General features: G+C 48.1%; 2 protein-coding genes and 1 long non-coding RNA gene across 10 annotated transcripts in view; all 3 read right to left on the reverse strand.

Moving 5' to 3' along the window:
- The window catches only part of LOC144162931 (uncharacterized), a 21,410-nt gene extending 2,619 nt beyond the window's left edge, over positions 1 to 18,791 (reverse strand). Inside the window, exons 1-3 of the long non-coding RNA XR_013320798.1 lie at positions 18,401 to 18,791; positions 8,132 to 8,224; positions 5,823 to 5,934 (exon numbers count right to left, since the gene is read on the reverse strand). This is a non-coding gene — a long non-coding RNA (uncharacterized LOC144162931). The remainder of the gene's footprint in view (positions 1 to 5,822; positions 5,935 to 8,131; positions 8,225 to 18,400) is intronic.
- A 4,679-nt stretch (positions 18,792 to 23,470) lies between these two features.
- Positions 23,471 to 31,669, reverse strand: LOC144162933 (large ribosomal subunit protein eL32-like). Of its 3 annotated transcripts, none has more exons than XM_077693663.1 (4): positions 31,615 to 31,669; positions 30,947 to 31,047; positions 28,614 to 28,766; positions 23,471 to 23,645 (listed from the first exon to the last, which is right to left on the reverse strand). In XM_077693663.1, the coding sequence occupies exons 2-4, from the start codon at positions 31,037 to 31,039 to the stop codon at positions 23,487 to 23,489; spliced, it is 405 nt and encodes a 134-aa protein (XP_077549789.1). In that variant the 5' UTR covers positions 31,040 to 31,047; positions 31,615 to 31,669; the 3' UTR covers positions 23,471 to 23,486. The 3 variants fall into 3 exon arrangements, with proteins under 3 accessions (XP_077549789.1, XP_077549791.1, XP_077549790.1); XM_077693665.1 differs by having other exon boundaries at positions 31,611 to 31,635; XM_077693664.1 differs by having other exon boundaries at positions 31,484 to 31,627.
- Positions 31,670 to 37,505: 5,836 nt separating this feature from the next.
- On the reverse strand, positions 37,506 to 121,340 carry Sur-8 (leucine-rich repeat protein shoc-2). 6 transcript variants are annotated; one of them, XM_077693666.1, is made up of 14 exons: positions 119,712 to 121,340; positions 66,412 to 66,537; positions 64,536 to 64,667; positions 62,227 to 62,325; positions 58,676 to 58,744; positions 58,356 to 58,571; positions 57,148 to 57,243; positions 54,823 to 54,943; positions 47,528 to 47,636; positions 47,353 to 47,446; positions 46,722 to 47,154; positions 45,604 to 45,741; positions 42,172 to 42,341; positions 37,506 to 39,723 (listed from the first exon to the last, which is right to left on the reverse strand). In XM_077693666.1, exons 1-14 carry the CDS (start codon positions 119,991 to 119,993, stop codon positions 39,688 to 39,690), a joined length of 2,121 nt encoding a protein of 706 aa, XP_077549792.1. In that variant the 5' UTR covers positions 119,994 to 121,340; the 3' UTR covers positions 37,506 to 39,687. The 6 variants fall into 6 exon arrangements, with proteins under 6 accessions (XP_077549792.1, XP_077549795.1, XP_077549793.1 ...); XM_077693669.1 differs by lacking the exon at positions 119,712 to 121,340 and adding an exon at positions 71,584 to 71,961; XM_077693667.1 differs by lacking the exon at positions 62,227 to 62,325 and having other exon boundaries at positions 119,712 to 121,339.
- Between the last annotated feature and the right edge of the window lie 22,839 nt (positions 121,341 to 144,179).

Below are 144,179 nucleotides of genomic sequence, written 5' to 3' on the forward strand. Positions count from 1 at the left end.
CTTATCGAGAAGCTCTGATCGCTGATCCTCGCGAATAAGCAAGAAAGGACGAGTTACACACGATCTTCTGACCCATACTCTGAATGAAGTTGTTCTCTATCTCGTCGTGTGTTGCAAACTTGCGGGGGATACAGCTTCAAATTATTCAGGTGGGTCAAAAGCTGGCAAAATAACTGAGTCGCTAGAAATACGCTTTTTAACGCACTACAGCAACGAAGCGGGCGATTTCTAACCCAGGCACTGTTGCCCCTCACAAGCGGAGTGTAGCAGACGACAGCGGCGCGAATCCCTAAGCCGACGTCAGAGCCAGGGGGCGCCACTCAAAGATCTCACCGCCAATACTTGGGATTGTTTTTTTTTCAGGTAAATCCTGAATTTATTGTATTTTCACCCTCAACATGTGTCAGGAGAATTGAGTTTAAACCCGCTTTCTCCCCCGAATAGACCTTTTCAAAGTAGCGATCTGCACAATCGTGGGCTGACAGTCCGCCATTCTCAACCAGCACTTACTGGAATTGCAGCAAGCCCCAGAAGAACAGCTTCCAATTGAGTATTGACATGACTCTACTGGTCACTACGCCAGGTCGGCAAACGCTGCACTGATAATCTTGTGCCTTGCTGATGGAAACTTTGGTACCGAGACGACCTTTTCCCAGCTGAACTACGTACAACGATCAGAGAGATCTTGAATGGAGACCGACATGTTGCGCATGCAGATGAATGTGCATAAACAAAGACATGTAAAAAACGTTGGCCAGGTTTTTGTGGACAAAATTTTTCATTTTTTAAAAGTTATAAATGCTCTCCACTGTCATCATTACTGATCCATTTCCAAACAAACGCCAAATTTTGAACGGTGTTCACTAGGAAGCCCTGATATACCCCCGGTTACCAGCTTGAAACAAACACCATTTTTAATGCGTCACAGTTAAGAACCTCATAATGCTTATGATAAAATAAAGTGAAGTCAAGAGTTTGACGAAACTTCGTCAGGTCAGGCATCATGATGAGGACGAAGATGCGGTCACTGACCAAGTCAAGGTGAAAACACAGACGTTTCGGGACCCGTACGGGTTCCTTGATCACACTAAGCCGGCGAGAGCAGTAACTCGCTTATAATTCTAAAATGTGACATAATGAGTAGCTTGCAGGCAGATTGCCATCTGTCGTATTGATAGTATCCTTGGTCGTTTGAATAAACACGTATTCCAAAAGTAGTCTCGTGGTTGAATTCTTTTCCTTGGCTATTAGCGGCGTTATTCCCAATCGATGGAATGACCATGATTACTGGCGTGCTCAGCCAGCGTGTTCGGCACTTTCCTGTTCTTGCCTGCGTCCCTTTGATGTTCCTTTATCTCCTGATGAAGTTGCCAGTTTCGTCGATGTAACTGCAGCTGCAGTCTGCACATGGTATCTTGTAGACAACACCGGGGTATATCTTGCTGTCCAAGCAATCTGTCACGTTCACAAGCCGATTCCTCAGCTTGTATGACGGCATGTGCGCAATGCGAAGGTCATACCTTGCAAAGATACGGCTTAGCTTCGCTGACCCCAGGAATGTATGGATGCCAACGCGTCTTCGAAATGACTTGCCCTGGGGTGGCCTGGGATTGAGGACACGATCTTCAACATTCTTAATAAACTTCTCCGGGTACCCGCTCGTCAATAATTCTTGATGTATTGTCTGAAGTTCTTTCCTTATTTCGTCATCACTTGAGCAAATACGTGTTGCCCGCGTCACAAGAGACGAGGTGACAGATTGCTTGTGACAGGCTGGGTGGCACGCATTAAAATTCAAGTAATGTCCGGTATGCGTCGCTTTCCTGTGCACCGCAAACGAAAGGCTAGTTCTGATACGGTTCACCTGGACATCAAGGAAAAGAAGGCTGCTGTAACACTCATATTCTGCTGTAAACTGGATGGTGGCTTCTGCCGAGTTCAGAAGCAGAAGCCGTGGGGCATCATTCCTATTGATAATGCAGAAGCAGTCGTCCACGTAGCGGACAAATATCTTCGGCTTGGGAGCGAAATCGATGAGGGTCTTTGGCTCAGTGACCTCTATGACCAAATTTGCAGTAGTTACGGATATAAAGCTCCCATGGCAGTTCCGTGGATCTCCTTGTAAAACTGCCCGCGGTAGGAGAAGTACGTGTTGCTTAATTAAGCAAAATTCAAGCAACTCACACACGTGTTCTAACCTGCCATGGTGGCTCAGTGACTGAGGTGTACTGCTGAGCAAGGAGGCCGCGGGTCTGCTTCCCGGCTGCTGCAACCGCTTTTCTGATGGAGGTGAGAAGCAAAAACGCCCCTGTGTATGAGATTTTAGCCTATGTAAAAGATCCCCAGGAGGTCAAAATAATCCGGAGCCCCTCACTAAAGTGCACCTCATCACCTGCGTTGCCTCAGCACGTTAAACCCTACAATCAATCAATCAATCAACACACATGTTCTACCTCCAAAGATGTGCGTTCCACGAGCGTTTCGTCCGCTAGCAGGACCTCCTTGCATGTCGCTACGGCCAAGTCGACCAGAACCGAAGTGAAGAGTGACTTGACATCGAAGGACACCGTTACGTCACCTTCATCCAGGGAAATGTCACGCACTTTCTCCACGAAAGCTGACAAATTGGCAATGTGTGTTGCCATTTTTCCAGCGAGCGGGCTCAACACTTCATGTAGGTACAGTAAAATCTCGATGATACGAATCTCGCGGGACCACGAAAAATATTCGTATGAACCAATACAGACCAAAAAATGTAGCTCTGAAAAAAGTTTTCGTGTATTTCTTTTCTTACTTTCGCCTGATGAAATTTGTGATTTTCTTCTGCATTTTTTTACCCCCATGTTGCAAAGCAGTCCTTTCTGGAGCGCGTAACGCTTTGCGCTCGTCACCTCACTCGCGGTGCTCAAGCTCGCTACATGCCGCAAGTCAAGCGTGATCCGCATGGTGCGTTTTTGCACGCGATTCGCGCACCTCGGCTTTGTGTGCACTGTATTTTCACGCCTGTATCGACGATTTCGCGCCCGCGGTAGCTCCTACCTCAACCAGAAAATGACGCACGACGCGCGCGGCAGGATGGCGGAGCCTGACGACTTGCGAAGCGCTCGAGAAAGCCGGCTTGGCTCCGCCGGAGATGGTTAGGCTTAGCACCCCGGCAGATATTTCATGGGCGCTATCACTAGCGCCGTGGACGATGTTTTATAGTACCGTTTTCGCATGCATAATCAGCTCCTTTACTGCACAAGCAACTTAGCGTCTGCCTTGAGCAGCATTTTAAAGAGCGGTTAGGAGCGGTCGCTCGAGCGGCCACGCCACTTCGCAGCCGCGGCCGCAGCCGGCCACGCCGCGAGAAGCGTGCGGGGTTTTGCGGCGGTGTCAGCAAGCAGAAAACAACAGCCCGGCAGTTTCTAGAGAAAGAGCGACAAAGAGGGGAGAGAGAGCCGTCACTGCTTGTTCGGCAGTCGGGCCCCTCGCCGGCTCGTTCATATCATCCGCCGGGCCACACAGGTCCGTTCGGAACAGCCGAAATTTTTCCCATTGCTAACAATGCAATTTTGCCGGGACTTTTCAGAAATTCGTATCATCCCGAAATTCGTATCACCCAGAATCGTATCATTGAGATTCCACTGTATCTGGAAAGACAGTGCAGCGGTGACCTTGTAAAGTCGACGGTGGGCCGTAGCGGTACGCCGAACTTATGTACTTTCGACGTAATGGTGTCCTGCGACGTCAACTCGCTCTTATCTTCGGTTCCTGTCGACTTGGCCGCAGCAACATGCAAGGAGGTCCTGTTGGTGGACGAGACGCTGGTGGAACGCACACCTTTGGAGGTAGAACACGTGTGAGTTGCTGGAATTTTGCTTAAGCAACATGTACTTCACCTACCGCAGGCAGTTTTACAAGGAGATCCACGGAACTGCCATGGGAGCTTCCAGATCCGTCACTACTGCAAATTTGGTCATGGAGGTCATTTAGCAGGATGCCCCCGCCGATTTCGCTCCCAAGCTCAAGATGTTCGTCCGCTACGTGGACGACTGCTTCTGCATTATCCATAGGAAAGATGCCCACAACTCCTGCTTCTTCTCAACCCAATTGAAGCCACCATCCAGTTCACAGCAAAATTGAATGTGACAGCCGCATTCCTTTTCTCGATGTCCAGATGAACCGTACCGGAACTAGCCTTTCGTTTGCTGTGCACAGGAAAGCGACGCATACCGGACATTACCTGAATTTTCATTCGTGCCACCCAGCCTGTCACAAGCAATCTGTCACTTCTCTTGTGATGTGGGCAACATGTCTTTGCTCAAGTGACGACGAAATGAGGAAAAAACTTCACACAATACGTCAAGAATTATTGACGAGCGGGTACCCGGAGAAATTTATTAAGAATGTTGAAGATCGTGTCCTCAATTCCAGGCAATCCAAGGGCAAGTCATTTTGAAGACGTGCCGGCATCCATAGGCTCCTGGGGTCAGCGAAGCTCTAAGCCGTATCTTTGCAAGGTATGACCTTCGCGTTGCGCACATGCCGTCCAACAAGCTGAGGAATCAGCTTGTGAACGTGACAGAGTGCTTGGACAGCAAGAGATACCCCGGTGTTGTCTACAAGATACCATGTGCAGACTGCAGCTGCAGTTACATCGACGAAACTGGCAACTTCATCAGGAGATAAAGGAACATCAAAGGGACGCAGGCAAGAACAGGAAAGTGCCAAACACACTGGCCGAGCCCACCAATAATCATGGTCATTCCATCGATTGGGATAACGCCGCTATAACAGCCAAGGAAAAGAATTCAACCACAAGACTACTTTTGGAATCCGTGTTTATTCAAACGACTGAGGATACTATCAATACGATAGATGGCAATCTGCCTGCAAGCTACACATTATATCACATTTTAGAATTATAAGCGAGTTACCGCTCTCGCCGGCTTAGTGTGATCAAGGAACACGTACGGGTCCCGAAACGTCTGTGTTTTCACCTTGACTTGGTCAGCAACCGCATCTTCGTCCTCATAAAATAAACTGAGTACATTACGTAGTACATCTGTAGATTTAATACGAAAAAACACAAATTGCCTACTGATAAAATAAACTGAGTGCATTACTTAGTACATCTGAATATTTAACATAAAAAACACATTTCAGAATGGTTTTACATTTACATAAAAGTCAGATTTGTCCCCGATTACGAGTTTGAAAAACAGCAGCTGATTTTTACCAGCCAGTTTTAACAAAATATAAAACCCGAAAACGGACAACCCTAACTATACTGAGCATACTAATAATGTGGGGTGAATTGGGTGGCTCAAGGGGAGAAGCAAATAAAGAAGAAAGGACATTTTCTTTAATTTTTATATTTTCAGGTTATTTACTTTATTAATTTTAAATATGTTTTCAGCCAACAAAGCAAAGCAAACTAATTGCTATCAAAAATCCACGCAAAAACATGTTTGAATATTGATCAGAACTTGGTAAATATGTGTGTAAACGGCTCCTTGTGATTCAAGTTAGTTCAGTCAGATTTTGGCCATCTTTGCGTGGCTTTGATGCACAGCACCATTCTGGCCGGCATTGCAACCACTGGAAATAGCCCAAGCACTTTTTTTCGAGGGGGGGTGTCCGTGCACTTTGTGTTTCAAAGTAGAAAAAAAAATGTTTCCCCGCCTGTTTTGAGCGGAACTAGTTACCCTTCTACTTCTGAAGCAAATGCGGGATACCACTCGCTTCTGCGACTTTTTTTTTCTCTAAGGTTGATTCAGTTATGCTACACCTCTAAAGAACATGCAGAGTGAGTAGAATAAACTTTTTAAGTCCTGTACCTCTTTGAAGCATTTTGAAGCCTGGCTGGGCAATTTTCGAGCCATCCTTGGATGGCTGGCAGGATATCTTGAAGGGAAGCAACGTCCATACTTTCCATCAGTCGGACCGCATCTGCAGAAATTCAAAATTGGTCTCAGTGTTGAACATGTGCGTATAAAAACCAAAAAGCATTCTCAGTTTATTTAAAAGCTATACTTTGACAACAAAACAAAGAATGCAAATTTAGGGTGTTTATTGTTTCAAAGCTACGTAACGAGGCTATGTGCCACGTAATATGGTGGGCTCTGGATTCATTACATCGCCTGGAGACACTCAACACACCAAAATCTCAACACACAGGCATTCTTGTTTATAGCTTCAACTACAAAAGTGACTGCTGTGGCTAGGATTAGACCTGCATCTGTGGCCTTAGCATTGCAACGTTTTGGCCACTATAGACTGCCTCTACTTTGACGAGATGGGCATGAGGCAAGCCCGATTAGGTACCTAGCATCAACCTGGGCTGTTTGGGAATTTTGAGGTGAGCTTGCTGGTGAACTTGTCATAAACTGGGGCTTCCAACTATTTCTTCACAATGTATAAATTTGCGCTAGTTGGTTCAAACTGTGAAACACGGTTAAGCGGCGCAGTAAACATGGGACAACAAAGGAGACCACACAGGACTAGCGCTGGTCCTGTGTGGTCTCCTTTGTTGTCCCGTCTTTACCGCGCTACTTAACCGTGTTTTATATTTATTCCCCTTTGACTATTGTTTCGTTCACAATTTTCTCTTCATCTGCCGAAATCAGTGGGTCGTCACCACAGCGCCTAATTTTGAACACATGCATACCTTGCGATGATTTCCGTCACACACTTCGGTTTCACACAATCTCTCAGCTTCCATGGCACTGATTGTGCAAAAAACAAGAAAGACGAAGAAGGAAACGACAAGACGAGCGCACTCGTCCGTCCTTGTTTTTTGCGCAATCGGAGCCATGGATAGATTCCAACTGGGCCGGCTCACGGTGTTGCTCTCAGCTTCACTAGCTCAGACCGAGGATGGTGACGTCTTCAAGCCATCACAAGTGTCATTCAAGCACCTCAACTTGCCTCACACTCCACAAGCATGCAGCAGGCATGGATGTTATGGTAACACCAGTGCCTCGTCTCACACACCATTACCACTTAAAATGTCACCGCAGGCTTGAGTGCCAAAATTTTTGTAACTCCAGCCATGATTGTTTGAAGCAACACAGAAACAATAAAATCAGGCAACAGGGACAGCACTGAGCTAGCACGAAATGAACCGCATTATCCGCACCGCTGTTGGCGTGCCTTTCCAATCATACAAATGGAGTCTGCGCTGCTGCTCTCGTGCTACCATGCAGTTCAGAGGCTAGTGCATAATAACCCTATGAGAAGGAGCAAGAAGCCGGACGATTTTGGCTCAGACAAATATAAAAATGCTTTGGGCTGTATTTGCTTATATCAGCGATCTTCTCCTGCAGCTTTGTTCGATTTAGTGTGGGAATCGTTCATCTCAGCATCCAAGCAACTTGCATCCAAGCAACTTGCTCCATTTTACTCTGTGGTAAATGTTAACTTAAAATGTATGATTTCCACTTATTTCTGCACAAGACACAAATAAAACTGGACATAGTTGATGTCATTGGCACTATAAGAGAAAAATGGAAGTGCGAAACAAATTGCATCACATCCTGCCAATGGCTATACACTGTGTAAAATATGGAAGGTTTTACACACCAAGGACATATCTCGGCTATCAGGCATGCCGTTGTGGAAAGCTACTGAATAATTTAAACCAGTTGGGGATTTTTAACATGCACCTAAATCATGACAGTTGGGAGATTTTTCACAATGCTAATCAAATATGTTTTAGGTGGATTTGCTAGCAAAAAATACGATTAAAAAAAAAGAAGCACTGGTAGACACAACATCAACATTAAAGACGTAATGCGTACTGCTATAAGGCACACTGCAAGTTACACAAGGTGCTGGCTCGTTGATTCTTGATAATTTGAAAAATACACTTACTGCACGATTACATGATGACGGGGACACAAGGACGACAGAGTGTTCTGGCTGTTGAGAGTAATGATGACAAGTACACGTGTTGTTGCTTCTTCAAAGAACAAGTTTTGTGCTCATCCTGTTATCCTCCTGCTTGGCTATCATTTAATCATGCAGTGTGTACTTTTTGTATAGATTAATCCCTTTTGGCTTAATACTGACACAGCTTATATTGATTTAGGAAGTGCATTTTCAGGAAGCATGCAGAGTGGGCCAAAAAAATACAAGATTGCTATACCTTTTTGGTGGCATTCCAAAGCTTGAAGGGACAATTCCTCGGCCAGCCTTTAACGCCTGCCAGGTTCTCTTGCTATACACACTCCAGCACCACCTGCAGTACCAATAATAAGCTCCAGTGAAGTGGGCACGGCCTTTTCCCGCACAATAAAAAAAAGAATACTAATGCAGAGAAATATTGCTTCCTAAGCATCATGCATGCAAAGACAAGCTATCACTCTCTGTACAGAAAGTATATCTGCAAACAAGAGAGTGCACTACATGTGTTGCACTGTCACTTCATTTCTAAAAACAGAGAAGTTGATGCAACCACAGAAATATCAACCCCCTGCACTTAGCTCAAGCACCGTACACATGAACCTGATGCGGACAACACGAATAGATGGATCTGTTCACTCAATCCTCCTGTGCATACATAAACTCAACAAAATCTACTGCGACCCGCCGCGGTGGCTCAGTGGCTAAGGCATTGCGCTGCTGAGCACGAGGTCGCGGGTTCGATTCCCGGCCGCGGCGGCCGCTTTTCTGATGGAGGCGAAAAGCAAAAACGCCCGTGTGCACGAGATTTCGGCGCACGATAAAGATCCCCAGGTGGTCAAAATTAATCCGGAGCCCTCCACTACGGCGCGCCTCATCGCCTGCGTTGCGTCGGCGCGTTAAACCCCACAATCAATCAATCAATCAAAATCTACTGCGTTCAGGTAGAGGCCCCCAAAACAATCTTTTCCATCAAACCAAGTTGTGCACCTCTCTGCAGGAGGTCAGCGCAATTGTGCCTTCACGTGCAAGTAGGTTGCTGAGTAAGGCTGGAAGCATGGCAAAAGGGCACGACACAAGTTGCCTAACTGCTTGTGACCCGTTGACTCAGCCTGACTGCTTATACACGGTCTTCACCAAGCGGACAGTGTTCAAATCAACCAGACTCATTCCGCAGGCTTTCACACTCAACCCATGCACTTATACGTGGGCGCACTGAATTGGAATAAGAAGCAACTATCTACTCAACCCTCTCCCCCCCCCCCCCCCCATTTCTGTATGCAGGGTTATTTAACGGTCTGCCGACTGCCGACGGTACTGCCGACAAACAAACACGAGAAATTTTAACACGTTTTGGGGGGGGGGGGGCATTATAAATGAAGATGCTTGGGCTGCCAGGTAAGCCAGCAATTACTGTTTGTAAGCGCATATGGGCTTAGTTGGGTAATGGCCACTTCATGACCACAGACAGCTGAAGCCCCGAAATGGTGAAACTTCAACAGCGTACACCAAACAATGTTCCGATTTTTCTGGTGCTCTCAACAAGCATTGACTGTTGCGACCATTTCACCCTTGTTTAAAGGAGCCATGAAGACAGTATACAAGTTTGTCTTATTCGAAAGATTGCGCGTTTTACAGTTCCCCCAGCGCTTGTCCGGCAGCAAATGATGCCGTATTCACTGATAAATTGATCAATTTAGGTTAAAATTTTGATTCTCGCACGAAATCGTGGGCTTTCGTAATTTCAGCGATGACGTCAGAAAGGCGTGTATTCAAGCGAACTTCCACTGTGTCATTCAGGTTTGCGGCCTTGCTCTCCGTCAGCCCTCTTAGATGGCGCTGCTATAGTCATCCACAAACCGTTGTCCGCCGTTGCTTTGTTTTTGAGCGTATTTGCACCTGGCTTGTTTTTGTTACTGTAAAAAGTGATCGTCTCGTGAAACCCGGGGTATCCTCGACAAACAGGGTCACGTAAGCCAACGCCGCTTGCGCCAATCGGCCAGTGTCCTGTAAAACAACTTCAAAGCGGCGGAGTGCTGTGCAGCTAAAACAAGCATAGTGCGCCCAGTACCAACAGCAGTGTGCATCGGTACTTTTATGCTTACGTGCGTTTTCGCAACTTTTATTGTTTACCGCACCATTCTTACTGCTGTAAAATTAGTTCGCTCAGAAAACCTATAAGCCGTGCCTAATTTGCGTTTGCTTCTTCCGTCCTCAGCCAATCGCACAGCCGAGCTCATATGACATCATAGGTTCTGTTGCGAGAAATGAGCTAGTGGGTTACATGACCATTCCGTTTTTTTCTAGTTATGTAGCTTATTTCAGCGAAGTGTGCGTTAACAGTGGTGTCAGTATGATTCTATCGAGGCAATCTTTCGAATGAACCGAACTTATGTTTTGTCCTCATGGCTCCTTTAAGGTGAAGGGGAAGCTGAGGGACAAAAGCACCGATGGACTTATTTCCGTTTCACTAACTAATAATATCTGAAGCGTCTGTGAGGAGTTTTGACGATACAGCCTAGTCCACTTATAACAATATCCAAGGACCAAGGAAATCCCATCGTTATAACCGATAATTGTTATAAGCGGGTTGCGAATAAAAAGACGGAACAGAGCTCAATACATTTTATTCACATGCCAGCAAGGGGATACTACTAATTTGCGGAAAAGAAGCCCTGGTCGGTCACCTTTGTTTGCCGCATGTGAAGCAAGCGCAAATCTTTTCAAAGAGCGTCTACAGGTGCTTCACCTAGCTGAGGTAAATGTCCTTGGGGGAAACAAAGTCCCCGAGGGACTGTGTCACGCATTGGGCCTCCGACGAAGACACTACCTGACTATTCTGCACAACCGCGTAATTAGAGTCGTCACTGTTGCACTTTTGGTGCACAATATCACCAGATTCAATCGTTATATCCGATATCGTGCACTGGAGCATTATAATAAGCGGTTTATTTCACCATAGAAAGAATACAAAAGTTGACGGTGCCATAGCTGTTCATCGTTATATCCGATATATTGTTATAAACGGTATCGTTATAAACAGACTCGACTGTAGATATTTATTTAGCCTAAAGGCGCACAATCAGAATACTAATGGAAAGGAGGCAGTTACGTCGCCACCAACTAAGAAATGCGAAGAAACACGGCGTTATGCTGATTAATCTAACTTTTTCTGGTGCACACTGAATCAAACTTAAGTGCTTAAAGGAGCCATGAAGAGAAAACACAAGTTTTGTTCATTAAAAAGATTGCCTCATTAGAATCATACCGACACCACTTTTAATGTAAACTTCGCTCAAATAAGCTAGATAATTAGGAAAAAAGGGAATGGCCATGCGACCCACTAGCTCATTTCCCGCAACAGAACCTATGATGTCATATGAGACAGCTCTGCGATTGGCGGAGGGCGGCAAAAGCAAACGCAAATTAGGCAGAGTTTATAGATGGTATTCGTTGAAAAGTTTAGCGGTCAATTTCTTCGCTTGGCAACACTGGAAATGGCCACAGACATGGCCGATGCGCCACGGACACGGCGCAGCCTGGGCCACTGCGGCCGCACGCCGAAGAAAAAAAAGACACCAGCGTGCGTCATCAGCTCCGTTCCAATCCAATTCTAAACTGTGCATGGCACCAACAGAGATGTTATTAATCGCACTCACAGTGAACTCGACGCAATACTTTGCGTTCGGCGAAGAGTTCGTAACGTGAAACACAGTCATGTGTTTCACAGTCGTGGTTAGCACGGACCAGTGCCGCCATCCCGCGGAGCCCGACGTAACGAGCGCGCCGCCGGACGCCGATCGCGGAGGCCGTGGGCGCACTCACACGGTTGCATGGAGGAGAAGAGGGGTGCCTGATCTGCGGGCCGTGCGCACAACGTCGCCTAGCAACAGACGCTTGGCCGGCGCACACTTGGTTGCCTGCATGCATTCCACGCCATTGAATACCGAGGATAAGCTTGCTGAACGAGCTATTTGCGCTTAAATTTAGGGCACATTCTTTTTAAAGCCGTAAGAATGGTGGGACAAACAGTGTAAGTTACGAAAGCACATGTAAACATAGAAGTACCGATGCGTACTGCTGTTGGTACTGCGCACACTATGCTTGTTTAGCTGCACAGAACTGCGGAGCTTTAGGGTCGTCTCAGACGATACTGGCCGATTGATTGGTGCTACGGTGTCTTACGTGACCATATTTGTCGAGCGAGCACTATGTTTCAGGCAATGATTTTCTCCCAGAGCAAGAACAAGTCAGGTTAAAGAAGGTCAAAAACAAACCAAAGGCAAAAAACGGCATTCCACAGTATGGTGGCGCCATCTAGGTTTAACGTAAACAAACGCGTGAGCACCTCGATGGCAACGCTGCCGTACAGGGTGGAGACACCCTTTGAACGGTTCCGTGCCGCTGCAATTGGTCAACGTGCTCGAGTCGTTCTTTTCATTTTCCAAGCGACCCAGCAACGCGAAACAGATAAGATTATTCAAACTTCGCCAGTTACCCGCATTGCGGTTGCGGCGATAATTGTAGCGCGGTTTTGATACAACGACTTGCTTCAGCGGCGAGCGAGCAAACCAAAATGGCGGCGCCAGCGTATAGCCGGTATTCAATAGCGTGGAATGCATGCAGGCAACCGTGCGAGTGCGCCGCCGCATCTGTGGTCAAGCGTCTGTTGTCAAGGCGATGTTGTGCGCCCGGCCCCCAGATCAGGCACCCCTCTTCTCCCCCATGCCTTCATGGCAGCCATGCAGGATGCAGCCTCGGGCCGCGAGTGACCTTGGGTTCCCGTGCAATGCGTGTGCGAGTGGTTCGATAGTCAGTTGTGCCGCGATAGTGTGGTGGCTAGCGATAGCGTTGGTTACACGAAAAGTCACGATTCCGCTCATGAGTGTGACAACCAAATCTGCAATTCAACCCCAGCCTCCGCGCACACCTACGAGCGAGTGCGAGTCGGTTGTGGCACAAAGGTTGCAACGTGAGCGCAGTGGTCCGTTTGACAGCAGGAACTACTGCATCATTACCAAACTGTTGCCCTATGAACACAAAGTAATACCTCGAGGCCAAGTGTTGTTGAGTGCAGCACAGTACGATCTACCTATCGCCAGACGCGTATGAAGTAGCCGCCGCAGATCGGCTGATTGCCAGCCGCCGCGCTCTAACATCAGACGCGAGTTGTTTTGCTGGGTGTGAAACATTTAGCGCACGAGAAAGCCAGCATTAAATCTGTGTACGCGTGAACCATTTCTCCAAAGAAAGTATTCGGTTTCTGTACTCAACCACGTATTAGACGGCACCTACCAGACATAAAGCCGTGGATGCGGTGCGCGTGCACTTGGGTCGACATCCGCGGCGGCACCCAAATGCAGTGTCGGACTTATGCTGCTTATACGCGCCGTTCGCCGCCGCGGTTTCATCCTCCGTGGATTCGAAGTGCTCGAGGGTAGGAAGAGCGCCACCACTTAATGTGAGTGCGAATAATATTATACCTGTTGACGCCACTACCGATAATCGGGCTGAAACGCAGCAGACGACGTGCGCTGGTTTTTCTTTTTTTTTTCTTCGAGATGCGGGCGCAAAGCGCATGCGCTGGCACGGTGGCCACCGACATGGCGGTTTTCAGTGTTGCCAGGCGGAGAAATCGCCCGCTAAACTTTTCATTGCATACTGCCTATACGTGTCTCCACCCTGTACGGTGGACGCGTGAATCAAGGGACCCTAGGCTGCAGGGCGGTCTGTGATGTCATTGCGGACCACAAAAACACCCGATTTAGCGGGAAAATCAAACTTTTAACTTAAATTGATTAATTTCTCAGTGAACAAAGCGCCGTTTGCATTCGGACAAGCACTGGGGGCACTATAAAACACGAAATCTCTCGGATAACACAAGCCTCACTGGAAATTCATAGTCTGGCAGGGAAAGTTTTTTGGAAGTGGATATTTTGCCGGCAGCCGGCATTTTTTTCTCACGGGAATTATGCCGGCAGTGTCGTCCGATTGGCTGGCTCTTTCTTTGACGTCAAATTTCCGGTTCCGGTTTTTTTTTTTTTTTTTTTCTGCCGGCTGTCCGGCTTTTTCATAATCCCGTGCGCGGACATCGACTACCTCTCAACTTAACCCGCGGAAATGATGTAGTCGTCGGGCGACGATTCTGTCGAGGCTTCCTCATCGGCGTTGATCAAGCCACCGTCGTTTGCCACTGATACCAAACCTACGGAAACGATGACACCGTCGGGCGAAGACGTCGCGTGTAGGTGATCGGTTCACAAGTTTTGCCGAGCTTGAAGCGAAGATAAAAGCCTACAGCCAGGCCCACTTTGTGCAGCTACCATCGTAACTGGTAGAGTGCCATCAAAATTACAGGAGCAGAAAATGACCTAAGCGTTCTGGTCCTGTTAACTGTGCCGGCAGCTGGCATTTTTTACGGGGATCGAGTGCACGTCCCTACATGATACATGGCCGGCAGCAGGAGCCTGTTGAACTGACTGAGTATTTCTTTCTCTATGCTGACGGCAACATGTATCCCTACGTAACGGCTGCCGACACACTACGCCGTTAATTGTGCCGACACAGCCAACACAACGGTAGGTCCACCGTCGCAAAGGGTTAGTGCTGGCATTACATTTCAGGAATGCCGGATATTTTGCTACATCAGACAGTGCTGCCATCAAATCCCGGGATTCCTGGGTTCTGCAGGACGGGCTTGTGCTGCTAAGGGCTCTAAGCTGCTTGTCCTGCTTTGGTGTCCTCCACATAACTCCTAATTAGTGGCATTATTACCACATGTGTGCGCTCACCAGCGCACGCACAAGAAACATGCGTGCGGAGCGCTTAATTAACTATAGTTCAGACCACAAGGTACAGCCGTGAGCTGAAGTAAACGGACCACGGGAGCGGTGGCCAAAACTAATCGCTGCGCCGTCTGGTTGCGCGGCGCCTGCTGTCGAGATCGCACACAGCGCAGGCGCGGCCTAGCAGTACAGCACACATGCCGCTATCGCTCGCTGCTTCGCGATTGTCTCACGCTCCGATAAATTGACGCCAGGGGAGCCGCGCTGCCGTTTTACTGCCTGCGGCTCACACACCTTCAGTGGAAATGGCGCGCTGGCGCAATCGGCGGCAACGCGGCTCCGCTGGCAGAGTTGGCGCGCTGGTGATTATCTCGGGCTTCAAGCTTTTATTTTTTTTTTTGCAATCCCCCCCCCCCCCCCGGCATATATTGAAGCAGAAAATGAAGCAGAAAAAAATCACTGGACAGTCGAAGAAAATAAAACACAACACCATCTTTGTCGGTTTTGAGGATAGATGCGAAATCACAGCCTCCCGAGAATATCAGCAACTGGGAAAATTATTGATGTTAACCTTACATGCCAAGGTTTTGACAAAAACTGCTGTGTTTAGGTATGTACTGCATTGCTTTATGAAACTTCGTTCGCCGCATGCGGCATATGTGCCATTTCGCAATTGCTCGGGAAAATCCAGCTTCGCAATTTTTCAAGTTCGAGGCACCGACACATACATTTTATGTTCAAAAACTATATTGCGATATGAGATACCATTGAACCACGCCTTCAATTCCCAGCGACTATCGAACTACATGCAAACTACATTTTTCGATTAGATTTATTTGCACTTGAAAACATTATTGACAGTTCTTGCGCACTTCTGTGCCACGAGTTGAAATTGAAGGATTTGATCCAAAGAGGGTCGTTCAGTCGACGATTGAAGATAAGAAGGTTACTAGCTTATGGTCGACGGCATGCGGCAAACAAACGACGGTATACTTCAAAACAGCCAAGTTCATTTACACGTAATATTTTACAAAGCAATACACAGGGCGGTCGTTCATAGATGGGGGTCCGCAGACAAAAAGAGGAACGTGGGAGAAGAGGAACTCCGTGGGTCCCTCCGCGATACTCCCAACTTCCTTTTTTTTTCCAAACCCTGCCGCGAACTAAAAAAAGTGGATTTGCCGCATGACATGTTAGAATAACGCCTCCGCACAGCACAAATTTTAAAGCTGGCTTTTTGCACAACGTTTAAATTATCCAGAAAAGCCACACTCAAAGGGCGTGCATAGAGATATAGCCAAACGGTTAATTGTGCGACAATAGGACACGTATCAACATATTTCATCGTGGGCTTCCTCACCACTTTTGCAAGCCCAGAAGGAGTCTTTGGCTACCGGCCGAGTACCAGTGGCACAAAAAGTCAGAGGTAGGGCAAATCCCAAGTCTTGCGGGCAGCCCTTTCCTTCACCACGCCATAATCTTTGTTTAATTACAAAAGTCCCGCCTCCCAAAGAGACGTCTCAACCGAGAGTGAGGAGGACCTATCAATTAGCCAATACTATAGGCCGCTGAGCGGCCACAAAGACAGTCAATTGTTGTTGTGTACACAAATAGCTATGGGACCCAACTCTGTCACTGTCATGCAGAAACTCGAAACTCGAAAAACACGAACACGAAAAACACAAAACACGAACTAGAACAAACAACAAGACAGCAGATATCAACTGAGAAACTTCCTCACTTAACAAAAAAGAAACCTCCTGCTTTTTTTTGAATAAAAAAAGGCTACGAGCCCAACGCAGCCACAGCACGCTATGTATGGCAGCGTAGCACCAGTGCCACTTATCAGGTGAGTCGCATCGTTTTCAATGATAGGGCGGTGCCCGGCAGTGTTCCTCTAACTGCGCGGCGTGATTCCCCTGGCGTCAATTTATCGGAGCGTGAGACAATCGCGAAGCAGCGAGCGATAGCGGCATGTGTGCTGTACTGCTAGGCCGCGCCTGCGCTGTGTGCGATCTCGACAGCAGGCGCCGCGCAACCAGACGGCGCAGCGATTAGTTTTGGCCACCGCTCCCGTGGTCCGTTTACTTCAGCTCACGGCTGTACTATGGAGGCTATATTGTCAATATTGTTCTCAATAGAGCTGAGGCACCTAAATCACCGTGAAGGGGGTTTTGAAAGGACCTTTCAGTCTCCGGTCTCGGCAGGTAGAACCGGAAGCCCCGGCCCCTATTCTCGCTTTCCTTCGCGGTAAGTTAGGCGCCCTCAGTGGGCGCTCAATTGACAATAATGTAGCCTATAGAAATACAATACAGGGAGAGGCATAACAGAAACCACATGTGAGCGTCGAAATGCAAGCGCCCAAGAAGAGCTATAGGGGCGCATGAGCGCCAACTTTCCGGAGCGCGCGTGCTAAATAGGACTCGCGCGTGTGCGAGAGCCTCCATGTGCGAGAGAGCGAAGGAGAGAGAAAAAAAAAATCCGAAGAAAAACTATAATAGAACCCACACCAAAAAAAAAAAAAAAATGGGGGGGGGGGGGGGGGGGGTATGCGTAGGGTTAGTGGACACGTGATATTTTTTCGCTCTTGCACTCATGCTCATGCAGATGCAGAAAGCCGCCCCTTTCACCCTAAGCATTACCTGTGGCAAGAAGGGTACAAGGCTGCTCAAATCAAGAGACTTGCAAATATTTTGAACGCAATTATTAGTACGGTATTGCTACTTTTATCTGAACGGACAAAGTTAATAATATGTACGTTTACTGCTGCAGTCTTTGATGGTATTTTGATTTCAGTATTTTTTACGAGGAGAACTCACCGATTGCGCCATGTGTCCAGAATGAACTCTGCGAGAAGAGCGCGTCTAAACTTTGAGCAGACGACATGTGCACTAACGGTTTCGCCACCCTGCGTTTCATTTCAGCCATGTAGGCTGCATAATTTATCTGTGCTTGATTTATTTTCGTACATTTACTATTATTTTTAAAAATTGTTTCCCAAAAAAAGATCTTAGGCTGCGTTTCGAGCCTTTGTCCCTCAGCGGTTTGTACGTGTGCTGTTCCCCGGCGCGCGCATATATGAGCCAGGAAGCGAGTCGCAGTGATACAATTTGTTTACTTTTGCTGCGGACAACTTGCGCAGCTTCCACCGCATTGCACACTATAAATTTGAGGGAAAAGGATCTTGAGGGCCTGCCCACATAGCATTTTACGGCTCGTATGGCAGGCCTGCGCGCGGTGAGCTCCTGTGACCGGACATTATCAGCACTGAGTCACTGAATCTTTCCGGATTTGGCTCTGAATATCCTGAAATTATTTGAAAAAAAAACATTAAAACGTTAAAACTACTTTGATTCGTTATTCGTATCCGGCGTTATCCTGAAATGTAATACCAGCATCCAAACCTTTGCGACGGTCGGCATATTTAACAGGCGTAGAAACTGTCGGCATAATTAACGACATAGTGTGTCGGAAGCCGGTACGTGCAATCACCCGTAAAAAATGCCAGCTGCCGGCATAATTAACAGGACCAGAAAATGCCGGTTGCCGGCATAACTTTACAACGGGCGGAAAATGCCGGCTGCCGGCATTTTCCGCTTTTGTAATTTTGCCGGCACTCCGCCAGCTGCGATGGTAGCGCCACCGTTGTGCCGGCATAATTCCCGTGAGAAAAAAATGCCGGCAGCCGGCAAAATATCCACTTCCAAGTTTTTTAAGCGTACACTCACCTGAAGTGTCCCAGAAGAATTAAAAAAAAACATTTTCTCCAAGCCGCGTGTGTTTGAGCTCGGAGCCATGATAAGTTGCACAACTCTTTCTTTAGACGACGCCACTTCTGCCACCTCGACTAAATTCTGAAGGAATACACTGTTCACACTAAAATCGCTACAGTGAACGAGAAGCCACCGCTGAGAGCGCAACGAATTTTCCAGTTTTCTTTCACACACACTACCAGCGTTATCGCTGCTGACAGTAAACCTACTGTAGTCGCTGGCACAGCTAACAGACGTCGACACGGAAGGACGGTTTTAGCTAAACGTAATACCACAAACAAGGAAACGGTTTGAAACAGCTAGCGCACATTCACGGCGGCTTCGCGGCTTCCCGGCATGGAGCCTTCCCGGCATTCACTGCTGCCCCCCAGATTTTAAATTTTGAAAATAATCAGTCAGTTGCATCTCAATTTCTTACACATTTAAATTTAAAAAAAATTGTAAACTAATTGCAGAATCCATAATAATTTTTTACGGCTTTATTAGCAAAACTTACTCTTCTTTTTATGTGCGGTCCTAAAAAACACCGCCTTCACGATATTCCTTTTCCCACGCGTAAGCTTCGCAAATCTGCCGCAGCTTCGCACTTGTTTTGTTGTGTAAAGCAGCCGCCTATGGCGCTAGTATCTTACCCTCTTTTTGGTGCGGTTGTTTGAATGTATGATAGCGGGAGCTAACCGCTATCAAGCAGAAGAGAGAAGAGAGAGAGAAAAAAACTTTATTTGCTCAGAGCCATGGTCGGGCCCGCTAATCCGGGGCTGCCGGTGGTCGACGCGTAGCTCTCTCAGCCCGGTCCGCAAGCCATTTCTGGCAAGCTGGATGCGGGTTGAGCAGGGTGGCCTCCCATTGTGTCGTGGATCTGTTGTTCGGTGTGATGTTCTTCATGTTGGGGTTTTGTGTGCAGTGCCACATCGTGTGGAGTAAATCTCCCGTCTGGTCGCAGTGCGGGCACTGTGGTGTTGGGTAGATGTCCGGGTAGTATTTATGTAGGGTTGCGGGAATTGGAAGTGTGTTTGTGTGAAGCTGTCGGAGTAACACCTCCTCCATTCTTGTGAGCGAGGGATGAGGGGCTGGAAATCTTCTCCTGCCGAGCCTCTGTTCAAGCAGTATCTCCCTGTAGGCGGTACGCAGCGAAGGGGGTGAAGGTGATCGGTTGGCTCCCTTGCCTGGGGGGCAACCAGCGGGGGTGAACGCCCGGAATAAGGAATCGCGGGCGTGCGCGGCGACATTCCCCCCGGTCTGTCCCTGATGACCCGGGAACCATATGATCTGTGCCCCTTCAGGCGGCTGATTCGCAATTATGCGAAGGGCCTGGCGACATATCCTGCCTCTGAGGAAATTTCGGCAAGCCTCTTGGGAATCGGTTAGTATAATGGCGCGAGGATGGGCAGAGATGGCCAGGGCGATGGCGACCTCTTCCGCGCGGGTCGGATCCGTCGTTTTGATGGATGCCATTGCAATGGGGTTACCACTGGACGAGCAGGCTGCTGCTGTGGTCACCCCATTGGTGGGGCCGGCACCATCCAGTAGATTGTAGCAGGGTGGGAGTCCCACGTTTTGGAGAGGTATTGGGCCCGGAGTGTTCTGCGGACTTGATCGTGTTCCGGGTGCATGTGTCTGGGGAGGGGATGGATGTGAATGCGTTCTCTCATTTCTCGAGGGATGTCGAATCGATCCTGCACCGTGGTCGGAGGAGTTACGTCCAGTCTATTTAGGATGGCTCTGCCTGTTTTTGTCCTCGTGAGGCGCACCTGTTGCGTTATTCTCTGATCATCAATGAGCTCTTTTGTGCTGTTATGGACCCCCTGAGCCATTAGGCGCTCATTGGACGTAGATACTGGGAGGCCCAAAGATAGTTTGACGCACTTACGAAGAGCCCGGTCTAGTCTGTCCTCCTCTGGGTTTGAGGTTCAGAAAAGGAGCGACGTATGTGTATCTGGAGACCACAAAGGCTTGTACCAGCTTAGTGGTTTCAGTCTCCTTCATTCCGTGGTTTTTGGAGGACACTCGCTTGATCATTCTGGCTACCTGGTTGGCCGCCGCTATCAGGCGACTCACCGCTGTGGTGTTGTGTGCCATGCTGGAAAAGTGCACGCCGAGGACACGGATCTCCTGCCTGGCGGGGATAGGCATGAAATCCACGTGCAGCTTGATGGGGTCTTGTTTCGGGTATTTGGGCTTCTTGGGCTGGACCACCAGTAGTTCCGACTTATCCGGTGCACACTCCAGGCCACGGGACCGGGCGAAGGTCTGCACGATTTCTATCGCTCGTTGGAAGCTGTCCTATATGTCGGCCCTAGTTCCTTGATTTGACCATATGGTGACGTCGCCCGCGTACAGTGCGTGACAAATGCCTGGCACCCGGTTCAGTCTGGGCGGCAGATCCTACATCGTCAAGTTGAAGAGCAAAGGGGAGAGAACTGCACCCTGAGGTGTACCCCGCGATCCCAGCTCAATTAGATCTGACTCGAGTCCCCCTACAGAGAGCTTGGCCTTCCGATCTTGTAAGAACGCCTTGACATAGTTGTAGGTTCTGGAGCCGCAATTAGTCTCCGCTAAGGTGCGTAGTATGGCCGAGTGCAGGACGTTATCGAAAGCCCCTTTCAAATCAAGGGCCAGCACCGCGCACGGTTGCATGCGGTCTGGGTGAAGGCATACGTCCCTGTAGACCTGCAAAAGCACACCGGCAGTGCCTAGGTGTGGTCTGAAGCCAAACTGTGTGTGCGGAAATTAATCTGTGCCGTCGAGAAACCGTTGCAACCGAGTGTTGATTACTCGCTCGAAAAGTTTCCCCAGGCAGGATGTTAGCGAGATGGGCTTAAGATTCTCTACCTTCAAGTCCTTTCCCGGTTTCGGGATAAACCGAATTTCCGCTGTTTTCCACTGTTGCGGTAACGCACCAGGGATCCAGTACTCCCGATTGAAATGGTCGACCAAAGCTTGAATGTCTGCTTCACCTAGGTTGTAGAGGGCTCTCGCTGTGATTTGGTCTGGTCCCGGGGCTGTGGTCTATCTTCTTCATGTTGGCGAGCTGTTTTGCTTTCGTGTATAGTGACGGGTTCGTCCAAGACTTCGTTGGGTTCTCCTTGGTAATCTGGGTAATCATCCCGGCGGTCTGTTCGGAGATACTTGGCCTTGAGGTCGTCAATAAGTTCTTGGTCCGTCCCGGGGTATTGGTGCACCAGCCTAGCAAGTTGATTGGCATGCTCAGTCCTCGTGGCAGTCGGCTCCATCATTGCTTTAAGAACCTTACCACGTCTTCGCCACGCCTAGTTGGCCCGACATGCTGTCACAAAACTTTCTCCAGTTTTGATTAACAAGCTTTATGGCGTTATCTTCTGCCTCCTTACTAAGCTGGGCCACTCGACGTTGTAGCTTGCGGTTGAGGTAGTCTCCGCCATCTCTTAGTGAGCGATTCTCTGGCATCCCAGATATGGAGAAGGTACGAGTCGACAGCTGGCACGCCGTCTGGAGCGTCGATTTTTCGCGTGTGGTGTTCCACGTCCAATAACAGCTCTCGGGTCCACAGCTCGATGTCCACTATGTTGGGTCCCCCTTGTTCCCCAAGCCGTCTTTCTCTGGCTTCTCTCCACTTGTGCCAGTCTGTTAGTCTGCAAGCTCGACGTCTTCTCTCCCATCTGCCACAAGCGTCGTCCATGCTCGTCTGTAAAATAAAGTGGTCGCTTCCGAGACTCTGCCCCAAGTTTTCCCATTTCTCCTCCCTAACATTTCGAACGAAGGTCAGGTCCGGGCACAAAACCGCCATCCCCCAAGACAAAAAAAAAAAAAAAAAAAAAAGTACGCTTGAGGGCGCAGAGATCACGACTGAGCAGTGGTCTGGTAGCGAGAGTAGACTACGTTGTTTTTATTGTGTTTTATTGTGGAATGTCGCAGCGGCGAAGCTCTCGTCTATTTCCTGTCCTAGTAGGTTGCAGTGGGTCGGCGAGTAACGCGAGATGCTCCCGGGCTGCCAGTTCTTCCAGCTTCCTGCCTTGTGCGTCCGTTCGCTTGTAACCCGACCATGGCTCTGAGCAAATAGTTTTTTTCTCTCTCTTTTCTGCTTGATAGCGGTTCTAACCAGGAAACACTGTTGAGACTGGATTGCGCCCTACCTGATAAGCATCCGTGTAAGTGTGCCGCCGGCATTCAATGAAAGATTTATGCCGGTGTGCGGTCAGTTCGTTCGCAGCATCGTGCGAGTATATCAGTGCTTTGCTATAAAGCAAAAAAAAAAAACTTAGCTATAAAATGCGCCAACATTATACCAACGCTGCCTATCTGAAGATGAAACAAGGGTACATAGACGTTCAGTTTGTTTTAAGGAATAAAGAGTTTTCGCGCCTGAAAGTGGATCAGCTTGAGAAAGCAGCTTAAGTGCCGCAACGCTTTCAAAGCACGTGCCTCCGTTAGATACCAGCGCCGTCACGTGCTTGGAACATCTAGTCGTCCAATTCAGACAGACGATGCTTTTCACTACGCAGTTTAGGAAGTTCGATACGTGATACGGCATTTATCTGCTAACTTCTGTACTCACCCGAGTTCGAAGGCACCTAAAAAGCCAAAACGCTCATCCGATATACCATACCGGCGGTTTTAATGTGAAACATGCGAAGCAGAGGTGTAAATGTGGGTTCTACCAGAGGCCAAAAGTTTTGGGGTTGCAGGATTTTCTTAACGAGCTGCCAGCAAATACATTTCAATATATTCCAATTATGCGGTTTAACCCACCTCGACCGAGGTGCACAAAAAAGGAGGGCTTCAGAATCCCTGCGTGCATTTCCCCCTACATCTCGAAAGCAGCCACCACGGCTGGTTCAAACCTGCGACTTTGGGCTCAACAGCACACCTCAGCCGAAGTGGCAGGTATTTTGATATACTATTTGCTTCCAAATGTTCAAGTATCTTGAAGTCCGAAATATGATTGACAATCATTCCCACTGCATGCACTAGCTCTGATCAAGGCCATCATCACAACAATGAACAGCCATTCCCACTGCGCACACAACTCCAGAAGACACCAGAAAAGAAGCGGGTGAATAGTTTATTCGTTCTCTTCCGAACGGAGCCGCGCGTTTGCGTTTGTCACTCTGATGGAGAGCTGCTGTGCCCTTTCGACGAGAGTCTTGCGCTTCTTGGAGGACACACCATGCGCGATCTCCGCACAGAACCTCCGGTTCATCATCATCAGCATCTCCATTTCCTGGAAAGGCAAAACAATCGGTTCAGACATTTGCGAGACACCTACAACAAAGTGCCAAAGCTGCGATCAACCACACAGGCGACTCAATGTTCCACATAAGCGTTGTCAAATTGGACCCCTTCCCAGGAGGGAAGTGCGGCGCCAATGATTTTTGCCCGGCGGAAATAATGTTCGAGCACCAGTAGCACCGCCGGCGCATAAGAAGAAACGCACAACGGTGACTCTTTTGGCTCGTTCCAAAACATGGAAAAATTTTTGTGAGCTGATTGTCTCCTCATGGCTCTGACTGTAACCCACTGCTGTTAAAGGCCAACTGCACTCAAAATTTCGACCGCGCGAAATCACTGTTCCTGCATAGTATGACTAAAAAGACCGAGATGTACGAAGTATGACGCCTAAAATGTGCGTAATTACGCCGCAAGCGACCAGCAAAAATCGACGATTTTGTAAACGAAACTGGTCAAAACGCGGCCATTACGGACGGGCAGGCGGAAGTGACGTGTGAGCCGTCGGCGCGAGCGGCCAGATGGCCTGGCCTGACGGCGCGAGCTGTGCGGACCGTGCGACGCGGCCGGCTCGGCCAGCCAGGAGGAGAGTGTGAGCGCGCGCGTGCGGGGGTGTGGGAGGCGCGTGGAAAAGCGAGCGCTTGTCCCGCAAGCACGACACTATTCGTGCGCTCCGACAGCAGCAGTAGGCATGATGTCGCGACGACACTCGGAAAGGAGAGAACCGTACGGTTAACGAAGCCTCTTCGGAGCCATGAAAGCCAGGCGTACCGGCGCGAAATACGAGTTTCCCGGATTCTCACGCTGCGAGGCAGGCCCATCGGCCTGGACGGCTGGCATGTCACATCCGCTAAATGGCTGTTTGCGCTACACGCCGGCAGGTGCTTTGTCGTCTGCAAGGGCGTTATTTTGAGTGCCTGAAACTGCGTAACCACGCATTGCACAGAGCTACCGGTCGCGTTGCAGTAGTTCTCATGGTACCTACTACACATTTCTAAGGCATTTAGCCAGGGTGAAATTTGAGTGCAGTTGGCCTTTAATAAGAGCATCCTAAGAAATTTGTAACTTCAACGCTATGCATTTCTCACTGCAATTCAAGCCAAAATTAAAAGAAAACTATAAAAGCCTGTGCAGAATTACGAACCGTGACCTTAACACTAGTCCAAAATTCATAAATTGCACTTAAAATGTGCGTTTGAACAAAAAGTCACCCAAAAGGTGGTGCACGACTGAGCCTGGACAAATACATGGAAATGTTTACCATATAAACCGAGGTCGAGTTTTTCTCCCACCAAAATCCGCACGGAAGTCACCCCTCGTCCTATAATGCACGCTGGAAACAAGGTGCAAGTGCATGCGCAACAAAGCGCACGCATTTAGGCAGCACGATCCATCGGCATCATTCTCTTGTACGTACTGCTATCTCTAGTATTTTTCTTTAAGGTATTCTCCAGTTTGTATTTTTTTACACGGCAGATGTGTGCATGCGTGCACGCACATGTCTGTCTGCTCAGAGGTAAGTGTAAACTTTACACCAATTCGCTGCTGCATTTCAGATTAAAACGACAAGAGTCTTGAGGAGAACGGGAATATGGTGGCCCAGCACCAGATCGGCTATTTGGAGAAGAGTGTGCGGTACTGGTGAAGCAAGAAAGACAAATTGTCAGTGTGCAACCCCCGGAAGAGATCATTCCGTGGACCTCACGCAGAGCACCCCGACCTGGAGAACAAAGCGGAGGACTTCGTTCACGAACTTCACGGTACAGAACAGGCCATCCACTACAAAGCAGTCGAACTCGCGCATCACGACAGTCTTCCTCGGCAGGAGTTTAAAAGTTCCAAGACCGTGGGTTCATCGTTTTATGAAGCAAAAGAAATTTGCTCTTCGTCGGCGGTTATCCATCTGCCACAAAAACAGCCCGACTCTTATGAGACAAGCTGATCAGCTTTCAGCGATACGATACTCATCTTCGGAAAGAACGTATGTTTTCTGATACAAATTAAAAACAGACACTGACCACGAGTGTTTATATATATATATATAAAAAAAGACGTCTGTGTCCGTTTTTAATTTGCATCATGCGTTTCTCTGACCAGACAAGCTTCCGTCCAACACTTGATTTTAACGAGTTTCTCCTGGAGCAAAAACCAGACGCAGATGAACCCTGGTTTGGTTTAACATTCCTTCACCCATCACAGTCCGGCAACGCAGGGTTGAGGAGGTTAAGTTTGTCGCAACATGCAGCGAGAAGGCCTGTTTCACTGCAATGCTGGCGTGCGCAGCCGACGGAAGAAGCCGCCTCCGTTCACCAGCTTCAAGCACTAAACGATGCCAAAGAAGCCCTTCCCTCGGAACATTACCACTGCTTACAATGAAAAGGGATACATAGGTGAAGCCCTCACGCTTGAGTGGATCCACATGGTGTGGAATCGGCAACAACGCGCACACCTGTGGCTTCCAACCATACTTGTCTTCAATGAGTTTCGCGGGCACCTAACCATGAGCATCAAAGAGGTCCTCCGTGACGCAGCGGCACACCTCGCAGTGATTCTAGGGCAACCTCCACCCTTCAGCCATTGTTCTGAACAAGCCTTTTAAGGACCGGCTCCTGGAGCTGTACAACCAAGACACCTACGACCAGGTTGCAAAGACCATCACTTGCAACTGTACCCAGTTGGGCATGCTCCTCTCCGCAGTTGCTTCCTTATAACGCGTTTTCACAGGCGCTTAAACAAGTGCTCCAGCAGCAAAGTACTTGACGGCACCGAAGATGACTCTGACGACTCAATGTTCCACATAAGCGTTGTCAAATTGGACCCCTTCCCAGGAGGGAAGTGCGGCGCCAATGATTTTTGCCCGGCGGAAATAATGTTCGAGCACCAGTAGCACCGCCGGCGCATGGGAAGAAACGCACAACGGTGACTCTTTTGGCTCGTTCCAAAACATAAAGGCAATTTTTGTGAGCTGATTGTGTGCCGACTGTAACCCACTGCTGTTAAAAAGACCATCCTAACTTATATTAAACTTTGACTATAAGAAAATTTTAAAGGGACCCTGCAACACTCTTCAAGCAGTGGAAGTAAGCCTGCGCGATGTTTATATTAGAGTTCCAGGACCACCCGAGCAAAATATTACACGTGCACGTGAAGCGGTAAGCGCACAAATCACCGTGAAAGACGTGGAAAAACCAACCACTCTCTTCAATTCTCCTCATTATGCACCCCTGGCATGGCCTCTGCGACGTCAATCGGGCCACGGCTGTCTGTCCTATTGGCTGTCGCTGGTCAACTTCGCAGCTAAATTCTGGCACTTCCTGCGAGGATCAGCCATTGTTGGCGCTGTGTATGAACCTCTTCTATGTCTGAACCTGTCAGCATGCTTTTGGTGTTTCTTTTGTTTTGAGTGCGCGCGGAGTTTGAGTGACGAACTAAATATTCCACTTTCAACGAGTCAACGCGACAACAAACGTTTATTGCTCCAAAAACGCCCTACCAGCCTGAGCGCTTGCTTGCGAGCAGGCCACCATGCCTGCTTTCTTGTGGCACCAGACCAGAAATAGATCCATCCACATTGCGGGGAAAAGGACGAAACTCCCCGGCCTGTGACATATCGAAGGCCGCCGAACAGAACGCCGCGCGCCGCCCCCCTCTCCGAGAGAGAGCGTGCAGCTTGTAGCGTTGTCCGCGGTTGAGTGAGAGGGAACATTTATGCGCGATTTTTCATCACGCGCAGTTTCGGTGATAGTGAACGGATTTTCATTATTCTTGCGGGAGGACATCGCTGGGACAATAGACTTTACGCCAAAATACATTCCGAGTAGTCGATGGTAAGTGTTGCAGGGTCCCTTTAATTTCAGTGCTGTGCCTTTCTCACTGCAATGCAGGCCAACATTTAACTGAAAACTATAAAAGCCTGAGCAGAATTACAAACCATGACCCTAACACTGGTCACAGTTTCATAAAGTGCACTACCCTTCAGCCATTGTCCTGAACAAGCCTTTTAACGACTGGCTCCGGGAGCCGTAAGAGTGTGGCGACAACCAAGATACCTACGGGCTTCTGCGAAGATTAACCCTTGTGACCGTACCCAGTTGGGTGTCCTCTTGGTGTTCCGCTTCCTTATAACGCGTTTTTACTAGCATTTAAAATGTCCTCCAGCAGCAAAGCGCTTGACGGCACCGAAGATGACTGACACACCATCAGTGAAAAGCAGGCGTCATTGGATGACTCTGACAACTCAGACAAGCGAATTCACCGGGAGTACTAGTGACAGCCGCCTAGCAAAGATAAATATCCTCACTGTGGGTGCATTTCTCATGCACTTCTCCAAAGAATTATTTTGTCAACTTTTCCCACTTTAAGGTAGGTGGTCCACCTATATTCCAGTTTATATGGTTAACTACCATGTTTTTCTTTTGATGCCATTAGTTCTGAACACAAAACCAAGCCGTGGCCCACCACAACAAGGCTGTGTCTTGTTTGTGCTGATTACACAGACTGCAAACCTCGTTTTCAAAACCAATCGATGAAGCTTTTCCCATGACGACATTCACTCGCACCTTTCAAATCGTGAGACAAACTAACGCCAATCTGCAAGGAAGCTCTTCAAACGGACAGCTTGGAAGCACTTTTCTGACAATTACTTTCAAAAAGGACATTTCCTTCGCCAAAGCCTACAGCTAGCTAGAATTAAATTACATCATTCCCTTGGCATCAAAGTGCCAGAACAATTTTTGCTTTACTCTTGACTCGATACATTCAGGAACCATAGGAATGCAACAGGATGTTCATGAGGTGCTTTAAGCTTGTTTCAAAAAATTCATATCACCAAGCTTTGGGCAAAAAAGGCCGCTGTGGAACCAAACGTCTCCTACAACTTCTACAAACCTCTATGTACGCACCTAACAGCGTGCATGCAGAACATTGGCTGGGCTGCAACAGTAGGCAGCGCGCGCACACTCACCCGCATGTTGTGAACGACCACCTTGCGGAAGCCATTGGGGAGAATGTGCTTGGTCTTCTTGTTGCTGCCATAACCGATGTTGGGCATCAGGTACTGGCCCTTGAAGCGCCGCCGCACCCGGTTGTCAATACCTTTCGGCTTGCGCCAGTTGGGCTGCAAGGAGGGGAGAAAACGGCCACGGAATGAGCCGACATTCCAAGACGAGCCAAGCCAGAACAGTCTGCCAGACGCGAACTAGACAAGTGCACGGACACACTTCACTAAAACGTAGGAGAAGCTTTTAAGGAGCAAAAGTTTTGCTACAGGTGGTACACATTAGACTTTCAGCAACTTGACGATGCCACCACGACAGGAGCTATGTCACGAAGCAATGGAAGTGTTTGGGCGTGTTGGTTCATACTTCCTACAAAAAACAGCGCTCAAGATTGGACACCAGGAAGGAGGCTACGGGTGTGCTGTGAGCACTGTGTGTGTAGACTTCTTTGTGTCTCAACTTGAGCGCTGTTTTTTTTTTGTATGAAACTGTCACGCCACAACACTGTTGTCGTAGTGTTGCACATCGTGCAAGCAACCACTAATAATCATTCTGGCTACGTCGATTCCATCACAACATTACGAAGTCCTTGCCGTGCCCCCTAACACGCTCACCAGAGCCCAGCGAATAACATGAGGGCGATGAATCCAACACATGCAGATCTCTCTAGACATCAGCTGCCCGACAATTGGCATTCCGATTACCTTATTTCTGGCCCAAAGCAGTCAGCACTAGGACTGATCTATGGGGAATGAAAGTTCACTCAGATTGTCACCGCAAAAGAAAAGTTGATAGTGTTCAGCTGCACAAACCAAGCTACAAAAGAGTGCCGCATCAAACCTCACAGCCACCACAGCTTTAGCCAGTGAATACAAGCATGTCACCTGTTGCAGAACACACATTCCCTCTCTTGTGATGTTTTAGTGCGCATTTCTACCGCATCCCATTTATAATTAATAGTGGCTACGTCCCTTAAGCTCCATAATCTAAACCCCCTTATTACACTCCCACAGCCTGCACGGGGAAACACCTGAATTTCAACAATTCGTACACAACAGCTTTAAGCAAATGAGCCCACCTAAACTTTAGCTATGTGGTTTCTGAAACAGCTGCGAGGTGTATATGCAGCACCCGTATAACATCCCAACTGCTTGCAATTCTACATCGCAGGTTTCGGCCCAGTTATACAACTGCACTCTTGTGCAATCTAAATCCAAAAGTTTAAAATTCGTTTGCCAGTAAACACTACGGCATCGTCTATCCCTTCGGCACAATACACCAGTCCTGCTGCCTTCCTCTCTACAGAAACCATCTTTAAACCTTTAGAAACGTAGTGAAACTGGAACTGATATGAGAAGTGTAAACTTGAATTACCGCCAAAAGCACACACACAACATTCTTAAAAGGAGCCAAATTCTTCCCGCACTACAATAAAGATCATTTGAAAGGATTACTCACACGAAATTTTCAGGTTACATTTTCTTCTCGCTGTTATGGGTGTCTACCAGCCCACTAATCATAGAAGGGCACATTGTATAGTGGATTGCAGTGTAAATAATTAGCCATATCACGGGAGCCCTGACGTCGGCAGTTTGGGGCAGGTGCAGATGGTGTGAAAGGTTATCTGTTGTGAGCTTTCTCGTGTGCGCAAAGATTAAAATAAATTTAAAATACACTATACTCAACAGTTACTGTTGAAACTTGCTAGGAGATACCTCTATATACAAAGGAAGTTATTTACATAGCTATCGTAGCTTTGAAATTTCGTGTCAGTACTTCAACACAAACCCAATGGAGCCAAAATCTTTTCACACTTCAACGCTCGTTCCACAACAAAGCGTAATGCATTAAGAGAACATAGGTAATAAGCAATAATACGCAGCGCATGTAGGCCGTTTTGTGATCGGCAGGTCATTAAACGGACGGTGCCGACGCATAAGCGGGCCATTTGGTGTTCCGAGCATTTAAGCACCCACTAGCCACACGAAGCGCATAGGCGACTCTATTAGCTCGGGCAAAGTAGCGCTACAGCATTAACACTGTGCCACAGGGTTTATAAAATGAGACTGACAGGAGATCCATACGACTGCTGCAGCTCATGCACCTACACAGCAATGATGACTGCATTAGTCCCCACTGTGACATCTGACTACAGTGGGTACAAGTAGAGCGACGGCCTCGGTCCCTCCCGACCTTCATTTTTCCGTTATAACGCTTCTCCTAATGTAAAAGCGGACTACGACGCGCTGAGAGGGCCTTGTTATCGACCGAACCCAAGCGCTTACACATCAGCACTCACCCTTAGCTTCACATATCGGTCACTCTGGTGGCGGATGAACTTCTTCACCCGCTTCTTGACCACCGGAACGGTCTTCAATGGCTTGATGGCCATTGTTTAAACTGAAAGGTAAATGCGACAACCAGTGAAAATCACATGGCGCAACGCGATACCCCACACGCATGCGAGAAGTTAACACACATCCAATACAGGGCATAGGACACCAGGAACTCCTTGAGCTGCTTCCTGGTGCCTTCGCACAAAGCTTTGTGGGCATCTGAGAAATGAATGTCGGCCGTTTCGTGATCGGCGGATCAATCAATCAGACGCTGCCGACGCATAAGAGGGCCATTCTATCTTCGAGCATTTGAGCACCCGCTAACCACACGAAGTCAACGCATGACTCTGGCTCGCCTTACACGGCCTACAAGCATTCAACTGCATCTTTTAAAGCGATTATTAACAGTCGGCATGCGACTCGTCCAAGCACCCCCCGAACGCCAGTCACGTTAACCAGCACACATTGGTACAGTAAATGCAAGTGTGTCAACAGCGTACCGAAAAAAATAACGGCTAAGAACGAATCCCCAACACTTAGTTATTTATTCGGCCACATCTAAATGTTAAATCACCGAACAAAAGTTAATAGATTTGACAAGATTGGAAAGCACCAAAATACGCATACCTACCAGCACTCGCCGCGAAGACCAAAAAGACTCGTAGAGCGCATGCGCGAACGAAGCTACCGGAAAAGCACGTACGCCCCCTGTCGTGTGTCATTCACACGTTAAATGCGCGGCTCATTTGAAAGTGGCTAGCAAGCATGAAGAGAAGAGAAGCTGATGTGTCCTCTTGCCCCATATATCAAAAGAAGCTCAAGGCACGGTATCAACACTAGTAAAAAATATTAGGTCCGGACAGTATATTGAATGCCCTTTAATCGAAGCTGTTTTACTGTACGTCGCTTTATCGATTGACGTTCTATCTGAGCTGTTTTACTGAATGTTGCTTTCTGATTGATTTATAATTGCAGTTATCTATATATCTAGCCATTAATTTTACTTACGACGACGCATTTTTAAGCCACTTCACTAAGTTATTCCTTGTGAGTAAGAACCTCCTCTCTATCAACTTGCATGTTGCATTCAAAGCATTCCACCTTGGACCTTTCAAACAGTGAATTATTTCCGTAACTACTACCCCCCTTTCCGCACCCGACAGTAATTTTCTGGCACGTGTAATTTTTTAAACCGGGGCGGGGACCATCGCTGTCCACGGTGAGCAAAGCACCCCTCAATTCTAACTTTTTGTTAGGCTAACGCAACCTCCGTCTTAGAGGAAGTGTGCAAATTGCCTTCTCCGCACAGCCAATTTTTCCCCTTCAAAGAGTATCAGCACGGCAGCGAGGAGGGCGCCTTGTTGTACCCCCCCCCCCCAAAGTAGGCACCCGGATCCACGATACAGATTTACACAAGGGCACATATGAGAGCATTCCGCAAATAAGGATTATTATTATTATTATTATTATTATTAATTATTATTTGGCAAGCTTGCTTGTTTCAGATATGTGTAACCATGTAACACACATTAAAAAATGGTTCAGAACAGCCGACGACGACCATGTATGGCATTGGGAAAGGGCAGCAAGCTGCTTTTGCCGGCAACGAAAACATCGATACTGATCACACTGCATAAGGCACTGTCCCCTCTTCACCCCGTGCAAACTCGCTACAGCACGCCCTTTGTTCCTTTCCACCCCAGGCACACGGAGGGTTACGTGGGTTTGAATTTCCCTCTGGACTGAGTGGACTGAGTGCGACACAATGCCCGACAGTGAGGCTCCTCGACTTACAGCCCCACACAATCCACAGACTGTCGCTCTAGTAAATTGAGGAGACCCCTTGTTAGTGCAGATAAAAAACAAGGCTAGTCACTGCTATTTTATTCGCTGGTCTTTACACATTTACGTTTATCCCACAATTCCGATCCCCTAAACGCGGACGTGCCGCAAAAAGCAACAGGTATTCTGTTTATAGTGCAACAAGTGAACCTTCATTTCTGAAAACTTTCACGTCAATTTTTCTGTGTTCTAAAGTACTAGGTAGCCCAATAAACTTCTGTGTCGTTTCACTTTCCTTTTCCTTGGAAAAGGGGGAAAGATGTGTAGTGAACAAAGAGTCTGCTTTCCTCAATTCGAACTGTTATTTCCACTTGACCACTTAAATAATTTTACAACGCCTATTGGAGCATAAAACCGAATTTCAGCTCCAATGCAACCAATTTTTGAGTTTCCGCTAGGGTTGAGTTCACCAGGGTTGAGCCAGGGTCAGCTGGTATTTAAGGAACATTTATCCAGGTGCATGGACAGTAGTTGGCCGAGGGTTTCGTGGAAGGGATCCTGAGGGTGTGACCTGTAAACTTGCATCAACAGAAAATAAGATCTGTACATAAAAAACAGAAAAAACAAAGATAGAATTGGGTGCCAACTAATTTTTATCTGGAAATGTTTCGCTGCGTTATGAAAACATGCACAAAAGTCATTCTATGGTTCTGTATCTGTCTCAGCACCCTGTTTATGAATTCGCGAGAATTGCACCAATTAACGTCGCGCAATTCGGAAGGGCTGTTTTACTCTGCGCATCTAGTTGGTACTGCAGTACCTCAGTAAGTGGCATGAAGAGACAGACATATAAGGCATGCTTCTGCCTGAAATGAGACTAGTTTTTGTAGGTAATTGGTGCTTAGTTTAGATGCAATCCACTTGCAGCCACGGCAGAGGTTAAAACTTCAATATCGTTCTCTATTTTCAGGAACTACGAAGAGAAGATAAAATTTTGCTTTGCTTAAAAGGTTGCCTTGGTGGGTAGAGAAACGTGCCAAGTTTATGAAAAAACAATGACGGAAGCTCACACGAAGGTGCAAGAATTGAAGGTGGTGAAGCTGTACGCAAGCATCACGGCCATCACGACGGTTTAAGTTCACGATTGCAGCCAATTTGCTCCTTCTTCGCTGCCACAAAGACCTTTACTACATACATCATTGTTGCTGTAAGTGTGAGCTCCTTTCATTTTTTGGAAGTGATAATCACTGGACGTCACTGTGGAGGGGCGTACGCTATGACGAGTCTTTCTCGTTCGGAGCAAGTGTTGCCATGATTACAGCGAACGCTGGAGTTTTTTTGGCTTATCTTGGCCAAGCTCCCTAAGTGGGTACATGCTTGGCTTGACAAACGTGCGCAGGGGGTGCTGGGAGGTCACTACGAGGCGCGCACACACGAACGCTCGGCATTTACTTGGTATTTTTAACTGCAGACAGAAAAAATTACGATTTGCTGAAGAGCTTCACCAGGCATTTCTCAATACAGCTGAATGATGTCGACTGAGCGACGTCATCTGGCCGCCTGCGAGGATTGACTGATGCCGTTAAAAACAAACGCATGGTTGACAGGGTCATAACGACGTGTACACGTGGCCCCAATAACAGAGTGACACGACAGCGCCATTCAATGTACTCTGGTTGTGTGCTGTCAAAACCGAAAAAGTTATCAGGAACCCACACTGACAATTCTGTATCGCTCTATGTAAATGCAAACTTGAGCTTGAAATGCATCTGGAACAAGCATGGTACATGCGGCAATGCCATCACAAAAGTGAGGCGCTCAAACGGAAGGCTTTACTAGGTTGAACACCCAGAGACCAATTTTCAGTTCCTGCTGGACTGTGCTCTTTGACATTTAACAGACATACTAACTTTACGTTTTCCCCTGCTCCCCTACGTATGTCAAGAAAATTTTAGCACGTAATGTGGGTTAGAAAGCGACCAATTGCACAACTGTCCTCTTAAATGCAAAATTCTTCAGTAACAAAACCGCAGCTTCGTACCGAACTAAAGTGAGGTATACCCAACCTTTCAAATAAATTGATTGATTGGTTGATTGTACGGTTTAAAGCGCTGACGCAGCGCAGGCGAGGAGGCTTGCCGTAGTGGAGGGCTCCGGATTAATTTTGACCACCTGGGGATCTTTAACGTGCACCGAAATCTCGTACTCACGGGCGCTTTTGCTTTTCACCTCCATCAGAAAACCTTTAGAATAAAGCTAACTTGCAAGTCCTTTTCATGGCCCCTTTAAAGTTGCACAAGACATTTTCTGCCAGTGCTGTTGGCTTTCCACATCCACAGCCTTCTTTTTCCACAGTCCCACCTTGGCCACCCAAACATAGTCGTGGACAAATCAAACAAGGACATGAATTTGAATGCAAGCACACAATATTCTATATAATAGTATTTCGTATTGCTGGAACTACGAGCCTTTATTTTAGGCGAGCTAGTTGGCGCCTTGTCTGTGTCTACGCTTTTCTTCTGGTCCCCGTTGTTTAGCGCCTCAAATTTATTCAGTATGCAAAAAAATTTTGCGTCTCAATTAAGCCTTCTTACATACTTTTCGAAGACAAAAGCCTGGTGCACTACTGTGACAGGTACCTTTTATACACACGTCAACTCAGTAGAAACACTATTTTTACCTTCATTAATCTGTCTTGATCCCACTTTACTAGTCATTACTATCACTTATCGACCATTAATCCATCCCAATTGATTGTACTAGAGGTAGTAGTCCCCGACAAGACAACATCCCATGTTGTTCGTGTGCGCCAACCTCTCTTGTGCAGCGAATGCGGTATGCGCCAGGAGAAGGACTATTATGCGCCAGACGATGATGGTAGGTGCAAGGTGCTGGGCGCGAGAAGAAAGAAGCACGACCAGTATCGCGCGACTCGGAACGAGAGCGTGCTCTAAGAGAACATGCCAAGACATCAGCCTTCGCTGCCTTGCTCATCTTTGGTCTGCGTCTCTTCAAACGTCTTGCTGGACATCATTTAAATCTAAATCCACCTTAGTCTGTTATAATTCATCTTAATCCCACCTTGCCAACTATCGGACACTAATAATTAACATTGTTAACGGTAAATCTCGTTAGACGGCTGGTCTGCTTTGTTGCATTCCTCGCCTTCCTTGGCTCATGTGGGTTTTTCGCATCATTCACGTCGACACCGAGGTCATTTGGGGTCAACCTCCAAATGAGACAAAGGTCTAGGCATGTGCACTTTCGCCTTAATAATTTGACCTACATAACAAATGGCGCAGTTTGCTTTCTAGTTCACATTTTTGTGTTCACATTTCGCACTCCAGCAGGAGCCTAGCTACAAAACCACAACTGCCTCATTGACTCAATCTAGTCCAATGTGAAACTGCTGGCACAACCCATTCCACAACCCATTCCAGAGTTTCCGTGGCAACGTGTCCCTTAGGCCACAGGATTCATTGCTACTGTTAATTGCATTTAAAACTTCCCATGATTTAAGATGCGCCTATAAAAGGAGATAGAATGACCATAAATACCACAAAGCCTTCAAGCAACATAGCTGACGAACCTCGCCCAGTCTTCATGCCCTTAGGAAAACTAGCACTTAAAAAGAACTGCAAGGTACCAGCATACTAGGTAAGTCCCTCCATTGTTACCCGATTCCCAGTCACTGTTCTAGAAAAGGGTGTAGCACATGAAATTTGTGTTTATAGCAACAACAATGTTACTGCTAAGCACAGTGTTATGCCCAAATATTTCGCGATGATAATTGCTTTGCACCAGGGTTTTACTGTATGACAAGTTCAAAAGATCTGCCAAAATAATATAAAAGCACGGAAGTTGATAGAGTTGGGAGCACACACTCTAGTGTAGGATTGAAAACTCTTGTCAGCTTGCTAAGTTTTTCCGCCCGCATGCCAGAGTAATTGCAGAATAGTAAAAAAAAATTCTATTACTTGCCAGAGCGAATGCAACGAAACATTCGTAAGTCCCCAATATTCAGGACAGTTGTTTTTTCCAGGAAGTCACTGGTTGCATCGAGAAGTCTAGTGCAAGTTTAACGTGGCAAAAACGCCCATGTGTACGAGATTTCGGCGCACGTTAAAGATCCCCAGGTGGTCAAAATTAATCCGGAGACCTCCACTATGGCGCGCCTCATCGCCTGCGTTGCGTCGGCGCGTTAAACCCTACAATCAATCAATCAAGCTAGTTTAACGTGAGCTATGCTGTGGGATTACCAATAAGTCGAGTCTGCAAATAATAGTTTGCCACAAAATTCCGGACTTTTTTCACGGGGAGAGATCAAAAACTTGAGTGAATCGCACCGACGCCTCGCCTTAACAGAACCACATGCCTATCCATTGTGGTCAATCAACAAATGTAATGCCAATGGAAAAACAAGGGGCTGAGCAGCGATTTCCTTTAATTCAAGCCAGACGTTTTCCTGCCTCAAACATAACAATAACGTGCTGCAATATCCCTACCCTGATATACAGAGGCCACACAATTATCTGGCCTCCAAGTAGCAGTATGCGCGATTTTGTGTTTGATATTCTTGCATTTTTATTACACGTAATGTATTAGTTATTTGAACATGTCCTTTCAGCATGGCACTGCTCTATGTATTGTTTTGCGAAGAAAATCTCTCAGTCCGTGACTTACCTTATTTCGATGCACAGCGGACGTTTTTGGGCACCCACATTGAAGCAGAAACCCCGATCGCAGAATAAATGTTCTTCGATTTTATTGGCTAAAACGCAGCCTTCGGTCGAACCATCCCCACTCAACAAAAATAAAAAACAATCAACAACGGCGTAATGCAGTCCAGCTCAGCGTAATCTTAGAAGCACCGAATGGTCGAACTGGGAGTCGCGGACGCACGCACAACACTGAGACGGGGATGCCTCGCAATTAAAAGCACAATTACAAATTTTTTAAAAGGCGGCACAAAAATGCACAAAATGTTGTAATAAAAATGAGAGAAAGGGAAAAAAAAAAGCATAGGGTTTCATGCAATGAAACGGGGCAAACATTTTCGCCAGTCAGTCACCAAGAGTTAAAACTTCCTTTAAAAAAAAAAATGAACAAACACAAATGCCGAGTATATAAATAAATGTTGCATCAACGGTAAAGGAATCACTTCATTTCTTTGGCTCCACGCGGAACAAGTTTTTAACATTGGCGACATTACTTGCCGTCCGTTGATTTTTTTTTTTTCTTCTCCACCCGTCTTTCGCTGCAGTCGACATCATTGTCCTTCACAAGCTGTCCACTACCTCTCTGGAGGCACACGGCAGTCCACAGCATGACACAAAAACCGCATCAACTCCAATGGCGAACTCCACTCGAATGAAATTTTTCACAGACAAAATCGCTCGTTACGTCGATGAGCCACTGTCAACGTCTGACGGGCAACATGGAATCAAAAAACAGACGGAACACGATGAAAGAAGTTAGCAGTGCGCGTTTGCCCATGCACGCGTAATGGAGAGACGACGCCACATGCAATGAACAGCAGAGGCCAAAGCCGAAACCTTGCGGCACTACCAATTTGCTTTGTGTCCTCCCTGCCCAAGAAAAGCGTGAAATATCTGTTGTGCAGTTCCTCGAAGTTTGTTCCTCCATTCCTTCGCAGTTCAATCGTCTTGTGTCGCCATGCAGAAAGTGCAATGTGGCGGTCATGAGTGGGCATCAATGCCAGACAACGCCCTGATTTGAAGCACCCAATTCATAACCCAAGCTCCTTTTGCCGCCCATAAAAAAATAGAATGAGAAAGGAAAATAACGTCTTCAGATATTAACAAGCCATGGTAGACGGGCCGGAAGACAGCAATGGCTTCAAGATCTGCGCTTGGCGACGCGATGGCTGGGCACCGAAACTGGGCTTTCACGGCGCCACTCTCAACCGCGCTGAAACTCTCGCAACCGAGCGGCGCAGTCCGTTGACGACGCAGTCCGTTGACGGCGGAGATCGCTTTTGTTGACGGCGTAGACATCCGAGATCGAAACAAGCGTAGCGTACGTGCAAGACTGCATTGTTGGCGGGAAACAGCTCCGACAGCTAAAATAAGCGGTGTCTCACTTAAGACCGAGACATGGTGCCAAGTCCATGCCACGTCGCCGCCACCTTCGATTCCACGCTTTTGTCGGCTGTGCTTTCTCGTGCAAACCAGGAGCTGTAGATTCAGCAGATTTGTTGTTCCAGCGCGGTAACTGGTGCCAGCACCTTGAAGAGACATCGGTGTTGCCTGTGCTCGCAAGGCTGCTCACTTGGCGTGAAAAAACGAAGTTTGGACCAGTGTTCGCACCAAAACGTGTCAGTAACTAACTGAAATAGCACTCACGCCAACATCCGGATCGGAGTTCATGCTCCCTTCCGACCGTTGTCCATGTGTTTAACCAGTTGTGCGGAAGTACCTCGCAACGTATTTGACACTGTTCTCCCAAACAGCGCCAACGTCTCTCACCTTCCACTAGCACTCGTACCGATGCTTGCATCGGTATTTCTGTTATATGAAGTCACCTCATAGCCGTTTTCGCTAGTGCTTCTGGTGCGGGCTGTTTGTACCGCGGTACGCTTGCTGCCACGGTCAACCAGGCTCCACGTCAGCGCTGCCGCCTTTGAAGGTGGGCGTATTAACAAGCGGGAGGAAGAGGGGGTCGTTGTCAGAAGAGCCTCGTACGAGTGCACTTTCAGTGGCAGGGGGAAAGGCTCGCAGCGAGCGTCGTCGTCGTCGTGTTCTCCTCGTCAGAGCTTGAGAAGCAGGTTGTGGAGGCACCTGGCGACCGTGGCGAGGGGGTCTGCCCCGAAATGCGAGTGCCACAGGCGGGAGCACCACCGCCGCCGCTTCTTGCCGGTCTGGCGACCGCTGCGCGGGGGAGTCCCCGGATTCGTTGGATGTCACAGTGTCCGGTAGGGCCCTTTCATCTTGAGGTACTGCAAAGGAGGGGAGGAGGGGAAAGAGAGCTGTTGAGCCCGCAACTGGAAATAGCCTCAAGCATCAAAACAACGATCGAAAATTCATATTTCATGCGATTAACACGCTGAAGCTGCACATGGGCTATGCGACGCATCGTAATAGAGGGCTCCGGATTAATTTACACCCTCTGGGGATCTTTACCGTGCGCCAAAAGCCTGGCATGCCGGTGTTTTCACTTTTCGCCCCCATCGAAAAAGCAGCCACTGCGACCGGATTGAACCAGTGTCCTTGGGCTGCAATGAGCCACCATAGTAAGTGCAACTGCAATCAGCTTGTCTCCAAAGTTCAAACTGCGCGAACCTCGATCTCGACAAGAATTCATCTGCAAGTAGACTACCGGGAAACAGGATAAAATTGAACCTATTCCTTTTGTCTGCAATCCGCCGTCAGCTTTAGGCTATACTGCTGCTAGAATGATGTACATAAAAGTAAATTTACGGGTTGTATCTTACAAGCACATGCATTCCCTTCCAGAATAAAGCAAAATTATAGCAGTTAAGTCGCATGTGTTGCTAATCCTCATCACATTCCTACCTTTACTTTCAGCAATGACGGCTGTAGCGCACTTTCTTATCACATACTATATTTCTTGCAGCTATCCATCACTGTTTTCTTGTTTTATGGTTCACTTATTTATAAAAGTCTTTTATAGCCAGTTTCGTATAAAAAGCACATTTTAAAGGCAAACTGTGAAGCACATCATGGTCACGTTGCATTAGTGAAAGATAAAAACTGACCACACTGCTACGAGGCATGCGACCACAGACAGTAACAAAATCTCTATAGAACTATTAAAGAACACAAGAAAAAAATATGAAGGGCCTGGCTTCACGGGAAATTGGCATTTGCCGAAGCACTCAAGGCGGCAATTCAAGCATGCTGCAGGCAAAAGTTGAGCAGTTCATTTGCTCAGCAGCATGAACTGCTTGTTGGTGAGCGACAGTGCAATTCTAGGGCCCCACTTTATTGTCTCTTATCTCCACTGCCCTCCTCAAATGTATAAATAACCAGTTAAGCTCAATTATACCCCAAAAACTTGCACTTCATTTTGTCGGGTATATTTCCTCCATCTCAAATGAAAAGTCGTCACTTAAATTGCTGTAACCCGAAACGGTTTTGCTGATAGAGCCCTTAAACTTTTGAAATCGGAATTTTTAGATGTACCATCGATACGTGGCCTGCCAGAAGGAATGCTCGCAACCATGACAGGGAGTTGTGCAGCTACGTACTTTTAACTGCGCACGAGATTAAAAGAGCTATTTAACCCCTTCGTGACCGCACCCTAAGCCATCTTCCACAGGTGAACGATGATTTTCAAACCTCCTGCAAAAACTAAAAACAGTGCTATTTGGACAAACGACACCATCTCACGTGTTCTTTGGAAACCCCTTTTTCAGTATTGTTGCCGTTTGTTTACATTTTGCGGTGGGTAGACGGCGTCGTGAGTGAAATTTGAACCCAAGGTAGCAGCAAGTTGGCCGAAAATGGCGTCCTGTTTCACTGCGTGCTCAGCAAAGGTGGACAGTGATTTCATGGACTTCGGCCACTGCTGCTGCTGAATTTTTACCCCAGCGGCAGCGATGACTACAGCAACAATGTGCATTCTTCAGATTTTGGTTCTGATGATGACTCTCCCATCTGCCGAGCGACATCACTTGCTTTGAGCTCCATCAGTTCAACACTAACAGCCACGAGGCGGCTGCGCTGTTCTGTGACAAAATCAGCTATGCGCTTATCCAAATATTGACATGGCAGCTGTGGCGAGGCCCATGGAAACCTTTACGGCCGGATTTGCACACTGGAGCCACCATCCGCAGATGGCCAATTCATTCACATCGAGCCTTCGGGCAACAGCTGAATTGCCGATTTCTTCAGCCATCAAAGTAGCGCATCTATTGAAACGATGTCGCACTGAGTGCAACACGTTGCCACCCCAAGGGGAGCCGAGACACTTCAGGACAACCAAAACCACTGAGGCATCTGCACATTACAACGCAAGAACAAAGGCAGAGTGCTGCGCACGCCGCGAACGCAGTCTCTCTCTCTCTCTCTCTCTCTCTCTCTCTCTCTCACGCACGCGCACACACACACACAGACAGAGCCGGTATTGGCTGTATTGGCTTGTAGTGGATCCAAAAGCGGGTATTGGCTTGTAGTGAATCCAAATGGCCGTGGAATATGTTGCCAACACAGGTAGAAAAATGGCCAAAACAAGCCATTGATGACTATTGGGTGCACTGCTGCACTTTTTAAGCAACTTGAATTTCGGTATTTGACTGTAACGCGAGGGTCGACTTTGGCTATCAAAAATTAAAAAAAAAAAAAAGGACTCGTTACAATCGAGTAAATACAGCAACAGGCTGAATCTCAAGTGCCTCGACAGTCTGGTGACAGACGGTACCTACCTGTATGACGAGCGAAGGTCCACCATTGACGATCTCCGGAGGAATCTGGGACAGGGGGCAATTCTCGATGCTCATGATCTGCAGGTTGGTGCACAGGGCCAGCTCAAAGGGCAGCCCGTGCAGGTTGGGGTTGTCGTTGATGTACAAGGACTCCAGGTTCTCCAGGGTGCCTGCGGGATGCGTCGCACTGGGTGAGCACCAGGTCAGCACTGGGGTTGCACGCTCACAGCAAAGCCCATTCGATTGGTTTTTGCCGCGCAACTGCCCTGTCATCACGGCTTCACGCGCCCCCAACAAACTGTTCGCGACCCACTGACGCACTCCGCTGAAGAATCATCAAGTACGCCAGGCTCATTCTTCCTATTCAATCATTTTTTTATAGAGGAAGAGGATGAGGTGACGAAAAGGAAGGGGTGGAAGAACAAGAAACGAAAAAGAAGAAGAGAAAAAAGGGGGAGGAGCAAGAAAAAGAGGGAGAGGGAGAGACGAGAACCACTGGAGAAGAAAGAATCTACAGGCAACATCCTGGATAACCAGACACTGGGGTGCACATGAGCGATTTAGAAATGTAATTCTGTAACTGCCTCAAGAAGATATGTCCAACAAAAACAGGGCCCGCTTGCTCGAAGCCCAATAAGACAGTCTTATTCGCAGTCTAATCTTGTTGGCAGTCTTATTCGGGGTCCCTAGGCTATAAGACACTTTCCGGAAGCTTATAAGACAGCGAATGAGACTCTAAATAAGATTGGGATAAGACGGTGAATAAGCGTGCTCGGAACAGTCTTATTCACAGTCCTGTGCTGACGTGGTCGGCCATTTCATCATGAAGATCGACCTCCATACCGTGAAAAAACGAGTGCAGACGCCGTAGAAGTGGTGAACGATGCCAATCGGCGGCCGCTTGACCGTCTGCTTCGAACAAATAAATGCCTGTAGCGCAGAGGTCAATGCCGTTGTAAATGCCGTTGGGAGAGAGGGTGGAAAGGGCCAGACAACGCCAGTGGTGGAAGCTGCAGGGCCTACCTAGGTACTTTGATGTGGCAGCGACTGCTGCAGCCAAACACCGTTTTTAACTTTACGCTGTGCGCTATGGGTGTGTGCTTGGTTTCCCCAGGTAGCGTGGCGTTTTTTCGCCCTCACGTCAAACAAAGATGGACAGGAATGATCGTCTGCGACCCGATATTTGTCCCGAGCAGGCATCGTGAGGCCGAGCGCGCGGTTTGAATGTGTGATCGTCTATGTCGGCTGTCGCCGCAGTGGCTATGAACAGGTGGCGCGGAAGTGACGGAATTAATGTACAGGTTTTTTCTATAAAATCATGCCCATGTACTCAGAAACAACAAATATGCATTCACAATAGAACTGAAATATGACAACAAAACTATGTGCAACAGCAAAGCGTTAACAGCCTGCAATACGTCTGCCTGTGAGCATTAAATAAAATCGCATTTTCAAAGAGAAGCTGCGCAGACTTTGCTTCTTTCCATAAGTCCCTTCAAAAGTGGCGGTTACGAAGCTTGATTGTTTGGGATTTTTTTGCGCATGAAAGCATGCATGATATGAACATCCGGCTGTATTCTAAAACGCGACTGTTTACAGCTGCAGCCCTCGGTAAGCGAGCTGTCGGCTAGGCAGCGGGTTATTGCAATCGTGCAGCCTTTCCTGGCGGCGTGAGCCGCTGGAGTGCTCCTTGCATCTGAGTCTACAACGATGATCCTGAAGCCAATTTGCAACTGTCTAATTCACGGTGAGATGAAAAGAATGAGTGGTGTTGCGACGACAGGAGACAAAGTGGATGCTTTTCGCGTCAGCCCAGTGAGTTTCTCGGGGCCACACTTCGTAGCAGACGATCTTTGTTTACGACTTCATTTACACAGCCGGGCGACCGAGGCAAGACAGCGTGAGTTGGCCTACCAAGGATGGCGGATCATTGTAATGCATTTGTCACAAGGCCCAAATACGCCGCCTGATGGTCAGCATTTTTTAAATTTATCCAATCATGGTTCAAAATAAACGTTTGCCCAACACCGGCGACGGCAACAAGCAGTTTTGCGGCGTATTCCCTGCTTTTCCCTAGGGGCCCCTCCTGTGCTCGTCTAGGTACCTGTTGTCCCTACAGACTTCAATAAGACCGCTCTGTAGCCTGGCCTGAGTGCTTTCAAGCAAGCGCACAAGTCTGAATCTTAGGCGTGCACTTATTGAAGTCTGTGAATAAGACTGCACTGCGAATAAGACTGCCAATAAGCACGTTTGTTCGTGCAAGCGGGCCCAGGTGTTGACGAATGTATAGCTATGCAGTGATAACGATGATTCTCCGACGGTATAAGAAATATAAACTACTCTAAGAATAATTACATTATGATGGGGCCCTCCCTGTAAACTATTGATACACATACGATCGGCGCCATGCCTCTGGTGCAGTAAGACGAGGACAGCGATGCACGGCTCCGAACTCGTGCTGCTGCTTACTTCAACACTTCCCAGCTTGTCCTGCCTTGTACATACTTTTAAGTATAAGAATAGTAAACAATAATAAGACATTACCTGTAGCTCGTGACATAGATAAAGGGAAAAAAAAATATCTACCAGTTGTCTGACTGGGTTAAAAACACCGCCTAATTATTTCATTAGGTCAAAAACAAGAGTCCCAAACATGCAGTTTATGTTCACAGTTTGTTTGATTGGTTTACAAGATTAAAAAAAAAACAAAAAAACTTCATTGCAGCCTTTGACAAAGTGTGAGCCTGTTTAGCCTCCATGAACAAAGTCGATATTTCTCAATAAACGGGTGAACAGAAACACTCTAAACCCTCTGCTCGCATAAAAGCACCCTGCAATGTCTATGTGGCAGCTGCTCGTATCACACGGCATTATTAATTTATTTTTCTTCCAGATTTAGTATGTATAAACTGAAGCTCCAGGTTCCCATTCAGCAGTGGAACTAACAACACAGCTACAAATAAGAGCTTGACGGATTCACTTACAGAACCACTTTCCTAAGAACTGCTTAGCCTAAGGATGAAATGCACTAACGTGGCTATCTGGGCGTGTTGGTTTAACATGATTAGGAGAAGACAGCGCGGTTTACACACGGACACAGGGAAGAGTACTTGACACACACGAGCGAGTACTTGACACACACCAGCGCTCGTGTGTGTCAAGTACTCTTCCCTGTGTCCGTGTGTAAACCACGCTGTCTTCTAGTAGCCTAAGGACAGAGTAATAGCCACAGCGGCTGCTTTGTAGATGAAGGCGAAAAGCGAAAATGCCTGTGTGTTAAGATACAGCACACGCTGAAAATTCCCGGGTGGTCAAAACTAGTCTGGAGTGCTCCACTACAGCGCGCTTCATAGTCCAGGTGTATCTTCGGTGCGTTAACACTAGCTGAGTGAGGTTCCCCTGGAGGGGAGGTGGCAAGGGGCGTGCACTCACCGATCTCCTCAGGAATCTGGTTGAGGTTGTTCTCACCCACACTCAGGTAGGTGAGGTTGCTCAGGTGGCCGATTGCTCGCGGGAGGTTGGTCAGCTGGTTGCTCTGGACCACCAGCTTCTGGAGCTGCCGCAAGTGCCCTGCAAATGTCCCAGCAGTGAGAGCAGAAACAAGACCGCCACAATCAGAACCCCCCAGGATGACGGTACTGGCTAAAAGAAAGCCCCGTAAGCCAATCATCAGTAGCATGTCACTTGTGCATTAACTTTGCTCAGACTAGTACTACTCATTTTCTTTAATGAACATACTTCCTAAGTAAGACTGCATGCAGCAATAAATTTGAGAGCTGGCAATGGCTGTGCAAAGGAGCTCTGCCAATATGTTTTCCTCTTGTACAGCAGCCCTTTTGTTTTGTATAATAGTCATGGACAAAGTGCTATCACTCCCAATCAACTGTGTTTTCTAGTCACGTTAATGTGTCTGGCAAATGTTGAGAAGGCATCACACAATTACATGCCCGACAAGGTCTCCCAAACAACATGCAACATCCCCCTTTTCTTCCCGCAACTTCCTGCATGCGCCAACATTTTACATTCCCGCAAGGGAGTAAATTTACGCCTTACACAAGCACTGCCATTAGGACATTCCTACCCCACTGGGACGGTGGCAAGATTAGTTGCGATGGCCTATAATGCTCGCTTTAATCCTTTTTCCCCACTAGGATTTTTGTACGTGCCAAACTTTTATTCCTCCACCGAAGCGGTGCTTGTGCTTTGAGAAGAGCCCATTGAAGATGCCCAGGTGGTAAAAATTAATCCAGAGCCCTCCACTACGGCGCGCCTCATCACCAATCATTGAGGAGAGCCGTCAGATCCCCCACACCTCCATGCCTTCTATTTCCCCACAAAGGAGTAAATTTTCACCTCAACCAAGCACTGATTTTCGGAATTCCTACTACCCCACTGGTACGGTAGCTAGGTCAGCTATGCCTTAAAAAGCGCCACCAAATAGCCCCCTTTCTCCCATTGCCCCCAAGTGCTCACTGATCCCATTAGACACCCCTCCAAGCACTCCCCCCCCCCCCCCCCCCCCCCCCGCCCCCCCTTTTTCTGGAACTTGCCGATCTCGTTGGGCAGGGCGTCGAGGCGGTTCTCCTCGAGGTCGAGCACGCGCAGGGCGGCCAGGCTGCCGATGGTGGCGGGCAGGCGGCGCAGCAGGTTGTTGCTCAGGGTGAGCACCTCGAGGCAGGCCAGGTACTGGATGTCCTCGGGTACCTTGCTGAGCTGGTTGGTGCCCAGGTTCAGCTCCACCATGCTCGTCCACGTGCCCAGGTCCAGGGGCAGCGAGCTCAGCTGGTTCTCCTTCATGTTCAGCTTGGACAGGTGCTTGGCCCGGGAGAAGATCCCGAACGGGATCTTGTTCACCTGGTTGTGCTCCATGTTGATCGAGGTCACCGTGGTGAACTGGGCCGGTCCGCCCGTGGGGTACGATGAAAAGTTGTTGCGCGACAAGGTGAGGGTGTGCAGGTTGGTGAAGCTCGCTAGAAGTCCTTCCTGCAAAAGAGAGGCCGACAGGGGACCTTGTTTCGTCCAATCAAGAGCAGAGCTAACATCAGACAGCAGAAAGACCTCTTTGGAAGACTGCCTGGAAGAATGGCAACGAATTGGTATTTATTTAGCGTGCACATGCAAAGAAGTGAGAACAGGCAAATGAAAAAAAAAAAGAAACAAAGTCCACGAGAGGGTACTGACGGGTAGTTGGGAAACCAAGTTGCTCTCGACGTTGAAGTCCGTAATGAGGACACAATTGCTCAGGGACTTTGGCACGGCCGTCAGCTGATTATACCTGCAGTCAAAAAAGCAGACCAGAGGTTGCACGAAGCTGCCGACAAAAGGTGTTGGCGAGGAGAAAAGCGGCGACACCGACCTGATGCCGAACCGAGAAAGCACCAAAAGGTTCCCTATCGTGTCAGGCAGGTCCATGAGCTCATTGTGCTGGACATCGAGCGTCGACAGCTGCACGCAGTTCCCAATCTCTGCAATGACGAGAAAGCACAATGCCTTGAGTCTTGGACAAGTGCAGCGTAAACGACAGCAAGGTTGACTTTAGGGAGACACTGAACACAAAACCGGAGTTAGTCTAAATAGATAGACTGGCATCCCCTTAAAACGAATATACCAGTCTCTAGGGCAGTACCATCGAAATGATCTCGAAAATAATTAAAAAATGAAGCTATCTGTCGGCCAGCAGAGATGAGGTAAACGGTGTCTGAGCGGATATGCCGAGAGTCACACGACGAACAACAGAATGAAAAGTGTGCACACAAGCTCTCAAAGAAACACGTAAAATCTTTCTTTGCGTGTGAACTTGCATAGGACATAAACAATTACAAATTTACAGATATAATTCAAGCTGTGCCAACATTCGCAAGCTGCCAAGCCGCGGTGCCAGTACCGGTTGCGATGGTTATTGCAGGTTCAGCGTAGTCACATGCCTGTTATCTCCTTGTTTACATCATTCTGCCAAGTAGCCCGTTGGTTTTTCACAGTTCCGCTCTCCTGCCGACAGTGATTTGTGTTTGAGAGAACAAGCTTTTTGCTCCTTCATGCAGCGCTGTCTGCCCGAATAAAGTTTTGCAGTCAAGCCGGCGGCCGAACCTGTGTGTGTGTCGTGGCCGCGTTCACTTCACAATGAAATGCGACGGTGTGCTCCTGCAGGTTGACTGTGTTTACTATGTTGGAATTATCACTAGCGACAATTCAACCCCGCACCGGGTATATAGAGTGTGCGCAATTTTTTAAAAACCTTCTCGGCTTGCGCCGGAGTGAAAGGACTTGTTCACCCCTGTAAATTGGATGTAGCGAGTGCTACCCTTATGATGGGCAGGAGGCAGTCGATCACTTGTCAATTTCACGCTTTGGCCTCAAAGCGCATGCCGTGATGATGTGTTTGTTCGAAACCATTTCTTGATTGTCTTGAAGTTGAATAAAATGTGTGCGTCAAACCAGGTCTTTTGATTCAGGGGGTTGTGTGCTGCTATGCTTCCACTATGGTGCATACTTAGATAATATGATACAGTGGAACCCTGATAATACGACTTTCTCAAGAACCCGCGAGAAAGCGTCGCATGACCGGGGTGTCGTACAACCGCGGTGTGAGTAAAGGCTGGCCCAGTAGACGGTCTCACGTGGCGAGTGGGCTAGGAACTTTTTTTAAACTACTATATTATCGCGTGGTTTGTGAACCCTGACTGAAATCCCAAGTAAAAAAAATAATAACGCATATGTTGTGTCCCCCTCCACTTCATGGCGTCCAGCTAGCCCGCAAGCCAAGTGCCACGCGCTACGTGAAGACACCCGTGCCATCTGGCGCTACAGTCGAACCCCGCTACAACGAACGCCGCTTCAACGAAATTTCCGCTTCAACGAAATATTTCCAATTCCCCGTCAGCCAGCCATAGAAGTCCATGCAACAAAGTCCTCGCCACAATGAACCATTTGTCAGGCTTGCTTTCGCTTCAACGAAATTTTCGATGATTTGGGCTGGGTTTGAACAATTATTTGACAATAAAATAAGCATAGCGCCAGCTATCTGTAACTTTTTATACATTAGGACGCTTAGTTTCACCGAAAACATGCGCGGTGCGGCCACACCGCCAAAAAAAAAAAAAAAAAAAAACTCGTAGGCGGACGCCATTGTTTGATGGTGATAACGATGTGGCTGGTCGTCTTTACATGAGGCGCAGGCCCGGTTCGCCAAGCCGGAGCTACAGCCAATCCGTATCCAGTTGAAATCGCACAAATGTGCTCCGCTGCTGGCGCGGCGCCGTCATGTATGCGTTGTGAGCAGCTGTCCTTGCCGTTTTCCTTCTACCATTCTTAATAGCCAAGAGCAAAAATCATGTTTGCGTGTTTGGTCTTGAAGCCAAGTCATCCTATCTTAGTCATGAGCGCGCAGTTGTGTTAAATGCAAGCGCGCGCGTCTAACCTGCCAAGGTCAGTAGCTGCCGCGCCTTGTCAGATGATAAGATAACGGCACTGCTCCTGCTACAAATGAGAGGGGGGCTTCCGACGGCCTAGCAGCTATCTGCAAGTAATCAGCTCGGTGGACACGCCTTGTTGTACAGCAATACGTTTTGCGCCTGCATTTCTTCACCCCACTCCGCAACGCGTTCTTCGCGTGCAGTGAAAGAACAGATAACCATTGGTATGTTTGTTATCCAAATAAACATGACGTTATTGCGCGTCACTCCTTTTTCTAAACATTGTATTATGCTGCCAATGATGCGGAAGCATACGGGGCTATTTTTCTGGCCTTTCCGTGGTGTGTTGCGGCAGATTTCGCCTCAACGAATTTTCGCTTCAACGAAATTTTTCGCACGTCCCGTCAATTTCGTTGTAGCGGGATTCGACTGTATTTCAGCCCACCAGTGCCGCTAGCCCCGCACCTTGCGCGCACGAGATAAGGCTGATGTGGTCGAGCAAATTAAGATGGGAAAAGGCAAGTGTGAAAATGCCAAGGCCAGGCGAAACGAATGATAGTACAAGGCAGAAATGAACAAAACGGCATTGCCGTACATGGTGGATACACCCTTTGAATGGTCCCGTGCCATCGATATAGGGTCACAGTTCTTAACACATAGCCGTTTTGTTTCCCACAAGACCCAGAAACGCGAAATAGACGAGGTGATTCAAACTTAACGAGTAAACCGTGTTGCGGCGAAAATTATAACGTGGCTTTGCTACAGTCACTTGCTGCGGTGGCCAGCGAGTGACCCTCAATGGCGGGGCCAACGGGTACGTGCCTACACCCATGCGGCGGACGCGCTTGAATTGAGGCACTCTAGCAAAGAAAAAAGCAGACTGACAACGCGGGTTTCAAACACTCTGATAAGCAGCGAGCAGAGATATAGTGAGAAAGTCCATCGTGAAAGGAAGAAACTTGGATCGAGTGGGTGGGGAAAGTGGCTGCACAGTCACTGTCGTGGGGTTGCGTCGTATGTGTTCTCGCGTTCGTCGGTGGCTCGTTGGGAGCTTCAAATACACCGTCCCCCAGCCACCTGAACGTCGACTTCGACTTCTCGCGGTTGGCGCGTTGGCGTACTGCTGCCGCGTGGGGTAGTCGCAAGTTTTTCGCCCGCTCATGACTACCTGCCTGCTTGCTTGCATATATGTTCAGTAAGTGCTCTGGTCCGCCTGCAGACCTTTGCACATCAAGCAGCGTCAAATGGCCGTTAAGAATACACGAGGTTGAGATGAGGTGGCGAAGCGGTGTAAAATACGGGGAAAGCTCCGGTTTACCCGCGCGAGGGTCCGTCATATGAAGCGGGCCGCGTGCACTCGAGTGTCATATCATCGGGGTTTTTAATGCATTGTTTCTATGGGGAGTTTGCCAGGGCTGCGGTGATGCGTCGTAAAAAGCGGGTCGTTGTAAGTCCGGGGGACGTATCACCAGGGTTCCACTGTATTTGTGTCCTGTTATGCACATTTTTCATTCCATACTGGTGCTAAGGTGTTTGTTAGCAGTGGTTTGGGTAAAAGCGCTAGTAAATGCTCTAGGCAAACTTCTGGCAGATGGGCTACAGTAAAACCTCGTTACAAGAGACACTGTTACAAGAGACGCTTGTTTATGAGAGACATTTGAATGAAAGTGGTTTGGTTGGTTTTCCTATGTTCGCCATGTTAGCAACATTGCATACAAGAGACCTTGGGTACAAGAGACACATTTTTTGGTTCCCTTGAGTGTCTCTTGTAGCGAGGTTTTACTGTAATAGGCATCTTGCTTTGCAAAACATGCAACAGATGGCACAATAATCGTTACCATACCACAACAGAAAACTGACAGAACGTTCTACTAAAACTCGCGTCGCAGTGCCGACGTAGCAAGCCACAAAAATTTAGAGTTGCACACTGTTACAAATTAAACTAATAGACAGCGCCCTGTTGTGAAGCCAAGTGCATCGAAGTGACTAAAACCCGACTATTTATAACGAAAATGCAAATCCCCTGTCGTCACTCTCGGTGCGGTTGGTTGCGCTGTCCGCTAGACGTATTACAGGCAAAGTAAAAGGCCGTGCGGCACATTCCCATTGTTCAACCACCATCGCACTTTCTGTGTGGCACCAAGATTGATGCACACAGAGTGGCAGGTAATGGAAGGTTGGGGTGGGCAAGTTGTTTTGTCATATGCACCAAGTGCGCAACCAGTGGCTCCTGCGGCCGCGATGGTTCACTCGATAAGTTCCGAGTTTTCCTGCTAGACCACACCACTGTCTCACTCGCTTCTGGCCTCTGTTTAACTCACGTAAAACGTCATAAAATGGTGCGACAAATAATCTGTTTATCAATTGGTAATTTCTCAGCAATTAAAGCATCTTTCGCTGCCGAATAAACGCTGAGAGGACTTCGGGGAAGTTTAACTTTCATCTGAGCCCAACTTGCTAGTTGCCTTCAGTGTCCCTTTAACACTTTTGTGACCGCACCTATTCCCATTGACAGTATGTTTCGCTTTTTAAGCGACAGTTTTGCTTTTGAGTTTCTTTTCCGACATTGGGATTCAGAAGGACTTGATTCTTCGAGCCAGGAGAGGAGCAGGAGAGTATGGGGGCCTGGAAGGAGGGCACCACCCCTAGGACAATAGCGACACCTCCTTTTTTCCTGATGATGATGATGATTATTTCTATTGGTTTCCCCTTTGAAGCGGGGTGATGACATATCATCTTACCAAAAAGGACTAATATACCCATGTTTTACACTCTTGGTTTAATACTAGCGCTGCTTAGGGCAGGCACAAAAAGATTATTAGGCACAAAATGCTTTTTTTTTCCCCTGTTACAGGTGGTAACTGTCCTAGGCAATATTCCCCTCTCTGCTTTTCGTCCACCAGCTCTGTGATACCCTTATATCCTAGGGCTTTTGGAAGCCGAATATTCCCTTCATGTAGATTTGGATGGATACCCTCACATCTCCTAGGATGGATACCTAATAAGCGTCTCCCTCCCTCCCTCCCTCTCCCTTTCTCCCTCACTCTCCCTTTCTCCCTCCCCAGCAGAGGGGATTTTTAAAGGTTCTTTGCTGTCGGGCGCGCATGGTTTCAGTTGCAGCGTCAATGCCGCTGCCCGATGTTTCTTGGAAACGGCGAATTTTGACAGATTCCGATAAATTCGAGCTGCAATCTCTGGATGATGGTAGCAGCACAGACACCTTAAGACAGCTTCGAATCGTTAGACCTCAGTAAGGATGGCGAAAGCGCGTCAAACCGCCTTGGAATGTCAGCAGGTATCCCGTTGGTAAGCTTCGCTTTCTCCTCAGGCCGTTCCGTCACTGCTGCGCATTGTTGTAAACATATCCGGCCTGTTCTAAAGGTCACAGCTCTTATCTGCAGGGTGTCAACTTCGTTTGGGCGGGACCACTTGGCACTGGCTGCACAGTGGAGCCAACCTTCGTTTCACTGCCTCGAGAAACTGCTCCACGCGCTGGCACGATAGGCATTACTAGTGCTTATATTTTTGTATGTACGTAAATAAATTTTGTACTTTCAGAGCTCATATTTGCAGTATTATTCTGTAAGGGCCTTGTGTTCTAAGTGTATATTTCAATTTTTTAACAGCGACGCTGTTTAGCTACCGTAATCATAATTTTTTTTCATGTCCGCAGTTAAAAAATACGAAGGAACTGCCAAGCGCGCCCACGTGAGCACAGGCCTTGCGACGACCGCCTAGTAGTTAACAAAACCAAGAAAATGCCGAGCGTTCGTGTGTGCGTGCCTTGCAACGACCGCCCAGCGTTCCCAGTGCACGTTTGTCAACCCAAGCATACTCACTTAGAAAGACTGGCCAAAATTGGGGGGTAAAAGAAACACACGCGCACACGCACTGTAATCGTGGAAATGCTTGGAACAAGAAAAACATGCCATAGCGTACGCCCCTCCAAGGTGATGTCCAATGATTATCACTCCCAAAAAAATGAAGGAAGCTCACACTTTTAGCAACAACAACAAATTACGGGTCATTGCAGCAGCGAAGAAGCAGATCGGCTGCCATTGTGGACTTAGCGTTCATGATGGTCATGAAGGTTGTGTACCGATGCTCTGCCTTCAAGTCTCATGCGCTAGTGTAAGCTCTCTTCTTTTTTTATGTCTACCCTGTGCAAAGTAGCAGTGATGCTTTCATCATTTTTTTCTCTTTTTGTTAATTTTCTTGTTTTGATAATATTTTGATAAATATTCGTAATAAATCTGTTGTTTAAAATTGATACTGCCGGAAAGCCCTATCCTTCATCTACCTTTTTACACCTTACACTTTAGCAGCAATGATTTTCTACGGCAGGAGACAAATATTGCTTGCACTACCCAAGAACAATTGCTTTTTCCACAGTCACGAAAGTGCTCACAAGGCAAGACAGCAACACTCCAAAAAGTAGCGGAGAAGCTACAAACCATACAAACAAAAAAAGTCTCACAGAAACACAAGTATTGGCAAGGCTATTTATTGCCTAGGTGCCAAGAAATGTGAAGTGTACACCTCAAAGTTTCTCAAGAACAGAAGTTCCCCAACCTCCCAGCTATCTTCCTTACACTTGGGTCAAGAGACTTGACACGATCAGGCTCACTTAGACAAACGTGACCCAGCTGCTTTGCACATACAAAAAAATGAAGGTCATTCCACTCAAGGTGAAAGCTGTCGGAAGTGCAGAGCAGTGACTCGCCATAACGGGCTGCGGCGCCGTTATCCACTCACTGTCACCACCCAATGCAATTGAAATTTCCTGCCTTCACAGTGCTCGTGCGCGCCCTGCCTGAAACTGCGTCAGCTGGAGTTCTGTTCTTTTTGTGCTTGCTTTTCCTCCCGCACATGCTGGCACTGCACTGCCCCTTTCTTTCACTTACTACCGTAAAAACCAACCCAACGGGTGTTCCTAACCAAACGAATGCGGACACTGCCGGTTAATTATGTAAGGTTTGCCTCAAATGTACCTGCAGTTTTCTTTGTGCTAAAAAAGGGGTGGATACATGACAAGTGCCAGTGGTTCACAAGTTTCAAACTTATGACTATATAAACCGCTTGGCTTTCGCAGCCTCTGGGTTACACCGTGACGACAGCCGGTGTGGCAGAACGCCGTGTGGCTCTACTTTGGTCCAGCGAATAAGCTGCGACGACAAGGCGAGCGCCTAAAGTGCTCTGCACTTAAAATAAAGTGAACGCCCCGAAGAGCAGCACTCACCCGCAGGCAAGTGCTTGAGGTGGTTGTTGGAGGCGTCAAAGGTGACGAGCTGGGTGAGCTTGCCGATGCCCGCCGGAAGCTCCCGAATCTTGTTCTCCCGCAGGCTCAGCATCGTCAGATTCTGCGCACAGGTGATTAACACGAGCGAATGAAATGACGAAATGCTCACTTGCAAAGCACTTCGATTTTGCCGTTAACTTCGACATTTACAAGAAGCCTGTCTGGGGTACGCCTACTTCCATGTGCCCACATCCTAAACGCCAAACTTGGGAACATGCCTCACCCTGTGCACGTCAGTCACATTTTGCAGTCAGACATAAATTCTGGTCAGGATTATTTCAACCGTAGTAGCTCCTCTAAAAAAAAAAAAAATGCTTACCACATGCAAGTTTGATCTTAGGTGTGTTTAGTTTGAAGATTTTCATGCACACTTCTCTCCTTGTCTTTTAAGGGGGGGAAAAACAATAAACCACGCTGTGTTCACTGAGATCGACTTGCAAAGAAGACGCACGACAAATTTCTGTAAAAGAAAGCTGGGTGCAGAAGTTGGGAGGGGGGTGGTCAAGAAAATATGATTAAACGAGTGCGTCAGTGGAGAATTTCCAGCGTCTAACCGGCACCTCGTTTATGTTTTTCTGTTCACACAAGGGGGGCAATGGGTCTTGTTAGGGCTAACTGCATGCACGGAGCAAAACTTTGGGTTTTCTGGCATCAATTGCCAAAGTACAGAGTGATACGCTCATGTTGTCTCATTCCATCATTCCATTAAAGCTCCTTTTCAGCTTTCTCCAAGCTTTTCCCAGCCTTAAACCTTTCAACAGCGCCCCAACAAAATACCAAATTTGTTTCCGCAGCAAAGTGCACCCAATGCAACAAAAGCAGTGCAGTCCAGCCCGTTTATAACAAACACATCCGGAAACGGTCGTGTGCTCGTTACAATCGGGTTCAAAGCTGAAATCGGCTTGAAAACGGCCAGCAGCATTGCCTTGGACCGAGCTTCTCCAAAAATCAAACTCAGTCCAATTCAAAACAATCCATCACCATTACGCGAGTAAATTTTCGTGCACCCATTCCTCAATGGGCATACCTTAGCCAGCAGCTGCACATGTTTCTGCTGCTAGAACCAACTTGAAGATTTCTAGGTGGAATTCATGGATTAGCACTGAATTAACCAACAGCCTGTCACGCCTAAAAATTATGAAGGTGAAGGCACTTGAAATTCCTAAGACTTTAAATTTTCCCCCTCTCATTTTAATGCCAGCAGGAGCTGGACAAACAAGTTTATGAGCCCAAGGAATTTTTTTGCTAAAGTTGCGCGCGTCATAATCTTTTCAGCCAGGTACGTGGTGTCATGTTTTTTGCACCAGCGCGGTAGAATTGCCAAATTACATTTTAAAGATGACAGCCTTTCTTGGGCTACTTCAACGCAGAAATTTTGGTTTGCCTGTATGTCTGTGTGTCTGTCTGACTCGATTCAGCCACCCAGATAAAGTGAAACAGAAGCTGCGCAATAGTTCTGCATACCCACAGCCTAATCTAAACATCCAAGTCTGGTAGCAATGTTCGTACCAGTCGCAACGTTCATAGCTGTTCATAGTTCAAAGTTCAATGATCATAGTTCATGTTCATACTTCATAGCTGTTCAATGTTCATAGTTCAAGTCCGGCAGCAATGTTCATAGCAATGTCAACATTGCTGAAAAAGAACAAGACATTGCGCAAATATAAGGCACAAAATCAAATTCAATACATAAGTGATATTCGCAGTACTCCTTAATTAAAAAATTCATGGACGCTTGGTTTTTGGGTTTAGCAAATAAAATACTAAATCAACCGCAGAAAAAAAATTGACTCCGTCGCCTGCTGTTGCCCGCACTACTATAGCTCCTGGCGGCATATAAAGAAATCAAAACGGCAACAGTAATGAAAGGCTCCACAAGATAGGTTCCATCTTCTGCTTGGAACACTCATGGGGTAGGGCAACGTGGTCCTATAAACGTTGGATTAGGGTGCCTCAATTCCCGTGTGTCTCCACCATACGACGGCACGGGCATTGAGGCACCCGACCTGAAGCAGTAGAACGCGGTAAATTTTAAGATCACCTGAGCAAACCTCTAGCGTGAATTTTTCCACCTAAACTTCCCTGCGTGTTACAATGGGGGGCCCGTTATAATCGTTCGAATACAGTAATGCACCAGGTATACCCGTCCAGCCAAACCATACAGAAACTATGTTGCTGACGGTGTGAGAAGGTTTTTCCAAAGCTTCCACAGCACCTACTAGGAATTATCTTCGGGGACAAGATCGCAAGTGCCAGAGTTCTCACCGTTAAATTGGCTATGTTTTCGCTGACTTCTCGTATCCTGTTGAAGCGCAGGAACAACGTGGTCAGTGACGTCAGCTTGTACACAACTTCAGGAATCTGCAAAATCACAGTGCAGATACAATAAGTCCAATGCACACACACACACACACACACACACAAAAGGGCAGTTCTTGTTTAGCCATGCTCTCTCAAATTATTTCTCGAATCTTTCCTTCATTTCTATGCTTGTAAATGCTTGTATGCACAGCGTGAGCTCCTTCTGCAACCACGCAGATCGACATTATGTTGGAAAATGGCCTAACCACAGTTTTAACCGTGTTAATTTTATGGAGGGTTCCAACTGGGCACATAGACGGACGCCAGAGTGGGTGTGTGGGCGTGTTCCAACAGATTGATCTCATAGAAGTGGATTTGTGCGCAAAAAGTGCCGCACAACAGAAGAAAAAGTTATGCAGTAGTTTTATAAAAACACTTCCATTCGCATAATGAGCTCGCAGCAGAAAGTTTGCAGGTCTTGCTCCCGGTCAAGAGGAAGAGGCAAAAATCAAAAAAAGAAAACGAAAAACAAGGAGAAAAACAGAGAAAACGTAACTAGCCCAAGCGTGTGCAACAGTTCTCAACACACGAAGAAAAGCTTTGAAATTCAGGTGAATGGACAATGCGACGGCTGCTGTCGTAAAGGGGCTGTGACGACACAATACAACTGTTCAAGTTGAAAGAACCAGCCTTTGGCAACTCACTCAGCTCCATTCCGGCTAAGGGAAACATTTCTTAACCGAAAAAAAACCCAAGAAACATTGACAAACTTTCAAGTTTTGCGCTACAGTGACGTAATATGGGCCGGCACCAAAACAAAATTATCAGCTTGTTAACCCACGTTACCGTTCAAGTGATACGTTCAAATGGAACTAGAGGCTCCGTTTGAATCGCGCAGTCAAGTTTCTTGGCGGTGACTTGGGCCAGCGGCTGCCAACAAACTTGTGTGACGTTGCAGAGAGATTGCTGGAATGTTACCACTTCTTCCCCTAATGCCTCAGTTACTTGTTTGAATTGCCACCATTGTTTTTGGGACAAGGCACTCTTTTTTTAATGCCCCAATTCAACTCGTATTATGTTTTCGTGGCCCCTTTAATTGATGCTCGGTTGTCCGTCACTACCGCTCAGGTGCTGTCACTACCGGTACGGCAAGCAGCGAGTGTGGCAGTCACCTCGTTGAGCTTGTTGTGCCGGACGTCGAGGACACGCAGCTGCCGCAGGTTGGCCAGGCTGTCCGGCAGGCTGGTGAGCGAGTTCTCGGAGAGGGCCAGCGTCTGCAGGTTCACCAGGCTCCCCAGTTCCTCCGGCAGTGTCTGCAGCTTGTTGCCGTACAGGTAGAACTCCACCAGGTGGCTGAGCTCTCGCACCGACGCCGGCAGCACCGTGATCTGCGACACCAACAGGAGGAGAGAAGGAACGACACCCGGTGCCTCAAGTTGCGTAAAACAGAACAACGAAGCAACCAAGGGCATCTATCTGTCCGCCCACTCACACTAGACTTGCTGAGGTCCAGGCGCGTGGCGCCTTGGTCCCGGCAGCGGCAGAGCTCCTTGGAAACATCCTGCAATCGCGGGAGATGACAGGCAAACATCTCTACAAACACCACCCATATACAGGACTGTCTCGACAGAATTTGCAATCGCGCACAAATATGCTCACAATAAGCAGCGCAAACTGGAGATACCACACAACTTCAATTACTTGTTTGTAGTCCCTCTTCCTGTTGTCCCGGGTCTGTTTTCGTGCTGTGAAGCTCACGGATTACCAACTATAGCCGAACCCTCACGCTTTTAGGTTACATTTCTATTGCTTTTTATTTTTGCTATCACGTAGCTTGAATTACAGTCATACGATTCGTCACACGATCAACCAGTAATTTCAAACAATAAAACCACCTACGCGGTCAAAATACCCTTTTCCTCTGACCTGTAATGGTTCTCTGCACAACAGACACAAATGTCCCCGTGACAACGTTTAACCCCATTGAGGTATATTTTTCTTGTATATTGAAGAACTTTTTCTCCAAAATCTTCATGAAAGCACACTTCTATGGTCGCTGCTTTTGCTTACAGCGGTTTGGAGACGTCCTGCGTAGACGTGGCGCTTGACCAATTGATATTCGAATTAAGCATCTTGTGCCCTATTGTAAACTTCTTGTCCCTTCCACGCAGTTTCACCTGCCATGCTTTTATGACGATATAGCAGACTCATACTCCAAACCCGAACCACGTTATCCTTTTTTCATTTTTAGTTGGCAGCCACACAAAAGAAGCATCCAGGGTACGGGGAAGAAGCCAAGCCAAGCACAATTCACGTACGCTGAGGTGCACGAAGACTTTTGTGGTGCACAAACACAAGTCAGATGCTCAAAACCGTCCAGCAAAACATTGCGAGATAAAAATGCACCTCTTGAGAACAAGAAACTGAAATGAAATGCATACCTCAAGTAGAGCGTATGGAGCTAGTCTTCTGTGAGACTTATGCTAGACTATGGTACTCACACAAAACCAGACTGTTGAACTAGGAAAAAAAAAAAATATATATATATATATATAGATCTGGTTTGGGTCTACACTAAGGCTGAAGAAGCACGAGACTCCACAGTAACTAATGAGTTCTTCTGGTATAAAAACAACAGAAACAAAATGCACTGAGAAGAAACTGAAGATGCCATACAGCCTGCAGGAGTACTAAGCCTTCCTGGCAATGTTTTTAATGCTGGTGAAGTAAGCCGCACTTTTGTAGTCTCTCTTTACTATCTTGCAAAAAAATAAATAAATAAATAAAAGCCGTTCCACTCAATGAGGAAGCTGTCGGAAGTGCATAGCAGTGATTCGCCATAATGGGCTGTAGCACCGTTGCCCGCTCACTGCTACCACCCAATGCAATTCAAATTTCCCGCCTCCGCAGTGCTCGCGCGCCCCCTGCCTGAAACTGCGCCAGCGGGAGTTCTGTTCTTTTTGTGCTTACTTTTCCTCCCGCATGTGCCGGCATTGCACTGCCACTTTTTTTCACTTACTATCGCGAGAACCAACCCAACGAGCGTTCCTAACTAAATGAACGCGGGCGCTGCCGGTTAATTACGTATATTTTGCCTCAAATGTACATACAGTTTTCTTTGCGCTAAACAATGGGGAGATGTATGACAAGTGCCAGCGGTTCAAGAGTTTCGGACGCTTACGACTATATAAACTGCTTGGCTTTCGAAGCCTCTGGGTTACGCCGCGATGACAGCCACTACGACGGAACACCGCGTGGCTCTACTTGGGTCCAGCGGGCGAACTACGACGACAAGGCGCACCCCTAAAGTGCTCTGCACTTAACATTGATTTTGTCCCAACTGCTCGCTCGTTCGAGGATCCAAGCTCACATTTTGCACAAAGCTCAAACACCACTGCCAAAAATAAAACACTGGCGCCAGTTCAAAAGAAAGCAAACCATTTTGAACGGCCACCAATAGAGGGCACCACTGTTCCCTGTGTAAAATAAGGTGTCCCGAAAAGCCTGGCTCCAAAGGCAAAAACTGCTTTTCGTTGAATTTTGAAATAAACAGGTCATTGGATTTTGGTGTTAAACGCAATGAACCCTCAAATGGGAGCTTCATGCTAAACCTGAGCCAGTAAGCAGGCAAATATGACAGAATCAGTTCTTAGAGAATTCCTTCAAACGGTTGAAACACCCTGCATCATACAAAAAAGCGAACGAGCTCCCATGTTGACCTAGAGTATGAATGGATCAATGCCCCACCAAAGGATGGCCTCTACAGCCTATGGAAATTCATCACGGTGGCTTCTATTCTACTCTGTTTACAATCCCCTTCGCTCAAAGGCTCATCATGCCACCAGATCGAGTAAAGGTACTTTAGGAGCACGCAAGAACTTGCAGGCTTCAATCTGTTACGTCCCTGTCTAAGAAAGATGGCTATATGATAAAGCCAAACAGCTGCTATGCGAAGAAGACTTGGAATTCCTAAAAAAGGGCAGCCATACAGCAGCGGTCCCAGGTTCGAATCCTGGACTAGGACAAAATTTTCTTCAACTTCCAAGTTTCTGAGAAAGCTGTTGGCTTGCCTTTGTAGCCATACGGCTGCTTAGGTGAATTTCAAATTTTCCTTCACAGAACCTCACTCCACCTTGTGGATTTCCCCTAAACCTGGTTGACCAGTAGCTGCCATGCATTCACAAAAATGCTTACATCCTTTCTGGAATTTGAGTGCCTTCGAAGAGGAAGCAGGTGTGCACTGATAATTACCATATTTTCGTGCGCATAACCCGCCCCTGCGTATAACCAGCACCCCCACTTTCAGTCGACGAATAAAAAAAATATCCCCGCGTATTGCCCGCATATTTTAGACATGAAAGGATGGACCAAAGCTACTACTCAAGCAACATTACACATTTGTTTATGCAAAAGGGCTTACCTAGCTGACTACGCAACTACATGACTCGCCGCATACATTTTTCAGATTGATATATTGTTGAGCTGTGTGTGCAAAATAAGCACTGTCAATCCCGGATAACAGTGGCTTAGTCGCTATTACTGCTGTAGGGGGCATCACCGCCCAACGAACACTGTGGTGAAGCTGCACCAAAGGAAATACGTCGCATATAATCCGCATCTCTACTTCACCCCTGAAATTTTCCCATTTTTGGTGTGGATTATACCCGGGAAAATGCGTTAAGGCGCGACTGCACTTTTACACTTTCACAGACACTTTCCAAGTCTAAGTCTAAGACAAAACACTTTCTAAGTAAAGGCCCGTTCACACTGCGATGAAAGCGACCAGAATTCTGTCGCTTTGTCGCGCGACGACAAAAATTTGTCCTGACCATTCGCCAAAAACGACCGTCGCGCGACAAAGCGACGGAATTTCCGTCGCTTTCGCTCGCTTTCGTCGCAAGCATGAACGTTGCTTAAAAGTCTAAGACACTTTCTAAGGTCGGGTGGGTGATGCGGACATGCACAAAGCAGCGTGACAACAAATGTGCGTGCGCAGGGAGGCAGGGTATGCAAACAAGGAGGGAAAGGGGGAGGGTTCCTTACCGTCTTCACCTTGTTCGAGAGGTTGTTCAGCCACTCGTCCATCTTAAATTTCACCCCGGCCATGATCCGCTGTGATGAGCTCTGACACTGTGCGTACAGCTACGTTTTTGACGTTTTTTTTTTTAGGGGAGCAGCCACGGCGAGGAAGAGGAGGAGGGGGGCGTGTTGGGGGTGAGACGAACATGGCGTGCATGTGGGGGAGGAAAGAAAGTGCAAGGGGGGTCAGTGATGACGGCCAAGGCGAAAGGAACGGCGGGTGGTGGGAATAACGAAAACATACGCGTCAACAGCCAGTGCAAGTGCAAGGAAAACAGAAGGAAACAAACTGGAACACAAAGCCAAACCACACACCACACACTATGTGTGTGTGTGTGTGTGTGTTTCGCTAATGAGCCTTCTGTTTACACATACAAACACAGAGCACAAGCTGGAGGTTTGAGTGAGCCCACAAACAACGCTAGCTTCAAACTGTCGGTACTACATGTGCACATTGCAAGGACACAACAAAAATTTAGTCTAGACACTATAAAAATCTATATAGCATAAAATCTATATAAAAACCAATTTAGTCAATAAAAATCTAGTGCCCGTTCCATTTATTACATTTAAACGAGCCAAATTTCACCTCCTTCGCTTCATACTCTATGAAAAGAAAATATTCTGAAAAGAAAAGAAAATATTCTGAGTCCCGGCCCACTTAGTTAGCTGCACAGTATTAATACCCAGCATTGTAGCGTAAATATCGCCTCCAGTGTGCAAGTGAAATTACTTTCCTTTGTAGCACTACAGCAATGCAAGTTCACTTGTTTCCCAATTCTTTTTTTACGACCCTTTTATGCTCGTTCCTCGAATGGTAGTTAGTCCTACTAAAAGTAATCAGATCACAATCTGTTTTCGCAATTACAGGGCGCCGAGTTAGCAAAGCAGGTGCTGGTTACAATGGCAAGCGGCTAACGCAATGCACCCGGGTGCCAACCGAACGTTTGCATGCCTTCGTATCCAGCAGCGGGCAACTCTCCGTCTCCAACTGTGATTGTGAAAGCAGCAGGCTGCACATCTCGCGGCACGACAAACTCAAAACACACCGTTTCACGAGACATAAAAAAGGGCACCATCGCGCGCATGCGTGCCAATTCAGCTACAAGGGAGACAGCCATGCCATTGTGGGCAGCCATGGTGTACAAGCATGGTAAAGTAGGGAAGCAGGGATCTGCACAACATTTCGTAAGGGGGAAAAAAAAAAAAAGGAACTGCGCGCTACAGACGAGGCAACAAAAATGGCAGGTCGGGTGCAGACTCACAGTTATAGTTCATACCACAAGCTAGATGCAGCACTGTGGAGGCTACATTGTTGTCAACAGTGCGCCCACTGAGGGCGCCTAACTCGCCGTGAAGGGAGTCCTGAAAGGACATTCCCCTCTCCCCTCTCGGCAAGTGGAACCGCCAGGCCCCGAGTTGGGCGCCCTGAGGGGGCGGGCTGTTGACAACAATGTAGCCTCCACAGTGCTGCACCCAGCTTGTGGTATGAAGTATAGTTTTATTGCTGTTCTTTTTTTTCATCTGAAATGCAACACCAACTAGTCCCAATAACGCGTTGTTCTAACCCACAAACAAACGCCCCATTCAGCCGTCTCTTTGGTGTGGCTGCAGTAACAAGGGCATGGCAAGAAGGGCATGGCACCACGTATTTCCAGCATAATATTGTTTTGAACTCTTTAAAATTTTCCCACTCTGAACCAGCTGAACTTGGTTTCACCATTTGGGCCGGATGGGTTTTCCATAAACGCTCGCAAATTCGGTGCATGCCGTGATTTCTGAATTTTGCCCACATCGAGGCTACAGCGAAAAAGCTAGAAATGTGACACACAACAGCAGAAGACTACAGTTGGTAACACAATGAGAACTGCAGCGATGGCCTGCCCATATTGCCGCAGCATGCTGCTTGCACCGCTCTACTGCTCAGGAAATAGTCCCCTCAAGATGTATCAGTTATGATACTATGTATAATACGCGCTTCAGGCTTGTGATATAAATTTAAAAAATTTAGATCAGTAAAGTGAATTTTAAGAGAAAATTGTGCTTTCCAAGTGAAACTGAAGTGCAAGTAAAAACATGATGCACATCACGAATAATAAAACATTTGTTTCCTCGGTACTCTGCTACAATTAACGTTTTTTCAAACATTTCCGAGTCTACATGCATGACATTTTGCGAATGAAGTTGTGCAAACAAAGACCAAGTCTCAGCGAAGATTCACTTCAAATCGTCAAAGGCTAATAACACCATCAACGATTGCTGCTGTGACTCACGAGATCGGCCTGGATGGAGCCTTTCTTTTTGGACGTGGGCTTGGGCTTCGTTGTCCCGGGGTGGGTGACGGTCACCTGCTTCGGTCTCGCTGCATCGCCGCTGCCAAGCGAGCCCGAGCTCAGTTTCTTTTCCTGCCGAGACAGCAAAGAGGGAAGAAGAAGAAGAAGAAAGCGGTCGGTCAGCTTCCTCAGCCAACGCAGACATGCAAGCACGTACAACAAGCAGCAGCCGGTCACGATTTGGCAGCTAGTCACAACCAGCCGTACTGAAAACAAGACCTCGCAGAACTACAAGCGTATGCTAGGGAGTGATCTTATTGCCTCGCGGGGCAAGCGATCTCTATCGACTTCTTTCCTAGACCAGTAACCAGCAGGGGGCAGCAACGCTTTCATGCAGTGCAGCAGCAACAGGGCCACACTTGTTCATGCCGCTACATGCAGGGCTCACAGCGGTTGGTTTCGGGGTGCAGAGGGAGAAGGGAAAAATCGAGAGGTAGAGGAAGGTGCAGGCCAGTTCTTGTGTGGCAAAAGGCCGGTACAGATGACCAAATGCGATTCCTTTTCAACGGAAAAAAAAGGAAATGGAAACGGAAAATTTCAAATGTAAGCCTAAACTGACACAAGCAATATCAGCATAGAACAAGATAGTTAAGTTTAAAAAAAGAGAGCAACAAGTTTCTATTATCCTGTTCATGGCAGCAGTCATAACCACAATAAAAAGCCTGTGCCTCCTCTCTTTCCAGCATCGTTATGCGAGACAATGAAATACGACCCAAGCTACTCACCGCTCGCTCACAGAGACTGTTTTCCTACAATCAAGGAGCTGCAAATGGCACCTTTTGGGACCATAAGCCGATTCGGGAATACAACTCTCGCACGAGGCACATCCCACTACCCTTAAAGGGGCCATGCAGACAAAACACAAGTTTGGTTCATTCGAAAGATTGCCTCGCTAGAATCACACTGACACCAGTCTTAACGTAAACTTCACTCAAATAAGCTACCTAATTAGGAAAAAAGGGAATGGCCATGCGACCCACTAGCTCATTTCCAGCAATGGAACCTATAATGTCATATGCGGCAGCTTCGCGATTTGCTGAGGCTGGCAAAAGCAAACGCAAGTTAGGCAGGGCTTATAAGCCTGCCGAACCAGCTAGGTATTTGCGCTGAAAGTAAGGGAACATTCTTTTTATAGCAGTAAAAATGGTGGGGTAAACAGTGGAAGCTACGAAAGTACACGCAAACAAAGAAGTACCGATGCGTACTGCTATTGGTATTGCACACACAATGCTTTAGTACTGCGGGGCTTTGGGGTTCTCTCAGACGGCACTGGCCAAATGGCGTAAGTGACGGTGTCTTACGTGACCAAATTCGTCCAGCAAACATGTTTCACGGAACGATTATTTTCTACCTCAACAAAAACAAGCCAGCTGCAAATACAGTAAAAAATAAAGCGACGGCGGGCAACGGCCTGCTGCTCCGTATGGTAGCACCATCTGAGAGGACTGACGGTAAGCAAGGCTGCAGAGCCTAATGATGCACTGGAAGTTCGTTTGAATACCCGCCGCTGTGACTTCGTGGCAGACGTCACGAAACACACGATTTGGCAAGGGAACCAAAACTTTAACTTAAATTGGTTAATTTCTCAGTGAATAAAGCATCGCCTGCTTCCGTACAAGCGCGGGGGGGCACTTCAAAACACGGAATCTGTCGAATAAAACAAACTTGCATTTTGTCTGCATGGCACCCTCAATGCCTCCCACACAGAACCGAACTGGCGCACAAAGGGAGGAGGAAAGAGGGGGTGCAACGAAGAGGAGATGGAGGGAGGAGAGAGGGAGGAGACAGAGAGAGAGAGAGATAGATAGAGAGACACCTGGGGTGGTGGGGGCAAGGGTGACGGCGGCGACAAGGGCGACGCGTCCTGCCCGCTGTCCTCGTTGGTGCCGGTTGAGGCGTCCCCTCCACCGCAGCATTCCACATGGCAGCAGCAAGACGCTCGCTGCAAATGCGAAGGCCGCTTCTCTGTCTTACCCACAGAGGGGGAGGAGGGGACACCCCAGCACTGACACCACACCCTCCCCTCAAGCCCCTTCCCACCCTTCCTGTACACAACATACACTGCACCTGTACTCCAAACGTTTTTTTTTTTCCAAAAAATATGGCTCTCGCCACAGGCAAAGCTAGCTTATCCAAAGCACCAGTCTTGCTATGTCGTGTTCGAAAGAGCTGATATCCGGTAATCAAAGTTCAATGACAAATGTCGCGGTGCAAGCACGGAGCCTGGGGCAGCCTCTAGTTTCCAGCTCCCCCTCAAATCAAATGTCCATTTGTGCCCCATTACTGGTTAGCCCACTTGCACTTATGCCAGTGCGGCATACTTCAATGCCTCGGTCATACTCCCCTACTGTTCCTGCACTTTTGGCATCGCGTAACTTATTTTCCACGCCTGCTACGGTGTCACAGATGACCCTGCTCTGCAAAAAAAAAAAAAAAAAACCCTGCTGATTTGACTTGTCTGATGTCACACTTATCTGCTTCACTGAGGGTAATCCTGTATAACCTACGGCAACTGCACAATGTAAGGCATGCTCTACGAACTGCGAATAAGCTGAGATCACACCAGTCCAATCTGCAGGCAACCTCAAAAGCTCGAAAACTCAGATGTGCCTAACAACCTGACAGTTTGACACACCATTATCTGATGTGCTTCATTATTTGTCATGCTAACAAAGAATCCACGGACTCTTTGTTGGCGCTGGGCAGTGGTCACGTGTGCAAACATTGTAAGGCTGAACCATGCTTCGTCAGTGATCCTCAACGTCCCACGGAGCTGCCAACTGACATTTTAAACTCTGCATCATCCATAAAGCTCCCAGGCTGCCTGTCGTGGCTTCTTGTCGGGTAAGGTGGCCCCAACAACCCTCCAGCTGCTCGGCCATCATTACCCCATCCGGAGCATTGACCTTGTCTGGACTCCAGCTCACTCCTCATTGTAGGGCAACAACTTCACCCACCAGCAAGCCTGCGCCCTTTTTCCTCCTGGTTACAGAGCACGATTTAAAACCCCACCCCTAGTCATTTTCCAGGACATCACACAGCATTACCACGCCCTGCGGCAATCCGTCCTGTCTCCTCATCCCAATATACTCAAACACAAAGTAACTAGTCTCTGTTGAATTCACACAAACCTTTTCCCTCACCCCACTTGGGTACACATTGCCTCTACCCAACCCAACACCCTGCACAACTTACATTTTGTTCTCAACCAGGAACACTAACCCACGTCATCATCGGGTGTGCTCACAACTCAGCCCTCCCACCTCTTTTTTCTCATCTCCCCCTCCCCCAAGCTGTGGGTGAACATGACGACCAGTGCCGAATTGGACGCCCAGCAACTACTGCTCTCCAGGGCAGGACCGCCAAAAAGCCATTTGGGCTCGTGCACTGAAGAACCACACCCATTTCTCTACGAGATAAAGTTCTATTCATACTCAGGTACAAGTTAACAACGGCAACGGCTCTTGTGGTGTATCACTCTGCCGAAGCGACGGACCCGGCCGTCAACACGCATGAGCATTTTGAAAGGAGATTTCGGGTAACGCGTGGCATTGTATACTTTTTCTCACTTAGTTTCTTTTTTGTCGCTGCAGTAATTTATAACCAGACCAAAGGGGAACACCGGTCTTAAACCAAAAAAACGTTATTTTTACAGTTACAATGATGAAAATTCGGGGATACATGTAGTTTTTCATTCTGATTGTAGATATCAAATTTGTTCTTGTGTAAAATGACGCCGTTCAGATTTATTCAGATTTCTATATTTGATTTTGTGGCAGCTTTTGTAAAAAAACTGCTGGAGGGATGCAGCGGGACAGGGTAGCATTGAACTGTACACAAATAAAGGAGTGCAATAAGACTAACATCATCACTTCATCTGTTCTGTAGCAGAAGTTACGACTGTTTGAAGTTGGGGCATAAAAGGTGGGAACCAGAAAAACCGGTTTTGTCTACCAGGCTCAAACTTCAAACGGTCTAACTTCTGCTACAGAACAGATAAAGTGATGATGTTAGTCTTATTGCACTCCTTTATTTGTGTACAGTTCAATGCTACCCTGTCCAGCTGCATCCCTCCAGCAGTTCTTTTACAAAAGCTGCCACAAAATCAAATATAGAAATCTGAATAAATTTAAACCTGGTCGTTTAACAGAACACCAAATTTTATACCTACAATCAGAATGAAAAACTACATATGCCCCCCAAATTTTTATCATCATAGCTGTAAAAATAACGCTTTTGATCGAAGACCCATGTGCCGCCCCCTTAAGCCCAAAAAGTCATGGAAACAACAACACTCTTTGCACAGCGCGGAGGAACAGCCGGTGCCGTGAAAAGGCGTAGGGGCAACTTCCGTTGTCATTCGTAAGTTGAACCCAAGTATGGTACTAGAATTTCTCATCTAAATGCAACAACGGATGTTGATAGTGCAACACAAACTTGAAAGCTTGAGTGGTGGTGGTGGTGGTGAAACTTTATTTCCAAAAAGGGTCCTGAAGGACACCTGACCGGTGTCAAGGTGTAGAGGGCATCTCCCACGTCGGGACGGGGAGCCCGAGACTCTCCGCCGCTACGCGGGCCTTCTGGACAGCCCAGAGTTGATCGTTAAGTTCACTGCTCCTGAGAGCACTGTCCCACTTGACCTTATCCTCCAGATAGGAGGCTTGCGTAGCACAACCACACAACATATGACCCAAGTTCACATGCCCATCACACTTTGAACACGTAGCAGTTCCGTCGTAGTCCGAGTCGATGTGGCTCATCCTCCAAGGATTGGCGTATGAGTCCGTTTGTAACATGCGGAGAGTGACTGACTGCGCCCTGTTGAGTCCTTTGTGTGGGAGCGCAAATTCCCGTCGATTTCAGTAGAAGTGCTTGGTGAGCTCGAGTGAAATTTTTTATTTCTTTTTTTTCCCGAAGGGCTATATTTAGAATGCCCCTCTCAAAATGTGGAATGTTGATTATACATCTTTCACTGGCGAAAACGCCACAGACAAGAATCATGCGACAGAAAAGGTGCAGGGATCTTGTAAGGACGTGCAAATGCTCTTAAAACTTAAAGTGCACAAATGAATGGAACATGAAGGGAGAAATGACAACTCGCTCCTTCACATCTGCCCATTTCTGTGCTGCATATTTCCACAACGATCTACCAACTCGCTCATCTTTCACTGTGCTTCAGTCTTCACCATGTGAGCCGCACGGGTACTATGTGAAAAGGGAACAAATTTATGGATAATAGGGAGTGCCGTACATTGTTAACACATTCCTATGTGAAGAGAGTATCCAATTAGCTCCTTGGTTCATCTTTTATAACTTTAATAACCAAGGCCCAGAATTACAGTACCTGGGCCTTCAATGCCAAGTTGAGACAAACAATTTTCAAATACTCAAAAATTGCTCCACTTGGAGGCCATGCCACGCAAGTGATTGGAGTATGTGGAAGAGGTGTTTTTTTTTTATTACCATGGCAGTACATTATTCGTATAGTCACTGGTAATTATCCTTCATGATAATTCTGTCCATATAAGTCAGGCCTCAGCTACCTATTGGTTTTTCATGTTACAGCAGCATAGTGAACTAGTCTCACCTGCATGATTCCCACCTGCATGTTTCTCGAACATATATGTTTAGCTTACGTCTACATTTCTCGCATGTATGTTTATAGACTAACGTCTTGATCCACTTTTCTTTTTTTCCTGCGTCTGAGCAGTGCCAATGTACTTATCTGTTTATACTTTCACATCTAGTAATGGGTGTAGCGGTACATCCTCATAAGTTATTAATAAAATGATAATTCCGGAGTGATTCTAGATAAGATGATTCCTGTACCCAGCATTAAAACATTGCACATAGTATATTTGCTATTTAATTCAGTTTGTCGGCTACTTGATTTGTATCTGATTCAATAACAAATTTACTCATTTTATTTGGCTTTTCAAAAGCTGAAACCAGCTTTAGAAAAAGCCACGACGAGAAGGTAATACAAGAAACCTGCTGCAGTTTGTCCAGGTATGCTTCACACTTGGATACAAGCCTCTGTTTGCATAATTTTTTCACGTGTATAGAAATAATACGCAGTCCCCACGATACAATGCTGATGAACCGGACATCACATAAATATCTTTAGTTCATTTGTAACCTTAATGGTTCAACTGTTGCCAAAGACAGTCTAAATAATCAACTCAATATAACAGGCCTGCAGAGAATATGTGAAACAAATACTTTGTTCCATTCCCAAATGGCAACTTCCTTTTTTTTTAAGCATAAAACACTCTTTACGAGGTATTGCTACACAAACTTGCTATACTCCACCATGGCATTTAGGTAGTGTCTCAGGTCAGCCCAATGCCTGGGATCAAAGCACGGGCAGTTACACTTATTTCTTTACAAAAGAACAACCAAGTTCTCTTCAACCAAATGCAAGGAATATTGGACTCCTATGTCACTCCTGTGCACTTTGCTCAATAGTAATGCAGTTTATTCATTCATGCGGAGAGCACAATCACCACATTTGATCGTGAATAAATACCGCTAGCGTTTGGGGACACCAATAAAAGCAAAATTACAGGTGTAGCAACCGCTAACGTAACCTGTACAAGACGCACGCCAGCTCCAGTAGGGAAGAGCGCAGCCGAAATTGGTGGAAACGGGTACAAACAAGCTTTGTCGCGCAAAGCGCCCGAAGGGTTTTTCATGCAAGAGAAGAAATAACAAAATAAGCAAACTAATATGTCAATATGAACCCAAAAAACCGTAGCGTGGTACACAACTCCAACTCACCACGTCTCGCTCCCCCACTCACGCAAATTGCTACGCAAACGATGTTGCATGCAGGCAAAATTTCCCCCCGAAACAGGCTCCAATAAGCGCGCCTGGTGCTCCTGGCGTGCGCCCCCCCCCCCCCCCCCCCCCTTCCACCCCTTCTCAACCCTTTCGAAACCCGCGGCGCGCTCGCGAAAAGCACGACCCCATCGCGTGACGTCGTTACCTCCTTCAGGCCTCCCAGACCAGCGGACGACGAAGCCGCAGAGTCCGTTTCGTCGTCCATGCCGCTTTTCGGGAAAGAAGAGCCTAGTGCCAACAGCAGGCCCTTGCGGAACACCAACGAAAATCCCGGAGTAGGGAAAACGGGGGGCGAGGAGGATGCCGCGGCCAACAATCTCCGCTGCGCGTCGAGGGAGAGGGTCTCCCCACGTAGCTTGCGGCAAAGAAAAGCGGTCCGCCGGGGCTGGGAAGGGCTGGAGCACGAGGTTTCAGACGCGCGTAGCACGCACGAATCCGCTGCGCTTCTGCAACCGCACAATCGTCGCAAGCTGAGGCGTCTCCGCACGCAGCTCCGGCCGCCGGTGCGACGACGCCATTCCTACGGGAAGACTGGCCCAGTGGACGGGAGAGCCCAGACTCCGGCGTTCGGACTCCGCTCTATCCCCCCATCTCGCGGACGGCGGCACGCGATTGGCCCGCCCACGCGTCACGTGGCGCACTCGGGGCAGCGATCCGCTTCAGCGGTCGTCTAGCAACCGGACCCGTTCTTTTTTTTCTCTCGCTTCCTGGGCCGTGGGTTCGGCACGTCAGTTTCACGTGTTCCCTGCCGTCTGCTCTGGACCTGCCGCGCAAGATTTGAGCCACCGGCCGCCGGATGGAGCAGACGACAGGAACAGGAACGCAAGCGGATGACGGTGATGGCCGCGAGAAACATGGATGTCGTGACGAAACAGTAGCAGCAGACGAGTGCTCACTGTCTGTACACAGTGTGAGGTGCACGTCTGAAGCGTAGTAGATAAGTAAGTGGTGATGTAACCCCACTTCAGGCGTTGGCGTACGTGCTAGGAAATGAAGGCGTCGTCGCCTCACCCGAGCCCACGTGTTTCATTTCATCGCTAATTCCTGAAGCAGTTTACAATAGCGGGAGCAGACTACAATAAACTCCGGAAGTGCGTCTCGGCGCATGCGCTAACCCGAACTGGGAAGAAAAGTACCATTTCACTAGCCTTTCATGTGGGCTCAAAGCCGCCCGCACAAGTTTGTGTACCTCGACCGACGAGCTCATCTTCTGGGAGTGACGACATGAAACCCCTCGGTTATTATAACGCCAAAAAGCAAATTTATGCCACCCGTCCTCCGCCTTTTTTTTTTTTTGCGGAAGTTTTTTTTTTTCCCGCAACGCTTCCCAGCTGCATGCATCAAGAGAGAGAGAGAGAGAATTCTATCAGACTCGTTTTTTTTTTTCTTTTAAGAGCATCAGTATGACCTCAATTCTCGCCACATCTTTGAGAATACCATCGCACAACTTACAGGAAGCACACTTATCGTACACTTAACAGTATACAGGCGTGCGATGCACGAAGTGCAGAAAAAACGAACGATTGATTTCCTTGCGGAAAAGGCCAGGCGACAACGACCCAGAGCGAGGGTTCAAGGCCGCCCCCGTCTCCGCCGATCTGAAAGTTATAAACTTCCTTCACAAACGGCAGCAGAGGGTGACTCGTCTCCGCGCAGACAAAAGCCCTCCCTCAGTCGGGAAGCGATGACGCACCCCGGAGAGACGATCGAGATCACTCCGCGGCAGTTCAACTCCGCTTTCGAACGCAATAACGAACCACCGCCGCCAGAAATAGTCGCCAAGTGCACGTGCGTTGCTGCCTCCGAGAGGAGGGCTATCGAACGATCGGCTAACACGGACGATAGTGGATGCGCGAATTCGAAGTCCCAAAATAAGTTCCAGGAGTGAATGCAAAATGCCAAAATAGACTGCAGGGAAGCCAACACGCGCGCGTCGAAGGGGCCCTCGAGTTTTAATAGGCCTTAATAAGTTCACGCGTTATTAGTCCTTCTGAAGTTATTTAGAAAGGCCAGGAGAGAGATTTAGAGCCCAGTTGGAATCTGACCATAAACCAGCTGGTTTATGGTCAGATTCCACTTTAGCATGGCGTATTGAGGCTAACATTAGTAACGTCACAACGACTCCACAACCAAGGTGCGTTTGTAAGGCGCTAATAATACGTTATTAAACTTATTCATGGCGCGATTAGCCTGCAACTAAACGTTAGGAAGCAAACAGAACTGCGGAACAGTCCAGGAAAATCTCCGCGACAAGCTGCAACAAGGGCATTCAGAGTGGAGCTATGATACCACATAAAAACAGCGAGGACAGTGGTCAAAGACAACACAAGCGTTTAATTAACCCTGTACAACTATAGCACGAAGACAACCTTGTTCAATACACTACAGGGCGCATTGCCATCAAAGACACATCTGCTCTTTTTAATGACGGATATCGATACACTCCGTGAAAGCGTCGCCGACAAAGCGTCTGCAGTCCTCATAACAGGACGTCTGACGCAGGATCAATACGCGAATACTAATAATTAAAAATAAGCTGGACAAGAACGTCGACGTACATGACGTCAAGACCTTAACGTGCACACAGCACCGCGGACAGACTTAACGACAGAAGTAGGTGTCCAAAAATAACCAGAAGGGCAGAACGAGGCATTGTGGCCAGCTAGACGGTCCGGCCATAAATTCCTCGCTTTAATTTTGGGCCGCACGGTGGGAGGAAAGATACGCTCGCTGATCTGGCCGGTATTTGTGGCACATAGTGTCACTTTTCTTTTTTTCTTTTTTTTTTTTTCCCCCCAGCTTTCCCTATGCCTCCACCCTGCGCGACCGGCCGCCTTCCCTGGGAGACGCAACAAACGCTCACCAAGGCCTCCGCGATCACAAAGACCACCCAGAGGGTAGAGTCGAAGAAACGGCCGCCAGCCGCGAACACACCGCGAAGAGAAAGCAACGGAGAAACGACGGGAGGGAAGAAAAAAAAAAAAAACTAAAAAGAGCGAGTAAAGGCGTGAGCGTCGTCCACCGCGTTTCCCAGAATAGCAACAGTGCGAAGCCAAAATAGACACGGTCCGTCATTGGGGTCGGACTCAAGGCCCTCGCCAGAGCTCTGTCGATTCTCCTCCTCAGCGGCGAAAGTGGTCACTGCTGTGGAAAAGCCAAGTGCCGACAAAGAGGCCCCCTCGGAACCAGCCTCGCTGTATGCGGCGCCATCTCTCGCTGGTTGGAAGCACTATGCGCGACAACTTAATTCCATTCAAAAGCACCGTTAACTGACAGCTGTATTCAAATGCTCGCCAGAAATGTGTAAGGCATAGTGCTTCGAATACGAAGCAAGAGCTCTAACAGTGCTGCCCATCTACAAACCAGCTAGATCCCATCTTGCTGCGCTTCCGACAGATGGCGACTGAAGCGCTATCCCCGAAAAAGTACCGTTTTCGAGAGAAAGTTGGGAAAGCCACGGCCGCTGCTCTAGTGATCATCGTGCTGATTCGGCCGCACAGGAAAGGGCCTCAGCTTCGCATCTCGGCCGGTTCGAAATCGCCGCGGTGCCGCGCGCGAGCGCGTCGGTCGCTCTTGCGAAAAACAAAAACACGACTTCGCCCAAGGTCAATGTCCCGTTTCTCTTGCGTTTACTTTTTCCGCCCTCCCTCCTCGCTCTCTAGGGACCTCCCCTTCCCGATTTTCCCCAGGCTTTCCCTAAGAGTGTCGACGCCGCGGGGAAATGGGAGACACGGTCTCCCGAAACCGATTTCGACAAACACAGGACGCTTACCGTAAACACGTGCGCCAAATGCTTGTTGCTGATTGACCTACGCCAGTGCCGCTAGATTTGTACCCCTGTTGAGCAGTTTCGGCAAAATTAACATCCGAGTAATTTTGGGGGAGGGGGACCAACTCCAGTCGAAGATATTCACTGATTGTGAAGTAATTGTGTAATGGTTCCTGTTCTCTCTTCCAGATGATCCCGCAACGCTCTGGTCAATCCCTCCTCCCCCATTTTCATCGAGCATGGCATGCAACGACAACCAGCACCATCATCATCATCCGAGGACGGCAGGTCTAGCCACCATACTAGCCACGTCGTGGAGGAAAAATGGGCGAGGATGTAGTTTGTTGACAAGTGGAACTTCTAAATTCTATGGGCTTTGGTATGGTTGCGCTTTTAAAACGGCACCAGCCCAACGGTTTCACCAGAAACTGCTCTAACGGCTGCCGACCGTCTAGAACACGCCGCCGACTAAAGTGGTACATTCTTATTTGAACTTAACCGCTTAACAAACCGGCGAAGCAGTATTTGCCATGAACGTTCGGGTGGCGCTGTTTCTGTGCGCAACCCGACTGTTTCCGTTTCTGCAACCAGGTGCTACATCAGCAGAAATACAGTTAAACCGAAATGGACACAGCGAATTAACCGCACAAAAGGGTAAGAGCGGAAGGCTGGAAGGCCTGTTATGGCTGGAAAGCTATGGGAAAGGCCTTTGTCCTGGAGTAGACAAACAGGTTGACCATGATGATGATCATTAGGCAGCTGCCACGACCAATTTTTTCAATGCCACGACCAATCAGTACGTTACACGTTAATGATGCAAACAAATAGAGAACGAAAAAGGGTTGGTTGAGCACTACTGTCACAAGCTCAATTCCAGTCAATTCGTACCATCTCCCAAGAACTGCATCTTTAGACCAGCCACAGCTTTCCCTCCGTGTCCCTCTCCTTCCCCACCAGGGCATTCATGCCCCCTCTGACAATAAAGCTATTCCTCCTCCTTTCACAATCGCAGACGGGAAGTTTCTCACCTCCAGGTTGCGTTTCACCCCAGCCCTCAGACAGCGCTTACGACCAGCGTTCCTGGATCTCACAGCCGCTTCCGAACGGCGCCAGCATCCAGCAGCTTTTTTCGCCCGATGAGAGCTCGGTGACCGCATATGAAGTAGACTACTTCAGCGCTAGATGCCAATTCTCGGAGTTCATGTCCGCCACATTGAGAACATTTTAGAGAGCGCTCTTCCTCCAGCGCCTGCAACCGAACGCCCAGATCGTCGGAAACTGGCGGTCGCGCTCCGGATGCGGCAGCCACGGGCGAAACCCGGCCGATTTGCCACCGACGCTGCCGGCGCTTTGTACATCCTCCAGCCAGCAGACCCTGCAAGTTTCCCTTCGGTTCCTTCACTGCTGACGAGGCGGTCAGTAGAATGCAATCGGTTTTCGCCCTTCCCTGGCAGACTTCCTAGATGCGATTGGCTAGACAGAACTTGAACGGCTCCGGGACGAGACGGCGGTACGCACGAGATTTATAAAAGCCTCGAAGATCCAATGCTGAGCCATCTTCTCGACTCCACCGACGGCGTGTGGCTCTCTCTGGCCGGGTACCAGAATCATGGTTCTATGCTGATAACGTTCCTACAAAGCGGCGGTTCCTAAATGAGGGTCCGCGGACCCCAGGGGGTCCGCAAGAGCATTTGAGGGGTCCGTGAAGCCTCCCTAAAAACTTTTACCCCCGCCATTCTTTTCTCGATTTGGCCAGCCCTTGCTTATAATATACAAAAAGGTGGCTTCACCGCATTACATGTACGTTTAGTTTCTCTACGTGGCACATATTTTAACATCTGCTTTTTGCACAAAACTAGCTATGAGAACGAAAAAAGAAACAGACACAGAAAATCAGCGCATGGGTGTTTAGAAGGCTTTTAGATTCAACAGCAAATTGTTAAACATTATGACGCGCATCGTCATTAATTTCAGGCAGAAAAGGCGGGCATGGGATAAGTATGCGGGCGACGTAAGCTGCAAGAGCAAATTGTTTGACATTATGACACCGATGAACTTATTCTCCATCGTGGGGTCCCCCATCACTTCAAGAAGCCCAAAAGGGGTCCCTGGGGCAGTCATCGCTGAGAACCGCTACTACAAAGGATCCGAGAAAATCTACCCGGCCATCTCCCTGATTCGCGTCCAATCGCCTTGAGATGTAACTGCAAACTGTTTGGGCGCATGCATGCTTGCCGCACGACTCCAGTGGCGGTTGATTGATTGATTGATTGATTGATTGATTGATTGATTGATTGATTGATTGATTGATTGATTGATTGATTGATTGATTGATTGATTGATTGATTCTCGGGTTTTAACGCGCGGACGTAACGCAGGCGATGAGGCGCGCCGTAGTGGAGGGCTCCGGATTAGTTTCGACCACCTGGGGATCTTTAACGTGCGCCGAAATCTCGTACACACGGGCGTTGCCTTTCGCCTCCATCAGAAAAGCGGCCGCCACGGCCGGGAATCGAACCCGCGACCCCGTGCTCAGCAGCACAACGCCTTAGCCACGGAGCCACCGCGGCGGGTGCTAATAAAGAAGTCAAGCTTCAAGCGAGGTGTTGTCAAGCGAGGTGTCGTCATCGAGGCCTCCAAGATCGAGTTCTGTGCTCAGGCCGATTCTCGGCCATAATTAGGACGCCACTGGAATTCGCCCGATTACCGCCAAAGCTGAGTCCGTCACAGACTTTCTGAAGCCACAGACGAGCACAGTTCCTCGGACTCGTGAATTAATGCGGCTTGATCGGGAATTGAGCGGCACTACTGGAGCCCTTCGACAAGTTACTTGGGGGGAAAAGCTCTGCTACCATTTTCACTTCAGACAATGCTTAGAACGTTTTTGTATTCGCAAAATGTGCCCCTATAGCCGACGCTGCACTACACAGCTCCACAAGCAAGGTGGTACAAGCAAGATATCGTACCCCGCCTTAAAGCACCGTGCATATATCCTCTGGTATACCACCGAACCACCCATTGCACGCTACGCTGGAGCTCCAAACCCCACACTCGATGATATTTCTCGCCATGAAATAGCACAAACCATCAGTTCCCTGCGCCGCCAAACCGCACCAGGAGCGGACGCCATCACTAACAAGCTACTACGATATCTTGAAGATACTTCTATCGGTCACATCACCACGTCGTTTAACTACCACCAGGAGCACGGCGCTTTTCCCAGCCCGTGGAAACACGCAAACATTTATCCAATTCCGGAACCCAACAATACTCTTGCACTTGAACATCGCCCTGCATCGCTCACTTCCTGCCTACGCAAACTCTTAGAGCAATATCATCAACATCCGCCTTACTGCCTACCTTGAAGAGAACCAGCTACTCCCCACCCAATATGATTGGCTTTCGTCCTGGACTATCGGCCCAGGACGTTCTCCTTGAGATTCACGCTGACATCCTCGCAAAGCCACCTAAATTCGACAACGCTATTATCCTCGCACTTGACCTGCATAAGGCTTTCGATCATGCCTCCCACCGCGCCGTTCTTGACTCTGTCAGCCACCACAATCTTGGCAGTCGCACACACACAGACAACCAACTTCCTCTCTAACCGCACCGCTACACTGCGCATCGGCTCACTTCTCTCCCCACCATTCCCTACGTCCTCGCGCGGCACGCCCCAGGGGGCCGCCCTCTCTCCACTTCTTTTCAATCTGGCTATGACACCTCTAGCTCGCGCACTTGCACACATTCCCAACCTCCGATCTGTGATCTATGCTAACGATATTACACTACCGGTGCCCAGCGGTAGTGATGTTATGATCGAACACACTCTCAATCAAGGAGCCTCTATCGTACACCAGCATGCCCAAGCTGCAGGGATTTCCTGCTCTGTCCCCAACCACCTGCAAGACAGACCATCCTGACTCAACCTCAACCCCATCCACGTTGGTGAAGCACCCAGGAAAATACCACCTGCCTGCAGGTCCCTTGCACCTGACGAAGCACAAGGGCAGGCGAGAAGCACGTGCCAAAGCACTCAGCAAGATGCTTCAGTACATATAGCCCCTCACAGAGTAGCCTACACAGATGCAGCCCTAATCTTTGCAGGTGAATTGGTAGCCGTGGCATGTACTGGAGACGACAACTCGAAGGTCACTTCTCTTCGCACCCCTATAGGAGAAGAAATTCCGATCGGTGAGCAGGTGGCCATTGGTCTCACCATCATCCAGCATCTTTGCTACAACTCCCAAGACGCCTGCCGTGCCTACCTACGTGGCCGCATTTGCCCTGATGCTCATCACATCCTCGACACCCGCCAACCACACGAAGGGAAGCAGATCATCCGCATCACCTCGACTACGTCCCATACTGAGGCCGAAGTGAGGGGTAATACCCGAGCCCATCACTTGGCACGCAAAGAAGCTGCCCCCGTGCCATGGTTTCGGGGGACGAAGATCCGGAAGAGCGACTGAACCCACCTACCACACTCACCACCTTTAGGAGCATCACAAAGCACTATCGGAAGTAACGGCGCACTCTACCACCACCCTGTCATTTGCTTGACACCAGAGCAACACCTACCCGACACCATCCAGAGTGAGCCTGCTCCACCCCCAGCTCCACCCGCATGTTCCGACTGCCAACAGGCCCGGGGCACCATCTGCCACATGGTCCTTGCCTGCCCCAACCATCCGGTACGCCAAGACGCCGCACGACTACGAGACCACCGCAATCCCTGGGAAGCGGCCATCATGGCCTCAGACGCCGAAGGTCAGCGCCAGGTGATATCCTTAGGGGGTGAGGCCTGCAGGACCAATGGTACCCTGACGTCGGGACACGCCCAGGTTGACCACCCGAAGTCCTTTATGGATTCAATGAACTCTGTTCCTCCTTCCCCACCCCAAATCAGAATTACTCATGCTACCTACCACCCTGGCGATCCCGGTCCACCCCCCTGCACGGTTCGGCTGAGTCCACCCAGGTCCATCACTGGCACCGTTATCTCCCACGTGTCACAATTCCGCATCCACGGATTTATCATACACTCGACTCGCAGCACCACACACACACACCCTCACCAAACTTCGCACTTACACCACACACAGATCATTGGCCTCATTAAACGCAACACGACGCGCAAACACGGCCAAGTTGAATTTGAATGCCTTCACCTCTTTCATAGCTTTCTCATCTCTCGCTTCTGCTACCACCTACCGTGCGCCACCCTCACCCTCGCCCGACAGCAATCCATGGACGTTCTTTTAAGACGTACCTCTCTAGCAGCGCTTGTTAACACGCAACAGCTCATCCACGTCTGCCGAGCCTCATGCAATTAGGCAGGCCCTCCCCTACATCATTTGCCAGCCACCAGCAGAATGGGCGATATACGCGGATTCGAAGACAGCGCTGCAAACCCTACGGCGCGCCAGACGCTTAAGCTTTGACCAGCATGTATCCCGCGATGTCACCTACCTGCACCATCTAGCCTACGTCGCCGGGCACCACGTGACCCTACAGTGGATACCTGCACATTGTAGCATTCTCGGCAACAAAAAAGCAGATGAGGCAGCTCGCAGGGGGCTACAGCTGCAAAATGTAAGGAAAATTTCTTTGCAAAGCACGAGGCCGCAGCACTAGCGAAGCAGCTTGCTTAGAGGAACGAAACCGCTTCTGGTCTTTTCCTGAAACTCAGCACCCCTTGCTGTACCATAGACTCTGACCTGAGAATCAGACTTCCAGAGCGGATCCCACGTCGACTTGAGACCCTTTGCCATCGGTTGCGCCTCAACGCAGCCCTTACGAACTCCTAGCGACATCGTCTCGGTCAAACCACAAATCCTTATTGTGAGAACTGTAGTTTACCATAAACTGTTGAGCCCATCTTGCTCGAGTGTCCGGCACACAAGAGAAGAACCACCTCGCCAATAAGATCGAGTACCTCAACAACGGATCTATATCATTGAAAGCTCTTCTTGAACCCTGGCCATCTCCATCATCCCAGCGAAAAGTGTTAGTGGCAGTGCTTGATTATTTACACGACATCGGCGTCGCAGGCGCTGCGCATATAACCGGTGTGCCGCTCTCCGACGGCCTTTCGGTCGACGGTTGCTCTTCGTTTGCGCTTGAACCCCCCTCAGCGTCGCATCACACCAGGGTTCCCGCGAGGGGAGGTGGGCGTAATTTTTTTCCCTCTCGTCCGCCCTGCTTCCTTCAGAGCCTTTATTCTCTTCGCCCCATCCCCGCAGAGTAGCACGAGGGCGAATACATGCCAGCATACCTCTCTGCTTTCTTCTGGAAAAAGATCTCTCTCTCTCTCTCTCTCTCTCTCTCTCTATATATATATATATATATATATATATATATATATATATATATATATATATATATATATATATATATATATATATATATATATATATATATATATATATATATATATCTATCTGTCTATCTGTCTGTCTGTCTGTCTGTCTGTCTGTTGCCAAAACATGCCCAAACCGAACGACTCCCAGCCCTAGGTCTGCACAAGAACCGTGACGGAGCTACTCGAAGCGCACCGCACTTTCCAAATCACTCGCCTTTCCCAAACGCCCACCGGCCGCTGAGTAAGAAAGCTGAGCGAGTGATGCCGAGGAAGCACAAAGCGGCTAACAACAAAAAGGGAAAAAAAAACGTACATGAGAGCGTGCTCTCTTGCGAAAAGCGTGTCAACATAAGCGTGGGCATAAGAGCGTGCCTGCTGGCATAAACAGGGGGAAAATGGTTATTTCGGATTCACAAAGGTCAACGAAAAAAAAAAAAAACACTCGTAGAACAACGCAACACACGGTGTATAAAAATATGCTTGGCGGAAACGGGATTCAACTCACCGGCTCCATGAATGATCAACACGTCCGAAATTATCGAGGAGGTTCGAAGAGTTTGCCAAGTCCGTCGCGACTGCAGTCGCCGGGCTTAAAGTACTACCACAATACGTTCTCCTACGTCGCTCTGATATAACACGTATTTCTACGTAAAGGCTTTCCTCTCAACGCGCATAATACTATCTGCGCGCCCAACGCTGCAACGCAACCCGCAGGTGAGAGCACTTTCGCTTACTTTGAAGGTTTTACGACGAAGGTTTACCTGGCCGAAAGAAATTTCGCTAAGATTAGCGGTCTCTTGTATGTGGCACAAGCGTCTCTGATAAGCTCCAGCTTATCAAACGCGCTTCTCAATATACCCCAATGTGGTAGGTTACGCAGGCAGAACCTTGTGACACCCTGCGAAATTAGGACAGGAAACGGGACAGAAACTGCAGTGCGCCAGAGCGCTCGCATTAGACGGTCACCTTGCGTTTGATGTGCCGCCAAGAATGGCCCTGTAAACGCGACTCTATCCCTGATATTTGTAACAGCTTAAATCTCTCAGGACGACGACGACGACGACGATGATGATGATGAGTGATTCTCCCTCTGAATCGGGGCGTCGGTTGTCAGCAACTGGCTCGCCTGTTTTATACCACTTACTTGCCCCAATCCTAGCTAACCCAATAGGTTTGCCTCCCCCCCCCCTCCCCCATCTCCGGCTCACTCCTGTTTTAAACTCTCATCGCTTCCACCCCCTTTTTTTCTCCCCCTCCCCCCACCCCCCCTACTAAATTCTCATCCGTATGATTACTCCGCCTGCGAGCCCATCTCTTCCCTGATTTTCTCCATCACCATTCCAGACCCCTCTTCGTCACCTCTATGGCCTTGAAGTTGAGGCTCACCCTTCTGAGGCTCACCAACAGGTTGTCATCTAGTCTTCCGACCCTTCGAAACCCATTTTGAAGTTCCCCTAGCATCGTATTTTCTTCTACCCCTTGCTCTAGCTCAAATTTCACTGCCTACATTCTTAACCTGTTCAGCCTTGATGTGACGGTGACTGGCCTGTACGAGCTCGGTTTAGTCCTGTCTCCTCTACCCTTGTACATTAAGCTCATCCTGCTCGTTTGCCACGTGTCCGGTATCGCCTTCTTTTCTATCCCAGTGCTGATTGCTTGTAGTAGCCTCCCCTTGATCTGCGGCCCTAAATGGTTGATCAACTCCATCGGTATCTTACCCGTGCCTACTGCGGTATTTTTGGGGATATTTTCCCGTTTTTTTTTTTTTCAACTTGAGGTTGTCCCCATCTATCTCCAGACACTCCGGTCCACCCCGTCGTGGCATCTCTGTGACACTGCGGGGTCGCTTCATCCACCTTACAAAATTTCTCCGCGATAATTTCATGAAGGTATGCCAATGCCTGCTCTCCCTTGAGCAACTGCCCCCTCTTCCGTCTTCTACAGTACCTGTGGGTCCCGTGCGTTTCCCCAATTCCTGCACATGCCTCCAAAACGTTTTCGGCACGTCTCTACCCTTCCCTCGTATCTGCGCCCCCCATCGCTCGCTGTCGCCTTTTATCTTCGCCTGCACGAACAGTTGCACTTCCACTTTTCTTTGCTTATATTGCTCCCATTTAAGGTCCACCTCTTTCTGCTGCCTCCATGCTATCTTGGCCTGCCTCTCTCTCTCTCTCTCTCTCTCTCTCTCTCTCTCTCTCTCTCTCTCTCTCTCTCTCTCTCTCTCTCTCTCTCTCTCTCTCTCTCTCTCTCTCTCTCTCTCTCTCTCTCTCTCTCTCTCTCTCTCTCTCTCTCTCTCTCTCTCTCTCTCTCTCTCTCTCTCTCTCTCTCTCTCTCTCATCAGATGCTTCCTGGTTGCGCTCTTCCAGGGTTGAGCCCGGGTAGCCAATCGGATGCTTCCCTGGTTGAGCTTTTTGTCTTTCCTGTACTGTTTTTTTTTCCCCTTCCTTTCAAGACTGGTCCAACAATTCAATTTTTCCAATTTTCGGAGTTCTACGCGCCAGCCAAAGCTGCCCCAGGGCCACGAGGCACGCCGTAGTGGAGCGCGCCGGATTAACTCAGACCACCCGGGGATCTCAGGTGGGCCGAAATCTCGACACACGGGAGGTTTCGTTTTTCGCCTCTATTGCTCGTCCGACAACAAATGCTTTAAAAACGAAAAGATACGAACACAGTACAGCATACACTGTGGCCCAGTGCACGGCTGGTAGAAAGGCTCAAACTCCCGCCGTAACTCATCCCGACAGTTTCAGGGAGCAGGGGCGAAAGCTTGGTCCACCGAGGCGAGTGACGCTTGCACTGAGGCAGGTAAGGGTTCTTCTCCTTCAGAGATATTAGATGCGACTGCATCTCATTCACTCGCCTTGTCCCTCCATACGGCGTTGTTGTTGTCCGTCCACACCCCTCCCCAATTCTCCTCGCCGCGCGAGCTGCGCTCTCCGCCGCTCACCCCCTCTCCTCTCCGAGAGCGAACACTCTCTCGCGAGGGGCATTGGATTGGATTCTATTGGGTTGGCTTGGCTTGGATTTGGCTTGGATTGGATTAAAGTGGATTGTGTTGGACTGTGTTGCGTCATAGCCGCGGTCGTTCCAGCACCGGCGTTCCGATTTCGGGCACGTGCATACACTTGATCTTCGCTGCAAATTGCACGGTGGTCCCGTTACTTCACCATCCAGTACCCGTACACTTCAGCGACCACAAGCCCGTCATCGTTAACGTTACGCCGCGTGTTAAATAAAGAATACATCATACGCGTTCCTCACACGTTTCACGCAATTAGAGAATCAACCCAACGGAAACACCAAGTGAACCCCCAAGATGCGTCGCATCTCCACAGGGTACCCCTCGCGGGAAGTTGGGGTAATTTTCTATCATCCCGGCCCCGGTTTCAGTTATTTGTTATCACGAACATTGCGCGCAGGCATGACCGCTTTTTCATAAATATTGCTGGTTGCAAATGGGTAAGCAGCTGATCTTCTTTACAGGTATTTAGTAAGGCGCCAAGTTTCTGCCCCGTCTGTCATCACTGGCAATACGCATTGGCTGTATCTTTTCACTGGCAGAGGTAGCCTGCTGTTCTTAAATTGAGAGTGCTTGCCGAAAGCACCCCAGCCGATACGTGATTTCGCGTCAGATTTCCTGCGCGTAGTTAGGGTTAGCACTGAGCACCTGTCCAATGTAGCTACATGCATTCATCCACATGTTTTAGAGCATTTCGCTTCTTATAGTGAACCGGGCACTTTTGCGTGCCTTGTTTCAATTTACTGTACGTATCTTTATCCCGTCGACCAAGCCTTTTGAGTGTAGGCATCGAAGCAATTCTTACAGGTTTTCTTCAGACTCACTGAACAATACTACGCTGGTCCTCCGTAAATCTCAGGTGGCTCAAATGTTCTCAATCTATCCGTAATCATCCCTCCTCACAGTCGAGCTTCCTGAATGCACCTTACAGACGTTCTGCAAACGATTCTGGCGATATGATTTCTCATTGTCCTACTTCCTTCTGATGGGGAACTTTTCGCTCTTATTGAGGAAAATTAGGCTGGCCGCGCTTTCCCTGTACGCGCCATCACAAAGGCTTATGCAGGTCAACTCTATTCCCCAGTCTTTCAAAGCTTGCAGTAGTATAAGGCGCTGTCTACAAGATCAAAATCTCCCTCGTAGTCTGTAAATTCTATGTAAAGAGGGTTTACTTTACTCTGCAGATTGTTTTCTATTCATCATCATCATTATCACCACTGCAGGACGAAGGCCTCTCCCATAGACCCCCAGCCGCTCCTGTCCTGCACTGCTCGAGTCCACAGACCACCCCCGAACTTCATTTCATCCCTCCATAATGTTAGCGGTCTTCCCCTTCTAAACCCGTCTCTCGGTATCCACTCCGTTACCCTAATTGTCCACCAGTTGTGGGTTCGTCTCACTACATGGCCAGCCCGAGTCCACTTCTTTTTCTTTATGATATGATATTCTGCTCTAGTTTGTTCTCTGATCCAGGAAGCTGGTTTCCTGTCCCTGAGTGTTATTCCCAACATTATTCGTTCCATACTTGCTTAATTATGAGCGTGGTCAATTGTTGAGCAGCTTGTCCCAAAGCCAGCCTGTTAACCCAGCGGTTAACTATTACCCTGGTTAACTATTACAGCGGTTAACTATAAGTTTGCACATAACAGAGAGTAGGCGGATGGTGATGCGTTTGTAATTCTTAAAACCTTTGACATCACCCTTCTTGTGAACCGGAATTTTTCCAGACTTGGGCCGCCCTGAAAGCTTTGAGCCATTCTGAAAATACACCTCCTAGCTTTTTTTTTTTTTAGTACAGTCCTTTCGGTTATCCACGTCTAAGTCGTCGCCTCTTGCGGCTTTGCTTTTAGGGGCGAAGCACCTTAGGGGCTCGGGCTGTCGGCGTCTCATGTCGTCGTCGTCGTCGTATTCTCATGTGGTCACGGTACTAAAACACCGGGACACTCGTTTTCCAACGCCTCGCGCTTGAAAGTTTCACCTCCACGGGCAAAAACGCGTTCTACAAGAACACACCGGGACACTTGTTTTTCGTTCGCGCTTGCTTGCTTGGTTCTATTTCGCTCCGTACTCGCTTTAACTAACATTTGCAGTTCTCCGCTTCAATTTACGCTTCTCCTCCGCCTTCGTAATTGGGATGTCGCGTATATGGGCGCGCGCCCTGTGGCAAGAGAGAGACTTAAATCTTCGAATACACTTATACACTGCATGTTTCGCCTCTCCTCAGGTTTCACGTTAGTGGAGATGGCCCGGTTTTATTGTATGCCATTCAGCGCCTCTCGCACCCCCTCTCTAGTTACTGGTGGGATATCGCAAGCTAAGCTTGTAGGCTCAGCACCGTACGTCCCCTGGCCTAACGCTGCTAGCGTACAGCTCTGTACAGAATCGTTCCCATAATTTTATTTCATCCACGCTGTGCATAATGTTACCTTGCTTGCTGCTCTTAACCTTCTTTCCGTTAATGTATTCTCAATCATTGCCCCGTTGTAGGCCCGGATTCCAGTAATTTTGAATGAATGAATGAATGAATGAATGAATGAATGAATGAATGAACGACTGCTGGTATGTGAGTGTGGGGGATGGGGAAAACAAGTAGGCGGGAAAGGGAAAACAGTGAGAGTGAAGAAATTTTCCTTAGTTATTCAATTTCGACAGCTTGGCGTATTCTACTTGATCTACGGTTTCCAACGCTCATACTTCCACGTTGCTCAACAACTTCCTTCGTTTTCTCGGATAGTTCACTAGTTTGCTTACTATACTCTGCACTTAGGTGAACATTACATGAACATTCTCCAGTGCGACCAATGTTCAAATCACCGCGCGCGTGCGTGCGTGCGTGCGTGTGTGTGTGTGTGTGTGTGTGTGTGTGTGTGTGTGTGTGTGTGTGAAAAACGGTATTTACGAATTGGTGTCGCGGTCTGACACTTTCCCGAATGGACCGTATCTTTCAATGTCTTATTTTACACAGGCAACAGTGGTGCCCTCTATTGGTGGCCGTTCAAAATGCTTTGCTTTCTTTTGAACTGGCGCAAGTGTTTTATTTTGGCAGTGCTGTTTGAGCTTGGATTTTCGAAAGAGCAAGCAGTTGGGACAGAATCAATTTTAAGTGCAGAGCACTTTAGGGGTGCGCCTTGTCGTCGTAGCTCGCCCGTTGGACCCAAGTAGAGCCACACGGTGTTCCGTCGTAGTGGCTGTCGTCGTGGCGTAACCCAGAGGCTTCGAAAGCCAAGCAGTTTATGTAGTCATAAGTGCCCGAAACTCATGAACCGCTGGCACTTGTCATACATCTCCCCGTTGTTTAGAGCTAAGAAAACTGAGGCAAAAAGGTCGTCGGGAATCGATCGAGAAGCGAAAACTGCGCCCTGACAACATTGGTGCCGTAATGAATGCGGCACGGTAATTAACCGGCAGCGCCCGCGTTCATTTAGTTAGGAACGCTCGTTGGGTTAGTTTTTACGATAGTAAGCAAAAAAAGTGGCAGTGCAATGCCGGCACATGCGGGAGGAAAAGTAAGCACAAAAAGAACAGAACTCCCGCTGGCGCAGTTTCAAGCAGGGGGCGCGCGAGCACTGCGAAGGCGGGAAATTTGAATTGCGTTGGGTGGTAGCAGTGAGCGGGCAACGGCGCTACAGCCCATAATGGCGAATCACTGCCCTGCACTTCCGACAGCTTCCACATTGAGTGGAACGGCTTTAATTTTTTTAGTGACATACGTCACTGAATATTCAATTCTGCGTCTACCGATTCAATTCAACTCGTCTTCACAATTGAATTGTGTTTTGTTGTACGGGCATGCGTATTTACGACCTAAAGATTTTTTTGCCCTCTATACCGTCCGCCTCTACCCTGCCACCTACAAATCCTGCCCCTAAACCTGCACACTGCTCCACGTGATTCGGGAAGTTTTAGGTGCGGAGTACCTAGGACCGCACAATGTCCATCCGCGTCCATGCGCATAGCATTTACAATTGCAAAAAATAATACAGGAACCGGCAGGATTCAAGCCTGTGTCGGGTAGACCAGACAGAGTTAGCGTCAGTCGTCTTAGCCATTGGGCTAAGACCGTGAGTTAGTACCCGAGAGTCAAACGGCTTACTCCCTCGCCTGTAACAGTGCGGAGTACCCTAGGACCTCCCAATGTCCGCCCGCGTCCATCCGTGCGCACACCACCATCGTACTCCGCACCCTCGCCATCATCCACGGAGTGGAGATGCTGCCATTTTTTTTTTTTTTTTACTAAGCTCGCACTCTTCGCGGTTTAAGATCTCGTCAGGCTGTCAGGCTGCGCGCGTGTATACAGCATTTGCATTCCTTCTATTTTGCTGTTCAATTCATTGTTGCCAGGGGCTTGGCATGTTCGCGTGTAGTTACTGAGGACTTCATTATATCCGTACACCCCTCCCCATCCTTTGCTTTCTCCTTTTACGCCGAAATTTTAGAGGCCTCATCAAACGCGAAAAGTGACCGTAGTCGTCAACAAGAATGGTACAAAAATGTACGCCGCTGATCAATAGATTTGATTGATAAATAAATAAATAAATAAATAAATAAATAAAAATAAATAAATTAATAAATAATCATACATCTGCGAGTCGCCGAAGAGAGCAGTACGGAAAACAGTTCCTCGTCAATTCTCGTGCGCAGACGAGAACTTGCGGTAACGTTAGACAGCTTTATAATGCCATACTAGCGAGTGATCATGGCCTATGCGTCTGGAACCAACTATATATATTTGCAATCTATAGCAATTTATAGCAAGGAGTCACCAGTGAGTTCCAACACCAACCAAAGCATTACGATTAGGCCCGACCAGCCCACTGTAACTAGCGGTTGGGTCGACAACAACAGAATGTGAACCGCAATGTCTAACGGACTCTCACTACTATCTGTTATTCCTGAAAAAGATACGCCTCAGCGAAGAAACACGGCTGCGAACCCAAGTCTTCGACATGAGCCATTTTACGTGTAAGTTATTTTGTAATTTGCAAGCAAACATTTCTTTTGTTTTGTTGCAAGTTGTTTCCTAGCGAGGAGCAGAACACGAACACGCACAAGAGTATGTTTTAAATAAATGTGACGAGGACACTATGAACAATAGAAAACGCGTCTCTGGTATCCCGGCAGGCGGGAATATGTCGCTATAAACCCATCCAGCTTGAACCTCATGCAAGAAAGCCACGAAATAGCGCAGTCGACAGCGATTACCCAGTTGAAAGAGCCGTCGTACCCCAGCCTGTGAATAACGATTACAAGCGCCCTGCAAGGCAGCAGCCCCGCGAAGCCATCCAGCTTCGTAACGCCGGGAAAACCAGAGTACAGGCGTGTTAATGTCCTAAGGGGTTTCCTCTGCCTCTTTCAGGGGCAGCGTTCCCGCCTCGCCAACGGGAGTTCCCCGTTTTTCCCTAGACGCTCCCCAAACTTCCCTAGCGTGCCCAACCAACGTCACGGTCAGGGTCGTCGTCTGCTACTGATACTCTCGTCCCCGCGTCGTCTGCTCGGCTTCCTCCTCCTCCCCGCTCTTTGGTCGTGGCGGCCGGACGCAAATCTATCCCAACGCTCCGCACACCGCCTCCACAAGAGCAACTTTTTTTTTTCTTTCTTTTTTCCTTTCGGCGCGCTTCATTTAATTCGGCGGCAAATGACGTCATGCCTGCGCACATAACCCAGCCGTGTAAGCCCCTCAGTGCCAAGAGCAGAGGAGATAAAAACACGGGGAGAAAAAGGGAAAAGAAGAGGGAGGGGAGAGGGAGAGAAACCGTGTTTTCTGCGCCGCGGACATGGCGGAAGAGCCGACAGAGAACGCCGGCGTGGGTTGAGGAAGGTGAGCTGTGATTACCGAACTGCGCAGTAAAGCTGCCCGAGCGTGGTAGGGGGCGGGGGGTCTGAACCTGAAGGTGGGGCCTTGAAAGCACCACGCCTCTCAAAACCTGAGCCCTCCCTCTCAACAGCAGGGTTCTTTCCCCTCCATACAAGCAGACGAGCTACAGCTAGCAGACGACACTGTGCTCACACACAAAAAGAAGGCAAAAAGGAGGGGCGGTGCGTGTAGGCGGCGAACATGCAGCGGCGGTAGTGGTGGCCAATCGTACGTGGCCGCCGAGAAAGACTGACAGCGAAGCACCGCCTCCGGGGGAGGCGCTAACACGAAGGAACGCGTCTTCATCCCTGGCTCAAAAACACGTGCCGACCGCGTGATCGGCTAGCCATCGCCGCTCAGCGCCGGTGTTTACTGCGTTGTTTTGTTTTCTTTTGTACGCGACTGCAAGCGACGCGAAGAAAGAAAACGATCAGGGGTGAATGCGCGCTTGAAGTGTCCAATCTGCTCTCTAGCGCGCTCTTCAATTTTCCCTAACCCGCGGCGCGGGATCGGATTTCTACTTAAGCGACTACTCGTCAGCACAGGATCGTAGCGTAAAGAAAAAATAAAAATAAAAAAGCGCGTCCCAATTACGGCGCGTGTTTACAGCCTTTCGTCAAAGTGGATGCAACCGATGAGATGTTGGCAAATGTTCGAGGCTGAGCATGCCTAAATAATAGGTTCGTCTGAGTGCTTTTTTTCCGATGCGCATTAAAAAAAGATAAACGAAACACTAATCGACAATTCCCGCGAACAAAACAAAAAATACAACGAAGAAGTTAGAAATGTATGTATGATGATTGGATGAAAGTACGACTCGTTCCCGCAGAACATGTTTTAAACCACAACAAAATTGCTATAAGCAACAAGTCTGTTCAAAAGGGATGCCTGTAAAGCGTGCTATGCCACAACTTGAGTCGCACTGCGGCAAAGCCTACCCTCCAATCCGGGAAGAAATGAAAATGGACGAAAGAGGAGGACAAGGTTTTGGGAATTTAGAAGAGGTGCGAGTAAAACTAAAATGCCCGCGAGATGAGATTGTCACACTTGTAAATGATTGCGCGCAGCGGACAAAGCACGGCGGCGAGGTACAAAGGACAAACTTAGGGGTGACTTGGCACGCACGGCCTGACGACAACGTCCGACTGGTCTAGCGCGATGTTGAAACCTGCAACACCCAAGTGCTGACGCAAGAAAAAAAGAAAAAAGATGCCTTGCTATAACAATTTTGCTGCCGGAGGGGGGGGGGGGTGATAAAAAAAGAGAACACATCAGGATCATCGAGGTTACAGTTTCAACAAGACTAAGTAAGGACAGAAATGGACATCAGAACACGTTCAGTGCGTTAAAAGGAAGACCCCAAATATTAGAAGAGACCACAACCTTCGGTCTAAAACACGTTCTTTATAAAGTGGTTTAGTGGATGACCGACTACCTTTCCAGTCATAAGCGAACGCGGGTGTGCTTCCTTGTGATCAAACCAACCATATGGTGTGCATCCAACAACGTACCCGGACGATCACTCGCCTACAAGGGAATGTCAAAGTGTATACTGCTAATGGGAGCACAGGATGCGCCTATCACAACTTATTCGTGACTCCTCTCCCAATGTCTTCCTCCTCTCTTGTGTCAAACTCATTCATTCATTCAATGCGACAGCTCGAGTTGAAAAAGAAGCCCAACTTCCGTCGTTGAAATGCTCGCGTACGTTCGGCAAACCCACAGACGCTGACGACTTTGAGCAACAAGCCAACTTTGGAGAATGGCGGGTCACTGAAGCCCCCATTCAGAGCTGACAGCCAAAGTAACGTGGCTTCCGGTTCCATGCACCCATCGATGTTCTGAACCGCAGCTCTGTGGGTGCATCTCCCGAGGTCGCAACACAGCTTCGCCGACCTGACCCTTCTTCAGCAGACGAGCCTGTCCAACTCACAGAGGCGACAGAGGAAGCGGGCAGCGCCGTCAACGGCAGCTTCTGCAGACTGCAGGAATCGAGAGATCGCAAGCTTTCGACATCCAAGGAATCCGCCGTGTCGCGCAACTGATTCCCAACCGCGACTTGATATCACGTCCCGAATGGTAAGGCACACTCTAGCCCCACGGTAAATTTGGAGGAAAAGCAAATGTTGAATACGCCCCATTGGTTCTGAAATAGGGGTCTGGTACCCACACCCCACCTTCCAATTCTCTTTTTTAAACTTCTTTGCCAAACCCTTGCCGCCACACAAAAAGATGGCTTCTCCGCCAGCACGCGTTTTCTAAAGTCGGCTTCTTGCGGAACACGTCAGCTGTGCAGAAAAGCCACACACACAAAAGGCATTGCAGGGGCAACTTTATCTGCAAGCAGGAGGCAGCGACGGGATGATACAAAATACCCTACAACAATCGATAGAAGTGGTTGAGACTGCAGAGCTATGTTATCTCTAGAGGCCGTGGATACTCACCGCAAAAATCGGCACTTCTCATCTACCCCAACGGCCGTCAGCCTCAAAGTCGCCAAAGAATCTCAACCAAAGATCGGACTGCCTTACGCAGACACCATCAAAATATTGAGACTTCAGATTCAAGCTAGTGGATACAACACAGCACGTCTCAAACAACCGGAGGAGCACGCGACACAACTTAGCTGCATGATATCGAGAATCCCCAACATATATCAAGGGATGTCTGAAAACAGCATCAGAAGACTCATTGAGGCTTTCAGCATCCGTTGAATTGCACATGCCCCGCCGATCTTACGACTCCGAAGACCTGAAAAGGAGGAAATACACTCACTAATCCGCAAGCTATACAAACAAGCCCTGGGCATAGCTATCTGTATCTCGACACGCAAACTACTCGAATTCGGTATCCACAAAACAGTGGAAGAAATCATCGAGGCTCAAAGCACGGCGCAACTCGTACGTCTCTCAACTACACGGGCAGGACCAAGAAAGTTCTGCGCGATCTTAGAAAGAGGCGAATGCGGATACCCACGAGCAAGTCAACCTTCCAAGTGATCTTAGATCGCACATGAAATTCGCTACTCTCCTTAGAAACACGCGTCCCACCCAGGACACAGGACGTAGGCGAGCCCGAGTCCGCGCATTGTCCAAGAGACCTGGAGCAGGGCCCAATGTCTGGTATACGGATGCAGCCGAATACCGGGGGAAGAGGGCCATGTGTACAGCTGCAACCAACTATCCAGGAAGTCAGCCAGTGGCTGGTACAATCGTATAACTACGCACACGGTGAAAGCGGCTGTCGCCCAAGTAATCTCTAGCGTCCAAACGTCGAGAGTAATACTGTGAGACTCGCAGGCTGTCATTCGAAACTTTATTAGAGGACGCATATCGACCAAGACACTTGCCGTACTAAGGACCTCTAACCAACATTAAGAACCTCCTCACAGTCACGCTATTGTGGGTCCGTGCGCACGTTACCTTGGAAGGCAACGAGGGGGCACACAAGTCGGCCTGCGCTGTCACACACAAAACCAACCGGCAAGTCGCATCCACGGACACATCTCGAAACGGCGGCAGACTTCTCACTTATCGGGAAATTCTCAACCACTAATGGGAGGGCAGTCGATGATACCCCGGGCCCCAGCGCTCCCTCGATAGGAAACAGGCTGTAGCACTACGACTACTACAGACTAATTCATTTCCAAGCCCAGTCCTGTACCATAAGATGTATCCGACCTATATGAACCACAATGTAGATTTATTTCAATGTAGACTTCTTTCATTTCTTCCACACTCTCACACATCATGTGGAAGTGCCCGCACATTCCCAGAGGAACAAACCACAGATCTACTAAACATACACAAAGACGTCCAGTGAAAGACCGCGCTGCACAGCTCTACCGCTGAATATCAACTGGCCCCAGTCCGAATAGCAAGGGAGGCCGCTGACTCCCGTGGGGTCAGCCGAGCCCTTGCAGGAAGGAAGACATAAGACCAGTGTTCTCATTTGGGCCCAATAACGACACAGGCTGCACGCGCCTTCTGGTGGGGATAGCGCGGTGCATCCGAGTATCGAGTGCGTTGCAAGAGCTGATTGCTCTCATGAACAATGCGAGCTCGTGCCGCGCACCATTGTTCATTGAAAACCGCATGCATATTTCACAGTACAAGTGCTACGCGGGTATTTTGTCCAATGTCTGATGGAATTCGAATCCTCCCGTCTCGTCGCGACCGGGCACCGTATTGCAGACGGAGAAGTGTTGCTGTTCTCCGTCTGCCCGAGCTTCAGGGTGAAAATTGAGAAGTTTATTTTTCAACCAACGTCCGAGGTAGCCATGGCGAACAGAACTTCGTAAGAGGTCGTTCCCATACTTGCGCGAGTAGCGAACGGCACGAGACCGCACACGTGCAGCAAATCAAGAGCGGAAGTGGCCGCCGGAGACGGCACGAGCGGCGCGAAGTGCCCGTAATCTTTTCCCCTTCCTGTTCCGCGCAGACTTGCGCTCACAGAACGACATACTCCGTTGTCTTCCGCGGCAATCGCTTGGGCGAGCGAAGGGTGCTCACGGCTCGAGGGAATCTCTGCAGACCGACACACAAGCCGGACCGTGGAGAGCTGCCGTGCCGCGCAGCGGCCGATTAGGAACGCCACCGTGGAAGAAGCAGCCAACAAAAAGCGAAAGGCCGCAATGGCAACATTAGGGGGACCCAGAATGCCCGCTACGTCTGCATCGACGAGGGCACGCATCCATTGACCCCTTATGGCCAAATCGTGAAAGAAGCGCTAGGAATTCGTCCTTCCAGGAAGTGACGCTGCGAACGCGACAACACCGAGGTCGAAACAAAGGCACCACAGAAAGTTGGGGAGAAGAGTGCGTCTCTGTAGAAACAAGTTTTCCTGCTCCTCGACCTTTAGCCGAGGCCCGGGCCCAGGTAACTGTAAAGCAGCCTGCGTATCGTTAGCAGATTAATGTATAGACGACGATTGGGGCGTGGCCAACGCCTCTTCTCAAGCTCTGCGACTTTAACCTTGCAGAAGGGTTGCAAGCTGGGATAGCTGGAAGGACATATTCTTGGATGAAACCAGCGCGATTTCAGACAAAGACAAAGCAAGAGTGTGTCTTCATCCCAAAGATACTGCATATTTGCGTGGGCTTTGATTGTAGCCGGTGTCTATCAGTTGCCTTATAAGTTATCACCGTGGCTTTTGTAAACTTATTTCATTCATGCAAAGTGTTTTTTTATTGTAACAAAAGCTTGATGTTGTGAGTTGCGTGTTCCTCTCGTCCCTGTTTTAGCGCCGATTAATTTTTAGCAGTTTTTTTATTGTTTTGTGTCAAGTGTTTATATTCACCCTTCTTGATATTAAAACTTTAGTCGTTAGACCAGCGGTTGTCCCTGTGTTCACTTCCTTTGTCTTTAAGTTCGCCCTGGTTTCATCCAAGACCTTTAAGATTGGCCGCCATTTTCTTGGCGGTGCCTTGAACGCTAGAGACATCCTCGATATGCCGAACCCCACGTTTCTGAGGTCTCAGCTTTCCATGCATGTCCTTCTTTGGCAAGAACCATTTCCTTCTCTAGTTTTCGTACGCGCCTTGTCATGACGTTACCGGTAATGACGTTACCGATGGTGTAGGACACTTCCCGCTGATCGGGAGTGATTGCGCCAGGGCGAATAAACGTAACAAAGCAACGGCAGCAGCCCAATGATGCTTTTGTTACTCCTGCCGCGCAAACCAATGCTTATCACTCATGTAAGCATTCCCGTTTAGGATCACGTTTTGTGCCCTAGGCACCGTGTGAGCATGCTCGCGTGGTCGCCATGCACTTGAATGACGACAATTACGAAAGTACGTATTGTACTTGCAAGAGCCCCTAAGCCAAAAAGGTGGAACATTTACGGCTTGCAATGGGGTGCAATGATCGAGAGGTGCTGCGAACAAACGTGGGTGGTGTTGCGACCGGGCGGGGGCACCCGATCCGTTCTCCGTGGCCTCCAACATACGATGGGTAGCGTGTATGATGCGAGCGGCCAGCCGCTGTTGCAGCCGTGAAGAAGTCCAGAGCAGTAGGATAACGTAACTGTTTACTTCGTAGCGAGAGGTGAGCCGAAGCCAAAAAAACATACAATGCCCTGACGAGCGAGGTTACAATACAGGACACGAGCAGAGCGACCGCATGGATTCGCTGCTCCGACAGGAATGATTTTCAACGTTTGTGCTGCTTCTATTTATACCCAAAAAAACGCCCCCAAGAGTAACACGCCACGAACATCACAGACACACACAACGCTCTTTCCCCAGTGGTGAGTCATTCATGGGTTCGCCCCACGTGGCGTCCGAGAGAGGGGAGAGAGTGTCCTTGAAAGGTGCCGGGGTCGCGCTATCGAAGGTTTGATCGCGCCGATAGCGAAACGTCTGAGCCGGGGATGTCAAGGCGGGACGCACCGACGCGCAGGTGCCTGAAGGGTGTGGCGAACGTCGTGAAGAATGCCTGGGCGTGCCGCTGGCAGACGCCGGAGGCGCGTTGCAAAGCGAGGTGACTGACCCGGCATGGCGAGACACGAAAGTACGATTCACCGACACGCGGGCGCACGTGGTCGATTCCCACGTGGTGGCTGATGCGGGAAAATACGGCGGCGTTGGCCGATTCGTAACAGTGGATAACTTCAGCCAGGACAGAACCGGTTCGACAGGCGACAGGTGGCTAAATTGCCCTGCGTGTGAGACGGTGGTTGGTGGCACACAAACGGCAAAGATGACAGAAGTGGACACAAGTTCCCCCACCGTCTGTGACCTAGCGAATGATAAGATAGCGGCTACTCTTGGACGTCCTGCTTGAAGAACTGTCTCTGCCCATTTTCTATTCACCCTACCCAGCTTCCCCTGCAGAATACCCGGCGTCTTACGGCCACAAGTTCACGTAGGGTTCAGTGGAATCCGCGCTACCAACCCAAGGCGACTTACCAGGCCGGCCAGGGATTTATACACCCCCCCTAACACCACCCCAGAAGGACTTCGACACCCCCCCCCCCCAAAAAAAAAAAAAAAAAAAAAAAAAAAGATTCCACAACCACAAGCACCCTGTCTAGGGATTTATACAACACCCCCCCAAAATCGAAATTCTGCATAAACCCCTGAGGCCGGCTAGCCGAGTCCGCCTCGTCACCGCCCTCTTCTCTTTATAGATTAATATTAGCCTCATCGGAATTGAGAAGTGCGGGCCACATGCTGTTGAAATTTCACTCTATGATGATGACGTCTGCATCTGGAGCTCTTGCCGCAATAGGCGTGTTTTACGAGCTCGCCTTCAAAAAGCCATCAATTCTATAGCGTACTTCTCGGCAACACGTGTGCTCTGTATTTCGGCCAGGAACAGTACGGCAATGGCCTTCAACAGCGATGATGTCTCCCGCCATGAGCTTTCAGCGGCAGGGGTCCCCATACCCTCTGTGGACACACAAAGATTCCTGGGCGTAACACTTGACAGGTCGATGACGCGGTCCCCACACGTTCGTCTCCTGAAGGAGAAGCAGGGTTCCTTTGATCAGGTGTTACGTATGCCGACCAGCGGCTCAGTGTTGGGTCTACTCAGCCGTCCTCGATGGACTGCTCCGATACAGTCTCCAAGCATTGGGCCGTCTCTCCAAGACCGACACAAAGCTGCTGGACAGTATGCAGGCCCGAGCCCCGCGGTTTGGTATTGGCCTTCCGAAGGCAACTTCTACAGACCCTCAGGGAGCCTCGGCGTTTCTCACCCCGTGGACTGGTCAAAGAGGAGCAGCTTCGAACATATCTGCGACTGGCAAATATAGGGCTCCTGGGTGCCCGTTGAGCTCTATTTTCGCCTTAGAGGTACAATACACTATACCTCCCTTGTGTCAGAAGTAACCTGCTCTACTTAGTCTCCCGCCCTGTACTCGCTCCATCTGGCGAATTGTCACCACAGTACCAGGCATCAGCAGTAAATCCAAGTTGCCGATTCTAGCCATAAAGTACTTCACCATGGGTCACATTTGGAAATTCTACCCTAACCAAAAACATATTTACACTGATGCATCGGTGACGGCCACCTCATCTACGGTCGGTATCTGGGTTCCGTCGACACGCACGACAATTGCGGGCAGGTTAAGACTCAAAATAACGTCGACGACCTCAGAACTTGCTACTTCGCGCTCTGCTTTGCAGTACATTCCGGGGCAAGCAGCTTGTAATTGGGCGATTTTCAAAGATTCACTGGAAGCGCTTCAGTACCTAGCCTGATTTCCGCGGAAACAACTGGCCCAAGAAATACACTCTGCATAAACAGGCTACCAGCTTGCTTGACAACGTAGTGTTACCGTGGATACCTGGGCATCGTGGGGTGATTGGAAATGAGGTGACCGACCAAACAGCTTGCGCGGCCCACAGCTAGTCTAGCGTTATCATCCCCATTCCATTCACTCGACGTGATGCTGCGACGCTTGTGGCGCGCAGTTACACCTATCAATATGATCAATAAATTACCAGCCACTGCCCGAACTTTCGACAGGCCGTGTGACCTGGGAAAGCGTGACGAAGCAATTGTTCGCTGCATTTGCCTCAACGTTGCTTTAACCAACTTCTACTTGCAGGATACACGCCGAGTTGCCTCCCCCTCACTGCCACGCTTGCAGTGTTCGTGAGGACATAGAACATGCACTGTGTATGCGTCCCCGCTTTGATGCTCCATGGCTAACCATGAAGACAACTTCGGTACTGCATGCTGATGCACGCCTGAAACTTAACGGCGTCATCGGTCCATGCCACTGGACTGCCTTGGTTACAGGGAATACAAAGGCGTCGGTGTCATTTCACCGTTACTCTAGCTTGAACAAACCGGTTTTTGTGTGCCTATCTGCTTTTGTTTGTGCGTTTTTGTGTCCCGGCTTCCTTCGCCCATTTTCGCCCCTCTTATGTCCATATGGAGTAGCACGCCAAGCTAGCTACCAGGCTGACTTTTTATCATTAAATGTATCTTTCCCCCTCTTAGATGACAACTCCATTACAGCCACCACCAACTTTGCAGCTAACACCTCTGGAGCCGCACACGCTCACTTGTTCCCTGGATTTACACGGAATGCCAGCAGGTTCAACGTTCTCCACGTTTAGCGCCCTCCTTCCACCAGAAACTCCATACTCCCGGAGCTGCTGGACACTCTTACCAAGAGGCCCATACTACACCTAGGGAATCGGAATACTTATAGGGAATATACTCCCGGAGCAGCTGGACACTCTACCAAGAGGCCCATACTACATCTAGGGAATCGGAATACTTATAGGGAATATACTCCCGGAGCAGCTGGACACTCTACCAAGAGGCCCATACTACATCCACGGAATCGGGGCTCCCGAACTCTTACCGCTCTCTAGCCGGCGTGGCAGCTGTATACCGCAAGTGACCGCGCGACTCGGACTCTCTCTATTGAGGGTGACCTTGAGAAGGTAGGTATAGGTTGTTGGCCCTCCTCTCGGGGTGCTTCCACTCGCTCGTGCGCCACTGATGTCGAAGCGGACGTCTTCCTCTTACCGTGGTTCTGTCCAACCAGGAAGGCTTTGCACACCAACACTACCCTTTACCCGACAGAGGACAAGCATCTCCTTCGAACGCATAAACACGGGAAACCGCCACTATTCGGTGGACTACATCGGCGAAGCCAACATTTTAACTTGTAACCATTTTGCCAGCGAAAAACGGACAGGGACCTAGAAAGAAGTAGACGGACACTCGCTAGACTTCAACTGAGCATCTTTTACTTGAGACATGTAGTATATGAAACCGTTACCAGACAGGGCTAAAAGATAACACTAACAAACGATAAAAATGATAAAAACAATCTACAGTCATAGATGCGTACCACACACACGGCCAAGCTACGTCCCGCGCATGCGCCCTTGTAAGAGGCTTAGCCCTTTTGCCGTAAGAGCGATGGAAGGCACGCTGATACAATTATCTGCCTCCCTGCCTCCATCGCCCTTACGGCAAAAGGGCTAAGCCTCTTACAAGGGCGCATGCGCGGGACGTAGCTTGGCCGTGTGGGTGGTACGCATCTATGACTGTACATTGTTTTTATCATTTGTAAGTGTTATCTTTTTAGCCCTGTCTGGTAACGATTTCATATATTACATGTCTCAAGTAAAATATGTTCAGTTGAAGTCTAGCGAGTGTCCCGTCTACTTCTTTCTAGGTCCCGGTCCGTTTTTCGCTGGTAAAATGGTTCCAAGTCAACACCAACTAGCCCAACTTTCAGCCTCAACTGCAACATTTTAGCGTTTCACATTCAATAGCCTCCCTTCCCTTTAAGAAGCGACAAGAGGGCGTGCACGCGACATAACGCTTGATTGAGTAAAAATTGCCGAAGAAGAGAACTAAATCAGCTGCCCCTGTCAGCATACTGTCGAACATGCTAAAATGCGACCAGTGACGTAACTTGATTTGAATTCCCCGCTCGAGCTGAGCCCTCTCGTGACAATCACGTAACCAACGTTTGGTTTCCGCTATTAGAGCTCAGCGCTCGACCGAAAGCTGCCGAGATAACGACGCTGAGCATTCCACTACCTCCTTTTTCTCCCATTCCTGACAGCCGAGCGCGCTGTATACGGCGGTTTCACTGAAACCGCCGAAATGTCCGGTCATGTCTGCGCTCTCGGCCTAACCTTTGGGCCGGGGGCTGCGGACCACACAGCCGTCTCATCTGGACTCGGACCAGTTGCGGTGGACGCTCCATGCGTGGTGCATTTTACGTAAAATCACAGCGGCGAGACGTAGCGGACTTTTCACCGCAGGCTCAGCCTCAGCCACCCCGTCGGACGTTCGCCTTCCGTGCGCGATAGGACATCAGCAAGGTGCGTGAAGTGTTCGTACGCAAGACGGGCTCTAACCCTTCCCCGTCCCCCTCATCGTACCAATCAGCTTTCGCGCTTCCACTTGTATTCCAACTTATAACCACATACAAAATAAATACGGTTTTATTTTCCTGCTGCCGCACGGCCGGTTATATGCACGCGAGGAGGCCGCACGGCTTTGTACATTATCGCCAGTCACCTTCAGGCGGGCGCTAGCGTTTGAACGGGGAGAACGCTAGCGAAATATTATGCCACGCGCGGATACAAAAGCTCTGCTCGGAGATGTAAACAGGTTACGCCATACCCCACTCCGATGCGGCGGAAGCGGTCGCGGCCGCCAATCTGTCGCTCTATCTGCTCACGTGTTCCTCTCTCCCTTCCCTCATCGCCTTGCGGTCCACGCTTCTTTATTACTTCTGCGTTTGTTCTTCGGCGGACTTCAAATCTTTCCGATCCTGCGACGCATGCCGCGACTCTCCTTCCCCTTTTTCCGCCTCTCTTTGTCTCATCTTTTCAATTAAAGTCCCAGCCCTCAGAGGAAGGCGTAGATGCACCTCCCTAGGTAGTGTCGCGGGGGCCTGCCCAACAGCGCATGCGTAGACGACATCCTGGTGTGCCTCTATCGCCGCAAACCGCGGCTATCTCCCTACGGAAACCCTTCCCTAACGTACCCGCCTGAACGCCTTCCCCGCCCACCAGAATCCAAAGTTTGATCTCTCTCTCTCTCTCTCTCTCCTCTCTCTCTCTCTCTCTCTCTCTCTCTCTCTCTCTCTCTCTCTCTCTCTCTCTCTCTCTCTCTCTCTCTCTCTCTCTCTCTCTCTCTCTCTCTCTCTCTCTCTCTCCACTCGCCAAAGAAACATTTTCAATATGTTGCGTCAGACAAGTCTTCTATCAGCCATTTTTTTCTTTCTCTCTCTTTTTGAAGTCCTTGCTACCCCATGCTCTCGAACCGCTGCTGCGGGATCAGTCTGATGCTGTTGTGCTCCAAAAACTCTCGTTAACCCTGCCTTGCATGTTGTATCATCCTTTCCTCGTTGGTGTTTCCATCTGTTGTTTCCTCCTGTTGTGTTTGTTTTTAACAAACATTGCTGCCACGTCCTTCCTCCTCCTCCTCCACTTATGTAATCTTGTTACCGCTGTTGTATTTTTCTTCTCTTCGTAGTTATTGTGACCACTTGTAAGCTGACGTGTGTAATGCCCGATCCAGAGCCTTTAAGGGAAAATAAATGGTGATGAACCTTGTTTACCCTCTTCCCTTAGCAATGAACCTTGATTGCCCAGCCTGCCTCAGCTTTTTTTTTCCCCGTCGTACTCTTCCTCGATGATGATTGTGTTTTATGGAGCAAGGGCTTCTAGGCCAAAGAGCGCAAAAAAAAAAAAAAAGAGCGCGTTGTGTCGCAGGTGAGTTACATGCGTGCTTTTGTTAAAAGACGGTTATGTAAAATTGGTATATAGGGCCAATAATTAATCACTAAAAATGAATAAAACATAGCTGAGAGCGGAGAAAAAGATTTGGGCTTAAAATCAGGGCGCCTCGCGGAGAGGTTTTGTCTACCGAAAAAAGGATAAAGTCCCTGAGTGTCACGGGAAGTACCTCAGCACTGTCCTCATTACTGATGGACAAGCTGTGGTTATGTGTGATAAGAAATTTTCCTTAAAAAATCAACCTCAACCAAGCAGTCTAAGACTTTTCTGTAATTGATTATTCCTTCATCCGAGAGAAAGTGCGCCGGGTGTAGTGGTATGTGTTGTGTGTATATACTGGCGAAGTGTCTCTGTCTGATTGTTCCGAGTGACTTACATTCAATTAGGATATGGAGTGCAGAAAGATCTCCTCCACATTTGTCACATGTCGGTCGTGGTGTTCCATTTAAGAGGTACTATCCATGTGTGCCATATGTGTGCCCTATCCTCAAACGACAAAGAGCAACTTCTAGAGACCTGTGCAGTATTTCTGTCATAGGTCTACCCATTTGTGCTTTAATTGCATGAAGTTTGTTTTCTGTTTGCGTGTCCCAGTGTTTCTGCCAGCGTTCCCGGAGATTTCTTTTAATGAGCGATTTCAGGTCACAGTAAGGCACTGACATAATGTCTACATTTCTACGAAGAGCAGCAACAGCTGCCTCCCAATCAGCAGCCTCATTTCCCGCTATTCTACAATGACCAGGGACCCAGCAGACTGTAATTTTGAGCCCCATTTCTGGGCTACTTAAATCCAGAAATTTTGGTCTGTCTGTATGTCTGTCCGTCTGTGACTCGATTCAGCAACCCGGCCAAAGTAAAACAAGGCCTGCGCAATAGTTTTATATAGTCACAGCTAAATCTACCTAAGTCCGGTGTAATGTTCATACTTGTTAACATTGTTGAAGAAGAACAAGACATTATGCATATATAAGACAACAAGTTATTACAGAAGTGATATTTGAGGTGTTCCTTTATAAAAAATCATACATGCTTGATTTTTGCGAAACTAAATACTTCAACAAGTGCAGCAAAAAATTCACTCCGCCGTCGCCTGCTGTCGCCCGCGCCACTATAGCATCTGGCGCCATTTTAAGAAATCAACCGGCAACGGTTACAAAAGGTTCCACTAAATAGGTTCCACGTTCTGCTTGGAACGCACGTGGAGTAGGGCAACATGGTTCTATCAACGTTGAAGTAGGGCGCCTCTATTCACGCGCGTCTCCGTCGTACGGCAGCGTTGGCATCGAGACACCCGGCACGGAGAAGTGGAACGCGGTAAATTTAAAATGATTTAAGCAAACCTTTGGCTGCTTTACCTTGGGAGGAGCGCGACGCAAGAGGGACAACATGAGAGGTGAGTGGGAAAGCGAAGGGAGACATTTACTTGGCAAAAGTCGACAAAGACTATCGTCTTTTGTCGACATTTGCAACGAAAGGAGCATATACGCAGCCAATTTTTTTTTTCTATCGAATAGCGGTTTCAGTGTGTGCGAAGAACGTGGCTTTGTTCTCGCCTGTCACGGGGTTGCAAGAGTCAACGAACGTACGCCTAGTCTACGGCGTACGTTTGTTGACTCTTGCAAACCTGTGACGGGCGAGAACAAAGCCACGTTCTTCTTTGTAACGAAAGCGTGTTTGAAGGCATAATTAATGCTGTACCATCCTCCACACTACCAAAGCTAAGCCAAAGTTGACAGGCGAAAATGAGTAACTATATTACAACAAAGGCGAACAGAATTAACATGGGAGGGCAAAAACGTCCAAGACCCTGTTTGTCCAATACATGTAGCTACGCGCGTCAAAAATGTTCGACTAAATTGAAATTCGCCTCCAATAAACTACAATCCTTCGTTTGAATATTATTCCGTTTTCTATCTCTATGCGATGTGACACACAAACATTTCACTCATTTTTGGTGATTTTTCCATTGATTGCGGCGCAGCGGCAGCCCCGGCCAACAAAACCGTGCAAATGCGACCCAAAGAAATTCAAAGTGAAGGCTGAGAGGCCGCGTAGTGCCTGCAGCCTTACAGCTAAGCAAAAACCAACCTCCATAGCCGCTCATAGCCTTGATTAAACTGAAACCATAATCACACTGTAACCGAGAACACGATGTTTCCGCCACGTTAACTGGCACGGGGCATCATGGCAGTCGTATCTTGCGGCACAATTGGGGCTCTGCGGCGCAGGATGGCGCTGATAAACGAGTTTGGCGCAACAGGGGCCCTTTGGCGCAGGATGGCGCAGGTAAACGAATTGGGCGCTCAATGGCGAAAATGGCGCAGCTTTTCCGCCCCTGTATTACAGTGTTGCTATTCACGAAATTCACGAAAAAAAGAGATACCCATGCGTTTTACCCGTTCTGACGACCCCAGAGAAATTAAAAATTAGTGTCGCTTTCCACGAAATACAAGAAAAAAGGATAATAGCATATTACCCGTTCTACTAAACAAGTAACGCATGTTTCTATGTACGTAAAAAATACCGTTCAACTGCGTTTACCCAAAGAACGAAGTTACCAGTGTTTATCAGCACTTTCTTTCGAGATTAAACAGCGGGCTTACGGGAGGGAGGATGGGGTAAAGGATGAGGAAGCCCCCTTCCCCCATCAAAAAAAAAAAAAAATTGAAGGAAGCTCACACTAACCTGTAGGACTTGAATGGAGCGAAGCTGTAAGCAACCTCCACGACTACCACGACAGTTAAGGTCCACGATTGCAGCCGATTTGCTGCTTCTTCGTTGCCGCAACGACCTTTTCTCTATCATCGTTGTCCAGTGATAATCACTGGACATCACCTTGGATGAGCGTACGCTATGACGTGTCCTTCTCGTTCCGAGCAAGTGTTGCCAGAATGACGCCGAACGCCGTATTTTATTTTTTTTTTTTTTGCCAATCTTGGCCTGACCAACATGCGCCGGAGACGTTGGGCGGTCACCGTGAGGCACACACACACGAACGCTCGGCATTTCCTTGGCTTTTTAACTACCAGGCGGTCGCCGCAATCTTGGCCAATCTCCCTAAGTGGGCATGCTTGGCTTGACGAACGTGCGCACGGGACGCTGGGCGGTCGTCGCGAGGCACGCACACGAGCGCTACGCATTTTCTAGGTTTTGTTAACTGCCGGGTGGTCTCCCCGAGGCCCGGGCTCACGTGCGCGCGCTCTCGGTAGGCCGTGTCTAGAGTGCCGTCCGACGGTATTGTAAGCACTCCACTATATCGACGTCCACCGGCGTTTTGCAACAAAATTGCCGCGTCTGGCACTACATCGCTCTAGATAACGTAAAGCTACGCAACCTAACCTAAACATAACATAACATGGTCTAACGCACACAAAGAAATCATTTAAAACACCAAAACTAACCTAAGGTATCAAAATTACACTTCAAATAAATAATGAAAAAAAAAACCATGGCAAAAGCCGGTCTCGAACCACCGACTTTGGGATCAAGACGCTAAAACGGATCCTCTAAACTACAACGACAGACGCTTCAGAGTGCGATAGCGTAGTCTCAAGTATTGGAACGTCGTCGGACGGCACTCTAGCCATGCCTGCAGCGATCAGCTAGAGTGCCGTCGGACGGCTCTAGACACTGCGTTCTCGGTATTTTTAACTGCGGCCACGAAAAACTACGATTTGCTAAACAGCTTCGCTGCCAAAACGTGCTGTAGATTAAGTCACACCTACTACATGATTACTTGCAGATAGCTTCTAGCTTAAAGGGACTCTGCAACACTTAATGACAAAGGCTTTCACTCTTTCCTTCACGTCTGGAAGCGCAGCGAAAGCTATAGTTACCGCCAGCACGGAGCGGCACTGCGTGATTTGCTCGTCGCAGCAGATCCGCCTTCCGTTTCTGCTTTGCGTTTAGTGGCTTTCTTCTTTTTTTTTTTTTTAAGCGGCTATCAATGCGTTTATTGCTGCAACTGACGGAAAGCCGGCCAATAGCCGCTACACCACTGTAATGACGTCATTCCAGGCAACCGAAGAACGCCAAGACCGGGAGAGAGATGAAAACCCATTGAGCAAGTTTATAAATTATCTGACGAGCACAGAGCAGTAATTTTTTGGTTGAGTTATTTTGCGACCCCTCATCTAAGTACTGTACGTTTTGGTTGACCACGTTCTGCATGTATCTGAGATTTCGAAAAAAAGTTGAAAGTGTTGCAGGGTTCCCTTAACAGAATCTCCCCCCTCGTTGTGCCAGAGCCGAGCCGGGCACGGCGACACCTATAACCTTCGGAATGGCACGCGAACTTGCGATAAGATGAAATGGCGAGGGTCCGAGAAAACAGTAAAACTATTTTCTTATTATTTTTTGTCTCTGAGCGGGAAGATTGCAGCGACTGTTGGTGACGACGCTTGCACCACGGCGGAGCGCGCTGTGCGGTGAAGCTGCACTTAGGGGCAACGTTCGCGCACTGCCCGCACCTCAAGTAATTACTCCCAAGTCCCGTGAAACCGCGCCACCGCTCGGAGACCAGGAAATTGTGACGAGTGACTCACTACGTTAGCGCTTTACAGAGAGCGCTGGACCGCGCCACCTTGTGAATGACAACTCAACGAGCCCCTAGTGCTCACTACGGCCGGCGTAGCACATTTCAATATTGCTTCACATCATCTCAGATTTTGCGGCCGCCCTTGGGAGCAGTTTCGCCGCAATAGTACTGCCTTTTGGAGCAGGATGGCGCAGGAAAAGCGGATTCGCGCAGCGTGGCGCAGATGGCGCAGCACTTCCCCCCTGTAATGTCGTTGTTCCTTTCCTCATGGACATGCCCGCTCGGGTGATTGGCAACGAATGGGGCTTTGTGGGGGCTAATGTTCCCGCCTCACAAAACTCACAAAACTACAAACTGGAAACGTAAAAGCTGTAGAATAGTGCGTGCCGTGTGACACCTGATTGAACCTGATGGTAATCAATCAAAAGGAGCATTTTTTTACCTGAACTGGTGCAGATTAGTGCAATGTTGTGCAAACCACTACAGAGTGCTACTCAAGCTCTAAGTTAGTAGAAAAAATGAGCATATCGCCCCGAGATTGAACACAGTCGCCCCTGGCGGCGGCGGGACAAACCGCTGCTAGTGTGGATGACGCTCTCGAGTCGTCTGCTCGTTCACGTTGCGCACAGTGCAGGATGTGTTGTGCACGCGATAAAACAACGAATATGTGCACCTGTTGGGCAGTAAGCAATGGGATAGTTATCTCTGCTTGCGAATTTCATCTAGAAACGGTATAGTGAGCGGCCGTTGCGGGATACTGCGCCAGTTTAGTTCTACGAAACATCGTCGCCGTGGTCACCGCTTGAGCGTGAAGCGTATTATAAACATTGTTTCGACAGTTTAAACTTTTCTTATCGAAGGTGAGACAGCTGAATCAGATTTGGGAGCAGTTTTTGGAACAGCGAAATCGTGATTTAGGAGCACAAGAACCTTGATTTGGAGCAGAAGAGCTACATTTATTATGTCACCTTAGGAGCCTAAAAAATAAAATTTTTGGCAACGAAGGGGGGGGGGGGGGGGGGGGAGGGGGGGGGTTCATTCGGTTTTGAACGTACATACCACTGAAACAACCTTCCAATAGTTTTTTTTTTTTCTACCACCAGAGTATCACAAGGTACGAACAGTACTACCTTTTTAGAATACAAGCCATTTTTAAATTCTTAGGCTCTATGCATAGATAGCGTGGTGGTGCGTTGAAAATATCGAATTGAAAAACTAAGGAATAGCAAGAGATTTTTATTATCATGTGAATGCCGAAGTTATTTTTTATTAAATCCCAGACTCGGCTTTACGCACAAGTGCAGATCCACGGCAAAAGTTGCTCAAAGCGAGGTGACAGTCGTAGCGCCCTACCAGCCCTCCCATTGCACTCCCCAAGGTGCACGTTCACTACGATCGTAATTTCGATAACGTTGGTATGTTTAGTCACCTCCCTCTTGGCGTTAAATTTCACTCAAGATAGATGAAACATTATTCCTGGCGTGCAACAATAGCCCGTCCCGCAATCGGACACTGTTTGAACATTCATTTCATTTATTTCATTTATTCGTCCTTAAGGGCCAGGAGGCATTACATAAGGGGGGGCGTACATCAAGGTTGTAACATCTTCGCAAAAATGTAACAAGGAATAACAGAAAAAAGGAAATAAAAAGACAAAAATCAGCACTCAAGTGATGGCGTACATCGGGGTTTCAACAACTTCGTAAAAAAGTAAAAATGTTCACAAGTTAACAAGGGAGAACAAAAGAGGAGATAAAAAGGAAGGAAATTAACACTCAAGTGACAAGGCGTACGTCGAGGTTGTAACATATAAAAAAGCGACAATGGTCACACATAGTAACTAGAAACAACACTAGAAGGAAATAAAAGCAGGAATGAACACTCAAGTGACTACACCAAGACTAAGAATAAATTTTACAGGAGTGTAATAACAGATAAGGAAAGAAGAGTGAAAAGGAGATACGAAGAAGGCAGGTGGGGTGTTTAGGTAGCATCGGTTGGGTTGCTGATATACGTTAGTTTTTCGCGAAATTTTGTGCGATCGCTGCACGAAGCAATGTTATCCGGCAGCGCGTTCCAAAGCGTGACGGTGTGGGGAAAGAATGAGCTGCTCATCGCCGTCGTGCGGCCCTTTATCGCCGCCAAGGGGCGAGTGTGGGATATACGGGACGATGTCCGAAACGGGCGTTTCAGGAGGGCGTGTCCTGACCGAGTGAAGTAAAAGGTGTGCAGGAGGCAGAGGCGAGAAATTATGCGCCGCGAAGCAAGCGGTTGAAGAGATAGAGTTTGTTTTAAGGCGGTTATGCTGGTTCGTCTTGAATATGCTGAAGCAATGAAACGAGCAGCGGTGAAGCAATGAAACGAACAAACCTGCGCGTAAAAAACCCGTTTGAACGTTGGCATTTATATTTCTGCGGGGTTAGAATTAAGAAATTTCATGTTGCCTTTAGAACCCACACACACAAAAAAAATATCTTAAGCTCTTACAAAACATGTGCGGGCAGTGAAGCGTTGTTACCGGGCATCCCGTAAATTCAATAAATAATGCGTCATGTTACCAATTAAAGCGATTTAAACTGCCGTCATAGACTAAATCCAGAGATGAGGGCTGCCTGATTTGTCCCTATTTCTGTTTTTATTGAAGTTTCAAAGTGATACTCTGGATAGATCGAGCTTGCTACGAACCACGACGTACAGGTTCTTTGACATTATATCGGCCGTTCTGAGACTCCCGATGGGTCGCCGTTTTTTCGACGCAGTAGTGAACGCTTATTGCCGCTTCCACGCAATACATTGAACGTTGAGGAACCGGACGACAGCATACCTTTGTTGTCTGCACCTTTCATGCGCACATACGGCAACCAAAATGCCAGGAAGCGCGCCCACAGTGTGCATTTTCCTGCCACGCTCAGCGGATCATCCACACTAGCAGCGCGACACTCTCGCCGCCTATTATAACTCGATGATGATGAGAAAACTTTATTTTGCCCAAACTGGGGGAGGGAAGGGGACGAAAGGGAGCGTTCGACGGTCCTTCCCCGTCAGATGGCGGCCAGGAGCCCGTGAGCCCTAGCGGCATCTTCGGCCAGTTGGACAAGGCGGCGTTGAGTCTCTCGGTCGGAGCTGAGCAACACGGCCTCCCATTGCTCCAGAGTCCTTATCACTATTGTCTGTGATGTGCGTTGTGGTTTCTCGGGACAGGCCCATACCATGTGCTGCAGGTTGGCTCGTTCCGAGCACCATCTACATTGCTCTTTGTAAAGGTCTGGGTATAGGCGGCTGTAGGCTACGGGGTTCGGGAAGGTGTTGGACTGCAAGAGTCGCCAGGCCACAGACTGCCACCGACTGAGGGAGGGATGCGCCGGCGGCTACTTCAGGCGGCCTAAGCGATAGTGAGCGGTGATGTCCCTATATGTCACAAGCCTGTCCCTGCCCCCCGTATGTAGCGATTGCTCATCAAGATCGAGGCGGTCCGGGTAGCTGAAACCTCGGGCCGCTTCGTGAGCGTGCTCATTACCTGGCAAAGACGAGTGTGCTGGCGTCCATATACGAAAGACCTCGCGGAGTTTAGACCCAGTAAAGGATTGAGGAAGGCGCTGCGCTTGGGGTGAAATTCTACCCTTCTCAAAATTTCTAATGGCTGTTTTCGAATCTCATGGCGAATATTGCTGCGTTTGCACCAGTGCAGCCAGCGCAAGTAAAAAAAAGTGTTTATACTGACCACTGTTTTTAGCATTCCTAATATTAAGCCACTGAAATTGAAACTTTTTAAACGTGTCTTTATTTTTCGATAAATGCGTCTTCCGAGGCCGGAATGGCGTTCATTGCATCTCCAAAGGCTGGTTCTTTCACACAAAACATGATTGCGTTCTGCATTCATGGCCCCACTTAACGAAGTACAGTAACGTATGCGCATGAAAAAAGGGCACAAGGTCGTCGGTTGCAGTTACCAAATCCAGCTTCTGATATCGCAGAAAGGACAAAAAAAGTTTCTGACTCACGCAGCGTGAACTGTATACGCGCTAGCACTTTGAATCAGGCCTATTTTTTCGGCAAAAGAAGCTTGCATGTGCCACTTGCGGTGAAATGAGCGGCTTCACTGTCGAGGCCACAGTAAGAGCTCCCCACAGACCCAAAAAAGAAGACACCCTTTTCTCTTTTTTTTCTTTTTTTCTTTTTTTTTTTTTTTTAAGGCGTGAAACACCGGTTACGGCACACACGCAACGTTCTTGCGGGCACTGAGGGATGGATCCGATGTCCCTCTCACCCCACGATCCTCCCGATCCCGCTAGCGGTTCCCCAAGGGTGCCCTAGTGGCACGCGACGAAAGTCCACAAGCAGGGCCTCAGTGTGAATTTAAAGCATTAATCTTGCGCGGAGATGAAGCACGCGTGGTGGAGGGGGCTACGGATTAGTCCGGACCGCCCGGGGTACTTTGGACCACGTCTCGCGTGCGGAGTTCTTGTGCTCACACCAGAAGTTCGTCCCAGCCCGTACATCATCCGTACATCAAGCAGTTCTTAGAATAACTCGATCCGCGCGGTTCTCTTCGCTTTCGACGACGTAACAAAACGCGTACGAGAGAGAATGATGAATATGCTTTTTTGTTGCTTTCAACGCCTAAGAATGCCGGCGAAGCCAGCTAGACTGACGCGCTTACGAAGGCGAGAGGGATGCTTGAGTTGAAGGGACAGAGGACATCCTCCCGAGAAATGAGGTGTTCGCGACATGGTGTGTTGCTATCCAGTAACGAGTGTATATATATATATATATATATATATATATATATATATATATATATATATATATATATACAGAAACATAGGTCGGCAGTCTACAACGCCAAAGGAGGCATAGGGGTGTGGTTAGGCTGTGGTTAGGGTGTGGTTAGGCGTAGGTTCGGTCCCCACTCTGGGCGCGTGTTTTTCTTTCTTTCTTTCTTCCTTATATTTAAAAAAAATCTTAACTTTATTAACCGTAGTAAATAATAGAGCCTAACCACACCCCTATGCCTCCTTTGGCTATCGCTTTAAGCCCAATGCACTAAAGCCCCCCACCATTGTGTCATCGCGTTTACAAATTCGGTGCGCCTCGCAAATTTCGAGTCATTGGCCCCATTATCAAAATAAATTAGGTATCTGTCCGATTCGCTCGCCTCGTAAAGTTTGCAATCTTTTGTTTGCTTTCTGGTTCCCCGCCTTCTTCATGCCTTTATAAACCGTTAGCGGCAATAAAGCATTTTTGGTTGTTAGCGCTTCGTCCTGATGTTCTTCCTGGTCCCGTCTTTTTCGCTGTTTTGCTGTGCTTGAATATGTAGCATCCAGCCCAAATTTTTGTCTCGTTCATATCCCTTCGTGAGCTGATGCGTCAGACATAACACTCGACAGTAGCAGGCCATACATAAGCCACGCATCTGAGACGAACAGCCAGACAGGCGCACGCGTACAGTAGATGTCATCAACCACGGATTTGCGGTTCAGCAAATGTGACGGAATGCGAGCAGCCAAAGCCGCCTCACTGCTATACCACGCTTAGCGCGCCTATAGGAACAGGATATGCTCTGGGCTGTGTTGCGCATGCGTAGTGACATCTTCCTATACACTGCGCCAATTATGGGGCCGCTAGCATAGCCCACTGATATAATGGCAGCGCCCAGAACGAAGAAGTAAAAAGGTCTATACACTTGTAATATTCGCGTGGGCGTGCTCTAGTGCGAAACTGCAGGAGATCACAAGATAGAAAACTGGGAAATGTGCGTCACACAGAGTTGTTGCTTACATTTAAACTTTTTCAAAAGTTACACTATATGCCGGGATATGTTACAGTGAGACATCATTAAACTAAAACCCGGGGTATTCAGCGAATGACTCCCTCTGAATTCTCTTTTTCTTCGCCATGTTCTCCCCGAGTGATTGCCCTGGTTGAATTGCCTAGCCAACGCAGGAGCGGTCTAACGTAGCGACCGATGCACTCTATAAGAAATATACACGGAATTCAGAAGAATATACAATGTACTAAGAACGCACAAATTATACCAAAAACAGCGCTGTTTTCACTGCCTCGGAACGTCCATCTATCCTTGAAGAAAAACGGGCCTCAAACTGTGGCGAATATTTAAAAACTGCGTAGTAAAAACTGGACTAAAGTCGGAGGACACACACCGTATAGGGCTCGTCCTCCGCCCTTAGTCCAGTCCTTACTGCGCTGTTTTTAAATATGCGTCACACTTTGAGTAACCAACTAGCCCACATTAATGCAAGGACATGCCTCAAGCCATGCTTTATTATTCTTCAAGGTTCTTTTTTTTAACGATTATTATAGTGGCTAGTATTTTTCTTTCTGTACCTGATACGCCTTCCTTTTTCAGAAAAAGAAAAAATAGCTTTGCACTTCAGCTCACAGTTGGGGCGCTCAATACTGCCGATGTCTAATTAATCAACAAAGCTGAGCACAGTACTCACGTGAAAGGCATGGGCGGTCAAGGCTGGTCTCTCCTGTGCTGCTCAGTACCGAAAGTATCTTTGCTTTTATCTGCTTCTTTTAACAGCTAGCAGCATAAGCTTTTCGTTCCGCCGTCCAGCATTACCAGAACAAAATACCAAGAAAAAATGCCGGGTGAACGTGAGCCTGCGCCTTGTGAGGAGCGCCCGGCGTCGGCCAGCGCTACCTTAGAGAACACCCTGCCCAGCGTTCGTGGCGCCATCTCGCGCGCTTTTCTCCTCGCCAGTTCACGTGCGGTCGCGCCTGAAGTGGGGAGCACAGACGCCGAGTTCGCGAGCTAGAGACGCTGAGTTCGAGAAAGCCGGTTGCCGAGGGTTCTACGGCGTGCTAACGCGGTCCACTTTGGGAGAGATATTAAGGCCTGCGAACAAAACGATCCCGGCCTGCCAGTCATGGGAACCGTTCAGCGACAAGTGCGGAAATACGTATAAGGTGCAACAGCCGGGTCTGCGACGAAGGGAGAGGGGCCGCCAGCTCTGCTGTTTCTCCAGCCTTGCACCACTACTGCGAGCTGCGCCAATTTTTTAGCTGGTGCACAAAAACAGGGTGAAAGTACGAGCCGATCCATTTATTTCAAACGATAACGTTTTTTTCTGATTTCACTTGGGCCTGCGCAAGAAAAATAAAGTTTCTTAACATGCGGAAGGCTTTTTTGCATAGCCCGGGCGTCGTGCGAAAAAGCCAGCGCAAGAGCGCGTACGATGCGGCGAAGCCGGGAGAAAGGGCGCGTCTTGCGGCAAAGCCAACTTTTCTCCCAGCATCGTCCTGCCGTCGTCTCTTATTACTTCCCGTCAGTATCCTTAATTTTCACATACAGTAGACTCCAATTAAGACGGAATCGGTTAAGACGATCCCCATGCCTAAGACGAACAACACTTTTTTTCTCTTTTGTAACGTCCACAATGCAAAAAACCTCCGCTTAAGACGAATTTCTGATAATACAAACAAATTTTTATGGTCCTTTCGAGTTCGTTTTGACGGGAGTCTACTGTACTGTAAAAATCTAATACCTAGAAGGTAAACGCGTGTAGCAAATAGAAACAGCACGCCACTATTCGTGAAGCAATTCAAGCTTCCAAAGTACCGCCGCTGTAATATTTTCCCGCACTTGAATCCCGTCTGTGCGTGTGTGTGTCGTTTCTGCGCGCGCGCATTTGTGCGATTCGCTAACGGCTTCCTTATTTTTCGTGGTGCCTAAGTTCGCCTTCCCTGACGTTTACCGACGTTCCCGACCGCTAGGCACCTCCTAAAAATCGTAGGGGAAGCAGACAGTGCGCACACAACACATCACGGTTCGGCAGACTACGCCAAGGTTAAAGGGACCCTGCAACACTTGATAAACGCTTTCACTCTTTCCTTCGCGTCTGGAAGCACTGCGAAAGCTACAGTTATCGCCAGCACGGAGCAGTACCGCGTGATTTGTTCGTCGCACCAGATACGCCTTCAGTTTCTGCTTTGTTTTTGTGGCTTTATTTTTAAAGTTGCGATCGAAAACCGTTCACTGCTGCAACTGAATGAAAACCGGCCAACAGCCGCTGCATGGTCTCAGTGACGTAATTCGGGCCGTCGAAGAACGTCAAGACCGGGAAAGAGAGAAAAAGCTTTTGAGCGAGTTTCCAAGATATCTGATGGGCATAGAGCAGTAACTTATGGCTGAGCTACTTAGCGACCACCTAATCTAAGTACTGGGTGTGTTGGGTGACTCCGTTTTGAAAGCATTTAGGATTTCAAAAAAAGATGAAAAAAGTGTTGCAGGGTCCCTTTAATTAGGATCTCAGTTCAGCGATTCTACAATACTCTTCCGGTCAAAGTAAAAAGGGCCCGCAGTGACACGATGTAATTGTACTAGTTGGTTGCCTTCCGAACTATCCCTTTCCCGTGAGCTCCCAGGATCACAATTTTAGCCACCAGATCTCTCCCATACATAAAATTATGTTCTAAAGCGAAGCTTTACTGTTCTCACTGATGCCACGCGAAAACGCCTGGCAGGAAGGCCAACCTTCTCTGACGATGATGACGAATGATTGTGGGTGAAGTGAATTGAAAACTTGGGTGCCTCGAGTTATGAAGCCAGCGTCTGTCCGATTGCTCCATTTCGACACGGTTGAAACTCAGTCCAAACTCAGATGTCAACCAAAGAATCCACCACGAGAAAGCCTCGCTTCAACCGTAGTTATGTTAGATGGAGGGGTGCATGATTTTTGTGTAAGCCCCACATTTCGTTTGGTATGAGTGTGTTAACTATAGCTGCATCTTCTGAATGCAGCTATGGTTTAAACATGTTTAGGCGCCTACAAAAACCACTTCAATGTAACCAATGTGCTTTCACCGCACTACACTATATGCCTGCTCAATGCGTGGTCATTATTCAGCAAACTGGGAAGACGCATTTTTCAAGCAAAAAAAAATGTTTTGCCTTCTGAGTAGTTGATGTAGGGATGCATCACGCCATTAATTAAAAGCAATGCAAATAATCATACCGATGAAACAAATGCAACTACCAGTCCAGAAAGGTGATTACATAGTCATTCGTTAGTCTGAGAAACAACACCGACTGGTGATTATCAGCTGCTTCATTATCTCCAATTCTGAACATGTCACACTTCCAGGCTTTGCTTTATGTCTGTGAACAAATACCACACCTAATGCTGCAACACCTCCAAGAGTATTTGCCTTGAAGTCCCTAGGGCTCTATATTAAGGGGCCTTTTATTATATATGTGGCTTATTCTTACCAGGCCATATTACCTTTCAGGATGTACACCGTAAAACCAATATACAGCTACGATGGATACCGTGCCACTGTTTACAGCTAGACGAACATATCCCTACAAAAGGCCACTTAGTTGGACCCTCAGGAATGCACTAACAACAGGTGGTCGAGTTGGTCCAAACCACATGCTCGCATGCGCAAAACACAAATGTACCCCACCAAAGGGCCGCTGATTTCTAATAAACTAGAAAGGGCCAACAATGTAAAAGTACGTGTTACCACTACAGACTGTTTTCAGCGTTATGGTTTGTGATGTCACAAGTCGTTAAATCAAGCCATCAGCTGCTTTTTGAATGAAGAGGTGCTTGCAAAAGTCGGTTGGGGACATTTGGCAACTTCTGACATGTTACCTCAACCGCTGCTGCAACACAGAAATGCTTCAAACCTGTACCACATTCACTGTTCACGAGTTCTTATTCTGCGTCACAAACAATTTGAAGGGCAACTGAGAAATAGAGAGAGGCAAAATCACTGGCTGTCAGCGTCTTAGTGATGAAAGCATCTTAGATTGCCAAGCAAGTGCTAAAGAATGATGTAAAAGGCAAAGTCGCCACGTCTGCCTTTACATTACAAATCAACTTTAGGTTGGCTGTGAAATAATGCAAACATTTGTCAGACCTGCAGTTTCATTAATTAAATCGCTGGCATTCACTACTCAAGGAAAATTGATGCCTGAGGTACAATCTCACTTGGACCGCACAGAAACGCGGCTCACTTGGCATTATATTTGACGTGCAGAAAATGTAAACATTTGGTGTTTGCTAAGATTTGTAAACAGTCAACGCTTTATACCTGCCTTGTTTGCAAAACACTGCAGTGCTAATGCACAAGACTCAACGTGCACCCTGTTAAGTGCTGCCCTCACTTGGCATGAAAGAGAAAGAAAAATGAGAGCCCAGTTACTTGTCATGCACAAAAGTAAGCTGCGTGTGTAAATTAGCCATGAGCACTCGATTACGGTGTGTGTTACAGTCCAGCTGTCCCTTCAGTCCGTTATTTAAAGCACAACTTCGACTTTTACAACCTTCAGCCATCCCCTCTGTACACCTCCCGACAAACATTATTCCATTACATCTGAATACTTGTACTAACAATAACTGATCAAGGCTATGTTCAGACTACCGAGGCAAAAGCCATATCGTGATCTATGGACGTAAAAAAACGGCATGTCACGCATTTCGGTTGGCTGGGGCGTGAAATGACGTCATTCTTTAAAGTTATTACGACAGTTGCGGCAACTGAACCCGGCCTTAGCTAGTGTACGACTACAAAAGGAAACATTTGCGTACAAAAGTCGGGGCTCACAGTAGCAAAATGCACATGCGTTCCAATGGGCCGCCGCACACAGTGAGAACACATCCTTAACTCCCTTCCGGGGCTATCGGCGGCAATGCCGCACACCGCGCGTTATCTGCCAAATTCCAGCAGATAACCACCGCGCTGAATCAATAGCTCAAGTACGACTGCCCCGAGAGGCTTCACTTGCACAGCACGGCAAAAACGTGAGGAATGTAGTAGTTGCAACAAGTGGTGGAAAAAAAAAAGAAAGTTGACCATAGCCTCTCAATACCAGGCTGGATGGAAAGTAAAAGCTTGTTTTGCAAGAGGTATATCGCTACTTGTGTTCAGCCATGAACGGCCCAGCCTTCTCAATTGGAGCGCCAGAAATTAATTTCGCTCATTTTTCCCGCAGTTCTTGTAATCCTCTCTTCCGTCTTGGCATGTTGTGGAAGAACTGAGCCAGCTACATTTTATAAGGGTACGTTTTTCACCCATAGTAATCAAACAAAATATAAATAAAAACACTGAGATAAACTAAAATTATTGAGCACAATCTATATTATCCGCAGGATTTGTGAAACACAATGTGCTGTTCCGCTCCTACACAGCTGTGTGCTTGTAGCCGCATTGTAGCCCAGAATTTCCAGGATCCACTATATACAATGTGTTTTGTAAAAATATGTTGCCTTCCACGAGTCCATTTCGTATGCAGAAAAGCCATCATGTTTGCCGATCGTGTTGCTTTACCTCAAATGTGTTACCACGTCACGTCACGGAAAAATGGAATGAATATTTACCTATTACCTAAATAATAAGTCACCTTTTGCATGCACATATGGTGGTGACACCACCCCCTTTTCGGGCAAAACTGCTTCTACGTGCTGAAGCCGTTGTCAGGAAGTCAGTTTGTGCGAGCATGCCTGACGCCACACATGCCAAAATGTTGCAAACATCTAAATTCGTTACTGCCAGGCTGACATGATCGCAAAGTGCTAAGGACGAGGACACGTGACAGCCTTGACTAACTAGGTCTTAACAAGTTGAAACCTTTTTTTTTTTTAGAACAATGTCTGCCACACCCAAAGCAGTATGGGGCCATACGTGGTTATCGATGCGTCGGAAGCAACTCTGTCAGTTGAATTAAAAGTCAGCATTTTTGCAATGTTGCCCATCTTCATGCTGAACACCAACACACGACAAACACTAGTCCCCTACAGTTCGCCTGTGTTCGTTTTCACTGGTACCTGAATTATGAATATAACAGCAATCAAGGCAACGATAGTGCGCTGACGATAATATATAATTTACCACGAGATAATTAGTTTCGCAGAAGTTCCGTGATCGCGAGCTTTCCGATAGTCAAATCGAGCCAAACGTTATTTTTGTATACATTACAAACTTGTCGCGCGCACGCCAACGCGTGGGGTTGAAGGATTCACTTCCACGAAATCACGTCGGGTGTGGCGATCACTGTCACCGCCAGCCAGAGTTGGGAAAGACGGGGTCGCCACGACCGGACTTGACAGGTTTGCAAAGCAATGGTTAGAAATAGCTCGATCGCTCTAGCCGGCGCGAGCCAGAGCTCGCGGTCATCGCGAATGACTGCTTGGGAAGCTAAGCCCACCGAAGAAGCCTCGTCTCGAGAAAGCGGCGCTCCCAACAAGCGGCTCGCGTCGTTTGACACCTGGCCCTTATCGGCGCCTCGACTCCGGCCGGCGTGCGCTCTCGCGGGCGTGCTCTCACGCGCGGAGCGGGGCTGGGATCCCCGGCGTGACAGCCCCCACGCCAGCGCGCACGCCGAAATGCTAATGCCCCCAGCTGGCATCAAACAATCGATGAAAAACGAGGGGAAGGGCAGCCACGATCCAGGCCCCAAACACACACGGACTCGTGTCTTTCTCCCCCCCAACCCGGGGTTCGCCGGGAGTGGCGTGTAGTACGCACCTTGACAACGTCTCCCCGGCTGGTCGACGGCTGGTCGAGCCCGCTCATGCCGCGCTGGTCCGACGCCGCGGCTGCCGCGGCAACAGGTTCCGCCGACGAACTTGCCCCGTGATCGTCCTCGGGCGAGCTAGGACTAACCTTAGGGCTTTCCGTCGACGGCACGGACACCGAGCCGCCGCCGGCCGCTTCGCCGCGGTAACTGGCTAGACGCAGCGCCGTCGCCTCTTGGCCTCCGCCGGACGCCTTGTCACCGCCGCTCTTCGACTTGGACAACTTTCGCATGCTTCGCCGGCCGCCGTCTCGGACATCAGCATCGGGCCAGTGCTCCGATCGCTACTACTCGCTTACGACAAGGCCCATTCAACCGGCGGCGGCGCACCGACAAACCACACGCACGAACACACGAACGCACACAACACACACGGCGTGGGGTTGGCTGGTTCAACGTCAGGCCGATCGCTGGAGCCGAGGTTACGCGAAAACTTTCGGGCTCCCCGCTCCACTAAACTCCGCCGAAACTTGTCCCAAGTTCGGAGTTGGGGGCGCGGAAGACCGGCTGAACAAACAATATTCGAAGAGATCTCCGAAATGACGAGCCGTTCTTTTATCGTCGGGCAACGCGCTCGCTGCCGCAGCTTGCTGCAGACGACTTTCGCCAGACGACAGATGACTCCGCTGGCGTCGAGGTTAAGCCGCGCGCACAACTTCGCGCGACTTTGACAATGCCCACGTGAAATCAAAACAACGCCGAAATAAACAAATGCTTCACGCTAAAGTGGCGCTGCCGTAGTAAAGTTCGGTGCGGCCTTCCGCTGCGATGTCAGGCGGCGAGCACTGCGCACGGTAGCGTAACATGGCTTCGCTGTAGCCAAGAGTTGCGCAGATCCAACAGCGAAGCGATCTCACAGCTTCGCCCGTTGCGAAACCAGTCTTGGGCCGGTGTGCAAAAAGTTGGCCGAAATAAGCTCCCCTGTCGCGACAGACCGCTGTCTGTCATCCAAACTGCAGATGAACGTTCTCGCTATGCCATAACGTTCGGATAAGCCACTGACACGACCAATATATTTATATTCCCACTTCGGGAACGGTTTCTGCTACGGTGCGTCGTCCGCTGTTAGGCTTAGACTAGTAGCGCTACCTGGTTTCAAGAGTGCGCTCTACTCCGAAGAGAGCCTGGACGTATCTGCGGCTCGCGAACTCCGCCGAGCGCTGCAACGACCGTGCCGAAAACTTGCTGCTGCGCCTCACCTATTTATGCTTCTGCTCATTCTTGGCACTGCAGGAGTTCCTTTGCACTTCAGGCTCCTCAGGCTGCAAAATCCGCTGCAAATTCCGCCTGCGAACTCAGTTTTTTCCACGAAAATGCATCCCCCAGCTGCAAAGCGCCTGCTGCATCCGCGGCCATACGCAGGGAAAAGTGTCCGTCTGCGTAGTCGCCGATGCGCACTAAACGGAGACCCCCGGGCAGCTACGTCACGCCCGGGGACCGCCCGGGCCTCCGCCCGCTGCCCGGAAGGACGCCACGCGGAGAAAACCCGAACACTTCAGTCGAGCCGCGATCCCAACCGCGAGCGCGGAGTTTAGGCCTCCGTTCGTGCAGCAGACGACGCCGTGCGCTTGGAACGAGAGCGCGTTCGGAGTCCGCAGCCACGCCAGTCCAGTGTTCGTCGTTCTAGCGTGCTGACGTCGTCCAACTTCCGTTAAGCAGAAAACGACTTCCGCTGTAGTTGCAGACGGCGCCCGCCCGCTTCGCATTGGCAGGGTAAGGTTCACTGGGTTAGCGGTGGCTTGGAAGCGCTGCACATTCGACTGCAGCCCGCTGCTGAGATTGCATGGCCTGCAACCGGTACGGCGACGTCGGCGCTATCTTTGTAGGTGTGTGCGTATTGTTCGCTTTAGGGTCCTTTCCTGTTTACTGAGTCGGCTCACGCTGGCAAGCATTGCGGAGAGGCCTCTCGCAGAAATAAACGAACGGACGTTACCGTTGTTGATTATTCGTTTTCATCCCTGTGTACGTGCGTGTGTGGTTGTTACAGTAAGCCGTACAAAATATCATGAAATGCAAGTTGGCAAGCACTATTCCGCCGGCCGACCGAAACGCAAATTACAAATTTCGCGCCACAGCTGGGAGCTTGAGACCCGACGTTCCGAGAGATGCTTCAATAAGCAGCACATTAGTGTAATGTCGACTAATGTTTAGAATGTGCCCACCAAGTTTATTTTTTGCAACTTGGCACTCAGTAATTGTCAGATTAACAAAGTCTTGCTTCGCATGTCAGGGCGCGAAAAGTGTAGCAGACGACGCGTCATGGCTGTCGTCTGTTTGAGAGGCGCGCTAGGCCGGGAATTAGGCCCCGCCCCCGTCGAAGGTCTCCGAAGGCCCGGGCCCCGGGACTGCCCGGGGTCCGCAGACCCTAGATGGCCTCACCCTCCTCGCTGTCAGCCACTAGGTCACACGGCCGAATTCCCTCTCCCCCTTCTCCCCTTACCGACCGGCGGGCGCACAAAAAAGGCAGAGCGCAGGTTTACTAACATGTGCCTCCACTTTCACCGTTAGCTGCGCTTCCTTGTGGCGCGGGAAAAACTTCTACTCAACGGGGAAAGCTGTCGTCGGTGGAAACTTAACGGTCGTCTGCGGGAGAATTTCACTGGCTTCAGCTGCCGGAGTTTTCGTCTGCTAACGGCGCAACTGCAGCGTTGTGGATGCCTCGAGGTTGCACTGATTGCCGTTTATTAAATAAATAGAGAGAAAACGGGAAAAGATGTCCCTGACTTGATGCTGCGCCGCCAGTCGAAGGCGGGGAGGAGAGCGCCCGAGAGCGGGGAGGAAAGGAGTGTGCGAGAGAGGTAGTAAATCTTGTGCGCTGTGCGAAAGTAGGTCAATGCTCGCAGAAATGCGCGCCGCTTAGTGTGCACTGTTGCCATCCGCAATAAACGTTGACCTCGTCGGCTGTTTACATCAGGCGGAGCCAGTCGAGACGGCAGCGAGCATGCATGTTACACTTTTCGTTCCTACGTCCGTTTCTGTGGTGCGTTGCGGTTAACACGTCTATTTGTGCAACTGCATACGCGCGTGCTCCTAGAACAAAAAAAAAATACTAATAAGCGCCCCCTATCGCCGTTCAAAAAGACGTGAAACGGTTGTAGACGCATTAACATTTGAACACCACGCTCTTACTAAATCTCTTGCTTTTAATGCGCACTACTCCTTGGGCTTTCTCGGAGTTATTCGATATGCTGGAAGAGGTCACGCTGACAATAGTTGCTGCATTTCGGCTTAGTGAGACTGATCACGTACAGCCGATCGCCGTGAATCACAGCCAGAAAACTTGCACCTCTAATGCACAACCTGGACCTGCAAAACGGCTATATTTAGGGTGTTTTCTGTTTTCGTTCCGTGGTTTGATTTTTAATTATTATTAAGAGAGAAGGTAGCGCGGATGCATCTCTACTATATTAAGAGGTTTCGTAAAAGTTCCTGTTCAACTCGCAAGCTTGACAGAAGGTAACACCGCGGAGTAAAACTCCGCAGTTATTGTTATTATTGCTACTGCATCTTACGGGGAGTGAAGCTGGCGTCAGGTGAAGTGGCGTAAACAGGGTGCATTTATAGTGTAAGCAATGAAAACGAGCCAACCGACACTGGAACTGCATGCAGGCTTGCTGAACACTGTTTAAAACTATATATGAAAAAAAAAAAAAGTCTACATCCAAACGAACAATTTCTTTACACCCCCCCCCCCCCCCTCTTCCTTTTTTTTTTTTTTTTTGATATGCGTACATTGAGGTGTAGATGTGACCATAGTTTTGCTAGTGACTTCCATGAGAAGTCGACGACATCATGCTACAGTTGTTCGCCAGTTTGGAAAAGACGCCGCGACTTGTACGAAAACGACGCGTCTCTGAGTCTTCTCGTATACATTCAACGCCTTTCGCTTAGCGTAACACGAAACCTCCGGAAAGCGCAAGACAGTTGTCCCGGCGAAAAGCCACCCTCCACACAACGATGTCTTTTCGCCTCAGCATCACAAACAATCGCGGCCTATTTAGTGTTCACTCTTTCGAGTTGCACAGTTAGCGCTGCCATGACTAGCTTGCTGCAGTTGTACGGATGACCAGACGTGAACAACCTGGGCGTCAAAACGCAGTCTCGAGAGGCCCTGTTGCGTGGGAGGTGTTTCGGGACGCAGCCTGCCCAGCCTCCCTGAGGCTGGTGAGCGTTGCCTTCGACTTGTGGGTCAGCGGGGAAAGTCCCGGGGATTCCCGACTCTTCCCTACTTCCCGGAACACCTCCTCCCCCGGCGCCTCAAGGATTTCCCGGGCGGCCGGCCCAGTCAGCCGGCGGTGACCCGTAAGTTTGTATACACCTTCGAGGTCGCGGGTTCGGCCCCAAAACGCGCAAAGGACTCTTGTGCACAGTCAGGCGTGTTGGCCGTGCAGCTCTGATTGTTTTGTTTTGTTTTGTTTTGTTTTGCCTTCGAGCATACAATTCCAAGTTAACAAGAGCAGAAGACACCACCTTTCGAGGCTGCAGACGGGTACGTACCCATTTAGCTCCATGCAAAGCTCCATCTAGACATTGCCCCCCACGCATCGCCTTCCACGAGCAACGGGCGGACTTGCTTGACGAGCCCGGACTTCTGAATCCAAGGTAAGCTGGGGACTATGGCCTGGACTGCAGCCGAGTCCAAGGGCGATGCCCCTGCACCTGGAGGATTTGCTGAAATCTGCACCTAGGCTCAATCAATAAAGTTTCATTCATACTCGTTCTGATGCTTCCAAAGAGTACTTTTCATTCATCGCCACCATCATCATCATAATCACAGTCAAGTCCACTGCAGGGCCCGCGTGCCTTTTTTAACAGGATGGAAAGTTGGGCGAGTTGGTGTTGTCCTCGCGTCGTCCTGTGTATTTCTTTTCTCAGTCAACGTCTTTCCGCGCCTTTTTTCAATTAAGATGTCCCTTTTTTGCCTCCGAATTTTCTCATTTTATCCCTTCATCTTCTATACCCGCCTCTCGCTCTCCACTTCATTACGCTGGTGGTCTAACGGCTGTAGATATGTGAGTGGTTGAAAAACAACAACAAAGCGTTGGGTGAAAAAAAGTCCTTTTTTTTGTTTTTGTTTTTGTTTTCAACCAGGATAATATTGAAAAGAAAAACACGGCTTAGTTAATTCTCAGGGAAAATTTCATGGTGATGCGACCAATCTGCAGTGAGGGAAACGCTTTCTGAAATCAACGCCTTGACATGAAATCGTGAGCAGATTTTGGGAGCGGAAGCTCTGCTGGGGCTTTTGTGATGCAGCATGTAACAATTATATTATTTTCAGTGTTAACGGAAAAAATTATCGAGCACTTAAGCATCTTAAATTTAAGTCGCTTAAAGCGGAAGCCGACGATTACTGAATACTTCTTCGCTGCTGCCCCGTGTTTCCGATGCCGTCACGTTCCCCTGTCATGCTGCTCACATCCGGACAATTCTTGTCCCATCCTGGCACGCTACAGGGTTTGGGATGCAGTTACCACACATGGATGCGGCTCTTGAAGACACGGGTTCGCATCCCATTCGAACCCAAATACGTTTCAATGTATATCTTTTTACCAATTTTCTTCTTACAGCAGCCATAATTTGTTTTCATTTATGTAGTCGCCAGCAACGTATACAGTCACTTTTTTTGCGTTTAATGAAACATCGAAGGATTTCGCCTTAAGAAGTATGTAGAATTTTTATAGATCTGTGCGGAATCGTCTTTTTTCAATTTTTTATATTTTTTGGGAAAAAAAACGCATGAAGAAACCTGTTTTTTTTTTTTTCACGCCCCTCGATATTTTATGAAAACTTGTCAGTCAGTTCGTTTTCGTCAGTCAGCACTAAGCCTAAACGGCAGTCAGTTCGTTTCACTACATGGCCAGCCCAAGTCCACTTATTTTACGGGCGAAGCCCATTTGGATCTGGGGCTGTTGGCGTCTCCTGTCGTCGTCGTCGTCGTCGTAATCTTCATCTCATCTACTCACGGTACTAAAACACCGGGAAACTCGTTTACGCCTCGGGCTAGAACGCAACGCGCGCTAAAGGAGCACCGGGACACTCGTTTAGGCCTCGCGCTGAAGAGCTTGGTGCTTCAAAGATACGAGACTTTTACAGCATGTACCCCGCAACGTTTTGAATTCCGTTGGCAAAAACGCCAAGGCGCCAAGAATACACTTATACACTGCATGCTTCGCCCCTCCCCAGGTTTCACGTTAGTGGAGATGGCCCGAGATTTTTTTTTTTTTTTTTTCTGAATTTGAACTATGATATCTCTTACTCTTGAGTTCGAATTCCCTGATACTGGTAGCTCATTTCATTAGAAGTGCTAAAATCAGACAGACAGCAAGCAGAACGACGCAGAAAGCTGCACCAGAAAGGCAAATTACGTTTTTTTTTCTTCCCAGACAACCATTTTCGCAATGGTGTTGCCTGCAGCGCGAAAATGTTTTAAGGCATATTTTCCGCAGACTGCTTTCCATGCGTCCTTACAGCGAAGCTGTTAGCCTCTCGTCGGTCGGAAAATTTCGTGTCGTAAACAAAACACCCAGGCAGGACCCAGAAATTTTCGCCCAAGACGCCGACCGCATGCGTCAGGCTAATCAGGCATACAACATAGAGCTCAGAATTCGTTTAAAGAAACAACAAAGCGAGCAACGAAACCGCATTATGGATGATAACGCGCCTGTGAACAATGGAACCCCCCCACCCCCATGTGTTCCTGGTACAGATTGTTTGCAGATTATCTTTGAAGGCTAGGCAGGACTATAGTGTCACTAAGTAGAGCAGTTCGTGCACAAGACGCCGAGCGCATTCGTCAGGCTAGGCAGGACCCAGCATTTGCCGCCAGAGAAGACGAGCGCAAGCGAGAAGCCCGCCGAGACTTCGAGAAACATTTCATACCCTCCCCATCAGCGTTTTTTGTCGTTTCCAAAAGCTTCGCTGGACATCCACTTTCGCAGGGCGGGATGGCGACCATTTTTTTTGTTGTTGTTGCATGTAACCTTTATGATGAACGTAGGCACCAAGTTTTCAACCTCATGCCGGGGGGAGGGGTTGGGGGGGGGGGCAATTAGCACCCTATTTTTTCATTCGCCCCTCCCCCCTGCGGCGAGTGTTCCTTGGCAAGGGATATATGCACGAGTGTAAACGTCAATGCATGTGGTGGTGGTGGTGGTGATGATGATGATGATGATGATGATGATGCCCTCACAGTTTTTGGCATGCACCCACAAGGGGGAATTGGCCAGGGCTATCTCGCTTGTTGAAATTCGTAAGGACCTCAAAATGCTAATTTATTACCGGAAAAAACAGAGGCCGTAAAATTAAACATTGTCATGATTAAAACCCGAATTAGACATTTAAACGGCAATGCACGTGAACGTCCTTTTTATTCTCTATAAAGTCGAGTGAGTGTACTAATAGGATTAACGCATTGTTCTTAAAATACCAAGTACGTAGACGAAAAAAAAACAAAATGAAAAAAAAAACGTAAACTATTTGTAATTATAACTCCCTTAGGCTAGGTGAGGGAAAACACAGGAGAACACGAACATTTCCTCAACAAGCTAACGATTCAGAAATTAAAGAGAGATTTGAAACTATTCATGTCTAATAAGCCCTCGGTAGTACAAACATTTCCACGGTAAGCTAGAAATATCGGATCTAAAGAAATGCATAAACTTTTCACCTTCCAAAAATGTAAACGAACTATACCGAAGCTGGTACAAAACAAAAAGACAAGAACAACATCCAAATGTCAGAGGTTGTAATAACAAAACAGCATAATGCAGATTTTTAGAGAGGCTGATAAATAATAAGCCGCCGTGACAGCCCGAAGAAAGCTGGCGCGCTGATGAAGTTCACTGCCCTTTTACAAATAGTCTGCCGCACAATGGAGGTGTGTTTCAACGCGCAGTAGATCTCCGAATAAACTCGTCCGCGATGTCACTGAGTCGCTGTTGTCCCTCCAGACCTCCGTTATCGTTGTTGTCCAGTCAAGAAAACGGCCACCGCTGAAAAGATAAAATACATAAAAAAGCACATGTGTGACCAAGTGAGTTTGAGCCTGGGCCCCCACAGTAGCGGCACAATGCATTACGACTGTACCACCTGTTTTTAACACGAAAATGTTTTATTGCGGGATACGCACAAACATTTGAGTGACGTCATATCCGTCACGGAAATGACGCCAGTACAACGAAGCAGCGGCCTGTAAAGGGTGCACCCCTGCACACCGGGTCTTCTTGCGGGTAAGCAACCTTTAGAACCAAAGGGTACGTTATACTTGGGGTTGTTCGTTAACCTTGCAGCTCGAGAGCTAACCCACCGAGCTGCGCCAGGTCGCACCCCTTCCCACGGAGCCCAATCAACCCGCGACAGCCTTCTGACTTTCCAGGAAATTACCTGCCACTACCGCCTCTCTCGCCGGCGCTACCCTCCACCCCATTGGTCACTCTCTATTACCGAGGAACGGTACTGGCGCCTTCTCCAAACCAATACCCTCCCCTGTCGCGCCAGACTACACGCGATTTATCCATCTGTATTTCCCTCTCCCCAATGTCCTGACTGTGGAGCCCACGAAACAGTTGCTCATATAATTTGGCAATGCCCTCAGAACTCATTCCCTCTCATCTCTTGTGTGGAGCACTGGGAGGCGGCGTTAGGCAGCTCGGATCCGCGGGTCCAGCAAGGACTCGCTGAACGAGCAGCCCAGGTCACCGGCGCCCTTCAAGCGCTGGTCACCACTCGCCGTTGAACCAACAGCTCCAGAATAAAGTTCTTTCTCTCTCTCTCTCTCTCTCTCGTTTTCGGTTGTATATTTTAACACAGAAGTATTTTATGCTGGGGTACACCATGATTTCACTGACGTCTTATCCGTCACGGAAATGACGTCAGTACCCCTTTTCCGAAGTGACCCTCCAGCAGGACGTCGCTCGCCAAGCACACCCACAAGACAGCTGCCGACGCGCAAATCGTGCTCAGCTGCAGATTCGCTGCACATTTCACTTTCGTGTTTTACTGACTCCCATGACAGAGGGCTCAACCACAGTTTTTTTTTTACTCCAAGAAAAAACACATACAAACGTACCGACTGTTCCGCACGTGCCACTGGTTGAACAAAACCTGTTGTCGTTTTTGTTGTTCCACTTTTCTTCATGGCACATGCCCATTTGGAGGATTGGCCAGGAATCGGGGGCTTTGAGGAGGCTAATGTGCCCGCTTGTAAGAGAGAGAGAGAGAAAGGACTTTATTGAGGTACCGGCAGTCGGGGACGGATCAGGCCACGCAGGGCTTCACCGTCCCGTATAGTCTTCACCGCTCACCGCGGCGTCGGGCCGACCCCGAGGTCTGCGTCTGGTCGGCGCGGGCTACTTGGAGTGCCGTTGCTGTCGCCCCTAGCCCTCGCTTCCGCAGGAGGAGGCCGAGGGGAGTGCGGGTTCCCCTTTCGCCTTTGCCTGTCCAGTGCAGCCTCGAGCCGCTGGATGGCCCTTAGCTGATCTTCTCGCCCCGAAGAGCGCACTGAGTCCGCAATGTCCGGTGGGAGGATCGGCCTCCCCGCACTTGAGTCGTGGTCCGCACATCCCCACATCAAGTGGGCCAAGTCTGCGTTCACACGCGCACACACACTGCACACCTCGTCCTCGTACATGTCCGGGCACACGTGGCGCGCGAGCGCCGGCGTAAGCACCGTCCCGGTTTGCAACTAAGAATTAGAAACGTAAATGCTGTAGAACAGTGCGTGTCACGTGACAGCTGAACATGACGTCACATGAGTAGATGACAAGGAGCTGGCCGAAGAAATTTGCGCCAAAAAACGAAGAAGCGAAAGCGACGAAAGGGACCGAAATACGAGTAAAGGAGCTGTTATTAAGTATCGCTAGGCTTTCGCCTTCAAATCAAGTTTTTTTTTTAGCAGCGAAGCTGTTTAGCAAATCGTAATTTTTTTTCGTGTGCGCAGTTAAAAATACCAAGGAATTGCCGAGCGCACGCACGTGAGCGCAGGCCTCGCGGCGACCACCCGGCAGTTAACATAAGCAAAAAAAAAAATGCCTAGCGCTCGTGTGTGAGTACTTCGCGACGACTGCCCAGCGTCCCCTGCGCACGTTCGTCAAGCCAAGCATACCCACTTAGGGAGATTGGCCAAGATTCCGGCAACCGCTCGGTGGTTAAAAAAAAACAAGAACATGCCGAGCGCTCGTGTGTGCGTGCCTCGCGGCGACCGCCCAGCCTCCGGATCGCACGTTTGTCAAGCAATGCATACCCACTTAGCCAGATTGGCCAAGATTGGCAAACTCCAGCGTTCTCCGTAACCGTGCACTTGCTCGGAACGAGAAAGACATAGCGTACGCCCCTCCAAGGTTATGTCCAATGATTATCACTTCCAAAAAATGAAGGAAGCTCACACTTATACGCCTCGAGCGCGGCCTGTAGGGGCGCCACTGAAATCCCCCTAGCGGCCCGTTTGGAAAGCAGGCGCGGGAGTCCGCGCTCCGCTCCCCAGTGTCGCCGCTGCTTTTGCGGCACGTTCACGACTGAGATTTACCGTTTGTGGGCGTTTGAAATTCATGTTTGTGTGGAGCAGTCACTCTGTTCGCAAATGGGGTGTGTTTACGAGAGTGTAAATGTTTCCGACGCGATCTTAGTGTGGTATTTTCGGTCTGTATAAGCGCCAGGTGTGTGTCACAGGCCAGCGTCGCGGAACCGGCGTATGATGAGCCGATTGTATTTACACTGACCTGAATTTACTAGCCGTGTCTCCGTAACCACCGGTTCCTCAGATGTTCATGCTATGGCTATACACTAAGATTTAAATCGGTTTTGTGCGCTTACATAATCAGCGGAGCACTCATACCTGACAGCACACCAGTTACGTTTGCCAATATTATACCTCAGATATTGATCACCACCATTTACAAGCCAGTCTGTGTTAATTTCGGGAATATTCAACAAAAGTACGATGGACAATGCATAATTATACTCGGGGATCAGCACACGACAGAGTCGTCTTGTTACTGAGGTGCGCGCCCGCAGACCTTCATCTGCTACATATATCCTCTGCGAGCAGCGGGGAGACGGGCTTAGAATATAATCCGCGTCCGCGACTAAATGCTTCTTCGAAATATCGTCATATGGCACAGGGAGCCTGCAGAATAAACCAGAAACTGAAATCAGAGGGCCTTATCACATACCACACTCTTCCAACAAAACATTTCATCGCTTGTTGCCTACCCTGTATACTTCCAAAAATGCGTCCGCCGTACGATCAGCTCTTCGTTGAAGTAGAAAAACAAAAGGAAAGTGAACGCGAGATTCATGTGTGGGATTACTAAAACGTTCATTGCTTGATTCCGCTCCGCATTTGTACACGGCGTCCCCCTCCCCCCCCCTCCCCCCCCACCGATTTCTCGCGAAATAGCAGTGCATTTCGCGTATAGTTGGTCTAGTGAAACCTACCTGACTTAAGTTTAGACGAACGTCTTTAGCATGCCAGAAGCTGCACTTTTTTTTTGTTTTTTCATTTCCGTTAGAGCTATTATGTTTCTAAATTTCGCATTGGCACAGCATTTATTTTTCTGTGGTTTCATTTCCTTGGTTCTTGCTATATGGCGTGTGTGGGCACATATTTAACGACGCACAGGCTTAGAATATACTTTACATTTGCGCATAGTTTATATTCTTATAAAAGGCATAAGTTATTGTCCGGGATTGGGTAATAACATCCCCGAAACATATTTTTCTGCGGCGGATATATGCGAAACGAAGCCGCATTCGTTGTCCACGCTGCAAAATGAAGCCAACCTCTCATTGTGCCAGTATCAGGTCTAAACGAGGCGTCAGCAGAATTCATTTGTGCCTGATGTTTTGGAGGTGACATGGGTGATATGTTGCTGCCGTCGCCGACGCCCGGAAGAGCGGCGACGAAGCGCGCAGAACCGCGTCCCCGGGTAGCTCTTGCAGGCGATCGCGTACTCGATCGAAGACGCAGCTGCTTTTTAAGTGACCTAAACGCACTCTTTGCCTATACTCGTCACCATAACAAGTTTTTTTAGGGCGCGGAAAGGCGAAAAGAAGCGAAATAGAACCAAAACACTGCACGAGCCCCTATCAGTCACGCAACGCCAATCCCGTCAACGCCGCGGAGAAGCGGCGGCAGGCGGCGCAGCGATCGCGAAGCTCGAGGCGTATAGCAACAATGATAAAGTAAAGGTCGTTGCGGCAACGAAGAAGAAGCGAATCGGCTGCGATTGTGGACTTAAACCTTTGTGATGCACTGTAAAAAAAATTTGGTCAAAATGACGGAAAAGTTCTGGCAGCTCTATTTCCAAGCCTTTGGCCGTCAAATTGATGAGTGGTCGTCAATACCAAATGACGGCGTTTTTGGTCATTTTGACGACCTACTTGTCATCCTGAAATACAAATTAGTCGTCAAAATGACGTGCTGGCTTCATTTTGACGACTCACTTGTCAACCTGATATACAAGAAAGTTGTCAAAAAGACTTTCACTGTCATTTTGACGACCACCTGTCAACCTGATATACAAGAAGTCGTCAAAAGGACAGCCCCAGTCTTTTCATTATACATTTGGTCGTCATTTTGACGTTTTTGTTGTCATCCTATACTACTAAGGAGTCGTCATAATGACGGCTTCAGATGTTATTTGGGCTGTTGTACACTTCTGTCAATATAAAATAGTATTAGGCTGTCAAAATTGATCAGGCATCAGTTTTTTTCTTCTTATCATTAAATACAAAATTGGGGAATGAATTGTAAGAGTGCCACGTACAGGGGACACTATCAAATAAAAGATGCTACAAAAGCTGGCATCTGTGTTCGTATATTTATTCCTCGAGAATGGTACAAAGGATGCATAAATTGAATGGTACAGTGGGTACATGGATGGAACATAGATTTAAAAAAGGTCAAGCTTCCAGACTGCTGCTTGTTTACCAGGAGCCATAGGTGCATTACCTGAGAAAAAAATGAAAGAGAGAACAATATTCATTTTAGTGATTGCTTAAAATCGTTCAGCAGCGACGTTTCGCTGCTCTGCGACATGCATGCGTGGTAAGCATACTGTTTTGATTTAACCTACTGGTCATACCTATATACTGGTCATATTTAAAGGCTCAACATACCTATGTTAAAGCGCTTTAAGAAGGCTCAGCAACCTCGGTGCTATGCCACTGGTCAGCCCCTTGCCTCGTCCTTTGGATGGGTTGATCTGCCCGAAGTACCTGGAAAGGAATTGAAAAGAGATAAGATAAATCTATAGGTCACGAACTGACTACTACATATTTAGGCTTTATGATGGCATATGCGATATAATTTATAAAATGAAATTCTTTCTGTAAAGCACATGTGGTCAAGTGTCAGGGACTAATTTGGAAAATAATCAGTAAGAAATATCGGAAGCTTTGTACATGCAGTCTACCACTACAGTGTACCTCACAGCCCAGGTTTAGCTTCGGTGCATAAAGCAAACAAAACTTTAAATTTGAAAAAAATATTAAGAAAACCTGTGCATGTACATTTCACACTGAACAGCACCTCACCTCAATGTTAGGAAAGAATAGGTTACTTATCATGATGCATAGAATAGATATCTGTAACAAGTACAGTACAGTGAAGATAATTCAAACTCGGACAATTCACACTTTCGGTTAATTCTCACAAATTTCAAAATTTTGGTTGCCCGCTATTTGCAATAAATTTTAAAGTCGTTTAATTCAAACAGCTTCATTACGTAAATTCGGTTAATTCGCACTCTTCGCTTGTACTTGGCAGAAAATATCGGTTGCATTTGCTGCTTCTAGCTGCAAATTTGCATCCTCATATCACTAATAGCCACAAATAAATCCTATTACCTGCATACACGTGTCAAAACGACATGCACGCGCCAACAACCGCGTGTAGATTGAGAAAGAAAGAAAAAAACTGTTTTGGACTCTCATGCAAAGCAAAGCAGTAATCCATTCGTGATTCTTTTTTCAGGGTGTGAATAGCAACTATTCTGCGTGAATGCTTTACTGCTAAATATATGTGAATGTTTCATTACAACACAAGTTTGTATGTTGCCCCTAACCATATTTATGATAACTTCCGATTATTGAAACCTCTGATAATGTAAACAGATTCATCGGGGTCCCTTTGAGTTTGAATTATCATGAGTTTACTGTATTGTGGTACCAAGGGAGGCGAAGTTGTCCGTCGCGAGACAGACGAGATATTTTCATGAATGCTATCTTAAGGAAACTAGTTGCTGACACTTAAATTGCAAACTGTACCTTTGAAAGACCTCCATGGTGAGAGGGCAGCCAGACGGGTGCGGAATATTGAAAACGAAGAAGGCTCCAAGTAGTAGTCCCATTGCCTTCTCCATGCTAGCAGTGGCCATGCATTCATGTCCATCGACTGCAAGCACGACCTGACGAATGTATCCCAAGCTCGAACCTGCATAGACAGAATATTATGTCACATTCGCAACATCGTGTTTGAAGAGGCTATGCAAAGGTTTCGTTTGAGCTATGATATCGTTATGGTAAGCCCACTGCCATTAAGTGAAATGCATCCGAAGCACCTCAAATTGTTATTATGCCAAAACTGGCCTGAGCTGCGACGTTATCGACATTTGAATCCATAAAAATGCATTTCAAGAGGTATTACATTCCATTAAATATAAAGCAAGATTTTTAAAAAAATCCTTCAGCAATGTCGATTCTGTCGACAGAAATCGCAAGCCAAATTATGCCAGCACTTGCCTCTCCTTTGCTTATAAAGCCATATAATTTTTTCTTGAAAATGAGTGCTTTGTGTAAATTTATAAATGACAAATACCCACCTATGACAGCAAGATGTGGTGTTGCCGGCAGTCCCCGAAGTGTGCCTGGACCTGCGTGCTGAAAATTTACAAGCCCACAGGTTAATAAACTCTGTACAAGACACAGAAAGGGTTGAAGCATTAAATAAACGCCATGCCACGACTAATCAACTATCAGTGGTTTCTAATTTAGCTGCCATTACATTTACAGCTGTTATAGCGCACTACCAAATTCATAAAAAGTCTAATACCGAAAAAGAGAAAAGCTCGCGTCGCTCTTTCCCTATTTCCCACGGCGTCCGTGTCGTTGCGAGTTTCAGGGGCACAGCGTGTATGTAACGTCATTGTCAGCCAGTCGGATTTCGTGAGTCTGTTCCAGTCCTTGGCAGTAACAGTGACAGTACCGAATTACTGCTATCTCGTTACTTCTTTTCCATGACTCGAAACTGTAGCTAGTTACTTTTCAAAAAGATGAACTTGCAACTGTAACCCTGTTGCTTTTTGTGATGTAAGTGTAACAGAAAACACCGAAACAGTTATTTTCTTTTTACCAAGAATCATCCAAATAACAGCCGCACTCGTTAAAGACCGGCGTATAGACCGCGCTTTCACTTTTTAGGACTTTTTCTCCCCATATCCCCCTCGCCGTTCCTCAACACGGCTTCCTTCGCAGTTTACGACCGTAGGTAGCTAAGAGGACTATCTTAAGGGAAGATACTCTGAGATCTATGGTTGCTTAAGACCGAGATCGAAGGTCGGTATGTAAAATGATTTTAAAGTTTTTCTTCCGTCTTGAGTCGAGCGGAAACAAGAAAGTGAAGAAAATGGCAATTAGGCGTCCCCCTACGAGGAAGCTGGCCTACTCGTGTAGAGAAAGACCTCCGGAGAGGGCCCACCGAGAGCGGGGCAGCCATACTGACACGTCGAAAGAAGCCGGCGCCCACGGCGGTTGGGGCCAGAAACAGTTGTCTTCGTTATCCCTGCCGGCTCGCTCTCTTCCCATGGTTGAAAAACATCTGGAGTATTGTCTAGGCGCCCGTGCGAGCTGTCCCACGCGGCGGCACAGTATATGGACAGCATTAGGGTTGTCTGCCGAGCCTCTGTAGCTGGCGGCGTTGTTGCTTCGCGGCGATCAAGGTCAGACACTCATTGCCGGCTTGTGAAAAGCTAGCTGATTTCGTGAAAGCGAGAATGAATTCCCCAACTCCAACGGTGCATCACAAAAACGCAGATGCAACAAAATGAGGCATCCACAACGATTTTTGGTGCTGGGCTTGAGTTTGTCCCGTTTTAGATTCCCTTTGTCTAGATATTCACCACGTGTAATTTTGACTATCTTCTTGCCTTCGTGCGCTTACAGGAAGTAAACTTTATCATTTGGTTTGGGCTTTATTACTTGGTTTTTACATTAACGGAAAACTAATTACGATACTTTTTTTACAGAAACTGTATCTCTGAGAAGTTACTTTTTCAAATTCTGTAACTCTGCAGACACTGCCGTATACGCTTCACGAGTTAAACCCTCCTGAGCAAACCAATGTAGCGGATTAACCGGTGTACGCGAAGGCGCCCGTGCTCACGGCGGGTGCGCATTCCCGCACAGACAAAATGAATCGATATGCGCCTGATGCGGATAGGTGAATCCCACTAAAATATCCGGCCCTGCGCCTGCACAAAACGTGTGCTTGCTTATACGTTGGCGCCGAAATACGTTCCGCTCACTCGTACGCTTTCGCTCACTCGTACGGCCGGTGCGCTTTCAGCGGAAGCCGATGCACGCTTTACTTCGTGCACGTTTATTCACACGTTAGCAATATCTTGTCCCATTGAAAGGCGAAAAGAAGCATTGAACGCGATCCTCTTGCTTTTTGTTCGAAGCCAATAAAGAGCGCTAGCAAGGGTACCTCCATCAGCTACAGCTCAAGCGGGCCGAGAGACCTAGGCCTAAGGCGCTGCTCACCCATGTGCTTCGCACGCGGTGAGCGCACAAACGAGCTCTAAAGAACACGCCTCCCACACCTTTTATGGCACAAAAGCAAGGGAACAGTACTCACCTACTTCAGGTGCCATTGCCTCCTGGCTTAGAATGTTGTCACTTGTGGCACACCAGACAAAAAATGGTGCGACGACACGCAGAATCGCAGGACAAACAACGCAGCACCGAGGGAGGAAGACGAAGGCGGCGGAAGATGGCCCGGTAAAAAAAAAAAAAAGTCTTCCCGGAGGGTCCTGCACGACTGCGGGAGCCAATTGGAGCGCTTTACGCCCAGAAGCAGTTTGTTTGTTTTGCTGCGGTCCCGTAGTTTTCCCCCTCTCCTCTTTATTGACGGGAGAAAGGACGTCTTTTCCCTTGGACGGCGGCAGCTCGTCAAAATTAACAGAGAGATGGCCGTTAAAGTGACGGCGAGTTTTTACAGTGTGGTCGTGAACGTTGCGTACAACTTCGCTACCTTCAAGTCTTACGCGTTAGTCTGAGCTTCCTTCGTTTGTTTGTTTGTTTGCTTGTTTGTCTGTTTGTTTGTTTGCAAGACGAGCTCTTAGTACGCATAGAGAACTGCTAAGTAGTTTAACCCCGCATGGTCCCGTTGTTGACTGACCTCAGGTACGTTTGACGCGCCGGAGGTTCGAAAACAATCTCTCATGTGTGGACGATGTTACCGGGATAGTCGAAGCAATTTCGACAAGGTATATAGCCACCTAGGGCAGAAGAACTCGTTCTTTATCACCCGAAAGCACCTTACCAGATCCTGAAACGTTTTAAATGGCGTCACTGTGTTGTCTTGCTGTATCTATGAGCATGCATTCGAACACTGATATATCGAACTCCAAGGTTATCGCGAAATAGTTCGATATACCGATAATTCGAAATATAAAATATGCCTGAATGAAGGTTATCTTATAACTCTGCACATCACTGAGAGCTTACTGAGATCGGGACAAGCAGTAGCTTACCGATTTGTTCCTCATAGCACGGAAAATTCGAACCACAACGCAACGACCCCTGTGCACTTTATTTAACAAGAAAAAGTCTGAGGCTCGCTTGCTTCTTCTTCTGCGTCACAAAGTTCGTCGCGATGTCTTCAAGCTTACGAACGCCGTCCAAATGAGAAAATCCGGCGTTGTACACTATGCCACAACGGGGGCGAATCTGAACTGACGTAAGCTGGGCTGCAGCAGGCGATTGGGAAAGTTGACAGGGCCGCTAGTATAGGGTCCGCTTATTCGATATCGGTGATGTCGGCCACAGACTGCACCAGTGATTTCCCTACACACCCCTTAGGGGGTTTGTAGATTCCTTCTAGTTTTTCTTGACCCCCCCCACTACCACCACCCTTGAATCTAAATTCAACTCTTGTCAATTCTTGTATTAAACGTCTGGGCAGTTTGGTCCAGCCCCAATAAAAGGAGGAGTGAACCACGTCACTTCATTGATTCGGGCCGTTCTTTGTTTACAGCTCTTTCAACATCTACATTTAAAATTGGAAATTTGGCGAGGCGAAGGGCTACGGAAGCTAATTCTGGCGTTTTTATAAATTGGGAGCGTCAAAAGACAATCGGTGCCCGCTTTGTAAGTGCTGCATAATTCGCGGACTCCCTAATTAAACATTATTTCAAAAACTTAAATCTCGTCATTGGCCCTGGCAACAAGTTTGAAAATGTCCTTATACGTTGAAAAATGGCTAGACATTTAAAAACTGAATACAGACCTATTTCGGTAAAATCTTTATTTCTAAAATATAGGTCTTTTTTTCAGAGTAAATAGAAAACAGCGCGTCCCAGGTGTATATAGAGAAAAAGGGAAACGTACGTCACTGGGATGAGCATTTGGTTAATATACGTCTTTTATTTAACTAGTGGACCAAAAAAGAAACAAAGTTTATCTAGCCTCCCACCTCCATTGCCACTCCCCTTCAGTCATTGCCAACACCTTTTTTGATTCGATTCCTGGGGTGCACATTGTCGTCAGCATGTACGATATAGACAATAATTTGATATAGATATAGACAGTGATTCGATGTATTCGTGTTCGATAAATCCGTGTTCGACTATACTACGGTGAACGTTGAGCCAAAAAAGAAACAAAGTTTATCTAGCCTCCCGCCTCCATTGCCACCCCCTCTTCAGTCATTGAGACACCTTTTTTGATTCGATTCCTGGCTTGCACATTGTCGTCAGCACTTACGATATAGACAATAATTTGATATAGATATAGACAGTGATTCGATGTATTCGTGTTCGATAAATCCGTGTTCGACTATACTACGGTGAACGTTGAGCCGATCGGTCTCAATAGCTTCAACAGGCGCTAGCTGTCAGCATTCCCGGACAAAAACTGCTCAATCTGCCTCATGTGCAGCCACATTTCTGATGGAGACCTGTCGTCCGGCGAGGAATGCGCTATGCCCCATGCCCCGTATAGAACCGCTGGCGGTACATGTCCTCGGCCGAATGAAATGTACGTTGTCATACCGTAGGGCAGTCTTCCTTTCCATTGGCGCAGGAGCGTCTTTCACATTCGGTTCAAATTCACGCGCCTCGTCATGTGTCTAGTTCCCAGAATCGGCAAAATCCTGCGTGCCTAAGTTCGCCATGACACTCCCAGACGATGTTGACCATTTCTTATGCTTGATCAAATCTCAGTGCCGCGAAGAACTCGCTGATGGGTCAAATAGGGACTACTTGACGAAATTGTTTTAACGCTAACATGTTATAAGGATTATTATTATTATTATTATTATTATTATTATTATTATTGTTATGATGATGATGATGATGATGATGGTGGTGGTGGGGGTGGTGGTGGTGGTGGTGGCGGTGGTGGTCGTGGTGGTGGTGGTGGTGGTGGTGGGATTTTTATGGCGCAAAGCCGACTATGGGCAATAAGCGCAAAAAAAAACTAGTTATTTCATGAGAGTGGTGTCAAATTAAATAGTAAATCATTCCAGTAAAAGTAAATGTGCAATGAATTAAAAGGAAATGAACATGGTTGGTGTAAAGGGTCAAACATATGTTCATACGTTTGTGTGTTAGTCTTCATTTGTCTGACTGTTTCAGCGCTAAAAGCATGTCCTCAGTGCTGCTTTCTGCAACGCAGCACTTGCTGTTTTTAATCTCGCTTTCTCGCTTTTTAATCTCGCTTAAGCACGCTTTCAAAAATCCGCTGTCTTTAGCTACGGCGCCACTCCGGTTTTCTGTCGCTAGGCCATATCGATACCAGGCGGCTGTATAGCTCCGAATAATCGACTTCGAAGAAGCTAGTGGCCCTATCCACCTCGCGGGACAACGCAAGTTTACGCTCTGATCAACTTTCTGAAATGCCTGGAACATAGGTCCTTTGAGGAGAACGCAACAAAGTTTATCATTTCTGATATTACGCCCAACAAATCGCGACAGATTTCCACTTTCGCATTCATGTCCTGCAGATATATGTGATGAGGCATCGTGCGTACAATGTTTGCAGCTCCTGCTGACCTTCCACATTTGCAGCGCCAGCATGCATGCACACGGAAATTGTCAATGCTACGATGTAAACTGAAGGGACGCTTCTCACAGGGGCAAAGGGCTGTCCGATTTGGCGTCTGCCGTTTTAAATGCAGAGCATTTCAGTAACTCACGATGTCACCCGCGTTGACGTCCGTAGTCGTAATCCGCACCCCTCCCCCTACACTACATATAAAAAAAATACTATCCGGCGCCTGGTTTCGATCCCTCGACCCTGCGGGCGGAACGCAATGTACATGGTGCTCTACCCACTGCACCACAAAGCCGACACAGAATGGGAGGCTACGAACGCGCCTTATATCCTTGACTCATTCAAACTACGTCAAGAAGCTGCTGATACAACGCATTCACTACCACCAACTCCCCAAACACTAAACGTTAACGCAATACACCCACCCCCTATGCGACGCATTTACTCGAGTCCCCCTCGCGGGGAGATGGGCCCAATTTTTCAAAATCTACGGAACAGCTTATGTGTTTCGAAGTTCTTTTGCACAATACGATTGCACAATACGAAAGCAAATCGACACGTGCTCCCTGGCAGACATGTCGGTTGTGTCATCTTCTGCCACGGCATAGTATATTCACGAACCCCGTTTGTGAGGTACCGGAGAACAGCATGAGGCAAAGTATTCGCCATTTCGTTTAAATGTCGTGGGTGGACCCCCTATACTTTGTTCGGTAATGACATGATTGCAATTTCCTATCAGTGGCGCTAAGTTCCAGAAGCTCGACCAATTCAAATTCTCGACAATGGCTGTCAAAGGTTTTTTTTTTAAAGCACCCTGCCAAGACATAGCAATTCCCAACGTTTCAGCTTCGCTTGATATCTTTTAATGCTAGGAGCCTAGCTAACAAAGTCGTTAAGCTTGAAAATCTTCTTTTGTATGACCCGCATATATGCGTCATTACTGAGACCTGGCTAGATGATGACGAACTCGTGTCGCCTGGATATCAAGCTTTTAGGCGGGAAAGGGGTTCTCGTGGCGGCGGCGTGGCGGTTATTGTAAAAGATACCATTGACGCCTGTTTCGTCGATCAAATTGCTGATCATGAAAGCGTTTTTTTAATATTGCTTGAGTATGTTACTTTTTTTCTTTGTGCTGTTTACCGAACATCCGATAAAGATTAGATGTTTTCGAACAAATTATATAATCGACTTTTAGGTTTATGTAGGAAAAACGTATTTTTAACAGGTGATTTTAATTTGCCATCAATTGTTTGGGACGATTTAAGGTATGGCTGTTCTCCTTCTGGTGACTCAATTCTTGACATCATGTTTTTGCTCCACCTCAAGCAAGCCGTGGACGTCTGTATTCGAGGTGGGTCAATTTTGGATTTATTGTTTTTTAGTAAAATCTTTTCTGGCGGCTATGTTGTAATCGAACCGGGCATTTCTGATCATAAACTGATTTCTTTCTCAAGGAAATAAGGATCGAGTTAAAAATACTCAACCAGACACACTTGTAAAGGAATTTACTAAGGCGGATGATGCAGCTATAATCGACTTCCTTGAAACGCATATCGGATTCTTGTTACACAATGTTGAGACCTCTCGGCAATTGTTTGTTAAAACCAAACGTCATTGTGTTGAGAATTTTGTACCGTGTCGAAAAACTTACAAGCACCGTGCAAACCCTTGGATTAGCCGGGAAATAATCTACATAAAGGGTAAAATTAAAAGGCTTCGCAAGAAGCGTGTACCAATGACATCCCAGCTTAACTATCTGAAAGACAAGCTACAAACAAGCTTGGCACAAGCAAGAAACCATTTCTATAGTAATTCGCGTACAGAATTTCTTCAGAGTAGCCCTCAGAAATTTTGGCGGTATTTAAGCGAGACCGGGATTAGCAAAATGAGGGTTATGGTGTAATAATAACAGACTGTCGTACTATTGCAGAACATTTTAGGGCATACTTCCAGAGCGTTTTTCTATCAAGCTGATGATTATGATCTTGAGCATTTATTCGTTGACTCAGACAATGACCTATTAGTGATGCAAGAAGGCGTATTGCACATGCTATTAAAACTTGATCCCAAAAAATCTGTGGGGGTGACGACATTCCTAATGCCTTTTTCAACCGCAACGCTGAGTACCTATCGGAATTCCTAACTGGTCTTTTTAATCTTTCACTTGCTACAGGGGAAATACCGGCTGATTGGGTTATAGCACGTGTTAACCCAATTCACAAAAAAAGGTGACCCTTTATCGTTTGAGAATTATCGTCCCATATCAATGACAAGCAGTTGTTGCAAACTTCTTGAGCACGTTATTGCTAAGTACGTGTATGAATTGCTCAGTGAACACAATGTGATATATATCAAAGCATATCAGCATGGTTTCAGAAGGGGGTTATCTACTGTTACCCAGTTAGTTACAACTGTACATGAATTTTCACGTCCGCTTGATGTGTCTGGCCAAACTGATGTATTGTTTTTAGATCTTTGTAAAGCCTTTGAGAAAGTGCCACACGGGAAATTGTTGTTTGATTGTTTGTCGACGCGCCGACGCAACGCAGGCGATGAGGCGCGCCGTAGTGGAGGGCTCCGGATTAATTTTGACCGCCTGGGGATCTTTAACGTGCGCCGAAATCTCGTACACACGGGTGTTTTTGCTTTTCGCCTCCATCAGAAAAGCAGCCGACGCGGCCAGGAATCGAACCCGCGACCTCGTGCTCAGCAGTGCAACACACGGGGAATTGTTATACATATTACAGTGTTTATGAGTACCTACAAAAATTGTTCAGTGGTTTCAGGCTTATCTTCAAGATATACGTCAGTATGTAGTGATTAGCAATTTCTCATCAACTGTTCTTCGTGCGTCATCTGGAGTCCCACAGGGAAGTGTGTTAGGGCCACTTTTGTTCTCAATTTATGTTAATTATTTAGCTTCGGTCATTTCTAAAAAAATGTGTCAGTACGTTTGTTCGCAGATGATTGTTTAATTTTTAAACGAATTTCTTCACTGTGGGATCATGTGAATTATGAAAAGCACTTATCGCTGTCGACAACTGTTGTCAGAACTGGGGCATGAAGTTAAACGCTAAAAAAACTGTGCTACTACGTATCACCAGGAAACTAGGTCCTAGTCAACTCCGCTATACTCTAAAGGGCAGTAACAGAAATAATTTAGACAAATATAAGTACTTGGGGGTCACTCTCACAAGCAAGCTAACTTGGTAAACCCACATATCTGACATTACCACTTCTGCATTACGAAAGCTGTGGTTTCTAGAAAGAAAACTAGCATCTGCACCTTCGCCCACTAAAATTCTAGCCTATAATGCCTGTGTTCGTTCAAAGCTTGAGTATGCTTCCATTATTTGGGATCCTAATACCAAGAAAGATATAAAACTGGAACGTATTAACAGAAATGCAGTTAGGTTTATTTTTCGCAAATATCGCAGGCTTGATTACCCGACCAGCCTAACGCAATTAAACGACATTTCTACTTTGGAAGCTCGGAGAAAGTTCAGTCGTCTTTCCTTTCTTTACAATGGTCTGTCTGGTAAATTAAAAATAGATCTCCCTGACAGTGTTAAACCGCTATCAGCACGACGTACTCGTCATGGTCATGAACATTCTATAACCCCAATTTCTGTCTGATCAAACTCTTTTAAATATACTTTTTTTTTTCCTAGAACTGTGGAAGATTGGAATTCCGTGCCCCGTGACGTCTATCACTCAAAAAGGTTTCTTGGTGACCTGGGGCGTCACCTTCTTAACTTTTTTATGCTGTATTGTTGTCTATTGTTTTTTACAATTATGTCTTGATGTACCCACCCTTGTTTGGGCCAGCACGTTGGCCTGCAGTATTGTGAAATAAATAAATAAATAAATAAATAAATAAATAAATAAATAAATAAATAAATAAATAAATAAATAAATAAATAAATAAATAAAGGTGCCTTACTTTACCCAACGCTTCACCGTGACCACGCAATCTCATGCCATGTCATGCTGAGTACTGCAATGAAGATAAAGTCGCTGGCAGCGCTTTTCTTGCGTCTGTTATTGGTTTTTGCTATCAGGCCACGCAAACACTATTGACAAAAATGCTAGTAAAAATGTAATAACGGGTTGTGTTTACTAACTCCTTACGAACTTTACTACCC

The sequence above is a fragment of the Haemaphysalis longicornis genome, unplaced genomic scaffold, assembly GCF_048455015.1.
Source record: "Haemaphysalis longicornis isolate Haplotype H1 unplaced genomic scaffold, Haemaphysalis longicornis Haplotype H1 scaffold_12, whole genome shotgun sequence".
Classification (NCBI taxonomy): Eukaryota; Metazoa; Arthropoda; class Arachnida; order Ixodida; family Ixodidae; genus Haemaphysalis; species Haemaphysalis longicornis.

Bases quoted from the DNA above. Each gene is read 5' to 3' on its own strand.
- LOC144162933 (XM_077693663.1), bottom strand. From the start codon at position 31,039: ATGGCCATCAAGCCATTGAAGACCGTTCCGGTGGTCAAGAAGCGGGTG. The intron at 28,767-30,946 runs GTGAGTGCTGAT...CCCTCCTTGCAG, and splicing joins ACCGATATGTGAAGCTAAGG to CCCAACTGGCGCAAGCCGAA. The intron at 23,646-28,613 runs GTGAGTGTGCGC...TTGCCTTTCCAG, and splicing joins TGGTCGTTCACAACATGCGG to GAAATGGAGATGCTGATGAT.
- Sur-8 (XM_077693666.1), bottom strand. From the start codon at position 119,993: ATGCGAAAGTTGTCCAAGTCGAAGAGCGGCGGTGACAAGGCGTCCGGC. The intron at 54,944-57,147 runs GTGAGAACTCTG...ACCTGTGCGCAG, and splicing joins AAAACATAGCCAATTTAACG to AATCTGACGATGCTGAGCCT. The intron at 45,742-46,721 runs GCAAGTTCCAGA...GGACATTTGCAG, and splicing joins CGCCCTGCCCAACGAGATCG to GGCACTTGCGGCAGCTCCAG.